This window comes from Curcuma longa, chromosome 6 (genome assembly GCF_044706935.1).
Source record: "Curcuma longa cultivar G26 ecotype Majalengka, Jawa Barat chromosome 6, ITB_CL_G26_1.1, whole genome shotgun sequence".
Classification (NCBI taxonomy): Eukaryota; Viridiplantae; Streptophyta; class Magnoliopsida; order Zingiberales; family Zingiberaceae; genus Curcuma; species Curcuma longa.
In genome coordinates this window covers 4,447,250-4,569,145 of record NC_133866.1, presented here as the reverse complement: position 1 = coordinate 4,569,145, position 121,896 = coordinate 4,447,250, and the positions used below count along the sequence as shown (strand labels likewise).

Genomic DNA, 121,896 nt, shown 5'->3' with positions numbered 1-121,896 from the left:
TTGTTAATTCGAAAATTACAATTGCGCGATTAAATAAAATGTCGTACTAATAATGGAAATGTTAAATCGGCAGTACTTTGTGCAACGGTGCATAGTCTGCTGCAGCAGAAGCGGTAGAATTCCTGTCTCATCTCTCCCTCTCTCTTACTGCTCACTAAAGAGCAATAATGTTGCTTATACGTGATTGACAATTTGACATCGTGCATTCCATTTATATCGATTAATTTCAAAGTGTTCGATTCAATTATATGAAATCGATAATCAAAATTAATAAAAAAAAATTCATTTAAGTAAAAGGTATAATTTATTATCCTTAACAGTTCCATATAATCGATATTATAGTTAATGAAAAAAAAAATCGATGAATGTTTCTTTAGTCCATTATTCATTGAAGAAAAATTATTATTATCAAAAATGCATTGTCTCAGTTTCATTGAAATTCGATCTTTGTCCACTTTAATAAATCTAATTTGCAGTAACCAATTCAATCATGTCTCGGAAGCGACTTACAATCTTTACTTCTGTAAAAGGTGGAATCCGTTATCCCAGCGGTTTCACACGATCAGTCTCACGATTATATATGTGAGGAGATAAATCGAGAAGCTGCAATTGACTACGACAGAGGAGAGCGTTGTCTCGACTTCATCGAAATTCAAAATATTATTCACTTTTACAACTCTATCTTGTTGTCATCAACTCAATTATGTTCCAGAGGTGACTCGCAGCCTTTACGACCATACAATGTGTGAAAGGCAAATTTAATTTTACTTCACATAGTTTAAATATTATCTTTTGCTCTTATAATTTGTAAAATAATTTTTTTATCATAATTAAAAAACCCCTTCATGTTAAAAATAGTATTCAAAAAAGGCCACGTTTCGACCTCACGAGCAATTCGTGACTTTTGTCGCTACTCGACGCGGCATCCAAATCGCATGACCCGGTTCACGCGGCTCGCGAGCCAGCACGAGGGAAGAGGGATCACGTGGAGGACCCGTGTTCAACGGTGGCATTTACGTAAATATACTGCTTTTCCGTGGGCATTAATGTTGCGTGTTTGACTACCCTACTGGTGCTGTTCCCGTTTTATTCGAGCTTCGTCCCCAACCTCTCTCGTGATTGCTTCGTCTTGTTCTTTCCGGGGCGATTTTCCTCGCCGGATCTGTGGGCTTCGCTCGGCGAGGGGCGGCTGCGGAGGGAGGAGTTCACCGTGCCGCCGGAGGAGATGACGTCGGGGGCGAGGATGGCGACGTGGAGGGAGCGGGAGAACAACATGCGGCGGGAGAGGAGGCGGAGGGCGATCGCGGCGAAGATCTACGCTGGCCTCCGTGCGTACGGCAACTACAGTCTACCCAAGCACTGCGACAACAATGCCGTGCTGAAGGCCCTCTGCGAGGAGGCCGGGTGGACCGTCGAGGAGGACGGCACCACCTACCGCAAGGTAAACAAACCACCATCACCGCCGTCGCTTCCCCCTCTTTCTCCTCCTCCACCACCTCCTCCTCCGTCGTTTGACTTCAAACCTCTCGATTAGAAAATAAAAATAAAAAGTAAAAATCGCATGCTTGGGCACAAGATCGCTGCTGTGCCCGTGGCGGAGCTACCTCAGCTCGCCGCCGCCGGTGCTTCCGCGGCGCACGTTGGCGACTGGCCCCGTTCAACGCCTACCGCGGGCGGTCCACGCGACGCAGCTTCGGTCCATCACTTTGACCGAAGACCGGGATCGTTCGATTCGTCTCCCCCAAGTGTTTCCCGCATTTGTTTTCACACAATTGACCTCGTTCTATGCTCTTCCATTGCAATGCCATTTTTGTCTTTCAAAGATCCCTTTTTTTTCTCTGGGGAGCTGCGTAACGCATCCCACGCCCGCCTTCCACGATGCCACCTATGGACACGGCGTTCGCCCTCCCTCATCCTCTTGTCCAAGTCAACGCGCGATCGCCATGGCAAGTAGTAGTCGATGAGAAAGGCAGGCTTACACATGATGAGAATTGAGACGTCCTACTTTGTTCCTTCCATGCATTCTTTCTGTGGTGTTCCATGAGTCTCTCCATGGGAATGTTTGGACTGCATTTGCTTGTTGTTTTTGTTTGGGCCAATTGGCATGAACCTAAGCAGTCAGAGTCATAAACTTTGAAAAGAAGGATAATTGTGTTGGTCTCTTCATGATGATTCCTAGCCGGCTGGGCTAGTAACAGAGGTTCTAGAACCCAATTTAGTCAAGATAGAAGGCTTGTTCAACTTGTCAACATTATGATCTTACCAGAGTTCAACTCTACTTTTTGTTTGTTAGCTGAAGATTAATATTTCAACACCTAATCTCATTGATTTATCTATGTCTAGTAGCTTCCATAGAGTTGAAGCTTTGAATCTATTGTATATTTACTGATCTGAATTCGAAAGCTCATCCTATTATGAGACAGACTAAGAATATTTCACAGCAGTTGCCAATTGACAATGATAGTCTGAATAATTCTTTCCAAATGTTGTACTGCAGAACATTACAAGTTTCCTTATTTTGATTAAAACTGAAACATGTTTGAATGTGCAGGGAAGCAAGCCAGTCAAATCTGTGGAGATTGTCGGGCCATCGGCTTCCCCAAGCCCTTGTTCATCTTACCAGCCAAGTCCTAGTGTATCCTATAATCCTAGCCCAGCTTCATCAACCTTAGCAAGTCCTGCATCTTCAACTTTGATCACAAATGGCAAGAATACTAGCGATGTTCGAGGCAACTCTTTGGCACCATGGCTTACAAACCTCCCTCATCTACACTTGCATGGGGGATCCATAAGTGCACCTGTATCCCCTCCACTGAGCTCTCCGTCTGTGCAATCCCCATGCATCGAAAAGGATTGGAATGAGTTAAACAGCCTGCCACCTTGGGCCGGCTTCAACCATACTTACTTACCATCCTCCATGCCGCAGAGCCCTGGTCCCTGGGCTACTCCTGATTTTTCCAGGCTTGCCGATTTACGGCTGCCTTCTGGCGGCCCCTCTTCGCCCACATTCACCCTTGTGTCATCTAATCCTTTTGGGTTTTGCAACGAAGCTAGTGGCTCCAGAATGTGGACTCCAGGACAGAGCGGGACATGCTCTCCGGTTCACGGTGGGAACAACCATGGTGATGCTCAGACATCCAATGGCGCTTCGGATGATTTTGCATTCGGTAGCTGCAGTAACACCACTCCTACAGCTGTTGCATTGGTGAAAGCATGGGAGGGGGAGAGGATCCATGAGGTCTGCGCATCTGATGAATTGGAGCTTACTCTCGGAAGTTCGAAAATCAAATCAGTTGCTTGAACGACAATGGTGAATCACACTTTCGCACTGCTTATGTCAATTTTGAAGGAAAGAAGATCTTTTATTCATCCAGTGTTCTTAGAGATTGTTAACATTCTTAGGGGATTCAAAAGGTAAGGTTTTAGTCTCTTACCTTCCTTCAGCTTCTTTGCTCCTCTTTCAAAGAAATTTAGAAGATTTAGACCCCCCAAAAAAGTGATCTTTAATCTAACTGGCATGTTGGTTATGTAATAGAGATTGTTCCAGAGCAAAATCTGATATATCTACTCACTGAGAACTGAATTTTTGTGTGTTTAAACAAAATGACTAGTTACTGAAAGTACACAAGTGTTTCAGATGCTCACTTATGTTACTGAAATCTTGTTTATGGTGTCTCTTTAATAATGACAATCACCTATACTTGATCATAAGTTTATATTTCTGGTGTTAAACGTCCTTCTTAGTGTCAAGTGTTGCGCTTGGCATGGGCCAAGGCGGTGGTTTGCATTAAGCCCGAAGTCCTTGGACCGAGGGGTAAACATGGCAAGGCAAAGATTTGGATTGTGTTTGGTGTTAAGTAGAGCAATAAAGACCTAATAGTTCATAAACTTTGTTTGTGAATTGATGGTGTCCTTTTTGGTCGCTTGGACTCTTCTCCAACAGCTATGATAGCCTCCTAAATGTCTGAAAGCCGACAACTTGTGAGGAAAAATCGATTAGGGTTGGCGGTTCTATTGGCGTGGTCACTTCGACACTCAAATTTAGTAAAGATGTGAAGAAGAAAGAAAGAGAGCTCGAAAGAAGAGTTGCCTCCACTTTCCAAAAACAATCATACCTATGACCAATCTTTTTTAGGGTTTATAAAGCATCTTCACGTCAACTACCATGCCTTCTCTAGCTATCATTGTGAGCCTCAATAAAAGGATCAGATTTGACATCTGTTAGAGATCTCTCCAATTGTAAAGCATCACTTGTTTATTTGTCAGTGATTGGAAGATCTGATCCAACAATTGTTATCGGCCTCTTCACTCATGATATGTCAATTGTTTACTAGCATGTGATTAGGGCACTAACTTCATCTTGCTCTAAAACAACACCTCCATGCAGAAGAGGTTATCAAACATGGGAGTCAAATACTTGATGCTCAAGCTTCAAGGATTGTGCTTGGGCGTCGAACTTGATGCTCGAACCTTTGGCCTAGTGCTTGGGCATTGAACTTGGTGTTTGTGATTCAAGTATAATGCTTAGGCGTCCAAGCTGTTGCTTAGGTTTCATGTATAGTGCTCGGACGTCAAAGTTAGTGCTCGAGTTTCAAGTATAGTGCTTGGGCGTCAAGTATAGTGCTCGAGTGTCATGATGCGATAGTTTATGTCCCTAATGCGATAGTGATAGATAAGTTGAAGTGCCTTATCATGGTAAGTATGTAGACATGTGTTGCTTGAGGTTTCGAGTTCAATATGTCTTTGTTGGCAACAAAGGTGCTGTTGAGGCAGTATGCTCTTATCAACATAATGGTACCGTGTCTTTAAAAATCCCTTAGGGAGTTTTCTGATATGGGGCCGTTTCGGCGGTGAGGTTGGTCACTATAAAAAGTTTACCTACTACAGTTTTAGTTGAAGTGTCTTATCTCAAATGGTAAGCATGGAGACATGTGTTGCTTGAGGTTTCAAGTTCGAATCCTCATGGTACTGTGCGATTCAAGTCTTAGCAACATGTATTTGTTGGCTGAGGTGCTGTTGAGGCAGTATGCTCTTATCAACCTAGTGGTACCATGCTTTCTTTCTTTCTGATATGGGGCCGTTTCGGCGGTGGGATCGATCACTATAAAAAGTTTACCCATTACAATTTTTTGTGTGGGGCCGCTAAGATTTCCATTTTTTTACATAAAATAGTGATAGATAAGGTTGATTCTCATGCCTAAGGATTTAAATCTCACGTTGAGTATTTTTAAATACTTTTTTAGGATCGAATGGTACACCTCCAGACTTAATCGTAATAGTTGAATATATGAATTAACAAAAAAATCAGTAATTCATAAGTTATATATATATTTTAAATTTATTTATTTCTTTTGTATATATTGAAGAAGATAAATCGATTATTATCAAATCAGAACACCCATCTTTCTCACAAACCTACTGTTTCTGTCTTTACAAGTTATCTTTATTATTAGATAATTTCATAGATTTTTCACATATGATTATTTAATAAATTAACTGTAAATCTCTCTATAAAAAAATATCTACCTTTTAATTAATACATCCAAAACAAAACTAAGAAACATATTATTTTCACGAGTACTTCTATTCTATCACCTTCAAGAAAAATTGGAATAAATTCTCCTTAATAAATTCAGTCTTTGCTGTCCCCCACAAGACCAGTCAGTGAGTACCACATTGATTGACCAAGGAAGGAAGCATTATTTGGGCCCCACCAGGACATGTTCCATCCTAAGATTTTCCTACTTACTAATTAAAGTAGAAAATCCAATAAAATTCCAACCCTAACAAAATTGGTAAGATTTGATTAAGATTTCAACCCAAATAATAAAATTTAAAATTGATTTATAAAATTAGCATATACTACTAATTCAGTTTCATATGCATAGCTATATACACAACACTGTAACCACATAAACTGAAATTTCTTGATTTGAGTTGATTTAGGCTTAGAGCTCAGACAGGGAGACAAAAGAAGATTGAAATCCTTCGAGGAGAGCTAAATTTTTGCACTGGAACACCAGACAGTTATCCAGCCCAAGATTAACCGATAACAATGAAATCTAAGCAATAACCAGAGTTGTTCTCCACCTGAAGAACTTCCCAGACCTTCCTCCATTGATGCTGCTGCTTCAGTTGGTCTTCCACCGTCCTGGCACAATTCAACTCCGACATCGACGCTCTGCATTCCCTGGTCGGAGGCGTTGAGGCAGAGTCCAGAATTGCCGCTCAAATCCAAGTTCCTCCCCAGCCGCCGGAGAAACCCGCCGCCGAAGGGCGCCATCCCACTCAGCAAATTCCAGCTCAGATTCAAGTGGTAGATCCTCCCGAGGCCCGAAAAGCCTGCGGGGATCTCGCCCGACAGCCGGTTCCTCTCCATCGACAGGCTTCTCAGGTTGGCGAGCCGCGCGAAGCTCTCCGGGATTTCCCCCGAGTAGCCGGAGTTCCCCAGCCGCAGCTCCTGGAGCTTGGCCAGCCGCCCGAGCACGGCCGGCAGCGGGACGAACATCGGGTTGTCGTCCATGATCAAGTACTGTAAGCTCAGCAGCCCAGCCATCCCGTTTGGCAACTCACCATTCAGTTTGTTGTCGCTGAGAGCCAGAAACTCTAGAGAGGTGAGGCTTCCGATGGTCTCCGGTACACGGCCGGTTAAGCCATTCGAGCTCAAGTCGAGCTTTTGGAGGAGCACCATTTGGCCAATCGACTGCGGAACGCCGCCGGTGAGGGAGTTGTAGCTGAGATCGAGGTTGATTAGTTTCTCCAGCTGGCCTATTTGGGGTGGAATGCTGGCGGTCAGAGCATTGTAGCTGAGGTCGAGATGGACGAGGGAGGCCAATTGGGAGATGCTATCAGGGATTCTCCCAGTGAGGTGGTTCTGAGACAGGGTGAGGACTTGCAGAGAAGTCAGCGAAGAGATTTGAGGTGGGATGGCGCCGACAAGAGATGGGTTCGACTTCAAGCTCAGCTGTTCCAGGGAAGCATAAGCCTTCTGGTCAGCGGCAATGGAGAGGGAGGTCTTGGTGGCGTTGAAGCAGTTGAGGAAGAAGAGGGACTGGAGGCGAGGGAGAGCAAAGACTTGGGCTGGGAAAACGGCAGTGGGTTTGCAGGTCGGATTGGGTGCGACTCCAAAAGCCAGCCTCGTGACATGGAGTTGGTCGGAGTCACCAGACGAGCTCGGCTTGCACTCGATGCCCGGCCAAGGAGAGCTGCATGGGTCAGGGTTGGAGGACCTCCAGTCTCTGTCGGAGGACATGGTCTCCATGACATGGAATAGAGTCTCTGTCTCTTGAGGATCCATGGAGGTGGACGTGCATGGAAGGGAGAACTGGAGGAGGAGAGTAAGGAGGAGGAGGAGGAGGAGGAGGATGTTCATGGATGGTGGTGCTTCAGGCGGGAGTGAGCAAGGTGGTTTCATGGCGGTGCAGAATGAAAGAAGGGGGGAAAATTGTCTTTAAAAGGTGAAGTCCGAGTGAAGACAAGAAAAGGAGCCTGCAGGGAATCCACTTTCTCATATGAACTGGACAGGTGAGGAGGGGAGAGGACGTACCAGCAGTGACAATGTTGATGAACAGTTTGAGTTGATTCGTGCGAGGCGGGATTGGTGGCTGGTTCATGGCCAGCAGGAGCAGGTCTGCAGCAGTTACTGAACAACACAAAAAATATAAACATGAAGATCATGCGTGATTCATGGAGGTGTGAGAAGAAAGAAAGAAAGAAAGAAAGAAAGAAAGAAAGAAAGAAAGCTGCTTATGGGATGAATTGAAAGGATGAAGCATGCAGTAAAGGGATTGATCAGGGAGTTGTTGACTGGAAAGCACACACAGGCTGATTACTGAATCTGACAAAGAACTGGGGAGGGATGTGACGAGTCCACCAACCTGGGGCCAGCCACGGTTGTCGCGCTTGCACCCACCCAATTATATGGTACAGCTCGATCCTCTCCCCTCCATTGATAGGTTCAAGGCTCGTGCATTCTTCTCAGCTGAGGCACCTGCTTGCTCAGAAGAGGAAGAGGCAGCATTATCTTAATCAAATGGTAGCATCTAGCATAACTACAAGTAAACAAAAGGATTGAAGGAATGTGGTGACACTACTGAGAGGGAAGAGAAGGAGCACAAAATTCAGTGGCAGGGTGAGGAGGAGGATGATGATGGTGGGGGTGTAGCCAAGGTGTCAGTGTTTTAGCGGGCCAGCAACACGAGTTCTCTATCGCTTAACACACTGTTTGCTGCAGAAGATACAGAAGATGGCTGGGTTCAATCTGTTCTTATTGGTCAATGGAGAAAGGAAAAGGCAATACAAGAATCCATTCTTTTGAGAAAAAGGATATTTGTCCAACCAAACAGCTAGTGAAAGAACTTACTGAAGTAGCCCGTGTAGGATGATTCTGAACTAAGGCTCCCTTTTCTGTAAAAAAAGAAGATAAACTTGGATTTAAGCTTCTGGCTGCATGTGTGAGTTGTTCATTGACATAATAATATAAAAAATTGAAAAAAAATTCAATCCTTTTCTTTTCTTCCTTCTTTTTTCAAAGAAAACAAAGCAAAAGTGCAGAAATTTTTTTGTCTGCTTGTTTTCTCTTTGATTTTCAACCCTCATGGCAGATCATAAGAGAATTGTGTCTTATTGACCCAATGGCTTTAGTATAAATGCAAGTTTAAAACACATACATAATACAATCTTAAAAGGATTAGATTGGTGTTGTGTAAAGGGTTCATGTCATTCTTACATGCCGACCCATTAATGCCTTAGAATTCGCAATGATTAATTGAACCATTAAAGAAGTATCGATCGACAGAATAACCAAATTCTTTTCAACTCCTATGCACTATTGTCACTTGTTCTAGGAGAAATTATGATACCTGTTTCTAAAATACAAACCTCTCCACTTTCTCAGTTTATATGCTTAGGGCAGACGATCCATTTCAGAATTTTGATATCATTGGAAAGATTGATGCTATCCTCAGCATGAGCAGTTGTACCAGCATTGCCAAAATGCTGCCAATAGAGATGTTGATAACATTAACAATATCGTTGCTCAGCTGCATGAGAAGGGAAAAAGCAATATAACTCAGCTTCAAACTGGCAGAAAATATTAAAGAACTTGCATAATAGTAAACATATTATGCAGTAGAATTTGAAACCAGTGAAAACCAAAAGAAGTTGCCAAATCTCCTCCATTCTTTACAAATTGATCGTAGAAAAATGCATTGGATGAGAATGAGTTGACAGAGATATAATTGTACAACTGCTTTTCAACACTAGAAATCCAAGTCAAATTGCATTGTAGTAATCAAAGGGCAGGTGCAGGATATTAGTTTATTTTGGAACTGCTTCTGTTGTTACTTAGCCAGTGATCATATTTGGTACTAAAGTTGACCCCAGAAAAATATATTGGAGGAAGACGAATAGAAAAGAGAGGTTGTTTTACCACAAAAGCAGTTTTTTAGCATTTAAAATCCTAGCAACAATGCATTTCAGAAATCAAAGGTGAATGAAAAGTAACATTGCAGAACTACTACTATTATTACTTGGTTCTTGCTTTATCTATCTGGCTTGGAATTTCCTATAGTCTAAAAACAACCAAAGCACAAGGGATTATTCATATCATGATTTTATCAAAAAAACCAGTAAAACACGAAAGTGAGTAGCATAAGATTATCTCAGTTGAAGGTGTAAACAAAAGGAAAGGTATCTGCAAAATCATAGATTGGACTTAGCCACATCCTTCCACATTCAATAAACTCTCACTAGGAGCGTGAAACTTGATTAGTTTACATTGTCACTGGGCTAGCAGTATCTGACTACATGAAAACATAGGTAGCCTATAATTTTAGTAACACCTTACCCATTGAAAACTGTCTTTGTCTTGTAGCGAAGCACCAATTAGGCTCTCACAAAAGTTTGCAATTTGAGATGCCAGAATGCATGTAGAAGCTTTTGGCAAATCTAGCTGCATTATCAAGGTGTATAGAAAAAAGGGATTTTCTTAAATCAAGAACCAAAATAACTCATTTTTTAATTCAAATAGTTAACAAGGTGAGCATTTAGGAATTTCTCTCCATAATGGTTCACACAGAAATCTGTCATAAGTGTAGTAATTTTGTAGCAGAACTATCTCACTAAAATCTTAGTTCCATCATCATTGTTTGTTCTAACTATTTAGGATTGGCTACATGAATTGTATGCTCCTATTGAGCTCTATATAAAGCAATATCAATAGTAATAACTAAATTAATGTCATTATGTGTGTATTGTTTTCTTTTGTCATCATCTACCCTTTACACCGTAGACTCTAATCGGTTCAACTCCTTTAGCTATAAAATCTATTGATTGTCTTAGAACATTTCCATACCATCTCGACTATTTTTTTCCCTTTCTTTATCATCTATTAGAGCTCCACCAAATTCCTCTCGAGCATTAGCTAGAATCAACATCAGTAATGTGCACACATTATTTAATTTTTACTTATGAATAAAGAAAGTGAACCCACAAGTTTTCAAAAATGTTTTAATTAATTTAATTGGATAGATATGATTTAGATCTTATCAAAACAATAGATAAATGTTATCTAATTATAATCTATCCTACCCATATGGATAAACTATCTTACCCTTATTTTCATGTGAAGACCCTCTGCTTAAAGGGATCAATTCACCATGTGGACGAGTGTACTATTTTACTATAATTTTATTTTCTACTTGAGATTCTTAGAACCTATAAGAGGGCTTCCAACATTTGCTGTTAACAGGAAGACTATCACCATCCTGTACAAAAGACCAAAAAAACTACCTTAAGACAGAGCCATCTCACCTTCAGATTCTATCTATTTTATCTTTCCTCCTTTGATTTTTTTTTTAGTATTTTAAATTGTTGAAATTGTTGCATACTAGTTCTCTATTGGTTCTAGAATGAAATTATTATTTGTTATATTTGTCACAGATCAGAAGATGATTAATGAACTTATTTTTAATTTGGATTCAGAGATGTATGAGGATCTACAGGCCATTCATATTCGTCCAATGAATCATAGTTATCACATATAATATGGATCTCCCTGAAGCGTCCAAAATGTGTTCCAAATTTCCAAATTTCCTTCTTGAATGCTTTTTCATTATAAGAGACCTTCATACATCTCAGAAATCGGCTTCTCTTTTTTTTTTTATCTTTTAGATGTAATTAATGGATGGCATCTAATTGTACATTTGAAACACAATAGAGTGACAAGGACTTAACTTACCATTCTCCCTCAACAAGTAGGGTGAGGTAGAAGATCACAATGAATAATCCTCTTTCTCATTCTACTTCTGTTACATGTGATGGTGAAGGGTGAGGGTGGGTCTAGGCAATAAAAAATAAATAACAAATGATTATTAGAGGCGAACCATAAAAAATATCACTGTATATTTACATTTTTGTAGGAAAAATAAGGGATAATAGCACAAAGCGAGGCAAAAAACCTTCGCATTTCCACATCTCACCTGTAGATTTTATTTTTACATTCAACCACCATGGCCTCACCACAATTTGGTGTGGGACACCATCATGATACGTCAATTGTCCTCCAGAAAAGTACAAGCAATGAGTTTTGAGAAAATTGAGATGTGACTGGCTTTGTCTTCACATTTTTCACAAATGTATACCTTTAAGCTAGGACCAAGATTGATAGAAATATGTTTTGACCTATGCAAGTAGTGCAAGCATAAACTTACTTGAGATAAACAAATTATCATAGATGAACTCATGCCCTTTACTCAATTAAGCTCCAGAAGAATGAATGAACAACTATGATAAATTTTAAGAAAATGAACACCAAACATTGTCAACTAGACCACATGCTTGTGCAGTTGCACCCATTCCAAAAGTATTCAATTCAAGAATATATGAACTATTCCATAATTTGAGAAGGTTTTAAACTTTTGACAAAGTTAAATTAGAGTAGTAGCATTTGACCCCTTACATTTTGTCTTTTTGAATGCTAGCTAATATTTTTGAATTCTTTCATATAACATGAATTCAAATCAAATGGAGCATTACAGGTCAAGCTAGAACAATCAGATGGCGACAAGCAGAGATTCTAGAGATCTCATAATTGTACCAAGGCGGTTGTAAATACTGAGATGAATATATCTAAAATGAAAATGCACCTGCCCTAAAGAACAAGCAATGCCAGCCAGAAGAATTGACGAAACAACTCCAGAACAGTTCCTTCAATACTTACAGCTCCTTCTGTGCCCCTTGGTACTACCTTAAATGTGGTGGCCAGGTACCTGTTCTGAAAGAACCAAGTTCAAAAACCTGTAAACAATTTGTGCATCAAGAGTCCTATATGTTGGTTTCTCCCTTTGAATATGCAGGTCTGCATTAATAAAAAGATATGATAGCATATAGAGCACATAGGCAAGTAGGGATGCCTAACTTTGCAAGATATACAGTGAAGGAAACTTAACAAAGTACCTACCTTTATATATGTTAAATCACCTTACATTAATGCAAAAGTCCAGAAATGAAATAGAGTCAGGAAGGGAATACCTATACAATAGATGGAAATTTTAGAAGACCAGTTTATAACAAAAGCTGCAGTTTAACCCAACATAATTGATGAAAAATAGTAAATTAGTTTACAGGATTTAGTTTCTGACATGTGCAAAGCTACAGACTCAATCCATCAGTACCCGGATTTTTCAGGATTCATAATAACTCAATTCTTTCTGTGGCACATTAACATGTTATACTTGCAAAATAATCCTAATTTTTAAAATTGTGTATTTTTTTAGAAAAAACTAGCAATATTGCAAATTCAAATACTAAATATAACATGCCTATGAATAAACTAAAACCAACTAAACCATAATTGGCCATCATTGCAACATACTAATATGATCATAATATATTTGTGTGTGCATGCACAGGTGTGCAAATTGAAAGATTAAAAGACAATAAGTTATGAATTGAGTAAAACCAATTTACAGAATCCTAATTGATCATCATTGAAAATTATTACTATGATCATATTATGCCAAATAGACTTACGCCATATGCTCTGCCTATCTCACTGGATACAGTATCGCCCAAAAGCTGGCAACAAAACCTAGTTGCCAAAGTGCTGCAAATACAGGCCCACCAATGGATATTGATAGGAGTGCACAAACACAAGCAGCAGCACTCGAACCAACAACACTGCCTGGTCCTCTTCTTCCACTCCTTTTCTTCTGCTATGCCAAGAGCTTCTTTTTGTGCAATTGTCAATTTTGTAGCTGCTGTCCCCTGTATACCAAATATCATAAAGAGAAGGCAGAAAAACATATAAGGAACAAGGCAGGTACGGCATTCCACTGTCAAATGAAGAATATATTTGTATCTGAAGTATAATAAGATACAGCAAAAGAAAATCACCAATCAATTTATATATTAAAAAAATCATTTTTTTTTTGAATCCTGCTTCACTGATTATAGCATTACAAGTGGGTGCTCGCCATCATAAAAAAATCTATACCGTTACCATACCGATACCGAATACATACCGAAAAAAATGTTGGTATACTGAAAATTTCGATATACCGAAACTATTCACATAATAACATAATATCCCTTTCATAATAACAAAGCAAAAATTAACAACAACTAAAATATTAATTACAAAAATTAACAACAACTAAAATATTAATTACAAAAATTAACAACAACTAAAATATTATTACAAAAGAAAGTTCATTTATAACAAGGTAACTAACATCAACTAAAATATTAATATACAAAAGAAGTACTTTTTCTTTCCAAAAAAAAATCCTTATCCAAAAATTAGTCATCCCATATTTCTTTTTCGTTCCTGCATTCTGAAGTAATTACCAACATTAGATTAATGAACTAATAAAAACATGAATAATAAATAATTTATAAGAGGATATATAATAGGTATTTCGGTATATACCGAAATACCGAAAAATAATAATTTCGTACCGATACCGATACCGATACCGAAAAATTTGGTACGGTATAATATCGTACCGAAATTTTCGGTATACCGAAATTTTCGATATGGACGGTAAATATCGGTATAGTATATGCGGTATATCGAAAATTCGGTATTTTTTCCCACCCCTAATTACAAGTGCTCGAACTACCTTCTTTAACCACTCACATGCTCAAAGTGGGAACCGTGAAGGAGAGGTGTTAGATCAGAAAGGACAAAGCGCATCACACAGTAAATGCGCTCCTATGACATGTGGAAATGCGATTAACTGACGGTTGATAATGATGGACAATGAATACTAATACGAAATGAAACTTGATCGGCAATCTTCGCAATCAAACATCAAAACTATGAAACAGGGAAAAGACCTCCAGGAAAAAAAACTTTACGATACAAAAAAGATACCTCAAAATTCGCCCGCCAAAACCTAGGATGAAAACCAGAAGGAAGCTAGTGATTCCAAAATAATCATTGTACACTAAAAACCGTAAGAGAATCCAGACTTACGATGACAAAGTAGGCCGCTACAATGAGGAACCCGGAAGACCCGAAGGCTCTCCAAGACAAAACCCCGAGTAGGAAGGCCGATACCATGCCGGAAATCATGAGGCCCGACAACAGGATGGGGGACCCGACGGCGAATATCAGGAGGTTGCTGGAAGCCGCCGACTTCCAGGTGGGTGGAGAAGTCCGGATGAGATGGAGGAGGGAGTCCTGGAGCGGCGCAGGGCCGGCCCTAGGGCCCCTTTTTAATTGGGGCCTAATTTTCAATATATCAATATATATATTAAAAAATAAAAATTATTAAAATAAATTTATTAATTGGTTTAATCGATTAGAGTCCCAAAAATCCTTTAAAATTCTCAAAAAATTCTAAAAACCGTTCACCTTCCTTCCGCTCTGAAATATGAATCCCCGATTTGAACTGAAATTTCCAAGTCGTCGTTCGCCTTCGCCCCGCCCTGTGGCCTGCGCGGCTGCGCCTTCGCCCAGCCCTGCCCTACGAGCCCTTCGCCCGGCCCTGCGCCATCGCCTTTGCCTTCACCCGGCCCTGCGCACCTTTCGCCCCGCCGGCCGGCCCTGCGCCTTCGCGACTTCGCAGCTTCGCCCGGCCCTGTGCACCCTTCGCCCGACGGCCCCGACCCTGTGCCAGTGCGCCTTCGCCTTCGGCCGGGCTTGCGCGCGCTTCGCCTATGGCCTACGCCTTCGCTTTCGCGCCCTAACCCTTCGGCCTTTTCGCCTTTGTCAGTGAGCAATGATTTTTTTTATTAAATGATCTTTATTATTTTATAAAATGACTTTTATTATTATGATTTATTTCATCATTAAATTGCTGGTATGTTTTGATGATTCAACAATCAGACTAATTACTTCATTTAATTTGATCAATGACGAGATAATTCTGATTGAAAAATGGAATGAAAATATAATTTTCATGTTCATGAACGAATTGAATTAAGAAATAAATATATATTGATAGAATATGTAAATAAAATATTATAAATTGATCTTTCTTTTACATATTAAATAATTTTTTAGGGTAAAAATTAATGTATCTGATTAATGATTAATGTACGTGTTTCTTCAGGGTGAAAAGTTTTTAGAAAGTTGAAAGTCTTGAGGGCTTATTTTTCAAAATTAAAATTAATAAAGTCTTATTTACGTTCAACTATGTCTTAAGAAAGATTAAATAATTTAGCAATGTTATCAATTGAAAAAAATTTATTATTAAAACTTAAATATGAAAATTTAATTAATAATTTTACTTCTAAAAAAATAAGAAAATTTAATTTTATATAAAAAATTTATTTTTAAAATTAATATTTTAATTTATTTTAAAAAAATTTTAAACCCACCATTGTCGATCTCAAATCCGAATAAAAAAGAGTGAGAGAAATTTTTTTAAATAATAACAAATATTTTAAAAAAATTGAGCCGCCCCTGGTTGTCGGTCCCAAATCTGAATGAAAAAAGATGAGAAAAAATTTTATATTTAAAAAATATATTAAAGGTCTAAAAATAATTTTAGCCTAGGGCCCCATAAAACCTTGAGGGGGCCCCATAAAACCTTGAGACGGCTCTGGAGCGGCGCCAGCTCCGGTAACGGGGCCGCCTTCGGAGACGTATGGGGCGTTCGGCCGGCCGTCGATCTCGGACCGTGGACTAGGAATTGGGGAACGGCGTAGTGGCGGAGGAGCGGCCGGAGAAAAAGGCGAGGGCGGCAGAGACGAACGAGCGCAAGCCATTTCGGAAGCGGAGAGCCGAACACGAGAGAGCTGCAGGAGACTTAACACAATAAATATTTTATCGAGCAAAAACGATTAATTAAAATAAAATCCAATTTTTTCCCTATTTTATTTACTTGATAAAACATTTTAAATTTAAGAAAAACAAAATCAACTAGAAGTAAGTAAGAAGACCAACTACCAAGGATAAATATTTTATAATCAATTTATATATATATATATATATATATATATATATATATATTATCCTTTAAATTTATTTATAGATGAATTGTAAGGGAAGATCGTTTATCTCATTTTTCATCTAAAAGAATTTTTATAATTTTATTTAAAACTATTATAGTAACTTTGTTTAATAATTTTATTTAAAATATAGAAGTTTTCTTTCAAATGGTAGAATAATTTAGCCAATAATAATAATTTTGATCAAGATTTGAATAAACTGACATAATAATATTGAAGTGAATTCAATAAAATTGAAATAATTTCAATCAGTTTTTTTTTTCAAATTAGGACTGTTTAAGTTTTTTTTATCACAATTGTTATAGTAGATTAGTAGTGTTGGAATAAAAAAATTTTAATTTGGGAAAAAAATAAAAGAATATTTTTTTTCTAAATCATTAAAGAAAGTCCCCTTTGATTTTTGTTCAAAAGGGCATCCCATCCCATCATTGTAGCAATAAAAGTAAAATTCATCATCCCAACAATCCTACACAGTCGATTTTATGACTATCTATGAAGAGATAAATCGAAAAGTTATAGTTGACCACTATGATAGAGGGCATTTTTTTCGATTTCGCAATCTCATCCCATCATTAATCCATATATAATTACTCAACTGCTTTTTAGTATTATTTTCATTATTATCTCTGATCTAATCTCTCTCTTAAATCATGAACAAGTCGAATGCATTATAACAACTACGAAATAATAGCTGCTATAATATAAATGTTAAGTAAAAAGGTCAAATTCACATTGTAAATGGTTGCAAAATCATTGTTATTATAACGTGAATAATAGGTGAATAAGATTGAATCCACATTGTAGCAACTACGAAACTGAAATTACTATACCGTGAATGATTTTTGAACAGGTAAATATGCATTGTAGTTGCTACAACATATATAGCAGTTAACAATTACGAAACCACAACTACTAGAACTAGGATTGTAAATGAATCAAACATTCATAAATAAGCTTGATGTCCAATTTAGTAAGAGCTTATTTATATTTGTTTAATATACACAATATCAATTAAATAAGTAAGCTTAAACAATTATATTCGTTAGTCTAAATAAATAAGTTTGAACACATATGTATTCAATTTGTTAATATTCGTGAATAATATTTGTGAAATATATTCATCAATCAAACTCTTATCAACATATTAAATAAAAAAATTAAAATAAATAAATAAATTTATATTATCAAACTTAATAACTAATTAAATAAGCTTAAAATATAAACAATCAAATAAGCTTAATTGAAACGTCGATAACATCTAAACGGACCAAACTCAAGCCAAGTTTGAACTAAGCTTAAGCTCATGAAAAGAAATAAAGTCAAGCTTGAGCAACCATTTCAAAAGTTTATTTGATTTTAGGTTTAGCTTAATTACCTTATCAAATAAGTTTGAATACAACAAAATTTAATTTGACTTACTTGTTTACAGCTTAAGCTGCAACGCGATCCAATTAATTCAAGATTTAAGTAAAAAATGTAAATGAATAATAATATATTATTATTATTGAAAGACAGCTATATATATTTTATTCAATTTTAAAACAACCTTGTGACCAATATTAATATATTACTATCTCTTCGACTCCACACTTTGTCTTCTTAAAAAGAGGGGGGAAAATAAAGCGAAGAAACAGAGTTCCTCTGTTCCGCTGATACTCATACTTGGGCAAGGCTACTGATGTCCATCGGGTAGGCGTCCGACGGCGACTCTGCTCTGTAAGATCTCCGTCCGATGATGACGTTCGCAGCTGACGTCGGGTGGAACGCGTCGAAGAACAAGTACTCGTCCCTGTTCGCGCATGGCGCCTGGTAGGGAAGGCACGTGATCTGCCCGTTGTTCCTCCCCACGCCGCAGCATCCCCTGTTCGTCACGCTCAGACCTGCAGAAACCGCCGCGCGCAGCTAGTTTGAGAATCGCAAGGCAATTGTCGAAGGTCAGATTGAGAATCGGTGGCGGAGGACGATGATGAGTACCGTAGGAGCCGGCGTTGTTGATGATGTCTTCAAAGATGCCGTAGCCGTCGATGTAGACGAAGTGGGCACCGTCGAGGGTGTTGATCTGGTCGACGAGGCGGATGAGCTTGGCATTGAATATTCGGATGGCGCTGTTGATCTCCTCGACGCAGGTGACGCCGTCGGGGCTGTGCTGCGCGAGCTCGTTGGGGGAGCAGCCCACCTGGCCGACGCCGATCAGCACGACCTTCCTGGCTCCGTAGTTGTACAGAGTCTGGAATCGGACACGAGAGAAAGCATGTGAGACATCGTCGACGATCTCGCATGGGGAGGGAACTTCTTACGTACTGACCCTTAGCTGCTCGGAGTACCGCTGGATGAGGTCGTCGGCGAATTGCTCGGGGGAGTACTGTTGGCCAGTGGAGTAGAACGCCGGCATGAAGTAGTTGTTGAGGTAGTCGTTGCTGCCCATGCCGACGGAGAAGATGCACTTGCTCAGGTAGTTGGCGGCGGAGTCCTGGTCGCCCAGAAGGCTCACCATCTCTTCCACCGCCGACTGGTAGTTCTGCAGCTGCCCGTTGAACGGAATTCTACCGCCCTGCGAATTATCAAGGTTGGTTTGGGTTGCTGATTAATGCAATGGTTTTGGCACAGGCATGTATATACCAGTTGCCGGCCGGTTTCTTCTCGGATTCCGGCGGCGGCGGAAGCGAAGTTGGCGCCGGAGAGCAGTGCTTGGCCGCGCGTGCTTATGTAGGGCGGGATGAAGTCGTCGAATCCAAGAAGCTGAGCTGCTCCAGACGAAGTTTTCCGTTATAAATTTTTTGAAGTAAGCCCTGGTATTTTACTCTATTTTCATTTTACCCTCTCTAATTTGAAATATTTTTTTATTACTATGATTTACAAATTAATGAAATATTGAGAACCTTAATGCATATGACCTATAGTCCAATCTAATGGGGGTCTCCAGGGCTATTCTGGTGACCTCGCTGCGCAACTTTTGTGATATCCAAGTTGTCATCCAAGCTACCCTACGGTCGTCGATTACCCCGACCGTCGGACGACGTATGCGCCACTCGCCGGCGCAATTTTCCAACCGGATTGTGATCGGAATCCGACAATTTGGCAAAAACACGTCGACAGTGGCATGCGGCGTTCTCGACCAAATCATAGTAGGATTCCCGCTAAATCACGGCAGGAGACCGGTCGGAAAGGATCGTCGTCGCACGCCGGTCCTGCGACGACGGTCACTCCGGTCGGAATTGAATTAATACGACTAAATTGCACCGGATTATACAATCCAGCCGGAATTATGAGTGGCGCGTCGATCGGGGCCGGTCCGACGGTAAAGGTGGCTGGACGGCGTGGCGGGACAGTGGCAGGGTCGGGCAACACAAGCACTGTGCATTCTCACTTTTGGACGGTCAAAATTACGTGTGATCGACGGTGGATCGGTTGGCAATCACGCACGCGAGAGACGTGCAGAATATCAATTCTAGGGGTTGAGATACAATATTGACCACATTGTACTTTTGATTTACCCCCCTAAATTTAAATATTTTAAACTAGGTAAAGTCCGGCGAATTTTTCTAAATTTCAAGTACTTTTGAGCAAAATAGTCGAGCAAGTGAAAGAATACCGATGACGTCGACGGTGGTCAAGCCGTTGGTGAAGCGTCCGTTGGGTCCGCCGTCGAAGTCGATGCCGTAAGGCGGGTAGTTGGCCACCGCCAGCGATGCCATGTTGTTGTTGTTCCCGTTGTCCACCAGCGAGTCGCCGAAGATGAAGTAGCACGGCACTTGCGGGTCCGCCGTCGTCCCCGGCGACCACCCCAAAAGCAGCAGCAGCGTCGCCACCGCCGCGAGCCCAGCGGCGCCGCCCATGACCGCGCGCGACAGCATTTAATCGAACGGTGGGTGTGCGAGAACTTGACAAGGTGGGAAGGAAGTGAAGTGGAGGTGGTTAAATAAGGGGAAGAAGCTAAGGACTGATGAGGAGATGAGCAGAAGAGTTGGCGAGCGAGGACTCCGGTGCATTAAATGGGCGAGCGAGGTTAACGTGGAGGGCCTCCCTCTCCCTCATGTGGAAGACAAGTAGTAATACTAGTGTTCTTCCAATTTACTCTCTCTCTCTCTTCTTTTTCCAACAATTCAATGGCGAGATTTCCCATAGATTCTCTTAATAATTGTATGCTCTTGATTAGATGTCCTAACTTCTACACTTATATATATCATTGTAGCATCATGATATTGATCTATTTTGGCTCAATAACATCCGAGATATGATTGAATTGGTTATTGTGAGATAAATTTATCATAGTGGACAAAGGTTACGTTGAATTTCGATAAAGCTGAAGCAATGTCCTCTTCTGTAATGATTAACTGTAGCTTTCCGATTTACCTTTTCACGGATAGTCATAGAATCGACACCGCTAGGATGACGAATTCTACCTTTGCTACAACATCAATGTTAGTTCTATAACACAATATTATTAGTGTCAATCAAAATGAAATATTTATATTATAATAATTATGAACTAAAATGGTTATAATATAATATATTTATGTTGATTAGAGTTTAAGTATTTCTATTTAAAAAATATAAATTATAACTCTTACAATAATATAAAAATAAAAGTAATTGTAAAAAGTAAAATATTATAATAAATGAAAAATAATACTCTTTCGATGATTTCAATAAAAAAAGAATATTTTTATTTGTATCTCAATAAAAATAAAAAATTAGTGTAATAAATAAGGGTGGGTTGGATTTCATCTAATTTTTCCTTTCAATTTATTAGAGGAACCAAGTGGATCCTCTTTTACAAAATATCATAGGTTGATTATTTATAGAGAAGTAAATTAGAAATCCCCTTGTCGGAGGGTATGACCACACAAATTTTTTTTATCAGAATTCAATTCTTATTTACTATAATAATTTTTTTATCAGAAATCCCCATGATAACCGCCTAAATTAGGCAAGTAGATTCTCTTTCGTCTACATAAAGTATAATCTGTCACCCTAGCGGTCCCACACAATCACTCTCATAATTATTTGTAAAGAGGTAAATCGAAAAACTACAGTATAGACAAGTAGATCCTCTTTCTTCTACAAAAAGATGAAATCCGTCCATCCTCTTTCTTCTGTAAAAAGATGAAATCCACCATCCCAGTGGCCCCACGACCATCTGTGAGAAGGTAAATCAAAAAATTACAGTTGATTACGACGGAGACAAGTAGATCCTCTTTCTTATGTAAAAAGGTGAAATTCGTCACCCAACGATCTTACACGGTCAGTCTCATAATCATCTGTGAAGAGGTAAATTGAAAAACTGCAGTTAGTCACAACGGATGAGGGTATTGCTCAGCTTCATCAAGATTCAAATCTTTATCCTCTTCTGCAAGTCTACTCTATCGCAATCAACTCATCTATGTTCCGGAGGCAAATAGATCTCTTTTGATCCATAGCTAACTAGTCGATTAGTATACTCAATTTGATAGCATCTCACAATTATGCATGCAAAACCCAGTCGAAAAACATATGATCTTGCGCAAAGATCTTTACTACCCTTACGGGTCGAGAGCCCTAGCCCTAACCCTAGCCCTAGCGACATTGTAGATTGGGCGTAAGTTGGGCGGAGACCCTACAAGAATTGAATGACGGCGCGTGTGAACAGCAACGCCACCCCAAATCCGCCATTGACGAGTACTCGAGCAGAGGGCAGGTGAGGGCGACTACTTGTGCCAGGTGCCACCCCATGCAGCTCGATCGCACCTAAATTTAGCAGCTCTTGATGAAGGCGAGCATGCCGGCCGACTACCCAACTAACCCTCATGAATGCAGGAAGAAGCAACTGATGAGCCACGTAAACGAAGCCACTCATTCCAACTCTGTCAGAGCGAGTGCGTGAGCATTCAATTCTCTCATCTCCCTGTCTGGCTGGAGAAAGAAGCACACACATGGATCTGTTGACGGAGCAGTAAACGCAGTACAGCAACTCACAGACTCACTGCTCTGCTCTCCTCTGTTCTCCTCTGCTCTGCTCTGGAGTTGGAGCTGGGCATGGAGGGGAAGGAGTTGTTTGCTTGCTGTATGCGTCGCTGGGCCATGCTTCAGTGAGCTAGATAGGAAATGGCGTGTGGTACAGCTGCATAATGTTTGGCAGTCAGAGGCCTTTAAGGCTGTTCGATTCTGAAGGAAAGGAAGGAAGTTTCTTCATTTGACGCAGAGAATGAACTAGACAGGAAGAAGGTAGAACGAGGATATCATTCATTTTATTTACCCTCGTACTTGCACTAGTCTTGTTTATTGGTAAAAATTAAAATAAAAAGCACACTTTTCTTTCAAGGAAAAAGTTAAAAGAATACTTTATTATATTTTTTTATTAAAAATATTTTTATTATGATATTATTTTTTTCACGAAGGATAAATATATATAATGATTGAAACGGTACAGCTACCATGTTAATCACAAAATAGGTATTTTGATATTCTGCGCGATTCTCTCGTACGTGCCCGTGAGCGCCACACGATCCATCATCTATTATATGATCGCTCGCTAGATCTGACCATCCAAATGTGAGAATGCCACCCTTGACCCCTGTCGCTACCGTCGCCCTCGCTGCGCCGTCTGGCCACCGTCGGCCGCCGGCTCAGGCGCGATCGACGCGCCGCTCGCCGGCCATGTTCCAGTCAAATTGCGTCATATTCCGATCACAATCCAACCGGAATCCGATGTCGGCCGAAGTGCCAACGAGCGACGTGTCGATCATGCCCGGGCCAGCGGTGGTCAGACGACACGGCGAGGGCGGCAGCAACGGCGATGGATCGACTATATCGCTCACGAGATCGCGTAACGTGGGTCGCGCAAAATATCAAATCTCTCATATCTATTCAATATTATATGTGAGCTTACACATATGTACTTGTATTTTTAGAAAAACCACTTCTACATCAAAATTCACTCACTCACTCAAATATAGAACGGTTATTCTTTTAATTTAAATATTTAATTTTACAATCGGATAAATCTTAAATGTAATCAATTTGACCATTGTAAATTTTCCATCAACCATTTGAATAAATCAGGAGCGCAGATAAATATTGATAAACAATTCAATATCATAAATTTTACAAACTCCCTAAGTGTACTATGCTCTGTGAGATTTAAAATATCGTTACTTAAAAAACCTTTCTCATTTTTTACTATCACACCATAGCTCCGGGGGTAACATAGAACAGTTCCTTGCAATTATGCATAGTAAATTATGGGCGATATGATGAGGTGTCGAGCCTTCAATAAGTTGTTGGTCCCATAATGATGAAATCCAAAGACTCTCAACATCCTTCTATATGTGGACATCTCCTGTCTCATTTGCAACCATCAATCGATCCCCCTCCATAATCGCCTAATCGAATCACATGTGAAGAACACATGCTCCTATGACTCCTCCTCCAAGACACAAAAGGTGTATCTTTTATCATCGAGGTGAAAGAATTTGTAAATTCTAAATCGCATAAGTTCTATAAATCGAATAAGAACTTGGATAATTAAAAATACAAAAACAAGAATATAAAATTTCAACAAAACATGATTTAACATATTAAAATATATAAATAACGACAAGGAACCTGATTGGAGAGTCATTGTTTTTGTTCCGCAGCGTCAACTGCCTGATCTCTATGGAAAAAGATGAAGCAGAAGTAAGAGGGTGGTCTTCCAAGGAAATAACGATGACAACGCCGTAAAATCTTCATCAATGGAAAATGAAGATAAGATGTCAGTTAATTCTAAATCCTCATGAACTAAATCCTATATATATGAAAATTCGATCCGTTATCAGTACATAGATAATAATAAAACTGACTAATGAGTTCTACATATTTAATTCATATCGGATAATCTGAAATCCGATAAACCTTAATTAGTTAGATCATTTAAATGAGTTTGATTTGTATCCGTATATATAAATTACAATTAAGTTCACCTTAAAAGATTAAATCCAATACAAGATAGTCCAATCTATCTCCGGTAGGTAATCTCCTATGTGCTAGCATTCATCAAGTGAAGATATGAATCGACTGAAGGTAGGTCATTCATACTATATTCATCATGATTTTTTCAAATTGACATATCTAATGTGATCATATGCCCTTGTCCTAACTAAACTATAATAGCAAGCACTCTATTGTAATCTCTGAAGTTTATACTATGGCTAGAGTAGCTGAAATATTTTTTTAATTTAACTTAATAAAAATATTATATATACATTTTATATCAAAACTCATTAATTAATTTGGTCAATATCATTTAAATTTGACCAACATCACTTAAAAAAGGATTAAAATTATCATAAATAAATTATTATAATAATTATTTAGTGGATGCTATAATTGTTATAATATTCTATTAATAGTTATAATGGTCATTTAATAGTTGCTATAATAATTTTAAAGATGGTTTTAAAATTTTAAAAAATATTAAGTTGGTAAAAATTTTGATCAAATTGAATTTGTTTATTTTTAACATGTTATAATAGTTCTAATAATTAGAATAAAGATGTTTTTCAAATAAAAAATATTTTGATATCCTGTTTTGGTTTTTTATTTTTCTCTTTTTTATTAAAATACTTTATATTTTATAAAAATAAAATTTTCTAGGATCGCATTCCTATTTCCCATTGCACGCGGGCGGCGCGTGCGCGCTAGCGCTATGCAGCACCGCCGCAGCGCCGTCTGTCTGCGCCTCCGAATTTTCCCTCCGCGCCACCGCCACCGCCACCGCCACCGCCACGTCTCGCCGGTAAGCCTCTGCTCCTCCGCATTCCTTGTATTGCACCTCCGTCTCGTTCCTATCCTTCCCTTCTTCACCGTTACTCCTTCCTGCGCATCGTGGCGCCGCCTCCTGTAGGTGGATAGTGAATGTGTGAGTGGCTATATATGAGCGATACCGATCATCTCGTGGAGCTATCACCATTGACTTTGTATCGAGGAACGAGGAAAAAACCCTACATTTTGCGCGTGTTCACTTTTTTGTTCAATCTTAACCCCAAATGTTAGGGTTTTCTATCCTACCCATTTGTTCCGGCTCTGACTGTTTACCAATATTATCTGAGGTTAATCTTGTTATTCAATTGTTATAGCTAGAATTTATGTTGTCATTTATCATTTATCGACGCAAGAACAATTATTCATAACTGATGCATAATTTTTGATAGTGAAACAGGACTACAGGATGTCTCTTGTTGAAATGTCAAGTTTTTCAATCTTTTTTTGATTTGTAGGTTTCTCTTGTTCTCAAGCTATGTATATCTGATTTGATTATGATCATTTATGCAACTGAAACATTCTAAATTATATCTACAGTTTAACTTCTGACGGCTCCATTGCTACAGATTGTTCAAGTATATGCTCTTTGGGCATGGCTGAGTTTGTTAGTGCAGGGTCGACTTGTATGCCCTCTTCCGTAGTGGCCAACTGTAGTTTTCGATTTACCTCTTCATAAATGGTTATAGGGTCGACCGTGTAGGAACCGCTAAAATGACGGATTTCACTTTTTATTAAAGTTTAAGTATCACTATATTATATACAAATATCGATCCACAGAAATTGAGGTTAGTAGCAACATCTTGTCATCACCAATTTTGTTTTTAATGATTTACTATTTAGATTTACTTGTTGTTTTTTCCTATCTATCTATCATCATCAAGGTATACTTGTAGCAACTATCTAGGGCCAGCTACATAAACCCTATTCTCCATTGAGCTACATGCAACACCATATCATGAATATTCTAGTTAAGCAATACGAAATCAAGACAATACACGCATTAATCAAGAAAGAGAGAAACTAAAGAAGACTTGCTTAGGAACGATAACACAGGATAAAATTCATTTAAATATAAATGTAGATATAATAGGGGATTGAGCAAAAGTGAGTCGATGACGTAGTAAAATCTATATAGTATACCTCACTTAGTGGAATAAATACTTAATTGTTATTATTGTTGTATATCCATTATTTGAGCGTGGAAGGTAGTGTTTGCATAGGGTCATACTATGCTCGATTTGTATGACTTACAGCACGATACAATTCACATGTAAAACAATATGATTTTTGGTTTTACATATGAACAGAAATCATTAATTTAATATATAAGATTTGATACAAATCTTATTTTATACGATTCTAAAATAAGAAAGAAAACGTATTAAAAGTTTATATGATGGCCAATGTGAACTAGTCATACATAGAATGACAATAAGGAAAGTCAGCTCATCTCTAATAATGTATCTTCAATTTGATAATATTTTTTGTGTAAAATATTTGACAAGGAAGCTACTATTACTCATTTCATCAGATTAAGAATTGAAATGAAATAAAGTATAAATATACATTGCCATCAATGGAAAATATGAACATAGACTTTTGTTATAATAAGCACCTACTTACTCCATCTAATATTTTATTATCAGATGAAATATTATAGTAGTGTATATATAGACTTTGAGATATCAAAACTATTCTAAACAAAAAACAATTATTTTTTTAATATATTTTTTAATTTTTTTATCTGAATCTTATGACCAAATTATTATGTAAATTTTATCTGAATCTTATGACCAAATTTTAACATAGAGGATGATAGCAATCTTAATGGCACACTTCATTGACTTAGTTTTCTGAAACTTGAAGTGTACAAATCAATTGTAATTTTTTGTTTTGTTTTGTTTTTATTGTTGACCAAACTCCAGCTGAGTCCAGAACTTGCTTGCTGTATACTCCAACACTTGTTAAAACAAGCAAACGAGTTCATATTCTTCTCTGAACAAAAAGACAAAAACATTAGGCGTTGACTTTGGATCAGCCAACGATGCCTGCATGCGTGCGTGCATGATTTTGTCAACGTACGTAACCGCGTCAGGTCCACGTGTCCTTCCTGACTTCGCCCACGTCGTGACGCATAGCATGCAGTGTCAGCGCAACGTAACGCAACGCAACGCGCGGCTTCAAGCCTTTACTTCTCCACGTAACGGCTCCAATATTTAAACTTTTATGATTCGAATTCAATTATAAGATATTTTTTTTAATAAAATAAAAAAGTTTTACAAGTTAATTATTAGACGTAGAGTTATGTATTTTCAAATTTATTCGGATGACTATCTACAAAATTTGAATATTTAGATTATAAAAAAATTGAAAAAAAATGGTGAAAATGACTCAACCCTAAAAGCAACATGGTGTTCTAGTTTTGGGCAGGGTGTTCTTTTGGATAAGAAGAAGATGTTCTTGTGGATAAGAAGAAGCTTATCCATCAATGGTCAAAGAAGGAAGCCCCATCAAAACTCTATATATTTCATGATTTCGGTTTTGTCATCTTTGACGTAAGTGAAAAAGAATAATTACAATAAGTTCTTCCTCTGTGTACCTAACTTCCATCCACAGATTTTACGTTTTTTCAATATTTAAAGGATTTTTCGTTAATATATTTCAAAATATAGTCACAAATTTTAATAAGACAAGTTTGCGAAAAGAAGACTCCTTCCGACTAGTTCTTCTCTTCGTCACCTTATTCCCTAAGGTATGATATGATGATAAAAAATAGAGTATTTTTTGAAATATTTAAGATTTAAATAATATCTTTTTTCTTCATCATGTAATAAATAAATAAATATATATATATATATTCTATTGAAAATCCAATCAGACGTTGCGAGTACGTGCAAGGAATGGATTAGCATTCGATATATTATTTTTTTATTATTATATTATATCTGTTTATTTGTTGTTTTTCTCTTAATTTAAAGCCACGTGGCCATGCAATTATTCTATTTAAGCACCAGAGAGCTCTGCTTCTTCTTCCCCAATCTAATTAATTCATGGAAGAGTTGGAGGAGGCGGAGGTCTTGTGGCCCGACAATTGCGGCGGCGACGGCGGCAGAAAAACGGCGGCAGTAGCTCCGGCGACGACGACCCTCGGAGTCAAGACTCCATCTCGGGCGCACGGTAGTGCTCATTCTTGGGCCGCCGGATTAGCCTCCGGCCTGCAGCATGCTGATGAATACGCCGACGTCGACGACGACGACGACAATGGCGGCGGCGGCGGTGTCATTCCGCCACATGTCATTGTGGCGCGAAGGGCGGCCGTCGGCGATAAGATGGCGTTCTCGGTGTGCGTGGGGAACGGGAGGACGCTTAAGGGGCGCGATCTCCGTCGAGTTAGGAACTCCATTCTCAAGATGACCGGATTTCTTGAAATAGGATCGAAAGAGCTAGCCATTTTGTAGTCATAGATAATTATTTGTTTTCATGGAAGGAGAAGAGTAATTAAGTAATTAATTAAATGTAAATAATTAATAAACTTTCCATTTATATTGTATTTATGACCCTTTTCACGTGGATCATTTGACTTTAATATATTATTTTATATTGCATTAAATGAGTAAAAATTGAGCCATAAAAAAATATTAGGAAGCATTCAATTAAGGAGCTAAGTGGGATGAATTAAAGCTAAATTAATTAATTAAGTTTAGGATTAAATGTACAAGTTAAGACTCCTTTTCGTTGAAATATTTGCGGTCGGATGACAATTGTCTTTTTTTTTTCTTCCTAATTTATGGTATCAGGGATGCTATATAAATATACATAAAATAAAACTAATTAACCCTAAAGATGGACAATTTTTCTCTTATTATATGACAGAAACCTACAATCTCACATCTTCTATGTGATCAAAAGTCATGCTGAACTGTCAATCAAAATCAAAATGGGTCAAATGTGATTCAAAAAGAATTGAACTCGGCCAAAAGGAACTTGGGTCAAGTCGAGCATGCTCGATACACTTATTCTAAGGAATCAAGTTCGTTCGGAATAAGTTAATCAGATCTTCTCCTCGACTCGGCCTCAAGCGCAAACCCCCTCCGTACTTGATATTATCGATTACTAACCTCATCTCTAACTCGATCTTGGTCACTGACTTCACCAACCTCACCTCATCATCCCCCCTCTAGCTCGAGCTCACACCCTACATGGTCTGCTGAATATATGGGGCAATGTAGAGATAAACAAACCTCTTTGTACTCAACCTTAATTGCTAACCTCATCTCTGACTCGATCTTGGTTGCCGACGACTTCATCTCCAATGTAACTCAGCATCAGTCGTCGACTTCATTCCAACTCAACTTGATTATTAACTTCATCTACCCTCAAGGTCATTTAGTATATATCAACCTCACCTCATCATCCCCTTCTGGCTCGAGCCCGAGCCCCTACATTCTGCTGAATATATAGGGGTGTAGAGATAAGGAAGCGACATAATTGCTTCATTCATTAGAACATTTCTCTCGAAAAACATGCTTCATTCATTGGACCATTTCTCCCTAAAGACGTGGAGAATGGTAACGCACATCCTAGAACACGTTGGCTAGGGCTGAGTATTCTGTTAAAACTAAATTGAATCAAATTTTTTTGAACTAATCGAACCGATCAAATTTTTAAATAAAAATCGAACAAATCGAATCCATAAAATATCAATTAATTCGATCAAAAATTGAATTAACCAAATTTTTTAAGTATTATAGAATATTTATTAATTAGTTAGAGGATTATAAATTCACTCACTTAAGAATTTATTAAGTATTTTTTTTATTTTAATTAATTTAATTTAATAAGAAATTTTAAAAGTAAAATTAAATTGAATTAATTAAATTTTTCAGAAAAAAATAAAATTCTCAAATAATTGAATTAAAATTTTAAATCGGTATTTCTCCGATTAACTTATCAAATAAATTTGAATATCACGTAGCAGGACTTGCTTAGCTCATTCATGACTATATTTATTACTTTGGATAATAAAATCTGCATTCGTGCATAATTATATATATAAATTTAATTAATCTCTAACAACGTCATTAAAGCTGCCTAATTACTACTGCACGGATATTAAAGCTACATGAGATCAGCCCAACACAACGCAAATTGACGAGCCTGATCAACGCCACATGAGCCGGCCTTCATTGGCCCGGTTGTAGAGTTGGGCCTGGGCCGAAATTGCCCGGTCCGAGACAACCGCAGCCCAGAACCAGTCCCTCACCCGCTGACCGCCTGACCCGTGAAGTAGAGGAAAAGTGTTGTAATCGATTCTAATTAAAAATAATTGTATGCATAATCGCCCTTTATAATTTAATTTAGTAGCAAATATTAAATCAAAATATGATACTATTTTATACCCCTATAAGGACCGCACCTCGGGTAAACTCGTCGTATCTACATCGTCGTACAGTAGGTCAGTTCCGTGCGTGCGCCGTTGGATATTGGATCGTATCAATATAATTTTATAAAAAATCGAGGTGTCATCAATGAAAATTGAAATTGATTTCAAAATCAAGATCTACATTTTACATAAATAGATCTAGATTATTAATTTATTCAAAATTGATTAAAGATGAATGAGAAATTAATTATCAAGAATAATATTAATTGTTAATTAATACTATAAAAGATGCGCTTAATGGGTGCTTTGTTGGTGCACTTTGCACTTCGCACGTATGATGTATCACATATGACGTGATCTGAAGCGTTAGATCGTAAAGAGTCGCAATCTGACCATTAGTGATGAGACTTGATTTGAAGCATCAGATCGAAAGGATCATTCAATCCAGATCTGACGGTTGATGATAAAAGGGGATCTAAAAGGTTACAATCCTCTAGATTTGACGAATGAGATTAAAGGGCGATCTGAAGGATTACAACCCTCTAAATTGAACGACCCAGATAAATTTTATCCAAAAATTGATTATAACCTTCCAGATTGAACGATCCAGATAAATTCTGTCTAAAAGTCACAACTACTAAATAAAGGGTATTCTATACATCTTATGCATTTCTAATTTAAAAAGTCTACGAAAAATTCGTTATATCTTAAGAAACGAATTGTTACTCCTGACATCCACCGATAAACATGCGCGCACACCACCTTTCAAAAAATGATAAATCCCAGTCAGTCTCATGGACTCAATCCCTAGGGGTGGCCAGTTCGGTCCCACAGAAGTTTCCCACCGACCACCAGGGTAAATTGGGAAGCGCATACGGTGGTCAATGCAGATGCCCAACATCCTTTGATTGTGTTTCCCATTGGAAGAGAATTCTTGCAAATACATCATAACTGGGGATCGAACGACCATCCCTGAGTCACAACCCAGATGGCCTACCATTACACCATTGCCCCGGAGAATTTGGCAAGGGAGCATCACCAATTGTGATAAGAAGGATGCTTAATTTTCGAGCTCTCCGAGCTCTCCACTATGAGCTTTCCACTTCGAGCTCCTTGAAGTTAGATTTGGCTACGCTTGATTAGTTAGATTTGTTTTTTCTTCTGTTAGATAAAAATTATATATAGATTTTTAAATTAATGTCTTTTAGTTTTTGCATTTTTTTCTGTTTAAGTTAGATAAAAATAATAAAAATAATATATAGATATTTGGTAAATTAATGTTGCTCTGGCACGGAATGAATGCAGCACCTGCACTGACCTGCATTTTCATAAACGATCACGTGTCATTCCCTGGCCAAAGCCACTTAATGACATCATCAATTACACTAATACACAATTCTACTATACCCAGTTCGTCAATTAACACTTCAAAAATACAATAAAACAACACCTAAACATCACGCACGATTCCACTAAAAGTAGCTGAAAAAAAACAGGACGCGGATTAATTAACCTCTAACGACGTCATTAAAACCACCTAATTACCACACTGCACGCATCCTAAAGCGCAAACATAACGCACACAAATAATCGACGGCCCTGATCAGCCTCGCTTGAGCCGGCCTTCGTTGGCCTGCTTGAAGAGCTGGGCCTGGGCCGAGGCCTCCCGGTCCGACCCGACCGCCGCCCGGAACGAGTCCCTCACCTGCTGGCCCGTGAAGTAGAAGTGGCGGTCCGCCAGCGAGTTGAGGAAGGCGGCGGTGGCCTCCCGGTAGAGCTCGCCAATCCCGTCGCGCCGCGTGTTCGCCAGCGCGTCCATCACGGTCGGGTTCGTGGTCGCGAAAGCCATCGGGTTGGGCAGGCCGAAGATCTGGGCCACCGGGCACCAGAACCCAAATAAGGCCCAAATAGCGTTCGGATGGCTCCTCCAATAGCTACAAAATTACAAAATATTCTCTCATTATTAATAAAATAAAATAAAATAAATAAATAATATATAATTTCATACTCGCAAGTGAACGGAGGGCAATTAGGGTCGACGGGAGTCAACGGAGTCCCCGGAGGCACCACCACGGGAGTCGTCGACGGCGACGACGGCGTATGCACCACCACGGGAGTCGACGACGGCGGCGACGGCACGGGAGTTGACGACGGCGGGCTGTAGTACCCTCCGCCGCCTCCGGACGGCGGCGAACCATGGGAGGCCGGTGCGTCGCCTCCGGACGGCGGCGAGCCATGGGAGGCCGGTGCGTCGCCTCCGGTGGACGGCGGGCTGTAGTACCCTCCTCCGCCGCCTCCGGACGGCGGCGAGCCATGGGAGGCCGGTGCGTCGCCGCCAGTGGACGGCGGGTTCGTGCTCGGACTACTGGAGCCGCCATGAGAATCTGCATGCATGCATGCGTACGTACGTCATTTTGCTTCCAAAAACAGAACGAAAACAGCAAAGAAAACACTTTTTCATCAGCAAATTAAAAAAGATTACGATGGGGGCTTGTTGTGGGAGGGGAGTAGTAAGCCTTGCTGTCAGCAGCAGCACCAGCTTCAAGGCCTCTAGCCATGGCCCGAGTGAGAGCCTGAGAGGCCAAGCAAATCACTAAGAAACAGATCATCGTCTTCTTCACAGTAGTCCCCATGCTGTGCGTTAAGTTCTTCCAAGCTCAATTAGGTCAAGCTGAAGCTGAAGCTCAATTAGGTCAAGGAAGATGAGTGAAGTGAGAGTGTGTGGTGGGTTGGTGCCCAATTTATAGACGATCGATGAATTGTTTAAGGAGGAGAGGTATAGCTAGCGTCTGCGTCTGTGACTGTGAGAGGTTGCAGGAGGGGCGTTGTGAGTAATAAATGGAGTGTGAAGAGGGAGAGTGAGTGGTTGGTGTGAGGCAGGAGGGTGCATTCAAGTGAGCTGAAGGGTTATTAATTTACTGTGAGAGGGTCTTGATTTTAGGGTACATTTCTGCCCTCCTTCAGATTCCTGCATTTATTAGCATTTTTGTTCTATTAATATTGACAAACCTTATTTCATTAAGCCTATTTTTCCCCTTGTCTATCCTCAATTAGCTCCCATTTCAAAAACAAAATATTATAAAAGCAAAATCAAGACTTAGACGTTTTAAAAAAAAACACGCTCTTTGACGTTGTTCAATAGTGTACAATTATTCAAATATTTTTCAATACTATTTTATACTATTTATTATTATATCTTGTCTTACATCTCATCTAAATCTTACTTTTTGAATCAGTCTGAATTTAAATTGAATTCACGTTATAACAATTACGAAATAGTAACTAATATTTTTAAATAGATTCATATTGTAACAATTATGATTTCATAATTATTATAACGTAAATTCAATCATGAAGTTATATTATAGTAATTAACTATGAAATCGTAACTACTATAATATAATTTTTTTTCCACACGTTGTAGCAACTACGACATCGTACTACTACAACTGTTACTGTTGGGATTATAATCAAAGTCCTACGTTAGAAATACATGGAGAAGATCATAAGATTATAACTTATAAGATGGAAGATATCTTTATGGTGTGATATCTTTTAGGTATAGTCTAAAAAATAAAATCATGAGTGTTTAGGTCTAAAGTCGATAATATTATACTATTGTGGAAATATATAGATTTCATTAATCAACAAGTGATAACAGAGTCATGATCCAGATGGAGCCATATGAGAAATCTCAGAAAAAATAAAGGAGGTAGAGGAGACCCGAACTAGGAGTGTCAAAAAAAGACCCAACTCGTCAATTTGATCCGACCCAGCCCCAGAAAATCAGGTTAGGGTTGAGGGTTTTTGAGGTCAGGTTCAAATGAAGGGTTTTGGATTGGATTAAATTCTGATCAGATTCAAATCGGATTCTGATTGACCTAAATTTAAAAATTTAGATGTTTTATCTAATATTAGTATGACAATGATAAAATTAATATTGAGATAATAATAAAAAATTATCAGGTAAAATAATAAAAAAGTTTTTTGATTATTCAAATATTTTGGGTTGATCGGGTTATACGGGTTTGGATTCAATTCGGGTTCGAGTTGATATTTTTTAATAATATTTTATTTCAATATGATTTGAACCCACCCAACTAACTCGAATTGACACCTCTAACCCGAAGCATGAGAATAATGATAGGAAGACTCATAGTAAAAATTCATGATTAACTATTGAGACAGGTGACCCGAACCATGGGAATAATAATAAAAGCTCTTGGAGAGGCCTGAACCATGCCAATAATGGTAAGAAAAAGGAGACGATTATTGAGATTACAATCAAATCTCACATTTAAAATATATCAAAAAATCATAGGGTTATATGATAAAAATATTTCCATTGGTATGAGATCTTTTGAATAAGTATAAAAAATAAAATCATGAGAACTTAAGTCCAAAGTGGATAATATTAGATATGTGAATTTCATCAATTAACAATAATATGTCCAATTTAAAATTTAAACAAGAGATAATAGTACAGTATTTAGACAAATATATAATAGAATATTGATGAAGTATTTTTTATTATTAAAAATAAATGAGGCGTCCGATTTAGAAAAAAAAAAGTGTCATCTTCATTTTTACCTTTATTTTAAACTCTACGTCGTAGTAATTTTAATTAATATTACTGTGGAAAAGGTGTGTAGTTAATCACTTCGTTTAGGGAGCATTTCTGCCATCCTTCAGATTCCGCATTTATTGCTATCTTTATTCTATTGATATTGATAACCCTTGTTTCATTAAGCCTCCCATTTCAAAATAAAAAATGTTTAATAGTGCTCTTGTATAAAAAAAATGATAAATCCTAATTAGTCTCATTGACTATTTTTGAGGTGACTGATCCAGTCCCACGAAAATTTTCCACCGGCCACAGTTCTCTAGTATCAAAACTCTATATCTAGTAAGTTTGATTAAAATTTCTGTTAGAATTGTTTTAATTATTAGGACTATAAATTAATCAAATATTTGAGTAAATTTTATATTCTATAAAAATTTATTTATATTTATTCAATATATATAATTAATTAAATAAATAAATTTAAATAATTTATTAAATAAAATGAATAAATTTGAATATATATGTTGAACTCGTTAATATTTTTGAACATGAATTATAACTATCACAAATAAAGTTTTTAAATCGCATTCATCAATATAAATAAAAAAATAAATAAATAAATTTATATTATCAAACTTAATAATTAATAAAAATAAATTTAAAATTATAAGAATTTTAAATAATAAAATAAGAATGAATTGAGAGTTGTATAATATTTAAATAAACTTAAGTCAAATTTGAAATAAGTTGATAAAAAAGATATTCAAGCTTGGACAATTATTTCAACACCATAAAACTCAACTTGACATGTTAGCTCAATTATACTTATCAAATAAATTTGAATAATAATTTTAATTAAATTAGATAAATTTAAATTAATATTTGAGTAGTTTGGATAAAACTACCTTAAAATAATAGAATAATACTAGTTTTTTTTCTTATGATAAGAGGTGGTCTTTTGTTATATTTTTTAAAATAAAAATGCTCTTTTATGTAGCTCGTAAAGTATTTTATAAATTATTTTTAAAAAATTAGAAATCCATACAATGCCCTTATGCCTTATAATATTGTGATTTTATATGCTCATATACTAGCTTAAATATAATTAATTATATATTAATTAATCAGTATAATTAGCTTAATTAATTATATTAATGGCTAAAAACCAGTTTAGGCGCCAGATTACAAAAGCCGGTGGCTCGCCGTCCGCACCCTTCTCGACCTCCACGTGTCCTCCATCCCGCCGCGGCCGCGGGAAACGAAACGCATCCTCTTTACGTTACAACAGTTCGCCGGCAATGGCGTCAACGGTAACTTTTGGCTCCCTTCCTTCTATTTAAGAGTGTTACTCCACTCTGCTGCTCAGCAATGGCGTCGTCTTCTTCTTCCTCCTCTAACGGCTTGGCTATGCTTCTTCTTCCGCTGCTGTTGTTTGCCGTTGTGTTGGTGGATTCGGTTGAGGGTTATGTTTTCTTCGCCGGAGGCAGAGATGGATGGGTGCTGAATCCCTCTGAGAGCTACGGCCATTGGGCGGAGAGGAATCGGTTTCAAGTCAACGATTCCATCGGTTTGTGATTTGTGATGTGTATATTTTTTTTAGTTTTTGTGGTTCGATTTTGCGTTTTGGAGATTGATTTTGTGGGCGGCGCCGCAGTGTTTAGGTACGAGAAAGGGGAGGACTCTGTTTTGGTGGTGGCGAAGCAGGACTTTGATTCGTGCAACCTGAGCCACCCGATCCGGCGGCTCGCCGACGGCGACTCCCGGTTCGAGTTCGAGAGGTCGGGGTGGTTCTTCTTCGTCAGCGGCGCGCCGGGGAGGTGCGAGGCCGGGCAGAAGCTGGTGGTGGTAGTCATGGCCGTGCGCCGGCCGCCCGTCTCTGCGCCGCCCTCCCTCGCTCCAGCGCCTGTCCTTCCCCCGGCTGCGACGCCGCCGTCTGAAACTCCCGCCCCTGTTACTCCACCGGCGTCAGCTCCGTCGCCTTCACCGACAGCCAGCGCTCGGCCTCCTGCCTTCCCTCCAATTCCAACCGGAGAGACCCCAGTTCCGGTGCTGTCGCCGGCGCCGGGTCCATCCCAGTCAGCAGCCACCGCCGGAGCCGGCGAACACTCGGGGAAGTGGATGATTAGAATTGCAACGCTGGTCGTAGGAATCGTGGCCTTTATTTAAAATATTCCTCTAATTAATTAGTATTATGATCAAATTGTTAATTCATAATAATTCGCATTTAATATTTCTGAAAAAAAATATTGCACTTGTGTTAACTCTTAAGAAGTTCCCGGCCATAATGTTTTTTAAGAATTTTTTAATTATATTATTCCAAAAGAGAATTTTTATTGTATTTTAGAAATTAATATGGGTTTTGGGGTTTTAGGGTTTGGGCCCTTAGTTAAATGGATCGGGCCCAGTTTTTTAAAAGGAGAAAAACAATTTAAAATGATATTATTAAAATAACCTACCAACTATTAAAATCTTCTCAAAATTTGACTACAAATTTTTATAATCCTATATATTTTCTATAAATTATATTTGATTCGAAGGAGCAAGTTTATATATAAAAAAATGTTTTTAAATCTTCAACAGTTATAATAATTTATTTATATTTATTCGTCACATGTAATTTTTTTTGATAATCTAAATATTCAATTTTTTGAATCAATTAATTTTGAAAATGATCGATTCAATCTTATAGAAATTTTCCACCGATAAGATACATTGTAAAACATACGCATTGCTCCACAGAATCTTATGTACACTGTAATCTCGAGCCCAAGGGCTTTCACATGTGCACGAATTATAGTAAAAAGATAGAATTCGTCATTCCAACGATCACACAACTATCTATGAAAAGGTAATTTAAAAAGTTATAATTTTATCAAGATTCAATTTTTATCTATTATAATAATATTTACTTCATAATAATTAATTCAATTGTGCCCCGGAAGCTCACATGTGCATATTAAACAATATATTTGTGTAGGAATACTTGGCCTTGTTTATTTTATTCGCCACGTGATCGAATCCTCCAATCGCAAGAAATCTCCGAGAGCAATCTAATGAATGTTTACGGCATTAGTACTTGCAACGATATCGATAAAAAAAATTAACCAAAAAAAACAAAATATTATAAAAATTAATTAAAATATATAAAACTTAAAGAACTGATTTGAACATAAATTAATTTATATCATTAATATCTCTTAGAAATGAACGTTTGCATTTACCAACGTACTTTCAAAAGTTTGAATGAATCGATTCTTATTCCACACGCTTTATAAATTTCAATCCAACTCCAAGTCAACGTTTACTTTCGTCAACCACACTCATAGCTCTTTCACAATCATCAGCATAACTACACAAGCTACAAGAAGACTTGAGGCGACTATGGCACCTCATTAGAATAACACATTATTCATAAAAAAAATTTAAAAGGGTGCTCAAAATTAAGTAAATAGTTAAAAGGATGTCCCTTAAAAAAAAGTCTAAAAGACGTCCATAAGATGTTTTTATCCAAAATAACCTTCTTTCAACGTTATTATAATAGTTAATCGTAATTGCTACAGTATAGAATAATACATTATTGTAGTACATACGACTAGTTATTATAATGTGTAACAATCACAACATTTAATAGCTAATATAATACTATCGTAGCATTTTAGTAGAAGCTACCTAAAAAGTATTTTGAAGTGATTTTGATAAATTTAAAATAATTTTGATGAAGTTTAAATAATTTTAATAAAATTAATAAAAAAATATTTTAATATAATAGTGTTCAATATTTAAGTAATTTTGATAAATATATTGTATAATTGATTTAAATAATTTTGAAAAATTTATACAATTTTAATTAAATTGTTATTTTAATATAATATTATGTTATATTAAAATTTTAATTTTGATTTTTTTTTAAAATTTATATAATTTTAATTAAATTGATAAGAGTAACATTTTATATATTTCTAATAATTTTAATTAAATTAAAATAGTTGATTTTTTAGATGCTACAACAACGAGGGAAGAATGGTTATTTTAGATGTGGAATGTCCACTTTTTTGCAAAAAGAAACGTACTTTTGATATTTGCATAATTGCCCTTCAAAACATATGTTATGTAGTTAATTAATTAGGATTTCCTATTAAAAACAAGGGCTTAATGTGCCAACCGTTTCACTAATATTATTAATTACTGGCTACTAAATTAAAGCGGAGATTAAATGCTTGGTTAACATCCTCATTTTCCCCAAGATTTTATTTTATTTTTTCGTTTTTAGCGTTTATAGAATTATAGGGCGTAAAATGTAATATTTTAAATTGTGAAGGGTGTGGGGCAAAATGAAAAATTTCTCTTTCAGGAAATTAATTCGTGTTTATCTTTGGAATTCTCACGCTTTCTCAATGGCTCAGTTTTTTTTTGGAGGGAGCTGCGTGATTGTTCTTGCAGTTGATGCTTCTATAAATTGCAGATTGCAGCATGGCGTTGAATTTCGAGAATTTTTTTTATTTTGTTTTAGTTTTGTTTGGTAATCACGCGTGCGGTGTGCTTCATTTGGTTTCCATGGATTGAGGTTGCAGGTGCACCGATCGATTCGCCATGGAGATCATGAAGTCTATGGCGGCGTTCGCGAGGCTCGCCATGGAGCGCCGCCGCCTGCGGCAGCTGCTCGTCGTCTCGGTCGCCCTCGTACTGCTCTCCGTAGCCGCTTCGACTATCGGCCTCCTCCCCTGCTTCCGCACTGTCTTGTACCTCCCCGCGCCCCCGCTTCCTCCTCCTCCGCCGCCGCCGCCGACTGCGAGGATTCCCCGGCTGGCGTACCTGGTCTCGGGGTCGAAGGGCGACCTGGACCGGCTGTGGCGGGCGCTGCGGGCGCTGTACCACCCGCGCAACTTCTACGTCGTCCACTTGGACCGGGAGGCGCCGGCGAGCGAGCGGCGGACCCTGGCGGCGCGCGTCGCCAACGACAGCCTCTTCGCCGCCGTCGGCAACGTGGCGGTGATCGAGAAAGCCAACATGGTCACCTACCGCGGGCCGACGATGGTCGCCAACACGCTCCACGCCGGCGCTCTGCTTCTGAAACAGAGCAACGACTGGGACTGGTTCATCAATCTCAGCGCCTCCGATTACCCTCTGGTCACACAAGACGGTATCAATCAGAATAAATTCCTCAAAAAAGAACCCTAATTTCTGGTCTCTGTTCTTGATTCTGGATTCCGATGGCAGACATCCTCCATGCCTTTTCGAGCTTGCCGAGGAACATAAGCTTCGTGGAGCACACGAGCCGATTGGCGTGGAAAGAGTTAGTAAATCTGGCCTTCTTCTTCTCGCGATTTGATGAATCGCTCCGCCGCCGCCGCTAATCGAGTTGTGGAGTTTGCAGAGAACAGAGAGCGAAGCCGGTGATCGTCGACCCCGGACTGTACCTGGACAAGAAGACCAACGTGTTCTGGGCGTCGCAGAAGAGAGACTTGCCGACTGCGTTCAAGTTGTTCACAGGTGAGATCATCGATCGATCGATCGATCGAACTGGACTGGTTCTTCGATTCCTCGGAGCGTTTTGTCGTTAGGTGTTCTTCTTCCTCGTCAGGGTCTGCGTGGGTGGCGCTGTCGCGCGAGTTCGTGGAGTTCTGCGTGTGGGGGTGGGACAACCTCCCCAGGATCCTGCTCATGTACTACACCAACTTCGTGTCGGCGCCGGAGGGCTACTTCCAGACGGTGATCTGCAACGCGCCGGAGTTCGCCGGCACGGTGGCGAACCATGACCTGCACTACATCAGGTGGGACGTGCCGCCGAAGCAGCACCCGCACGTGCTGACACTGAATGACTTCCGGGAGATGGTCAGCAGCGGCGCGCCATTCGCGCGCAAATTCCCGGTCGACGGCCCCCTGCTCGACCAGATCGACCAGCAGCTCCTCGGCCGGGCCAACGGGAGCTTTGTCCCCGGCGGGTGGTGCGCAGGGGATCCACCCTGCTCCAAGGTCGGGGACATGGCGGCGCTCCGGCCCAGCAAAGGCGCCGAGAGGGTGGCGCGGCTGATGAACGGGATCATCCAGTCCGACAAATTTGCACAGAGACAATGTAGATAGAGAGTCATCAAGAGCCCTGCAATCTGCAATGCTGATAGGTGAATTCACCCTGAGTTCTTGCCATTGAAATTCTCTCAAATAAAGTAAACATACACATTGTTAGAGAGCAATCGATACAAGAATTAGACTTTTTCTTTCAACAGAAATCTGCCAAACTTACCTGATACTGAAGGTAAAGCTTTCAGATGATCGAGATCTATAATCAGACTATGAATAATAGAAAGAAGTTCATGTTCTGCAAGAAAGTCTATCGATCATTAAACAACTGGACAAACTCTGTTACTTAAACTTCACAATTCATAAATGGTGCTTCTTAAATATACAGGAAAGCAAGTGGAACATTTTAGGTTTCCAAATGCAGAAGAAACCCTTAGGTCAACCAGCACCATCTTGCTCAAAACCAACCGAAATCGAAAGGGGGAAGAATATTTCCCCTCAGCCTCTAAAACACACAAAAAAAGACTTGGCCTCAAGAACAACACAATGAGAAAATACAAGTTAAGATTGTGCAATTCAACTCACTAAAACTATTGCGGAATAACTTTAGCTTAGCGTACAATAGTACAAAATTTTAGTAAAAGCTTGGATTACGAATCTATTGTGGCGTGGTGCTCGTTGAGCATAAGTATCTGAGTAAATATTCGTTGGATGAACACGTATCTGTTAGATCCTGATGCAGCATGGAAATGGATTTCTGCAAGGACCTCAATGCTGGCAGCAGGCTTCGAGAATTCTGCTGAATGGCATTACCATGAGCCTTGAAGAGCCCCTAAAACCAAAAATGGATGTTAGATACAATCTAATAGACACCTAGTTCTCGATTTATAATTACCTTGAGTTTGACATCGTACCTGGCACCAGAGAAGAAGAAATTCAAGATGAGGACAACTTTCCAAAAGATTAGCAAATGCTTCAACCAAACGCTGGATGTACTTGAATGGCATTGAGGAGGAAACAGAAGGAATATCTGCAGGCTTCACTGAGAAAATGCATTTTTTGATCAGTGAATCTTCATTCAATCGAAGGCTGAGCAACAATGCCCTTTGTGACTCATCCCTCTTCAGAGCTTCATCAACAGCCTATATAATAAGAGAATATCAGCTGCTAGAAGTAAATAATTAAATAAATGATGGCATTACGAAATAATGAAGCAACAATCCATAAATTCAAATATGGTGCGGCACCTCAGGAGTCACATCCACATCAAGGTCAGTTGGATCAAACACAAAGGAATCATCAACAGAGTATAGGAGGACTCCCTCCGTGGTAGCTGCAGCCCATGATCTTCCAGTTGGTGCAATTCTCAAACATTTTGTACGGGCAACAGGTCGTCCACGATTCAACACAGCTCCAGGTAAATCCTGTCCCAGACTTCTGCGAGTTTGTTGATCAACCCCTTCTTCAACGTCAGAGTTGTCATCATCAATTAAATCCAATGGGCCAGCATCTGTCATCTTCTTAGAGTTCAAAAAATCAAGGACTCCGTCCAAGGAGAGATTTCGAGTGAGTTGGAATCTACGAAGCAGTACCTGGTAAATTAAAGAAACAATGAGGACCCCATGCCCAATTCAGTTAATAAGAGCACCCTTTAGCAAATTTGTCACCAATAATTTGACGGAAATAAAAGTGTTATACTACTATTAGATATTCAAAGTGAAAAAGTGCAAATGATTATAACAACAATAATGGATTATATGCTTCATTCCTAAATTTGATACATCTAACAGAGATAGAAGATTAATGGAATAAAGAATGCTCCCAAAGCACATACTAACTAATATAGAAAATAAAACTGGTGATAGATTCAGGGAAGTGTTGATAGAAACTATATATTCTGATTGAATTCTTATTTGTAGCTAAGGTTTGGAAATGATTTTGCAAAGGCAATCAGCAGCACAAAAAGCATAACTATTTATCCTAGATTTATGACTAAGGCATTGAACATTTTGTACAAGTTGATTGGTCTAGCACTGATTTTAAAAACTCAAGCTATTAAGAAAGGGATCATTTTTTTTATTTATATTCTTAAGAGTCCCCTCGCCTTCATGTGTGGGTAAATATAATTCATGTTAAAGTTGATGGGCCAACCACTTAACCCCAAAGCCTAAAGCTCAATTTGTTAGAAAAGGGATCACTCTTTGTATTATATCCTTAATTTACCAGTTTTGCCAATCAGAATTCAAAAGTGAGATAATCGAAAAGAAAGCATTGGCAGCTTCTATTATAGTAAAGCCACAAATAAACAAAATGCTAAATCCACAAAAATTACTAACCTTATCTGCAACATCATACAAGCATATGTATTTGCTATTTCCACCAGCAAAAATGTAGCTTCCATCTGCAGAATAGCATATAGTTGTAAAATATTTTCCTGAAGTTGAATTAGCAGCTGATCGCCTATCTGTCATGAGACGTCCACCGGCAATGTCTCTGCGACCATCAATAGTGTGCATTAACACTCCCTCAAAAGGATCCCAAAAGTGAATCTGACCATCCAATGTGCTGCAAGCTAGTTGCTTTCCATCTGGACGATATACTACAGTAAGAACATCGTGTGTATGAGGAAAAGTTTCAACGGTGCCTTTCCCATCAAAAACATCCCATATGCGAACAGTTTTATCCCAGGAAGACGAAGCTAGAGAAGCCTGTAAAGTGAAATAACATAAGCCATCACTTCATAATCATAAGAACATGATTAATTTGCAATCTTTCTGTTTAAACTATTAGGTTTAACCTATAACAAGTAAATTACATTATGTGAAATATGAAGACAGGAATTAGACAGGTCCTAGTGCTGAAGAAAGCCATGAATAAAAAGATTCAGCATTATAAAATCAATGTTAAATGACCGTTGTATGCTAAATTCAATCCATTCTAATAGTATAAAGCTCACAGAAATAAATTGTGTCCCAGTGACAAATAAAAGATATCACTTACACTTGTCGGGGAAAACATTAGCCCATGCACTGGTCCCTCATGGCCACCTAAAACATCCAACAAGCGTCCAGTCTTCATGTACCAAACAAATATCTGGAGGAAGATATAAAAGAAGATTTTTGGCATCAAGTTGCTCAAGGTATCACAGCACTACAAAACCTAGCTACGAAGAAATATACCTCAAATGAATCAAGAGTTCCAGCACAAATCACTTCACCACTTGGATCTGATGATAAAGAGACAAATTGTCTAGGAGAAGGAGTAGTGAAAGTCCTAAAATTCCGGTAACGGAATAAATCCCAAGCACGAACTGTCCCATCTAGTGATGCACTTAGAAGAGTATGATTATTAGCCATAAAATGGAGTGCTGTGACAGCATTAGAGTGCTCTGCAAAAGTAATGAAACAAAACCCTGATGAAACTGTCCAAACCTGCAATAAAACAACAACAATGTTTATGGCAATTCCTCTGCCAAACTTATCGCATATGATGTTACTATTTAAAAAAAGAACTGAGAGCAATACTGAAAAATATAAAACTAAAGACAATGCTGGGATAAAATTTTAAGTTGTTAATGGGGTTATAAATTTTTTATAACATATGTACAGAAGAATCAGGTACAATTTTTTCCTTTTTTTGCTTTTCTATGTAGTTAAACACAATGCAAGAAACTCAGAATATGCCAACAATTGATATTGTAAACAATGAATTAAATGATGTCTAACATAAAATGCTTTGGTTAAATTATATTGTTTTACCTTGACTTTGTTATCGTCGGCTCCTGTTGCTATCATCTGTGAGTCAGGTGAATATGCAACGCAGTTAACATCAAAATAATGCCCTTGTTGCTTCAATATGTAACTCTCTGATCGCCACTCCCACACAAGCAATTGCCCAAGCTTTGCGCAACCAAATGTCAGCCAATTGCCAAGTTTGTTAAACACTGCAGTTGTGATCTTCTCCCTTGATATGGAAAGTAAGTGGATGCAAACAAAGTCCGGCATCTGATACAGACCAAAAACACCATTGGAATGTCCAACTACCACCATATCCAAATCTTGGTGGTAATCACAAGCGGCTACCTTTGCAGCGCCCTGCATAAAGTAATCCTTCTTAACAAGCTCCCATCTAGCTCTATGCAAAAGGATCTTAGACTTTTCAGCGTCATCATCACCACCCTTTTTTTTCCTCTTTCTCTTATTATCATCAATATCCATGGACTCTTCGGCTTGATCTCTTTCAGAAGACTTCTGTTCGGGTGTACCAGGTGAAGGAGGGTCTGAGCCAGGCTCCTTGCGAGCATCAAAATCATCATTTTCTACCAATTTCCATGTAAATAACCCACCGTCTCTCGATATAGTATAAACCCTAACAACGGTGCCGCTTATCTTGTCAGTTGAGAAAAAAGCACCCACTATGCGATCCTTATGCCCTAGAAAAAAATATGGCTTGCTCGTTCTTCTCGAATCCTTTAAATAGAAGAGTCTGACGGTAAGATCCTTTGATCCAGCGAGGAGGTACTTCGAGTCAGGGCTCCATTCCAATGTAGTAACCGTGCCGACGAAGTCCGAATAGGTCCGCTCGAGCTCGAAGGGGAAGAACTCTTTCCGGAAGCCAGGCGACCGCCATATCTGAATGAGCTTACCGAGGCCGACGGCGATATGTTCGCCGTCCGGGCTGAAGCGGAGGGCGGTAACGGGCCGCTTGAACTTGATGCGGTGGAGAACGGCATGGCGGCTGAGGTTGACGAAGAGGGCGCGGGAGTTGCTGTCGACGGTCAGGAGGAAGGAGCCGTCGGGCGTGACGGCGATGCGGGAGATGTTGGCGGAGGCCTCGAACGAGAGGGTCTGCGACTGAGACTTGAGGAGGTCGGTGGTGGACACGCGGTTGCCGACGGGGGAGAGGAGGACGCCGTCGGCCGTCACCACGGCGTTGCCGCCGCGGTAGGGAGCTCCCAACAAGTTATGGAAGCGGAAATTCATCGCAGTCAATTAGGGTTTTTCTTTCGTCCCTAAACCTAATAACTAATATAGTGCGCGGGACGTCGGAAAAGTTAAAAGAAATTCTTTTATTAAAGGATTATTTTTTAATATATAATTAAAATGTGTGAAAAATACTATTTATATATTTTTATTATAATTTCAGAAAACAATTTATTATAGTTATATTATGGGAAAATTAAGTGAGTTTAAAGTAATATTTTATATATATTTTTGATATAGAAAAAATTATAATTATATTCGGTACTATGGTACAGAATAAGATAAAAAAGAAGATAGTTTTGAAATTTTTTAAGTACAATGATTTTTCGATAATAATAAAAAATAAGAGATATTCTTTTATTTGTTAGCTTTAATTTAATTTAATTTTTTTTTTATACAGAAGAAGCCTAGACCAGGAATGGGCCTGCCATGGCCCAATTTCCTCTACAGGCCCAGAGGTAGGAGGTCTCATATGGGCTGCACGCCTGCTCTGATAGGATTTCCCCTACAGGCCCAATTTCCTCAATAATAATTCTTATTTGGCAAAAATCATGTTTTTTTTCTCCAAATCGCCAGCTATTTTGATTTTTTTTAATCAAAAGAGCACCCACCAAACCCACACAATTATCCTCTTTATTATTATTCCGCTTATATCTTTTTATTTAAATTCTGAATCGATCGAGTTTGTTGTAACAGCTATAAAATTGTAGTGGTATGTTATAACAACTACGATATTATAGTTGTTACAATACAACAGTTGTAGTTTATAATTGTAACAACTACGATTTCATAATTGCTATAACTACAACAGTTATAGCAGCTATAAAATCGTAGTTGCTCCAATATAAAAAATAATCTTAAATAAAGAGGGCTACAATTCATCCGAGCTTTTGAAAAATCTTTAAATAATATTTTTTGAGTTTAAGATGACTAGGTTGTTATGAATTACACTTAATTTCTGAATAAATTTCGATTTGATATATTGTACATCCTATGGTTCAATATGAGATAAAAGTTATCACATCTCAAAACTTATCTAACATATATAGTTGTATCAATTATGATTTCGTAGTTGTTATAATGCACCTCCGATTCAAAATTTAGATAAAAATATAAAAGAGAAATAAAAATAAAAATAATATAATATAAAATAATTAAGTAATTACACATGAAGGTGGAATGCCCTCTTAATAAAAAATCATAATGGAACGTCATTTTTAATCTTAATGATTTAAAAAATAAAGGACACATTTTGAATTTTGTCCATTCTATAGAGGGGTATAAGTAATTAAAAGAATTTATAAATTTTATAAAAATTATATTAAATTTTAAAATATATGATTTCTGAAAAACCATAAAATATTTTTTGTAACATTCTAAAAAGTGCAATAGGATGGTCAAGAAAGTTCAAACGAAACTAATGAATCTTTAACCACGTTTTGATATGATAGTCTTTACCTAATTCATCTATCGATCCAACTTTCAAACTTTTGAACAAGTCCTTAATCACACTTTCATTATGCTCGCCTTAAAGTCGAACCTTTAAGCGCGTCTTAATCACCTTTCAAAGTATCTCTACACCAAAGACAATGGCATAACGATACATATACATAACCAAGGTTATGGGGCATAAAACATAATCTAATGTTGTTTGGTTTACTTTATTTATTTGGAGGGAATAAAACATAACCAGTTTTATATTTACTATATTACCCATCATTCAATTATATTTTAATATAATTCATTAAATTAATAAGTATAATTTATTAATTTTATTTTAATAAAATAATTCATTAAAAATAATTATTTTAATAAAAAAAATCATTAAAATAATAAATATAATTTGTTAATTTTATTTTTTAAAATTTTAAATAAATATATATATATTACTAAAATAATTTATTAAAATAATTATTTTAATAAAATAATTCATTAAATTAATAAATATAATTCCTTAATTTTTTATTTTTAAATTTAAAATAAATTTATATTTCTTTTAATAATATAATTTATTAAATTAATAAAGATAGTATGATAATTTTATTTTAATAAAATAATTCATTAAAATTAATTATTTTAATAAATTAATTTATTAAATTAATAAATATAATTTGTTAATTTCATTTTTTAAAATTAAAAAAAAATATATTTTTAATAAAATAATTTATTAAATTAATTATTTTAATAAAATAATTCATTTTATTTTTTAAATTTAAAATAAATTTAATTTTTAATTTATAAATATTTAAATTAAAATTTATTGAATTAAATAATTTAATTTTAATTAGATTTCATAGTACCTTTTAATTGACTTAGTTTTAAAATCAAAGGGTAATCATGGAAAAAATTTCGTTAACCTCAGGAATCGTAGAAAACCTTAGGCTGCCAAGGTAATTACATTACCGGATTATAACCCATTTGCTGATGTGGCGGTGATGTTATATTACTTGGGAATCAATCATAACCTGAACCAAACAAGGTTATCAACGATAACCTTGGACAGATATGCATTCCCATACGATATCATTGAAGAACACTATACGAAGGGCCCTTCATCGTAAAGAAACTCAACCTCAACCGCCGACTGACTAATCGTAAAGATTAAAGTTCATTCGAATCTAACAGTAATAAAAGGATGCTTGAAACACAAGTCCCATCAAACTCCATGACCATTCAACTCAAAGCAAAGCCACATCCACCTTTTCTCTGCCAAAGCAATGCTTCTTTGCCATTAACCAATTAAGTAGCCTTTTGTTGTATTTCACTATCATTTTTCCCCAAGAATTCTACAATTTATTTGTTAATCTTCTCTCCTCTCGACTACATCTTAATATCAACAACAACGACAACAACAATAATTATAACTTTTCTAACGCATTATGTTTAGTCATGAAACCGCGAATGCTAATTAGTCCATGTTTAGCATGCTCTCCCCCTCAACTAAAGTAAAGAGAAGTCATTAGCACTTTTTGAGTGGGATTAGTAGTTATCTTATCTCCGAGTCTCCTACTTGCATTTCTCGAGTGATCCTACGAGAACTTCTCGTTTCTCTCATGGAGTCAATTAGCCAAGAACCCTAAATTGGTGGTTTGTAAAACACCTCATGATCCTCACTTTTTCCTTTCTCTTTGATTCTTAAAGATTACAGTGAATATTGAACAGAGATATGCCTTTTGCACTGTTTAACTTTAGTCATTTACTTCATGAGCATATCTGGTCCTCACAATTGATGCAAACCAAGTTGGGTTGGTGCTCGAGAAAAGGATTATGGCATCGAACATAATTTGCGCGGGCACAACATGTGCATATATAGACGCATAAACGTGACCCAAAACAAAAAAATTCCGGCATAAGGTACCAAAGAGAAACCAATATCGCACGTTTGGTTCACAAGAATAATTATGCTAGTTTGGGAATAACATTTCTTATCGACTAGACTAAACGGGTTGAGTTGGATGAAACGGATTGAGTCAAGCTAGCTAGCCGAATAGGCCAATCAATGCAATCTATTCTATTCCTTGTTATTCTATTCTCTATGGATAGTGATTCCATTTCTTGCTTGTGTGTTTTTGTTCCAATGTGGAATAAAGATTGAGAAATAACCCTAAAATAGGGTTTAGCTTATTGAGAAAAAAGATTCGAAATCTTTCAAACTTTACATAAAGTTGGTGGATTTATATACAGAAGAAAAAGCTTGGTCAGAGTTAGACACTAATGTTTGTGGACTTTATGATTCATAAAGCAAACTTATAAAAAGCATAATCGACAAGGTATGAGCTGTGAGCTACACAATAATTAGCGATCAATCGTGTATCGTACTTGTTTTCTTTGTTGGACGAAGAGGAAGATCAAAAAAGACTTGATTAATAATACATATAGAGGATAATATAATATGAAATTTAGTCCAATGACATATGAGGATTCATAACCCTACTTAATATATAAGGTCAATTATTAAATAAGTTTGAAGATCGAACTCATTAAACTAAATAAATAAGTTTAAACACATATATATTCAGTTCGTTAATATTCATAAATAAAGTTTTTATCAAATTTATAAATAGAGAAAGAAGTTGTCAAAGTGAACAATCAAACTTAAAACTCATATCAAACTTCACTAGCAAAGTTTAAACTTCACTGGTCTTGATTATCTTATCAGATAAACTTGAGTAATACAAAGTTTAGCTCGGTTTAGCTATCGTTAAATATGTTGTTGAAAGAAATATGGTGCAATTTTCATATTCTAAAAATGATTAACAAAAGTATGATCGATTTAGATCTTATAAAGCTACACAACTTCTTAAAGCAAAGTTGAACTAATGGTAAACAAATCAACCCTGAAAAGTAAATTAAAAGAATTAAAGAGAAAAGGAACCGACTTGGGACCATGTTCGATCGATCATTGCCCATCTTTATTAAAACTTTACTTAATTTTCCATGTGGAACCCCTTAAAGCAACATTAGGATGAACAAAAGAAAGGTCTTGTAAAGATCCATGATAATGTATTTCTATGAACGATCATGGAAGCAGCAGAAAAAGAATTCACAAATTATTGTCAGTATAATCGAGTCTAAAATTAAATGAATTAAATTATTAAAATAGTTGTTTAAGTTTAACTTGATTTATTTTTTTATGAGTTTAAAGTTAATTTATTTAGATGTTATTGAATTTTCAATTTGAATTTATTTTATTGTTTGATTTTTTTATATATTTTTAAATTTATTTAGTTAATTAATGAACTTGATTTTATAAATTTGTTTGTTTGTTTTGAGAGTTTATTTATCTATTTATAAAATCGATAAGAGATATGAGCATAAGTTATAAATTTTGTTTGTAAACATTGATTATGAATATTATCGATCTATGTATTCAAGCTTATTCATTTAGCATAATAATACTTCATAATAATTTATAATTAAGGAGCTAGGAAGTCCCTCACCATCAACCTAAGCTAGAGACTAGGATATATAGATCGGATTGTAGAAAATAGTTTTAGTCTTTTTATTAATTTTACGGAGTTAGAATTTAAGGGTGTTTTTATCTTTTAATTTATAAGGTTAGGATTTGACTCTATTTAAACACTTATTTAATTATTTTTAAAATAATTTTTTATATTAATTGAATATAAATAAATGCTCGAATATATTTATTCTCTGCAACTTGGGCATGAGGTAACATCCACTAAAAGCACCATCTCCCCTCCCGTGAGCGCATATCTATATATATACGGCCTCGCCCATAGAGAGAACCAGCTAGCTCCCTCTCTGAGTGTCACACGCACACACACACACACCGCCATCCTCCATTTCTGAAGCTCAACCCAAAGCAGTAAATGGACGGGGGGAACAAGGAAGAAGAAGGCGAGAGCCGACCAAAAACTGGGTTTTTCCTGTTCGCAGATTGGGCCGACGTCGCCCTGATGGCGGCGGGAACGCTCGGAGCCGTCGGCGACGGCTGCTCCATCAACTGCCTTCTTCTCTTCGCGAGCTCTGTCATGAACAGCTTGGGCTACGGCAACGCTCAAAACCATGCGGACTTCATGCACGACGTCGAAAAGGTTCTACTTCTCCACGCTCTTCTTTTAATTTTCAGAAAACATAAATTTATTTATTTATTTATTTTTCTGGTTTGTGGTTTCTGCAGTACTGCTCCTACTTCGTGTACCTGGGAATAGCAGTCCTGGTGGTGGCTTTCATGGGTAATTACCACGTAATTAATTATCATTTGAGACAGTTGAGAAAGGATATCCTGCGCGACTTCTCCTGCGTGATCCGTGCACGACACCGTCAATTTATCGTCGCTACCGCCGCTTTCGCCGCGTCGTCCGGCTACTGTGAACCGCTGTCTCGGACGCGATCGACACGCCGCTCATTGGCGCTCTGTTCGGCGTCGGATTCCGATCGGATAGTGGTCGGAATCCGACGTAATTCGGTCGGAAATAGTAAAATCACACGGTCCGCAATGGCGCGGCCACTACCGACCGCGATCGGCCCGGATTCCGACTGAATCACAATCGCCGGGCGGCGGAGGACGTGCCGGCATCGCACGCTGGTCCTTCCTCAGCCGTCTGACGACCACGATTCAGTCGGAATCCGAGCCGCGATCACGGTCGGCAGAGGCGCGTCCGACCAAATTCGTCGGAGTCCGACCACTATCCGATCGGAATCTGATGTCGGACGGAGCACCGGCGAGGGGCGCGTTGATCGCGCCCGAGGCGACGGCCGGCGGTAGCCGGACGGCACGGTGAGGGCGGCGGCAACGGCAACGGCGATGGATTGCGGGTGTCGCGCACTGGTGGCGCAGTATATCATTTTCGAATTATATTAATGCTTCTTTTGCTCTGCAGAAGGCTACTGTTGGAGTAGAACGAGCGAGAGGCAGGTGCTGAGGATCAGGCACAAGTATTTGGCGGCTATTCTCCGACAAGAGGTTGCGTTCTTCGATTCGCAGGAGGCGACGACAGCAGAGATCATCAACAGCATCTCCAAAGACACTGCTCTAATTCAAGAAGTGTTAAGCGAGAAGGTGAATGATTTAACAAATCGATCGAATTCAAAAATCCAAAGTTGAATCTTACTCATGCATGAACACATGCTTGTTCTTTCAGGTGCCGCTGTTCATCATGCACTCCTCCACCTTCATCTCCGGGCTGGTCTTCACGACGTACTTCTCGTGGAGGCTCTCCTTGGTCGCCCTCCCGCTCGTCGGCGTCCTCGTCATCCCGGGGCTAATCTACGGCAAGTACCTGGTCCACCTGTCGCGCGAGTCCCGCGAGGCGTACGGCAAGGCCAACGCCATCGTCGAGCAGGCATTGAGCTCGATCAAGACCATCTACTCGTTCACCGCGGAGAAGAGCATAGTGGAGAGGTACTCCGTCATCTTGGAGAAGACGGTGAGGCTGGGGATCAAGCAGGGGATCGCCAAGGGGCTCGCGGTGGGAAGCACTGGGCTGTCCTTCGCCATCTGGGCGTTCCTCGCGTGGTACGGCAGCCGGCTGGTGATGTACCATGGGGAGAGCGGCGGAAGGATTTACGCCGCCGGAATTTCCTTCGTTTTGGGTGGACTGTAAGCGAGTTTGAGCTTTTCTGGTTCTTCGTATGATCCGTCCAGCTTTGTGTTTGTTTCTGGTTGTGAAATCCATGGATCGGTGTACGTAGATCTCTTGGCATGGCGCTGCCGGAGGTGAAGCACTTCTCGGAGGCATCGGTGGCGGCGAAGAGGATACTCGAGAGGATCAACAGGCGGCCGCGAATCGATGCGGAGGATCCCAAGGGGTTGAAAATGGAGGAGATGCATGGCGAGGTGGCGTTCGAATCGGTCCAGTTCGCGTACCCTTCGCGGCCGGAGGTGCCCGTGCTGAAAGACTTCAGCCTCCGGGTCCCGGCGGGGCAGACGGTGGCGCTGGTGGGCACCAGCGGGAGCGGCAAGTCGACGGCCGTTGCGCTGCTGCAGCGGTTCTACGACGCGGACGCCGGCGCGGTGAGGATCGACGGCGTGGACATCAGGAAGCTGCAGCTGAAGTGGATCAGGGCCAAGATGGGGCTGGTGAGCCAGGACCATGCTCTGTTCGGGACGTCGATCAGGGAAAACATTTTGGTGGGGAAGCCCGGCGCCACCTCCGGCGAGGTGTACGCGGCGGCCATGACAGCGAATGCCCACAACTTCATCCGGCAATTGCCGGAGGGATATGAGACCAAGATCGGGGAGAGAGGTGCGCTTCTCTCCGGCGGCCAGAAGCAGCGAATCGCCATCGCCAGAGCAATCATCAAGAACCCTGCGATTCTTCTTCTCGACGAAGCCACGAGCGCGCTCGACTCTGAATCGGAAAAGCTGGTGCAGAATGCCCTCGATCAAGCTTCCATGGGAAGAACAACACTGGTAAAAGCAAAGAAAAACCTAAACTTTCCTCTTCGTCTGCAACACATGAAGCATGAATCCTTGTTGCTGTTGTGATGGATCAGGTGGTCGCTCACAAATTGTCGACGATTAAGAACGCCGACCAAATCGCGGTGGTAGATTGCGGAAGGATCGTGGAGATCGGCACCCACGACGAGCTCATCGCCGAGAAAAACAGCCACTACTCTCGCCTGGTGAAGCTACAGAGGATCCCGAGCAATCTCGATCCGGAGCCGGAATCCTTCCGCCCTTCCTCCGTCGCCAGGAGCAGCGCGAGCCGCCTCAGCCTCACCAAAGCCAGCCCCGGCTCCTTTTCCGCCTTCTCCGAGGACCAATCCACCGCTTCCGTCGCCGCCTCCCCTGCGCCCTCCTTCTCTCGGCTCCTCGCCATGAACGCGCCAGAGTGGAAGCAGGCTGTGGTCGGCAGTCTCTCCGCCGTCGTATTTGGATCCGTTCAACCGGTCTACGCCTTCTCGATCGGCGGCATGATCGCCGCCTTCTTCCTCCAAGACCACGACGAGATGAAAGCCGCCATCCGCCGCTTTGCCCTGATTTTCTCCGCCCTTTCTCTGGTTTCGATCCTCGTCAACCTGTTACAGCACTACAACTTCGCCTACATGGGCGAGCGCTTGACGAAGCGCATTCGGATACGGGCGCTGGAAAAGATCCTAACTTTCGAGGTAGCGTGGTTCGACGACGACGAGCACTCCAGCGGGGCGCTGTGCTCGCGGCTGAGCCACGAGGCGGCGTTGGTGAAGACGCTGGTCGCCGATCGCCTATCCCTGCTGCTCCAGACCGCCTCCGGCGTCGTCGTTGCCATGACCATGGGGTTGGTCATCGCCTGGAAGCTGGCTCTGGTCATGATCGCGATCCAGCCCTCGACGATGATCTGCCACTACGCCAAGAAGGTGGTGCTGTCGCGGGTGTCGGTGGCGCTGGCGAAGGCGCAGCACAGCAGCACGCAAATCGCCATCGAGGCCGTGTACAACCACCGGATGGTGACTTCCTTCGGATGCGCCGACAAGGTGCTGGAGCTCTTCAAGGAGGCGCAGGAGGAACCGGTGAGGGCGTCGAGGAAGAAGGCGTGGGTCGCCGGCCTGGCGACCGGGAGTGCGCCGTGCCTGTCGTTTCTGTCGTGGGCGTTGGACTTCTGGTACGGAGGGAGACTGTTGCGGTCCGGCGAGATCTCCGCCGGAGACGTGTTCAAGACCTTCTTCATCTTGGTGAGTACGGGAAAGGTAATTGCCGAAGCCGGCAGTATGACTTCGGACCTGGCCAAGGGCGCCACCGCCGTGGCGTCGGTGTTCGAGGTGTTGGACCGTCAGTCCTTCATATCTGCTTCTTCTTCCTCTCCTTCTCCTTCTTCCAATGGCGAGATCAAGCAGATACAGGGAAAGATCGAGATCCGGAAGGTGGACTTCACGTACCCGACGCGGCCGCAGTGCCCGGTGCTGCGTGACTTCAGCCTGGAGGTGAAGGCCGGGACGAGCGTGGGCTTCGTCGGCCGGAGCGGCTGCGGCAAGTCCACCGTCGTCAGCCTCATCCTGCGTTTCTACGACGTCGACCGCGGCGTCGTCCGCATCGACAGCACCGACGTCCGGGAGCTCGACCTCATCTGGTTCCGCGGCTTCACCGCGCTCGTCAGCCAAGACCCGGTCATCTTCTCCGGCACCGTCCGTGACAACATCGCCCTGGGCAAACCGAGCTCCACCGAGGATGAGATCGAAGCCGCACGAGCCGCCAACGCCCACAACTTCATCTCGTAATTAATAACCACAACAACATTCCGATCAAATTCAATCAAGAGATAGCTAGATTGATCATAACTAAACGAACGAAATGGATGCAGATCGCTGAAGGACGGGTACGACACCAACTGCGGGGAGAAGGGAGCGCAGCTGTCGGGAGGGCAGAAGCAGAGGATCGCCATCGCGAGGGCGATCGTGAGGAACCCGAGGATCCTGCTGCTGGACGAGGCGACGAGCGCGCTGGACGTGGAGTCGGAGAGGGCGGTGCAGGAGGCGCTGGACCGAATCATGGTGGGCAGGACGACGGTGGTGGTGGCGCACCGCCTCAACACCATCAAGAAGCTCGACTCCATCGCCTTCCTCGGCGAAGGGAAGGTGGTGGAGCGGGGAAGCTACGCGCAGCTGATGGCCAAGAAGGGAGCCTTCTTCGACCTCGCCGCTCAGTGACGCCGTCGAATCTCCTCCGGCGATACCGTACAAGTCATAAATCGAGTGCAAATGGCGGATAGCTGTAAACGAACTAGCTGTGAGTTTCTTCGATAACATAATGGAATCTAAAATAAATTAAATCATCTAATATAAAATGATTATTCTAATTTAATTTAATTTTTTTTATAAATTTGATTGAAAATTAACTTACACTTGTGGCACCCCTCTCTTTCAAAAGGATTCACGGCATATTAAGCTCGGGTAAGATTCTTCGCTTTGCATCGAATTAAACCACATGCTCCATTGCTTGTGCGGGCTCCTATCAATTCCTTTGAGTTTCATTCTTGACTCCTGAGACAGGATACTTAATACGTTAGCTACAGCACTGCACGGATCGATACACACAGCGCTTAGTACCTATCATTTATAACTAAGACTGTTGGGTATCTAAGCAGAGTACTTTTGTGTTCTTTTATCAAATTCTCAATTTAAATTTATTTAATTATTTAAAATTTTTTATATTTTAAATTTAGTAAATTTGATAATATAAACTTATTTATTATTTAAAAAATATTTATTCAACATACCAATAAAAAATTTATTGATAAATTTTATTCTCAAATAATTCACGAAATTCTATTAATAAATATTAACAAACTGAACACATATTTAAATTTATTTATTTATTAAATGAACATCAATAAATTCTTATCAAATAAAATATCAAACAAACTCACATAAATTTAATTCATTTATAACCCTAATAATATCAATTCAGTAGTTTGCACAGTTCATGGCCATGGCCACCGACCAACTCAAGCTCACCATCGAGCTCACAAAACGCAGCGGCGAGCTCGCGACAAGACCGCCATGAGCTCATGGATCCAAATGCAGCTCAGCAACAGAAATCCAAACAGGAGAGTCTTATTTCATAACCATGCACTCAGTCAGGCACAAGGAAACCATGGAGATGAACAAAGTTACAGAAAAAAACTGGAAAGTTTCTTGGAACAGCAACATTCTCCAGAGGCGCAGCTCATCGACATAAACTGAGGAAGGCGATCCTATCGTCTCCATTTATTTTGATCAGTGAAAAAAGGAAATATCGAAGAAAAAAGGAAAGAAAAACTAAACCGAGGACCGCGGCAATGGCGATTGCAGAATACACAAGTCTTTGCTCTTCTTGTGGTGGGCAGTTCCTCCTTGTTTCTACTGCTATCATATGCCTATCTCAAAGGTTAACTTAACCATTTCCTTCAGATAAAATAAAACAGGATGCAAGGTTCATTAGGCTATGTATTCGACGATGCTCGTTAGGACTCTTCGAGCTCTAGATACTGCGAGTGAGACGCTGCAAGGAGGGATGCTCCGATGCCTGACCCATCGTTCGCCAGCTTGATGATGATGGATGTCGAGGCTTCAGGCCCGAGCATCTCCTTGAGGGTGCTCTGCAAGCAATCACTGAATATGGTGTAGTGCTCATAGAGCCCACCATCCATCGCAATGACGGTCTTTGGCAGTTTACTGCCATCCTTTGGTGGAGCATCACGCCCGATCTTCTTCAGAATGCCGACTATGCCGGCTGCAGCCAAGCGAGCACCGCGCTTGGCAACTATGTCGCAGATTTGGATGACCACTTTTCGTGTTTTGAGAGATGTATTAGGGATCTGTGATCCAAGGAGCAGAAGACTTGATAAGAAACACATGTTGCATGAAAAAACAGTATGGATAGGATCATCTCGGGAACAAGTATGTACCCCCAAGATTTCCTTCAGCTTAGTCCCGACTACTTTTAGATCAGGTGAGTTGTCATGGTGGATTGCAGACATGGCAGGTGTTCTGTGAAACTCAATTTGGCAACTTGATCAGAAAAAAAATACTGTGAAGAAAGAAAGAGAGATCGCGACTTTGCAATAGAAAACACACCGCAATGAAAAGCATAAAGCTAAAGCCAATACAGGAAAAAGAGTGATAAACAACAGAATGTAAGGTTCAAATAAGAATATTGATGTTAACATATGCTCGAGCGGTTAACAACTAGATCAATACCTTCCTATCAGTTCTAAATTCTTTAACACTCCTTGTATGGACAAGCAGATTACACTAGAGCATACAAGCCTACGTACAATGATTTAAATAGGGCATATCTGTCTAATCGCTGAGGCAGACAAACTTAAACACAAGAAACACCTGCTTTTGCACAGAATAAGGGTGGTATTTTCTCACAAAGGTTAAAAAATAGGTAAGGACCTTATTAAATTTTATCAAGATAAATTGAAGTCAAGCGATTCATACTTTGCAACAAGTTTTAGATCATGAATCAAGTACAAGACGACATAATAAATTTATAGTGTAGCAACTGAAGTTTAAGAGTCATCATAAATTGGCTAGTGAATAGGAACAAAATCGTTGATCAACTAAAACCAGTTATGAAACTAAGATGATCTCTCCATTTGCAAATTAAATAAGTCAAGGTGATGGTAAGAAGAGCAGTTTGTTATTTTTGCATTGTCCTAACGAAGAGACGAAGATAGACAGAAAACTTGTTCAAGTTAAGCTTATTGTTTCAAAATTTGTGCTTGTAGAGGTATCATAAAGGTGCTAAAATCAATGGAATTTGTTCGTCAGAAAACTCAGCAAGTCTGAGATGCTGCATTGCCTGCCTTAGAATATTTGGTCATTCAGGCAACTACATGGACTTGCATTGCCATTGGGCGAGAATTGAGTATCTGAGCATACTCAGATAATCAGTTAAATTAGAAGCTGAGTCAAAAGATAATGCACGATTGAGTCAAAATATATCATAATTCATTTGGTATGATCCAATATTCATTTGGTGCAAGCAATAGAATTTTCACTGTTTTATTTTTCATAATTCAAGATTATAGTAATGCCTCATGAATTACAAGAGTTCAAATCATAATCATGGCATTATTCTTTCATTGGATTCTGGATTAGTTCAATCAATAAAGAGTCACTGGATCCAAATACATTTTAGGCATAACTAGCTGATTTCTATTTGAAACTAATCCAAGTGCGATACTAGAATTACCGATTTAATTGCAGATAATCATTATTTCTGTTCATCCAATTTGCAATACCAGCAAATCTTACTATTTAATTGCACTTAATACTAATTATAGTTAGTTCAATTAGTTAAATATTGGCTTTAGGAGAAACAAAAAGTTAATTGACAATACTTGGCTAAATGAGATGATGGATTAAGATTTAAGCCCTTTCCTGATATTAAATCTGGATTGTGTTCATTCGATCAAAAATATAGTAGTCAGCCAGAAATAAAATTGGATTTTATTACTGATGACTAATATCAAGAATCTCAAGAAAGAATGGCGTCATTACTAAGATTTTAGTCCTTGATTTCATGTAATCGACAATCTATGGTAATTCATTGGAAACACTCTGATTACTAATACTCTTTAACCCATCTCTTCGGTACGAGCCAATTCATGTTAATCTTAGCTATGTTCAAACTTGTTCCTTAGAAAAATAAATGTGCTCGAGGTGATCTAAATATTAACCAAGCTAAACATTTTGTTTTCAAGATTGTTTATAAAAAGTTCATAGTGTGAGCTCAACTGGAGCTCTGATTAAGCTCCACTATACACAAGGTTATCCATTAAGTTAGCTAAGATCATGATTTAAAATCTCGACCTGCGCCGAAGTTTTGGTATTATATTGTGTTATGCCGATATGATTTTGATATCTTTTAAATATAAAACTATATCAATTAAAAATAAAAAATTTAATTTAAATATTAAAAATATAAAAAGGAAATAATTTTTTAAAAAATAAAAAATACGCAGCATTTTTATATGGTAAATAAATAATTTATAATATATTTTTGAAATTAAAATATTTTTTATATATATATGTTAAATTAATGGAATAATTTTATTAGAGTTTGATTATGTCTATTTAGATTATCTATTATAGTTAGAAGTTGATCGAAATTATTAATATAAGCTTTATTAATTTAATTTTAATTTTCCTATGTTTCTGCTTGCACCCCACGCACAACCCGCCAAGGTCGTGGCGACATCCGCGTCCCCATTGCGACCCGCAGAGGTCATGGCGACCTCCGCATCCTCGTCACGACCTGCAGAGGTCACGGCGACCTCCGTGTCCCTGCTAAGATGTGATCTAAGGTGGTTGTGGCGCGTGTGTCCCCGTCGCGACCAACAGAAATCCCTTGCACGGTGTCGGTGGTGCCGGTGTCAGGCGGAATGGTAAATTTGACTAGGCATAGAATTGTATTTTAAACCATGGCTAAAACATAATACACCGACAAAATTCATGCTATTTCTTCAGTTTTTTAGAATAATACCATTGATATATCTTACATATATATATATATATATATATATATATATATATATATATATATATATATATATATACATGAGTTACATAACAAGTTACTAGGCAAGCTTGTGAACAAGTCTGCTCATGAACTACTCACAAGCTTCCATGCATACTAATTAAATCGTCGTCATAAATGTTCAAAGCTCATTTTGCTTATTGTATCGAGCTTATAAATATGCCCAAGTTTGTTCCTCTTGAATTTTTTGATACCAAAAGGAACAGGAACAGGAACAGGCACAGTTGAGACACAATTGATTCATTTACATTCCTAGTACCAGCTCTCAATCTAAATTGATGTTTCTCAATAATTCTTCACATGATATTTGGAAATATAAACATGTCTGAACAATTTTCTGCCACAGTATATATCTCGTGTCGATACCTTCTAGGGACCTAATTTGTCAGACATGACAATGGCATGTTTAACCACCTTTGCAAAATGAAATTGTATCAGATTGTGGTGAACTCGCCTTCAAAAAGTGAAGACACTTGAGATCTTTGTGTTTCATGTAAATTGAATCATGCTCTTGCGAGCGCTTATATCTTGATAAGGGCATTAATTCCCTATTTGATATATTGACTATTTGTTGAATATCCTATCTCATTTCTCTAGACTTGTATCAATATACACCACTATATTTATATGTTCAAATGCAATCAATTGATCCAATAGTTGGATGAAACAAATCAATCAGTGTGGAAGGTGTAAAGGGTAAAGAGAGACGAAATAAAACTCAAGACAATGCAATAAAAAAAAAAAATTTAATTGTACTGAACAGTACTAGTTATAATGACATAGCCTTGTATAGATTTCAATGGTATCACTAACGATAGATGGGGAACCATAATCAAGGATATCTCACCTCCATATTTGCTATGACAAGATAATTTATATATTTCAACAAAGCATACTTTAAATAATTTGTATTCAACTGGTCTTAGCTAAACTGCTAACAGAGACGATTGAGTTATAAGAGATAGATGATTAAAGATATGATATGTCTACTATGATGTCTTTCTTTTTGTTCTTTTTTTTTAGAATGTACCGTATGGAAGGCAACAAGTCCAAATCCTAGCTACCTATAGCTAAAATAAAAGTTTTATTGTCGATAATATGGACAACCGTCCCAAGCAACATAATTTAAAGAGCACTAATTTGTTAGTAAAGATCAAACATACCGGAGTATGAATGGAGTTTCAAGTTTTGGCGGGACAGTATCTCCAAACAAGGCAGTTTCAGTAGCCAATTTTAGGAGTACTCTTCGTAAAATTTCACCCAGGTACATTCCAGACATTAACTTTTCAAAAATCTGCAACAAGAAATCTAATTGCTTATATAAATTGATACGAGTCCTCATAACCAAAAAAGTTCGTAAACATATGCATCACCTGTTCGCCAGGATTCAGACTCGCTGCATCTAGTGCTTGGTCATAATCTGTTAGAGGAAGATGAGATGACCTGAAATTTCCCCACTCCATGTTGATAACCTAAATATTAACAATATAAACCATGAAAAATAGACCTGCAAACAGCTACACAATAGCCTTGCTTCCCTATCTGATTAGTTTGTCAAAACCATATTAGAGGGGCTGGTGCTTACCATCTCCCCTGATTTGGGTAGGAGACCATGCCATTTGGGTATTGCATGAGCACGCTCTACGTAAGCTGCATTGGTCCCTGTGCCTAATATCACAGCAGCAACTACATCACGATCATAATATCTCCCCCCGGCTAATGTCCCAATTGTATCATTCACCTGTGCCAAAGAATTACAGCCAGTTTACTAAATCTAATCTATCTATCTATCTATATATCTATATATATATATATGGATTATAACAAAAATTGATTACGACAGTCAATTGGCTGCAAATTGAAATCTGTGGACAAATCTTTCAGTAATAGGGAAAGGTATAAGAGAAACATACCAGTGCTGAGACTCGCATGTCCAGGCCTTGTCTTTCCATGGCCTTGGTCAACTCAGCTACCACATCTTCCCCAACCTGCTTTTAACAAGAGCATTAACAAACTGAGGTAAAAAATGATTATGATGTATGACTTGCACAAGCAATGCCCAAAAAAGTACTTCAGATATGTCTAAGAGCTCCAATTTCAATCATTTAATTAAATCAATTGCCAAACATAATGACCATAGACTGAGATTTTTAAGCTACCGATTGGTATAAATCTGCGAGAATGTGCATTCAATGAGCGAATTGAGAAATCAAAAAACGAAGTGTTCCATGGCCGCAAGTCTTTTGAGAAATTTGAAGAAAAACTATTGAATATTAGTAGAGAAAAACAAAAACCAAAATAAGGTTATAGAGTAAAGGGTTTTCCTAATTTGCTTTTGTAGTTTTAAAACCATCCTATTTAATCCCTGGTTGTAACTGTTTGCGATAAATTTATAAGCATAATGAATGGAAACAAATGGGAAAAGCAAGCATGTAGTTTCAAAATAATGTTTATCTCCTCATAGCATGGCTGTCAATAGGACAATCTTACAATCTTACAGGACAAATGACCAAGATGATCTAGATCCCATGTAAGATTGGAATTAGGTTGAGGTGTTACAATCTTACACCTTGATCCTATGTTCCCTCATCATGCTTAGATAAGATTGCGATCATGGAGACATCGACTTAACCAGATATGCAAAAAAACACACCAAAGATTATGGACAAATTTAGTGAAAATCTTTGAGTTTTAACAAATGATCATTAGAAAAGAAAAAACACGAAACAAAGATGGAAACTTTCATTTCGGCTGCAAATCATAATCTGATAACCTATAATTATATGAGAACCATCAGATTTCGAAAAACATATTTACACAAAACATAGCGAAGAGATACAATATATGTGTTTCTAGCTTCTATTGCAAATTATATTCTAAAATCTAAAGGTTCATAAAATAATTAAAATATGAGCATTGTTTTTTCTAGAAAATTACAAATTACTCTGTCTGACTTTCGGCAGGGAACAAAAACAGAAGCTTTTTTAAAGTGAGCTACAAAAATGATCAGGCAAGAAAACTAGTTTCATCAAGCAACGTGAGAAAGAATTTCACTGAATGAAGCTAAATAGGTGGTCAGGAATTACCGTGCTATCGATATTAAAACCTTTTGTCCATTTAATTAGGGTGCCTGATGCAATTGAAGATTGTCTCACAGGAAAAGAGAAGGTAAATCCAAGCTCCCTCTGCCTACCAATAGGAAGGTGAAAATCATCACCTTCAGCAGCAACAAATTTTGCTAAAGCTGAAGCGATAAAATCAAAAAGTTCCTGAAAATGTTCTCAAATGTAAGCAAGGGTAGGTACTCCAGATGTCAAAAATGAATAATTAACATAACAATCAGGGTTTTTGAATTACATCTGAGCCTCCAACCATTAGATGTGGTGGTATGGAGACCTCCTCAAATTCTTGCTTGACAACACGTTTCTCCTTCCCTCCTAGTTGTACACGAAGTACTCGGAAGTTGGTTCCTCCAAGGTCTAAAGCATAATACAATCCTGTCTCATCCCTTGAAAATAATATCCAAGGACACAGAGGTATTAATTTAGAATGTCAACGTAAACTTGAAGTTGTATATTGAATACAACACTAGAAAAAAATACAGCAGTTTAATTGTAACCTCAGTTCATTCTTGATGACTGTTCTTCATTCAGACACAAATCCAAGTCAAAATTTAAATGAAATTCCCTAAATGATATATGTTTCATATATATACTCTCTGCATAAAATTAAACATTTTTTCTTATTTTTTTTTCAGAACAATTTATTCACCATGGTACTTCAGCGTTCTTTAAGGCAGCCATGAGTTAACCAAAATTCTCAAGCCAATGCTAGCAGGTTAGATGCATGGTACAATTAAAAGTAAAATAAATCACTGGCTTGAACTTACAATTCTCTGATGCTATGTCATCGACAGTTAGCAGCATCTAAAGCAATCTCACAAGGAAAATTGATAAAACCCCAAAACATTAGAAAAGCCAGCGATGGAAAGCATTCAAGAAAATGGGAAAATTAGGTAGTTCTCAGTGGCAAATTCTCCTAAAATTATCTTTATTATAATCCAAGGAGATCCAGGTACACAGAAGTGCAACAACTTCAAAACTTTTAAAAGCTTGTAAATATTCAAAATTATTAAGTCCAAAGCCAGCTGATGATATGAAATTATGAAGTAAATAAAACTTTGCGAATATTCCACATGTCTACGGCGATCACTGATTCCTCAGATTGACCATGTTATCATCACTCCAGCTAAAAATGACTAGTGTTTAGGGTGGGCGGATTGCCCATTCACCAAAGTGTGCCTATGCCTCATTGATCCATTGATTGTCCCATTTATTACCAAAATAGGGATAAAAGAAGCATCCTGAAAATTCTATTGAAATCAGGGTGAAGAAGGCACAAACAGACAGAAGAAAGATAATAGGAGAATAAATTACAATTGAAACATAGTTTTTTTTTCCTTAATAACTTCAGTCTATTGCTAGCTCTGTTAAATTGATACGAGATCCAGCCATGGCACTGTGAAATTGCTAAACTCTGCGGAGTTTACAAAAAGAGAGCTCGCGACCAAAATAACAAATTTCTAATTCCACGCTATACATAAAATTGATCGTTTAACAAGGGAAGAAGGCATATACCCAGTGGGCAGGTTGTCGACGTAGCTGATCAGCATCTTCAGCTTGCTGCCGCCCTCGGAGGCGAGGCCTGCGTGCATCTCCACCGTCATCGCGTCCGCCACCTGTCGCAGCTTCCCGATGGGCGTGGCGGCCCGATCCTCGAACTCCTTAATAACCGCAGCGACCCGCGACCACCGACCCGAGCTCTTCATACGGTGCCGCACAACGAGCACCGCCACGGCGCACGCGGCCGCAGCGCACACCACCGTCGTCGTCACTGCCACCTTCCTCATGCCTCCCGAACCAGCGCTATTCCTAGCCGATCCGACGACCCGCTGCCCACCTCCCAACGGATCCGGCGACTACCCCTTGGAGCTCCGTCTTCCAAGATCCCTCCACGGGATTTCAAAAAAGAAAACTGAAATCGCAAGATCAAAGATGAAACTTTGTGAGAATCCGCACCTTCCTGTGCTCGATTTGGATCGAAGGGGAAGGGAAAGGAGAGATTTTGAAGGCGGCTTCCTCAGGAATTTGCCAACCTCTAGGGCCGGGGCAGAGAGGGCATCGACTTCTATTTTCGAGCACGAGAAAAAAGGATTTTGGTGTTATAAAATGAATTAATTTAATAATATTAACATTTTAAAAGCCTAAAATATATACTTCTTTTACATATATACCCTTCAATTTTTTTATATATTAACGGTAGTACATGCGTACGATCTATCTCTCGTGAAGGATAATTGATTCCACGCAAGCATGAATGCGATTCGAGAATAAATAAAGTAATGGATAAAATTATTAGGTGGCGAAATGAATAAACAAACAAAAATGATTTCCGTTAACTTGTAAGAAAATATAAATATGATGCATGCCAAGTTTATCAAAAATATATATTTTTTTATTAAATAAATTACTTGTGCATCCTTGTGTTTATTAATATTTTTATGTATCCTTATTCTTTCAAACAAAAAAACTCTTTAATTACATTTATTAAATGACTAGATGTTGTAAAATTTAGATGAGATACGATGTGGAGAAGAAAATGGACGTAATGTGACATGATCAGAGCTGGATCAATATAGATCCTGATTAGGCCAAGTTTAGTTTATGATGAACTTGGGGTAAGTCTAACTGTTGGTGCCCCAGTTGATTTTAATGTGATCAATCAAGTTAGGTTAGGTCTTATTATGGTTTGATTCCTCTGTTTAAGTGTGCAGGAGCTTAGGAGCAGAGAAAGTCGAATGGAAGACGCAATAGTCGAGAAGGATAACACGAAGGAGTGAACCGACGGGTTCGATGCATCCGAGGGACGCGGAAGCTGCGGAAGAGTACATCGATGGAGCGAGAATGACGTGCGCAGCGTCTGAGGGACGAGAAGCTGAGAGGAAGACGCTCGAGGGACAAAAGACCAGAATCGAGTTCAGGTGAGCCTAACTCTGATTGACCAGAAATCACCCAAACGATGTTTCTAAAAAAGTCAACTCTTTTAGCTTTGACCAAGTCAAAATTTGACTTGGTCTTGCGCAATTCGACTTTTAATCATTGGTCAAATTAAGGATAGAGATTGTCCTTAATCAAGGATGATTTAAACGTTGATAAACGTTTATTTTTTAAAAATAATATTTATCCTTAATCAAAGATCAACAATCAAGATCAAATCCTATTTACGATCAACGATCAAAATCAAATCCTATCTACGATCAACGGTCAAGATTAGTTTGCGTAGGTTATAAATAGGCTTAGAAGCTAAAGAGAAAAATAACAGTTCAATTATAATATTTTTCTTAGCTTCCGTCTTATGCTACAATGTCTGTAAGGGTTCTCCGCTTACAAGGAGTTTTTGATAATAAACTTCAACCGTCTTGGCTTACCACCACCTAGGTTGTAATCAAGTACATCTGTTTGTATTCGCCTCTTACTAGGTTTATTTCATTTAATTTATGTTGGATTTATTTAATTGTTGAAACTAACGTTTATCCTGGTAAAGTTGTGCAAGAGATCTAGTTTTATTTACAAGGGCAATTCACCCCCTCTTGTCGGTCCAAATTGACCTAAGAAGAAACGATCCAATAGGAGTTAACTCGTCCTTTGATCTCATACTAGATCAAGATACCTTTTGTTGTATGATGTGTGTGATTTATGTATATATTTTCGGTGTTATTTTGCATATATTTACATCATTCCATTGACATATTTTGCATGTGTTTATTATTTTTACATTACTTTTATCCTTTCCATTTCGGAGATATACTCTTTGGACTTTTTGTTGATAGGACATGAATTCGAAGTTCATTTAAAGCTAAAAAGCCTTTAAATGAGAATCCACAATAAGAAACACATTTTGTCGTGTCCCATGACACAAGTGTGTTCCTCTAAGCAAAATTAGATGTGAAATTGAGCAACCACGGAGTCCACAACTTCTGACACTCCCTGGGCATGGCCATATTCGATGACACAACCTCTGAAATGCCCCGGCTGTACCAATTGGCATGGTCATGTTACTTGCTACGCTGTGACGGGCTGAAACAGTAGAGCAAACTTGCAGAGGTCATACCTTTTGATTTAGGTTGAATCATAAGACGTATAATATATTAAATTGAAGATAATTTAGAGATCTACAAGCATTATTCATGGTGGAATCCATAAAAACCCAGTTTCAAAGCCCAAAAATGATGTTTTGTGCCATGGTGATGGCTTCTCAACAATTTAAAAAAGCTTCAACGAATTTAGAAAAATTTAGAGGCTACAAAAGAACTCATGGGGCTCTCGTTTGTATCATTTAGGAATTGGGGGTTCTCCCTTTCCCTAAGGGGGTGTTTTCCCACGACAAGGAACCCTAGCAGAGTGGTTCCAATGAGTCGTTGGAGTTTCCATCCATCATCGAGCTTGGAGTTCTTTCGAATACGACAATCAGTGCATGACTAAGCATTCTCTTTTTATTTTCACCTTAATTTTGAGTTGTAAAATGTCTTTCTTCTCGTCTTTTGATTGTAACTCCATCTTCATGGAGTAAATCTTTGAATTTCAAGATGAGAGAGTAGTCCAATTGATTTGTTGACGTTACTTTTATATCTATTCATCTTTTTTTATCACATGATTTGTTGATTAATAATCTAGCTTTATTGCGCATACATATTTATGACACTAACGTGTATCTTCATATCCCATGGGATGCAGAAAAAGGATCGAAAAGTGAACTCAACTCTCTGACCCATAAAAATCGACACATGAGAGGTCATTCACAAAAGTAATTCAAAACTTCACGAAGGCATCATTGGTTATGACAGAGCTTAATGAGTTTACCCCGATTTGGCGTCACGAAATAAGGGATAACATCTAGAGGACCATAAGGCATCGACACAGGAGCCTCCCTAAGAAAATGATCATTTTAGTAATGCTACCTTGAAAGTAAGCGCCCCGTTTAAGTAGACATATACCAGTATAATATCAAAAGTCTATATCGATTACCCTGAGATAGATCATGTATGTACGTGCGAAGTGCAAAGTGCGCCTACAAAGCGCCATTGCGCACGTGCGCACGTGCGTGCGTGGCGGGTGGTGGGCTCAAGTGTGAGCACCTCCTCGCCCCTGAGAATAAAGCACCTGGTCTTTTTGTATTAACTCCATTAACATAGTATCATTAATAAGGAAAGAAAATATATCAAAAATTTTCGATGTGAGATTATTCCTCATGCATTTCTTTATATATAACATTAATTATTAATTAATATTATTCGGGCTGACTTTAAACAATTAATTTATCATTCACCCTTAATCGATTTTAAGCAAATTAATAGTCTAATCTATCTACGCGAAAGATATATTTTGATTTTGAAGTTAATTACGACTTTCATCAATTGATGGCATTCCGATTTTTTCCACAAAATCGTATTGGTCCATTAAGACCCCAATATCCAACACATTACACCAACAATACTATGTGTCCACTGTCTATGCTACGTCTTGAGGACGACAATCATACACTTATTGATTTCACACATCATAGTGACAAAGTACTCAAGAATTTTGACGATAACTAGATAACTGACTATGATATTAATGATTGACCATATATGGATGGTTAGAAACACAACTTTTTTTTTCAAGGAAGGGAATAAATGTAAAGAGTAGTTATAAGAAAATTCAGATACAATATAACTTTGAGCATCTCTTTATATTAAACATGACATGATAGGATGTTCAAAGTGAACATTGTATATATTTATTTTTTGACTGATATAAAAATATTTTCTTATCAATAATAATAATAATTAGAATGTAAATGTGTTTGTTTGAGGAATTATTCATCGTGAATCAAAAGTGATTAGCAATGACAACTAAACACAACTTTCATGAACTCTCCAAAGTGAGAACCATGCACGACAAATTCAAATGACAAAGATTTTCACTCATCGAGTTGATTTCAAAGACATCAAAACAATGAAAATAGCGAAAAGCATGGGTAAAGAAAATTGTATCATTTGCAAATTGAAAAACTAATGAATGCCGTCATTCTTATGAACTAACTAAATTTTCTCAATTCAAAGATTAATAACAAATTTCTTGCAATTGAATTTAACAAGCAAAAGCAAAAGTAGGAGAAAGATATGTTCGAGCATCTCAACTTTCCTTAAGCAATGACTCGACGACATGTATCTTTCGACTTGTATAATTATATAATTGATGATAAATAAAGACACAGAAATAGTTTTTTTTTGATCTAATTATTGTGTTGAAGCCATGATTATGGATAAGCTAATTGATTGAACACAAAGGGAGGAAGTTATAAACTTTTTTGAGGGAGTCAAGTCGAACAAGAGAAAATGATTAGAAGTTTAATTGTTTTTTCTCCTAATCTCCTTTTCTAGCTTTTTGTTTTTTGTTTCTTTCTTTCTCTTTCTTTTGATTCATCTTTAAGCATATGCTAGACCCTAATGGCCCACGACCATATGTGAGGAGGTAAATCAAAAAACTACAATTAATCACGACGCAGGAGGGTATTGTGGCTTCGTTAGGATTCGAAGCATTGCCCTCTTCTGTAATTCTACTACGTTGTAACAAACTTAGCTATGCCCCGGGGGCTAGAATTATAGACTCAAATAAAGGTTTGTGGTCGGCAAATTGTACTTAATCGATCTTGAAAGGTGTCTAGAAAATAGCTTCAAAATCTAATCAAATTCATGTAGGCATGAGCACTTATGTCTAATAAAATTTAGATGCATGTGTTTTTTTGTTTAGGTGAGAGAACTCGAGTCAAGACCTAATTAGAGTGTTTCATCCTAACTCGTTCGAATCATGCTCGGGTCGGTCCCATTGAGAGTGTTTCGGCCTAACTCGATTGACACCTCTTTACCCAATTTGTTGGTTCCATTTCTCCTCTATTGAATAGTTAGATCTCCTTCTTCCATCTTCACGTTTTCGACATGGAAAAGAAGACAAAACAGAGAACAAGTCCAATTTCTCCACTAAAACAATGCGAGTCCCACACAAAAGGCCCCCTAACTCGTCTACTAGATAAATCTGAAACACAATTGATACCGAGAGATAGGTCATCCTACATGGCACAAATCCAACTCGGTTACTCGCGAGACCTATTGAGGCACAACCTACACACGACCTACAACATACACCTCTCGAGATCCGATAACCCATTAGGATTCGGAACCTCTACAAAAGGTTGACAATGTTCTACATTGTCTTAGTTTTTACTTCCTTCTTCTACATTCTTTCTTTTCTAGGGCATGATTTATCATAGGTCCGACAAAGCATAACTTATGCACACTCAGAAATCGATCGCGATCGGAGGAGATTAATGTCGCATGATATGACATGACATGACTAGGCCTCTTTCATCAATATTAAATTGCAGATACAGTGCATCTCCTCTGAGACATTCAAACAAACATCCTGCTAGAAAGCATCTGAAAGGTCCCCATTCACTGCCATCCATTCGGTCGCAGGCACCATGCACTGCTGCTGCTGCTGCTTCAGTTCAGTGAATCAGACACCCTCCCTTCTGTCTCCACGCCTCGTTGACTTGACCAATTACAAAACAGCTCACGCATGGCCATCGTCTAGCTGTAGTGCTTTCGATAGGACCAACAAGAGGGGTGGCGTCTTCGCCATTACTCGCAGTCCAGACAAACTGTCTCTCCTTGAGAATTAAAGCACATGTGTATCCGAACAAAAAAGTTACAGCCGATTCGAACAGTAATGCGGCTGCAGTCATTTGTTTAGAAGAAGTGGATAAGGATGACGAGAGTCGAACGATTGATCGGCATTCTGATCATGATCTGGAAGAGAAAAATGAAGAGGAACTAACAGTGGATCGGATGTGAATAGTTGCAGATGGAGAATAGCAGAGCTCGCACGATGGCTTGTCTGCGCCGCTGCGTGTTTGAGCACTTAGGTGAGGCCCGACGACGAGAGGTGGCGTCGCTCGGAGGAACCGAGGTTGAGGCTCAACTCACGGTCCTCACCTCGCCTAACATGACTGTGGCGGACCATTCGCTCGATCGACTTAGCTTATCGTCTCTACTCTCGCAATTAATGATAAATTTCAGTCAGTCTCATGTACTCAATCCCTAGGGGTGGTCGGTCCGGTCCCACAAAAGTTTCCCACCGACCACCAGGGTAAATCGGGAGCTCAAAAGTTTTCCACTGACCACCAGGGTAAATTGGGAAGCGCATATGGTGGCCAATCCAGATGCCCAGCATCGTTCTCTATTTGGAAGAAAATTCTTGCAAATACACCGTAGCTGGGGATCGAACCGCGGGTCCTTGGGTCACAACCCGGATGCCCTACCGTTGCACCATTGCCCCGGGGATAAATCTTAAGATGTTTCCAATGACCAAGGGGCCCCAGCAGGGGTGTGCTAATAGTCTGATGTTTTGTGGATTCTAGTGTCAAACGGATCAATCTACGACGAACAGATCAATTTATTAAAAATTCATTATACGGCGGAACGAGCTAATCCATCAATTTGACGTATTAGGAAGTCTCCAATTCAATCAAACTCAATGCGAATTACGGATTAGATGGATTAACCCGCGAGCTTATTAAAAAATAAAAATATTAAAAATATTGAAAAATTTAAGTTTGAATTACAGTTTAAATAGATTAAGCTGAAATTTTAAATTTGATTACGGTTTAGAAAGATTAAGATCATAAGTACATTGAGTTTTATACTTTAATTTTAAATTTAAAAAAATTTATTTTTCTCAACTTGCGGATTAATACAAGCTCGTTACAGGTCGATAATGTGGATCGTAGACCTAGACGGGTTAGCTCATCTGGACATATCTTAAAATTTGTTCCGATCAATTCACCGTGGATGATTCAAGGACTGACGACGTGCACGCTTCTCAAATATGATTGTAGAGAAAGAAAAAGAAACATGAAAAACACTCAAAAAGGAGAGTTAGAATAACATTGGGATCCTTTTCTTCGTTCGAGAATCTCCTTCCTTATTTCACCCCGTATCAAAGAGTAATTAAGACCAATTCAGTTATGTTTTCATATTCCAATTGAACACTTTCCATTTATGATCAAAGGAAAGGGGAAGATTATTCATTTTACCAAACGTATGTGGATTAAATCACAATCTTATAATTTTATAATAAAATAAGAACACAAAATTTTTCTTGATCAATCCCTTTTGCCCCTTATTTTTCAAGAATCAGAAAGATTTTTTTGAGTTTGAATTTATTCATTTAGAACCTGGCTCTTCTATCTTCTACTTATTTTTTTGAATACCCTTCCACGATTCTTTAAGTTCCCATGGGTTTATTGATCCTATAGAATTTAATCCATTTTTTCAAGCAAAGGGTACGAAATAAATTAGATTGATTTTTCAATCAAAAATAAAAAAGTACCATGTGAAATCTTCGATTTTTTCCTCTTCCTTTATTTGTTGGGTTGCAAGGTGCAAACTATAATCTTAGTGGGGTTAAAAGGATCATTCTAATTTTCATTCATGTCATTGTGGAGATATTTTGTTTTTCTAACAAGTAATATCTCTTCTAGCCACTGGATGAGCCATTTCTAACCATGCCTTAAATAAAGGAAGTGGGTGCTCCCTATTAGGAGACACTAAGTGCTCCCGTGTCATTCTAATTTTCATTTTTGAATGCTTTTTAGGTCTCTTCTTCTTTCTCTACAACTCTATCCGAGGTGCGTACACGTTGCAATCTTTGAATCAGTATTTGAACCATCGATGATGAATTGACCGGAACAAAATGAATTAATAAAATTTTAATTTAACTTATTTAAATTATTTGATAGAATAAATAAATTCGATGAATCTGACCTAAATTGAAAACTCTACTCAAGTGTAGTATGTCGATTGTGGTTTTAATGTGAGTATTTTTCAAATATATCTGATGGACGAATCTTAGAAAAGATTGCCCACCTCCAGGAATAATTGAGTTGTCCATAGTCAATACAAAAGTTTGAGATCTATCATATAATTCTATCTATATTATTGGATTTGATATTTATTATAATTTTTATTTATATTTAAATAAATTGTATTATTATTAATTTGTATTTAACTAATCAATTTTCATAAGCTAAATAAAAGGTTTTTTAATAATTCAGATATTTATATTTTTATAAATAATTATATTTAGATAAATTTTTTTACATTCAGACTAGATTGTTTTTTTCCTGTTAAGTGTTTTATTACTGTATCACAATAATATTTGATAATTCATATGATTAAATAACATTTTTTAAAATCATCAAAAAAATATTTCTATTTATTGTAATTATTCTAAATCAATTATATAATAGTGTCGGCTAAACTATTAAGGAGCAAATTATTATTTTTATAAAAATAAATTAAAATCAGATATTTCAATCAAAATCGACTATATAATTATTAGTTGGAATGCATTTATTATATAACACTTTAAAACAAAACGCCTTTATGTTTTAGAAAAAGCGAGATTGCTATGCTGCACGATAAATCCGTGCACGACTCCCTGATCCACCGGCATTGTCGCCGCTCTCGCCGTGCCGTCCGACGACCGCCAACTGCCGACCGCGCCCTCAGCCGCGATCGATGCGCCACTCGTCAGCGCTTCGACCAACGCTAGATTCCGACCCGATAGTGATCGGAATTTGACGAATTTGGTCGGAAACAATTGTTGAAACGGCAGAGCCACTGTCGACGACGATCGAGCCGGATTTCGACCGAATCGCGATCAGAGACCGATCGAGGACCGACAGCGATTCGATCGGAATTTAGTCTGATCGACATCGACAATAGTCGCGCCATTTCCGACCAAATCGCGATCAAATTTCGGTCAAATCGTGATCCGAGATCGATCGAGGAAAGACCGGTGTGCGACACTGGTCCTTCCTTGATGGGAATCTGACCGTGATTTAGTCGGAAATGGTGCTGCCACTGTCGATTCTGTTTCCGATCGAATTCGTTAGATTCCGACCACTATCCGGTCGGAATCCGACGTCGGATGGAGCACCGACGAGTAGTGTGTCGATCGCGCCAAGGCAGCAGCAACGACGATGAATCGTGAGTGTCATACACGGATCACGAATTCCTTGTTGTGCAGCATAATATTTCTCTTAGAAAAAGATTCTATCGATTTAAAAAAAAAATGTATTACGAATTTTAAATAACTTTTTTATTTAATAAAATTTACTTAATTTCAGGGTCTCAATCTGATTGATATTCCCCACGATTACAATCTAAACCCACGTTTCCTGAAGCTCGTCAATGGCAGAGAAGGCCACGGCGGTGGGCGGCCCACCACCGGCCTTCCCTGTCACCGCCCTCCCTCTCTCCGTTACGTCATGATCGCCACCGCGGCATCGGCAGTCCCATCTCTCTCTCTCCCTCCATTTCCAACCTTTTTATATGCCTCGGCCTCCCCCTCCACCCAACACTACTCCATTCCTCTGCTCCATCCATCGCGCCGATCGTTTCCGCCGATACCTTGAGATCAAAGCCGCCATCATGCTCTCTCTGTACTCTCCCACTGTAGCGTACTAAACTAGCCCACTGACCGCCACAAAACGAGCAAGATATGGCTGGCCAAAGGCAGGATCTCCCTTTTCAGTTTCCTGTTCCGCCTGGCTTTCCGCCGTCTGCTGAAAGATATGCATCATTGGGCGTGTAGAAAGATTCCAGCAGCGATAACAGAGAGAGTGGGAGCAGAAGAAGAGGAGAGGCGGTCGCACTGAGACTACGCCCTGCCACCTCCGACAGTTGCTGTAAGCATTGAGCTCAGATTCATCACTGCTTGTCGCTGCGTTGCCTGCGGAAAGATACGAGCTTTTTCGTTCTTTGAGGTGACCTTCGCACATCCATCGTTCGTGTAGCTGGACGTCGAGTCAAAGATGGAGGGTACCGCCGCGAGGAAGGAGCAGCCTGCAGGTGGCAGAGACAGAGGAGGGAATTGATTTTGCTTGTATTTTCCCCTCTCCCTGTCGTTTGTGGCGAAGGTTGGCAGGCACCAGACGACGATCACTGTAAGAGCATCGCCTCCACTTTTTGACTGTTCGAAGTGGAGCAATCGAATGCTCGCTTCTTTCTTCCATTATTTTTCTCGATTCTTATCGTCTCTTATTAATGGAGGCCTCTGCATCAAGCGCTGTGAATTGGTTTTGTAGATTTTGAGCGAGAGAGCTCGAGCTCGATCGCCATGGGCCGAGCGACGAGGTGGCTGAGGAGTGTTCTGTGGGGGAAGAAGGAGGCGAAGGCGGGTGGGAAAGACAATGCCAGCATCAGCGGCTACGAGGCCAAGGAGAGGAAGAGATGGAGCTTCACCATCGCCAACGCCAAGCTGCGGCGGGAGGAGAGCACGGGACGCCAGAGTCCCTTATCGGCGACGGACATGGCGTGGCTGAGCTCCTTCTACGACGAGAGCGAGGAGGAAGGGAAGCACGCGATCGCGGTGGCCGTCGCCACCGCGGCCGCCGCCAGAGCGGCGGTGTCGTCCGCCCAGGCGGCGGTGTGGCGGCTCCAGAGCCTGGGGAAGCAGCCGAGGACCTTGCCGCAGGGGAGCTACGCCTGGTGGGCCGCCGTCAAGATCCAAACCGCCTTCAGGGGTCACTTGGTGAGGCCAAACCGCATCCCTCGCCCTCCATTTCCAACTTCGCCTGCTTAAATTTAACGGCCACCGTCGTGGAACAGGCGAAGAAAGCTCGTCGGGCACTCAAAGCCCTGGTGAAGTTGCAGGCCCTCGTCCGAGGCTACCTCGTGAGGAAACAAGCCGCCGTGGCCCTCCGCAGACTACAAGCTCTCATGAGAGCTCAGTCCCATGCATGGCCTCAACAGAGGAGCCCAAGATTCACACCGGAGTTCTGCCACAGAAGATCCTACGTAAGACCACAATCGACCAAACCCTAAATTCTGGATCATCTCATCCTCATCGTGTTCTTAGCAGGAAAGAATCAGCACAAGGTGCAAGCAGACAGGAACAGAGCAGAGATCCGATCTCGATCGGAGCCCCAAGATCGTGGAGATGGACACTCACCAACTCAAGTCCAAGTCCTTCAGGAGAGCAACTTCCAACTGTAACGCGTTGGAACAGCAGCAGCGTCACCCTGACAGATCACCCTTCTCCCATTACAGCCATGGCCACTGGCCGGAAACTCCAAGCCGCCTGAGCCACATGGCGAAGACGACGCCCTTCGCCGCGAAAGTAAGAAGGCAGAGTGCACCGAAGCAGAGCAGTAAGGCGCTCAGGGGAGTGGCAAGGGACTGCTACTCGGACAGCATGTGGTGATGCAGTGGTAGGATGGTTCACGCCATAGAGAATCTCTAGTTTCTGAGACTGAAGGAACGTGTAGATTCTCCTTGTCTGGTTTCAATCTGTATGCAACTGTTTTTCTCCTAAGCATCTTTGTTTCAGGAACCCAATTGGCATCCTGTGATTCGAGTTTCCATGAATCCATCCGCCATTGAAGAAACCAGAAAAGAAATTTCATCCCTGAAAACCGACGAGCTTTTCACACAGTTTGCGGTGAAAGTTTCAGCACGAAAACCATGAATGTGCACAGGAAAGAACCAAACACAAAAATCCAAGAATGGATAATTATGAACCCTAAAAGGTCTACAGGAGTCGCCGAGCCATGTGATCTGCTGAGATTCAGAGCTAAGTCAAAGGATTAGAGAATCTAGATGAAAATATAAAAACAAAATATGCGGCAGAAGTGAGTATAGTTGTCACAGGAACAATCAATTAGCAGAAACTGAAGAATGCTGTATGCTTAAAAGGAAAGATCGCATGCTGCAGAAACTTATCCGCCATTGCTGATCATTTACTCATCACCAGCATGTTCATGCTGCGAAATGCCACCTCACGCGAGAGGGACAACACCCAATCACATTAATTGTGTGAACAAATGGTCGTGAAGATGTAGCAGAGATATGATCTCATCTGAAGAGTAAACTTAACCATGCAGAGCAGGACATCGCAGCCTTTGCTCGAGGACACCACACAAACGCACAATGACTGTATCAAGCAGTAATCTACCGTTCGTAAACTTCATTGGATCATTTCGACAAACAGTTTGCACTCAGCATCAATTCAATGCAATAGTTGCGGAATTGCTGTTGTTGTTGTTGACATCAAAAACACAAACAAACCCTTGCGATAACCGTGAAAGAAGGAATTGCCTTTGAATCAAGCAAGTTTACGACGGGAAAGGATGTGGATTCCTCTCAATTTGGTATTTTGTTCCTTGCTATTGCCAATTTGTTGGATATTATCTCTTACATGTTATTTTTAACACGTGCCAGATCGAAAGAGAGAGGGGGGTGAATCTCGATTGCTTTTCGTTCATTCGATTCATCGTTCGTTATATCAAAAGTGTTAGCAACGGAATATAATAAAAATAATACAGAGTAAACACATGAATTTACTTAGTTCTTAATTTTTAGGATTGGTATTCCAATGCTCATGCACGGGAGACGTCTGTTCACTAATATTCTCATTTTTTAAATTTTTTGAAAACAGAGAAACTCGTCTTACAATTTGAGTACAATCACAAGGAGTTTATAATAAAACACATGTGCTAAAAATACTAGCAAACCAATTAAGCCAAGCCGATCTAGAAGTCCTGAGTGCAGTGCACACTTTCTAAAATTTTTTGATCGTAGAACTTTGAGGGCAATTGCTTTCCTTCAAGCACGAAGAAAAAGAATAGTAGAGATGAATTGCTAATTTAAAGCACTGATCGCAGCTGCTTATAAAGGCTTTTTCAGACGCTTAGATTCTTTTTCGGACGGCCTGACTTGACTTGATTCGATCCAACGCCATCGGGCTCTATCCGTCGTTGGGTCTTATCCTGGTCCAAGCGTCTGAACGCCTGAAAATTGATTTAAGCGCTCGACGTTGTTCTGGTCCGATTCGACCCTAGTCGAACTCGATTCTCTCCGGGCTTGGTTTGGCTATGTATATTCGCTTCCTTAGTCCTACTTCTAGTTTCATATTCTTATAAGACAAGCATACAACAAACAAGCTAGTATAAGTCTACTCCTGTAAGTCTTCCTGACTTACTAGGCTTACCACCTAAAGTTCACTCTCCTAGGATTTTTTTTGCCAAGCCTCCGGTCATCCTTAACTCACATGGACTTCTTACTCAACCTTGATCTTAATCCTTGAGACTTTCCACTAAATCTTTGACCCTTGATCCCGTTTAGACTTTCGTCTGGTGTTTTCGACCATTAAGGCTTCCTGCTTAGTGTCCTCAAGCCTCAGGGCTTTTCGCCTGATGTCCTCGATTTGTCACAGATTTTTACCTAGTCCCACTGACCATAACTTTATTGTCCGATCTCTTCAATTAAGATTTCCTCGTCCAATCCTTCCCACTAGAACTTTTTTTTCTCAATCCCTCCGACTAAGACTTCCTTTGTTAGTCATTTGGTCCCGATTAGACTCTTTTTGAGTTTTCCTTGCTAGTCATAACTTGACTACACATAGCTCACATCATAATATCATATTTTGTTTGGATTAAACCTTGATCAAATTGATCAAACTTAAGTACATTGTCAAATATCAAAACCCTAAAGACTGATTGCACCAACATTTATGTCATTACTAAACAAACCAATTAAGTAATATAATTAAGATTAATTGTGAATTTATGTCATTGGACGTGAGTTTATGTTTTGTTATAATGAACTAATGTTACTATACATAAGATGTGTTCTTGTAGGATTTGATAATCGAAATCCCTATCTATTGATGAGGAGAGTACGGTGCCATCACTATCCTGCTTCTTCATAAGATCATTGGATTACGAGAACAACTCAAAGAGAAGGACAATTTCGTTCTATTCAGGTTATCATCTTTAACTTTTATATTTACTTCCTGTTACAACTTCACTGTTACTAGATCTTGTACATAATTTTTTGGTTGTTGAGTTCATACGATTGTAGAATTCATGATTTAGAAAACATCCATCACAATTACCCTAAGCATCTTAACCCTTTCATTATAACCATCAATATACGCCTCTCCTACTTCTTCATCCTTTAATATTACAAAGACTCCACTCCTAGCATCAAAGTCCTCCATACAATTTTCTTTGAAAAAACTTAGTCCTTTACAATTTTCACATTTGTTTATTTTTATAGAAACAAATCAGAAGCAATGGAAATTCTACTAGATGGATTTCGAGAGTTTAAAGATTTTTCCCTACACGACACACTAGATAACTTGAAGGTGGAGATGACCTCTATGAAGCTCCAAGGAAAATCACTCGATGGTACAAAATTATTCAAGATATGCCATGTGCCTTCACCCATTTTAGCTCCCCCTCCCCTCCTCCCTTCAACTCTTTAATCAAAGTCATTAATAGTCAAAGCGAAAGATATCAAAGGATACTGGACATCTGGATTGGCCGCCGTATCTTTCCCTTGTCGAAACTCAAAGTGTGGCTAATTATCATTTTTTTAATCAAAGTCATATAGTCAAAGCGAAAGATAGCGATCTATCATCAACTACCTTCCTACGTCCAAACTCCTAGACCCCATCAATGTGAGGGAGCTTTATACTCCATTAGGTTTGGATTACATATCTCTTCTAGAACAACTCGATATGCTTGCCTAGAAGAAGCTTTTTGATCCAGTCCTAAATCAAGGGATGGGATGACTCGGCTAAGTAACTACGATCGAGTAATTTCTACCAGACTAGATACAAGTTGAGTTGACTTTCAATACACCAACTTCCTTCAGGTCGAGCTTCAATAGACTGACTTCTTTTAGATTGACTTTTGGAACATCGAGTAGCAAGAAGGTTCTTTAACAAAGATCTGAAAAGACTCAAAAAAAGAGATTAGAATGGGGGGAACCTCGGAGAAAAAGTGGAGAGAACGAATGAAGAAAAATAAAAATAGAATAGAAAGTTATGAATTACTTACATTGGTACGATTGGTTATCCTTAAATAAAAAATAAAAAGATAATCTTTACTTCCAAAAGGACATATCTCTTTTTTTAATTGTCGAAAAGCATCTCTTTAAGTAATCAACACTTCAACAATTGCATCCCTTGGTGATGGATGCTTCAGCACCAGTCGAGTTGAATCAGAATTCCTATTTGGAGCAGGCCCAACTTGAATACACTCGGACATAATTGACTTGAGGTCTTCTATCAATAGTCGACTTGATCTAAAGTCAGTTTAATCAAACCCAAGCAAATCTTGACTTTGATTTCCAATTGAACGACTTTTGACTTGACTATACCATGCGGTGCTGACTTTCCTCGCCATATCACTTTTCGTTGTCATATACAATTGCTTTCTTGCTCTTGAAAAATACATTGCACATATAATCATAGCAGAGTAGATCTTCCTTGTTAGATATTCCAACAATTTTCCTTTTTTATCTTTAGCCTTAAATACGAGCAAGCAAGAACATTAAATCAACACGAGTAACTCACAAGAAGCTTTAGATGCTATTAATGGAAGAATGAGAATAAGAATGATTTGTACTATTTGGAGAGACACCCAAAGATGGATCACAACTTGACCCACTCGGAGCCATCGATGAAGGTCAAGGATATGAATGGCTTGGCCTCCTCGTCGGTGAGCTCCCTCGACCATGAAACCCTTCCCGCATAGCTCGCGCCCGGCCCCGTGCACTTGTATTGCCCGTAAAACACCGTCCTGAAAAAGATTATATATAGTAGATAACTCGATGACTAAGTTTAAACATAAAAGTGAAAACAAAACTTTGATCCACTCGACTAGACATATAAGTAGATCCTTTTGCACTCATGAGGTGAACCCATGCAAAAGTTTGATTCCAATGCGTGCGCATAAGAGATCACTTTTTAAAAAGGTTGGAATGGAAAAGAAGAAAAGCTACAAGAAGGTTGCACCATGAAAGGCGAAAGAGAATTAAGGGGACCAAAGACGAATCTAAGGAAGGAGACTAAAAACTCGAACTCAAAATGTCAAGGCATACGATATGATTACTCTATAACTAAATTCTCGTGATCCATTCTCAAAAGATAATCTAGGAGAGAACAAAAGTGTCTTAAATAGAGAAGATCTATCTCTTAAACCTTAAATTTGCAATAAGTTATAATTTGAGGAATAATTAGTACTTTTTTGTTATGAATCCTAAATTGATGGGGTAAAGTGAGAAATTTAGAAATGATAAAGGATTAATCGATAAAACAGAGTGAGGGTTGAGCGACGCCGAGAAGCGAGCGAGCGGCGGCGGCGGCGGAGGAGACGAAGCGAGGCTGAGGAAGGAGAAGGCTTACATTTCTCGGTTGGGATCGCCCCAATTGTACCATCCCCTGGGGAGAATGATGTCGTCCATGTAGGTGTAGGCGAAGACGACCCTGGAGAAGGTCCCCCACGCCCGCCCTAGGTACAGCGCCCCCGACCCCGTCACCTTGCAGTTCACGAACGAGAACCCCGTATCCTCCAGCAAGCTCATCCGGTTCTGAGCCGTCACCGCGCCGTAGTTCTGCGCGATCGCGTGCACATGGCAGCCCTGCAACCAGCACCATGCATTCACCGGTGAGTACTACGCCCGAGGCGCGCGCCCCACCTGTTCGACCTAATGCCTCGCTGACCGACCCCCCACTTGCCGCGGGGGTGGGCAGGGGCGAAGGCAGGCGTGACTGAGAAGAATCCGGGCTTGTGTTCGTTTTTAATGGATTTTGTTTTGTTTGATTGTTTGGAAGGAATAATCGATGATCAAGATGCAATTTTTGCTCAATGATTTGGTAGAAGCTGACCTCAAAGAGGGAGAGAGCATCGCCGAAGATGAAGTCCACGGATCCTTCGATGTAGCAGTCCTTGTAGTAATGCCTGCCGAGGTGATCGTAGAGCGTGTCCTGCGCCCCCAGAAACTTGCATCCCACGAAGGCGGCGTTGTCTCCCGATATCCTCAGCGCCACCGCTTGCTTCCCCCTCGCCCCTGGTCGTGGAACAGGGGTGGTGTTCTGTGAGAACACAAAAGGACAAGGGTTATTGGATTGGGCGCTGGAACAGGGGAGTTGTTGTTGTCGGCATTGCTTACCTTGAAGGTTATGTTCTTGGCTATGAAATAAGGAGCATTGACGGCAAAGGTGGCTGAATTGAAGGTGCCAATTGGCTGTCCTTTCGGCCCGAGTGTCTCCGCGGTGTCGCCCCACTGCACCACTGTGCTATCCGCTCCGGCTCCTTGTATGCTGATGAAGGCTCTCATCGGCGGAATGTTCACCTTCTCCCTGCTCCATGATTAACACCCCGGTAATCAAGCGCTCGACCGATGTACCAGTAGCCAAAGAGGCGACGAAGAATGCTCACTCACGTGTAGGTGCCGGCATTGACCTTGATCACCACGCGCACCAAGTTAATCAGCGGGAGCGAGTCGACGGCGGCCTGGATCGTCCTGAAGTCTCCGACCGACGGCTTCTTGTCGACGGTGAGCGTGTAGGAAGGGAACACCTTGTTGAGCGCCCTGCCGAAGACGCTGTGCCGGAGGCCACCGACGAACCAGACCCACCTCATGAACTGCTGCTCCGCCAACTCCGCCTGCGTGGAGTTCCTCTGCCGCCGCCGCAGCCGGAGCCCCTTGGTATGACACTGGACCTCCCCGGAGTCCACCAGCAGCAGGAGAACCACGACGAACGCAATTCCTCGTAATCTGAACATCATCTGGGTGACGCCCGCAACGTGTCTGTGGAAATGCAGAGCAGAAAAGATAGAAGATAAATCGAGAGAGAGATCACGGGTCCTTCCACCGAGAAATAAAAGGCAGAGAGGTGCTTTTATACATGCGTACATGGTATTTTTGATCTGCCTCCCTTCACATTCTTGCTCCATATTCTCCCATTTCGTGGTTCCTTTAGCTGCCTGGAATGTCGAGTGGTTTTCCAGATTGCATCTTTTCATGCTTTGTTACTGTTTACTTCCTGATTTATCCTTTCTTTTGTTTATTGTTGTGGTCGCTGCAGCAGCCCGTGATCTCCCTCCAAGGCATCCCATGAACACCAAGAAAAGGAACTGTCTGATACGCTTCACTAAAAACCACAGAGGCATCATTTGTATAATGGAATCGACAGTGGCTCAACACTGTGAGTGAAACCTTACACTTTTGGCATTTACAGCACTAAACTGCAAACTTCTCCATCTCCGACTCGGATTCATCACCATCATCTAGCTTGTTATGAGTTCGTACGACTGAAGTTTCTGTTCCCAGCAAAAGATTTACTGTACCTCGACTTGCATATCAATCTCATAATAATTTTTGTCCATGATCAATCCTTTTGCCGACTAAGCATCCATTGCTAATGGCAGTGGACCATGGCCTAAGGCGTGCATGAGGTGAGCTTGTGGTGGTGGGGTGGTTGTGTGTGGGTTGTTTAGGTCAAGTGACTGGGTGAGCAATTTGCCGTCATCTTTCTCATGCATTCATGCAGAATAGCATTAAGGGCACTGAGGAGAGTGACGCAGGGCGCATGATACTAGTTAATGATCCAGTCTTATCAATTGTGTGGTTTTAGTGGAGCAAAAACTGTTTCGAGATTTAACAAACGTCGATATACAAATCAAATCAAAGAATTGAAATGTGGAAGAAGAAAAAAATGAATCACAGTCAAGGAACCAAGGCTCGTTCCTTGTTTAAAGTCTTGCGTCGGGTTGCAGGATAAGTGTTTGATGAAATGTCGGAGTGGATTAAAGGCTGGAGTCTTGCTGGTCCTGGCACAGCTCTTTCCGCAGCTTCTGCGAGAAGAGGCGGCACGCGTCCATGCTGAGATCGACGGCGGCGGAGAGCGCGATGAAGAGGGCTACGTCGGCCATGCACGAGACGTGCTGCACGCCGACCTGGACTGTCGGCTTGCTCTGCTTTCGCTCGCCCTCGACGGTGGAACCCATCACGAAGCCGGCGGCGGAACCGGCCATGTCGGCGGTGACGTCGATGCGGAACTGGCCGCCCTTGCGGGAGCCGATCGAGGACTCGGCGATGGGCACGTCGGCGCCCGCGGCGTCCGGCACCAGCTGGAAGCGGTATCCGAGCGCGCCGCCGTCTGCGGGGCCGCGCTCGCGCCAGGCTTCGAGGCGGCCCCACGGCTTCCAGTTGGTGGCGGCGGAGTCGGCGGTGCCGGAGGCCCCGACGCCTCCGCCGACGGCGCCCCCCGGGTTGGCGCGCGAGACGCGGTCGGAGCCCGGGGAGGGCACGAAGGGCGTCACCATCGACGCTGCAGCCACCGGCGATCCGGAGAGGTCGTGGATCGTCACCGTCCACCCCTTGCGCTGCTCCCGCCGCCTCTGATGCTCCCTCTCGCCGCCGGCGAACCAGCTTCTGATGCTGTCGCTGCGCGAGACATCTGACGCCAGAGATCTGCGCACGTAATCAAACGCATAATTTTAAATTTTCAAAAAATCTAAAAACTTTTCCAACAAAAAATAATTTAAACTAAAATTCATATAAAAAATGATAAATCGATATACTTTTTTTTTAAAAAAAAAGAGAGGACCGTATTTAATGTTTTTTAACATAGAACAAACGCCCTTTTATTTAAAAAAATAATTAAAAAATAAAAAAAATTAATTAGACCTTTTCCAACTGCGCAAGCAAAGGTTGATTTAGGTGGCAGCACAGTTAAATTGAGTACAAATTTTGTACGCATCGTAATCATTTTTCTCGACGTTCCTTAATTTCGAATCTTTCTTTTTCACTTTTTTTTAAAAAGAATATTTTTTTATTCATTTTTCTATTTTTTAATTAGAGATTTGGAGTAGAGAGAAGTAATAATTAATTAACTATATACGTACAGAGACAGGGATCTGGTGCTCCGCCGGCGGTCGACCGAGAAGCGGCAGCTGAAGACCGGCTGCAAAATGCGGCCGCCGCCGCCGCCGCCGCCGTTCCTTGAACCTGGTACACCACCGGGCTGCACTCCGGTTCGCCGCCGAACTGGAACACGAACCGCGGGTCCGGCTCGGACCGCACCATGAGGTGGAGGCGCGCAGCGGTCCTCCCCGTCCCGACGCTGACCCAGCCGCTCTGCACCACCGTCGGCCGCGCCGGCGCCGCCTCCAGGTCGACCGCCACTCGGACGCGCCCCAGCAGCCGGCCCGACGCGAGCCCGCACGCGCGGCCGCCCGCCCGGCCCACGTAAACCGCGACCGTGAGGCTGGCGGCGGACCGCCGGCCCGCGAGCCGCTGCATCGATTCCGGGTCGAGGCTGATGACGACCGGCTCCGCGACCGCGGGCGCCGCCGGGGCCTCGATGAGGCTGGTGGAGGAGGTGGGGTCGGCGGAGACGGGAAGGGGAACGGTCCTGGCCGCGGCGGAGGGGCCGTGCTCGAGGCGGAGCGTGCAGAAGCAGGGGGTGGCGGAGGGGTGCACGCCCGGACCGGCCGGTTTGGCCACGGCCGGCAACTTGAGCAGCAGCGACTCGACGATGAGCCGGACGAACCGGCACGGCTCCATCGATCTCGTCGCTCGACTCGTCGCACACTAAAACGAAGAGACAAGACACGGCCGTTATATTTATTTCGTTCGAATATATATATATAAAAATAATAATAATTAATTTAGAGTCCTGATCTACCGCGCGACGCATCCCGCGCGACAGCTGCGCGACAGCTCCGACCCACCGCCGCTTCCACCGCCATCGTGCCGCCGTCCGATCACCGACGGCCGCCGGACTGGACGCATTGGAAAGCCAGCTCGCCGGCGCTCCGGCCGGGGCCGGATTCCGGCCAGATTGTGGCCGGAATCCGGCCAGAAACGCAACAGAACGACCCTTGTCCGATTTCAGCGGAAATCGGTCGGATTCCGGCCGAATCACGGCCGGAGACCGATCGCGGTCGACGCGCCGGCGCCGGGCGCGTCGACCGCGGCCGGTCTCCGACCGTGATTTGGTCGGAATTCGGCCGATTTCGACCGGAATCAGCCAACAGTAGCTGTTGGCCAATTTCGGCCAGATTCCGACCGAATTTGGCCGAAATACGGCCACCGGACCTGGCGCCGGCGAGTTGCGCATCCATCGCCGATGGTCCGGTGGCCGGAGATGGCCGGACGGCGGTGAACAGCGACGGAGAAGCGACAAATGTCCGAGGAGAAATACTGTGCATCGCGAAAATGGACGGTCGGAATTGATTCGCGCACGGGTGCGCAGGAATCAGTCGCGCGGCAGATCAATTTTCAATTAATTTATTCATTTACATTTATTTATTTATTTTAAAAAAATGATTAAAACGAAATAATGGGGAGAGGGGGTGGAAAGGGGCCCACTAGGGTACAGCTGGGTATTGGCTGTATCCAACCTCTTGCCATGTGAGCGTTTGCCACATCACGACACGCACTTATTTAAGTCCGTCACAATCGGATCGAATATGTCGTATCGGCTTCCTTCGCCTGCTCGGGGGCTGTTTGCGGCGGAGCAGGCAAACCGGTATATCTAATAAATATCACTTCTTTTTTTTAAGATTATTAAAATGTTTTCGTAATTAAAAAATAGATAATTGGAATTTAATATTTTGAGATTGACCGGCTCTGTGTCTTTTTCCTCTTGCTGTTCACGTGCATGATTTTTTCCGTTGAGATATCACATCTAGATAATTAAATGTATTTTTATCATCCTCTACTAATATCTCTATCAATTTCTCTATTTTTAATATACACATTATTTAATTTATAATATTTTTCTCTAATATTTGTAATCTACAATGGTCATAACTACCATATGCTATAGATTTTTGTTTATACGGCGGCACGTGCTTGCACATGTGCTTGGACCGATTTAATTTCGATAATTAATATTAAATTAAAAGTTCCTATTCACTTTACTCCCAACGCTCATTAGGCGTTTGATTCAAGTTATTATATATAAATAATTACAAAATTAAAGTTATAAAGTATAAAATATAATTTAATATTATTTAGTTTAATTTATTTATTTAAAGATAATAAACATAATTAATTTATTATTTATTATATTATTTTTATTTCAAATAAATTAAATTAAAATAATAATATTAATATTAATAATATTAATAATGATAATAAATTAAAATGTTAGACCATCATAGTTGTATACATGTGATATGTTTGGAACTCTACTAAAAGGATAAATAATTATATTATAATTTAATTTTAACTTAATTTTTAATTCAAACATCAAATTTATATATTGGCAAACAAAAAAAACATTTGAAAAATAAAAAAATAAAAAATGATTTAGTAATTATTTATAAAATAAATCATATATTTTCCTTTGTTTAAATTAGAAAATTAGAGTGATTGGAAGAGTGAAGAAAATACCATAATCCTTAGCCCTTAGCTCTCAATTTGTATGCTATTGTTCATCCGTCCAAGTAAACGTCCGTCCAAGTAAACGAGCAGCTACTCAAGAAAGATAGTTAAGCAGGCTTTTTAATGGGCTAGCGTTTAATGGGCCGCTTCGTACGGCCTGTTTACTCGCCGCCGATGGTCCCGGTGCCTATAAAATGCCGCTCCCATTTCCCGCTTAATTTCTTCATTTCCCCCCTCTTTTTCTGGTCGCTCAAAAACCCTAGGCACACTGCTCTTCCTAGGTTTTCTTCCTCCTCGCTCCCCAGCTGCTTAGGCTTCCGCTGCTTCTCCCAACTTGATCTGGGACTCCCGTCCGCCGAGGATTCCGACGAAGAAGGATGCCGCTGAAACAGAAAGGCGGCGACAATTCGGGTGAACCCAAGAAGCGCAAGCGCGTTGGTTTCGCAGAGATTGGTAATATTTTCTAAAAAAATATTAGTTTTTGTTTTCTGTTGTTGCTATTTCCACCTGCAAGTTTTTAATTCTGTCATTTCGTGCCCGTTTCTAAATGTGTCTATTAACAGCTTGAAGCTGTCACTCCGTACTTTTATTTTAAGAGCGTACATTTTCCATCTCATTTTTTTTTTGTGATACATGTGTTGGCTGGATGCAGCTATTTTTATTTATGGATGTTACTTGACCTTGACGACTCAAGAAAATGTTTTTTTTTTGCCTCTTTCTTTTCTTCTGGTACTCAGTTGAACTTGGTTTGTCTGCGTGATTTATACTGATTTGGCTATGAAAGAAGTAGCAGATAGCCGTCTGATTTGGTTTGCCTTCTTGCTGATTGTGCAATACTAATGCGTTACTGCAAGATACACAACAGGAGTGCCATGATTTTGCCATGTGAACTTGTACTAATTCCATACTGGAACTGAAGGTTCCTGGAGAGAGGATCAAACATAGTAGAATATGAAGGATTCTTATGTTCAATAACAGCCTGATATTCTAGTTGTTACAATATCCTTGACTGAAAGTGTGTGTGCTGTTCTGCTTTTTCTAACCATTTGCACTCTCATAATTACTATCTTCCTATGTGGCTATTCCATGATTTTTTTTTTGTTTCTAACACTGCAGATCCTGGAGTTGAGCCAGAAGAGTGTATTAAGATTTTCCTTGGTAAGATTCTGCTATGTTATTGCCTTTTTTATGCAGTTTTTGTGCATGGCATTTCCCTGGAATTATGAACAATTTAAAGTTTAGACTGGTGCTAACTGTGTTCTATTGTTGCATGTTGCTAATCTATTTCTTTTTATTTCATTTAAAATCCTTTACTGATTGATTATTTGATAGTTTTGTATTTTCATTGTGTTTTGCACAATTCATAAACAATGAGCACAACATTACAAATTTGTAAGGGATTTTTCTTCTTCCTTGTTTAGAAAAATTGATTTTTAAATCTGAAAAATAATTGATGATTCTCCACGAAGCAAATTAATGGTTCATGCAGTTTGATCCTTATCTTTTGGCGAGGCATGAGGGCTATCATAAAGTGAGTTTGCAATGTAGAGATAGAAGATTCATTAAATCATATGCAAAGTTAATCCAGCTTATAGGAATAATAAGAATTTCACAATAGGTAGTACAATTATGCCTATTGTACAATTATGCAAATAATCTCATGTGGGAACCTGTTAATTGTATATTTTGTTTGAATGACAGATGCCTCCTGCCTTAGGTAAGCTTGGGTAGTGATGATTATTATATAATTAGCAAGATTCAAGCTTCTCAATGGTAGATTTCTGTTTGGTTGTTTACTCTTTTTCTGTCCGGTGAGAATTTGAATTAATTGTTACCTGTATAAGATTCTTATTGTACATTTGGAAATTCAACTTCAGAGTTTGCCCTAATCTCCTCAGAATCTGAAGTAATAGTTTGACTGTTGAATGCTGTTTTTACCAGTTCATCTTGTGTTATCATTTGTATCATGTTTGAAAACTTTTCTTTGTTTGAGTCAAGGATCTTTTTCATTCTTGAATACATGTTGTAATGACCAAAGATTGAAAACAATTTTCATGGTGGCTTGAAATGGCTTGTAATAGGAAATACATCTAAATGTACTTAAATTTAGTTGTTGAATTTTTCGTGTACTTTTTAAGTCTGCAAATATTTTAATCACTAAATGCACTGTCTGAGAATAAAGAGGTCCACCCTCTCCCAAGAACAACCTCAATCTCGACAGCTGCCTGCTTATATTGTCTCAACTTGCATTTGATCCTTTAAAATCTTGAAAAAATATTCCAAGAGTCCATGATGAAAGCAGCTTGGTTGGGGAATTGCCTAATCAACAGGCTTATTGCTGTCTGTTAGTCAAGATGCCACCCATGAGGAGACAATATGGAGGTTATGTGGGTTACTATCTAACAACATTCAACACCCAAGGAAACTGACTAGAGACTGATTATCGACCATTAAACTTAGGAAGAGCTTACATAAAAGGTGTAGAGATGCTTAATTTCTTTTCATACCTTCCATATCATACACAAATCTAGCATGCACTGATCTGAGGTATATACTGTGCTATATTTCCTAGTAAGGTAACTCAATGATTTGTTGAAATATCTGCAGAAATCATAGAAAAGGTCATCAGTAGTTTTTGAGCCATATCAACACCCAAGATTGAGCCATAGCAACTTTAAAGGCACAGAAAGGGCAAATATGTTTTTTTAATCTTTTCATTTTTTACTTAAATCGTCATGTATGTCATAAAATCACATATTAGAAAAGATATCATTTCTCTCTATCTCAATTACAAAGCCAAATGATGGAAAGAATTCCAATGTATGTGATATTCAAGGATGATGTCATCTCTTAAGACAAGAAGTGACTTTTGGCTGGGTAAATATAGCAATTTTTGAGGCAAGTAAAATCATGCTTCTTGCATCATTTTCAAGAATACTTATATTCTTTAAACATTTTTCTATCATTTCTTGGAATTTTCATCACCATCATAGGTTATTGACATATGCTTTCATTGTCTGCAATGAAAACTCCTTATGTTCTTTTGAACACCTGTTTATCATTTTCTTTGGATTTTTCACCACCATCAAAGGGCATTTATATATGTTTCATTGACTGCAGTAAAAAATAAAGACGAAGTGGGTGCGACAGACAGCTTTTGCATCAAACCTATTGATCTGAATCAATTTTTCAATGCAGATGAGAAGATATATGGCTATAAGAATTTAAAGGTAGACTGTTAACCCCCCTTCCCCTCTCTCCCAAAAATAAAATAAAATTATACAGTTATTCCTCTTTCAAAACTGCATACTAGTATTTCCAAATTATTATAGTACTTTGTGCCATTACTTCTGAAGCTATCCTTTTAGCTTTTTTTTTTTTAAGCAAAAGGTATCTTTTTTAACTCCCATCTATGGTTTTTTCCCTTTTATCTTTATGGCAGATTTAGAGTGCTATGTTATGTCTAAATGTTATTTGTCACTCAACTGATACCACAATTTAATTTATTCCCTTTATTATAGACGTCTTGTGCTTAAGAATTAGCTAGATTGTTTTTATGTTGTTATGCTGATGGCACTATCAGTTTTCCATGATATGAAAAGGAACTGAAAAAGTTGATTGCAGTATAAGGTGGTCATAGGTCATGGAAGAGGAAATTCTGCATCTTTTTTTTTTTTTTGAAAAAAAACATCAACATGGAGTTGCATATCTTCTATCTTTTGTGTTGTGGAAAATATGAAAATATGATCAAGTTTTTTTTTTTTTTCTAGCTAACAATTGTAACAACCAGAGTTTCATGAATGCGTTTGTTCAAGCACTTTTCAAATACTAATTAACTTCTATTGTTTGAAATGTACCTTCAAATTTCTCTTTGTTATTTATTAATATTATCATCTTTTTTTTATTAATATGCAAGTTTTACAATAAAGGTTATCCCCTTTTGCAGGTTAATGTTTGGTTAAGTTTGGTGTCTTTTCATGCTTACTCTGAGGTTACTTTTGAGAATAAAAGTGATGTAAGTGTCATTATATAGTTGCAATGCCATGCAAGATATTGTTATTCATGGTGGCATGCTTCTCTCTTATTCTTACTAAATAAAAAATATTGTTGGTTGTTATGGTTACATATTCTGTATGATTACTGGATTACTAGTTGTTTTCGTAAAGGTTCCTTTTTTTATGCTGGAAAATGATAATTTGATAATAACTAGTGAAAGTAGAGAGCATTCCGCAGATTAGTTGATAATGGGCCAATCCTTGTAGTCAATTGTAAAATCACGGTGGTTTGTTCTTGTTTATCGCAATTAAGGATATTTTTGTGTGAGTACTTGTTGCTTTGTGGCAAATGACTAAGATTTGCACCAGTGGAACAAAAGTTTATGCTTATTGCTACTTCGTTAACAAATGAAGACACGTTCTTTTCCAATTTTTTAATGATGCATCCCTTTGGTCTGGGAATTTTAGAAGCTGTGAAGTTCATTTCCATTTTTTAACGCTCACCTATTTTTCTGTGTAATTAGCTTGTTTCTTGTATATCTTTCAGAGGCTTGACACTTTATGATGTATAGTTATCAATATGTATTTTCATCTTTCTAAACTAATCTCAAACTGGACATTATAATTTTTTTTTCAGCGTGGAAAAGGGATCACTGATCTTAATTCAGCTCTTCGGGTATTTCATCTTCACTTGCATGTAACTATAATTCCTTGTAGGATTCAATTTTTTTTAGCACATTGGATGTTTGTCTTTTCTGATAGGATATATTTGGTGAATCATTGATCACAAAAGAACAATTCCTTCAATCATTTTCAACAAACAAAGATTACATCAGGTAGACTTTGAACTTCTTGCATATTTCTATTCTTTCATCTAACTTCATTAAATTTGTAATATATTTTTTTACTCTGATATAATTTCTTCTGGATATCAGTAGTGTCATAGCTGATGGTGCTGGTGTTACTTGTAAATCCTCAGTGAACGATGCTGATGGTTCAGTGGTTGAGGTATGTTGGTGATTTGAATCTCAAGTGATTTAAGTCTATGTAGAAATTAATCAGCCTGCTAATATTTTGTCGTAAGCCGTCAGATGTTCCATCATGCAATTCAAGTATGCTAGAAAACAAAGCCTAATATTTGCTTAAAATGGATGCCTGAGAAATTTCCCACAAACATGATTTTGCTTAATGTTCTTATTGGAATTTATCATCATCTAGATGCATTCTCAGTCTCTTTCACTGGCTTCATCAATTAAAGTACCTTGTTCACTAGCAAATGTTAATCACTTGCTAGATGCTTTTTTTTTCTTTTTTTTTATGTCAGAGATTTCTAGTTTTGAGTGGTAATCTCCACTTTGTTTTGCTCTGTGCAGGTCGTTCAGATGAAGCTGCACAGCCCGGCTGCTGGTTTGCTTTACAGTCGATTGTTTCCTCTTGTGCTTCTGCTTGTTGATGGTACCTTTGATATTTTTGTGTTATATAAAAGGTCTTCATCAAAACTTATTTCCATTTCACATCTCTTGTGGTGGATTTTTTCTCTTTGTTTTAGGTGGCAGTGCTATCACAGTAACTGATCCAAAATGGGATATCTTTTTAGCTGTGAAGAAGGTTCAAGATCCTTCAGGGATATCTATTATTACCAATGTGCTTGGTTTTGCCACTGTTTATCGTTTCTTCCGTTACCCTGACAGTACCCGATTCCGAATTGGCCAGGTGCGGTTCTTTATGGTTCTTGCCAGTTTAGCCGAGGATCTTTTTGCTGATTCATCTCATTTTCTCTCTAGTCAGATCTTAGTATTGCCCCCATACCAGGGTCAAGGGTATGGACAGCTTATCTTCGAGTCTGTGTATTCTGTTGCATTATCTGAAAATGTATACGATGTGACTGTCGAAGATCCTTCGGAGTACTTTCAGTACCTTCGAACCTGCATAGACACCAACCGCTTGCTTGGCTTTGATCCAGTAAAGCCAGCCATCGACTCAGTCGTTTTGCGCCTAAAAGAAGACAATCTATCGAAGCTAGGTTCCAAGCCGAGCTTTAGCCCACCGGCAAGTCTAATAACGCTTGCTCGACAAAAGTTAAAGATCAACAAGAAAATGTTCCTTGCATGCTGGGAGGTCCTCATCTACTTGAACCTTGATTCAGGGAGCAAGTGTATGGAAAACTTCAGAGCCTGTTTTTCAGATCATGTGAAAGGCAACATGGTCGATAAAGAGTCTACAGGCGGTAGAAAAGAGCTTATCCAGGTGCCAAATCAGTATGACCCTGACTACTCCTTTGTGGTAACCTGGTCACCAAATGGCGGAGAACCCGATAATATGAATTGCGACTCTAATGATCAGTCAGCGCAAGAGGAGCAGCTAACCCAGTTGGTGGCTAAGCAGATGGAAGCTATTGTCAAGATTGCAAATAAGATCCTATCATCCCAAAAGCCCAGATAGTGCTGTTAAAACTTCATTGATCTAGTCCCAGTGCATCAAAAGTAGGCCTGGTGAGGAAACTCTAATTCGTTCAATTTGCAAAAGATGCATTTTATGTAGTGTTTGGATCAATTTGTTCATCAACATATTAGGAGATTTTATCAACTGTAACGTATGCCATCAAGATGCTAGAATTGGAGTCTACTTTCCCTTTGGCAAATCTTCTACATAGCCTTGCCAAGACACTTGTAATACTTGAGATGAATGGTTCAAAGGAGATTTCCTTGCTTGTTCCTCACTAGTAATTTAAATGCTACAGAAGTGGAAGGTTTCACTCACTTGTAAAATCCATATATCTTGGCACTAGCTTCATTTAGACTGCCTGATTCAACCATTATGACTTCTTAAGAAAATGCCAACTTGCTGATAGTTTTTACAACTAGCTGTATGTTTCCATTGCATCGAGTCAATATTTTCTGCTTTTGAAATATGATTGAATTGGTTGTTGCAAGACAAATTTATTGCAATAGGTAAGAATTAAATCTTGATCAAGTCGAAGCAATACTTTTTTACAAATGATTGTAAGATTGACTGTACAACGGATTTTATTTTTTTGCTGCAGAGTCAATGCTTCCTACTATATAAATTATGCTATAGAAGTGGAAGGTCATATTCACTAGTAATTTATAAAATCCGTATACTTGGCATTGACTTCCTTCCATGATTCCACCATTCTGACTTAAGAAAATTGCAACTTGCTGATAGTTCTTACAATGCATGACTGTACCTTCCTTGAAATCGGTCATCTCTCTCTGAACTATGAATCATAACTGGCAATGCCACATTGTATTGGTCATGCATCCTTTATCATGATTTTAATATGTTCAAGTCACAATGCAATCTCCGAAAAGGGGTATCACGGACTTCAACCTTGCAACAACTCCTCGAAATTTTATTGTTTTAATCCGAATAGACTGCAAGTTATACTCAAAAAAGGAGCTAATCAATGGCCTTGTTTGAATATGTTGTGAGAAGAATGAGGTTGGCAATAAAGAATGCTCAGTCACACAGCAAGCAAGAGACCTTGAAGATCATGAAAACGAATGAGAAGAGATTGGTAAAACAACTTTGCCCATGGTGAATAAACTCTATCATGGAATAACTTGGTAACTCATTAGCATGATCCTGATGCCTGCAGCAAGAACTTGACATTTCTAATTTCTGAAATTTACAAGTGATCAGAATTAGCAAACCAACATTAGATTGCAACACAGCCTACACATAAACGCTTACTGTAAAGGATACCAATTTCGGTAGCAAAGTTTCCTTTTGATTCACTTTGCCAAGGAAAAAAAAAATGAATTTGCTAGCCCTGTTAATTTTGGATTTTTAAATACGCAAGAAATTGACCCTAAATTTTGCTACGCCATACAATTATGTATTCATTTTGCTATGCCAAGTCCACAAATGTTTCTTTAATAATAGAGATTTTATAATGTTATCAAACTGGATACTTCATGAAACTTGATTATTTATGCTACATACAACAATAACAAGAGGCAAACCACCTTGCTCATGAAGGTATCGGTGCCCTGAACTAGCCGCTGCTTGTGAAGTACAGAAAGAGATCGAATTCAAATTTGAACCAGCAGATAAACTAGATAAAGAGAAAAGCTAAGTGTTCATGAATCAGCAATTCTTGTTTGTTCTCCTAATTGATTGCAATTAAAGTCAGCTCAATCTTTTCCTAAAGAAGTATTGGGTTAATAGATCTTATTCATATCAATCTCTACTGAAATAGAACACAGAAACTTCAATTGCTGAATGCATAGCAAATAGAACAACATGAATTATCTTCTTAGCTTCACTATCTTGAACAACTTGAACTATTTTCTTATTGCGTATTGCTAATGGCTAACAATCAGGATGCTTCATTATAATTCTACTCCACAGCGACAGCCATGTGCATTCCAAGCCTACTTGTGACCATTAAATTAGTCAATCTATGGCCGAAATAACAGGATACAAAGTCAAGCAAGGGCACTTCCTATGTCCGTACGCTTATTCTATTGGATTTTCCTGCTACAACTTGTGATCGATTCAAACATTTCGGCTACGGCACAAAAGAATTCATTTAGTTCAATCCCAGTCACCAAGCAGCCACAAAATCCTTTGTGAATGATCACAACTACTCAAATGATTGTCGTCTATGGTTGACAAAAATGCAGTTTTGCTCGGTCTACTAGCGTGTTAGCAAGTCAAGGTCAACGACTCCAAATTGTTACGTGCATGAAGAAACCTCAAAGTTTAACATTCACAGGATTTCTACTCAAGCAAACAAGTTGAGCATCATCACCTTGAACGAGAAGAAGAGGGCGACAATGTCCGCGGCGACGCGGCCGATCTTGGCGAAGATGACTGTCGCTTGGTGCTGTCTCCTCGTCGGCTTCGCTGCCATTGCCGTCGTTCGAGTTCAATGCCAGTTACCGGACACTCAAGGTGAGTATCCCAGCCGCATCCACTCTAAAAAAAATGCAAACTTTGAAGAAGAAAAAGAAAATCCCCCTTTTTTATTTTAGGGTTTATAAGCATCGACTGCGGGATCGAAGAGGGATCTACTTACAGCGACCCGATCAACAACCTCACCTACGTCTCCGACGGCTCCTACATCGACTCCGGCGTAAACGCGAACATCTCGACGGACTACGTCACCGAGCAGCAAGCGAGGAGTTTCCTCAACGTGCGAAGCTTCCCGAACAGCAGCCGCAACTGCTACGACATCACCGGGGTCACGATGGGGTCGAAGTACCTGCTGAGGGCGACGTTCATGTACGGGAACTACGACGGGCGGAACAGCCGGTCGATCTCGTTCGATCTCTACCTGGGGGTGAATCTGTGGAAGACGATCAACTTGACGGACCCAGCGGCGACCGTCTGGACGGAGGCGATGGCGGTGGCGCTGGACGATGCGTTCTCGGTGTGCCTGGCGAACACAGGGAAGGGGACGCCGTTCGTGTCGGCGATGGACGTGAGGCCGCTGAAGGACGAGATCTACCCGGAGGTGAACGCCACCCGCAGCATGGTCGTCTTCGATAGGCTCAACATGGGGCCCACCAGTGGCATCGTAAGGTAAATTAACCGAAAAGTGTAATTTAAAATATTCTTTTTTAAAAATATTTTTTGAAATTTATTAAAGTCAAAATTCTTCTGCCCCGATGGGTTTCGCCTCGTCGCCGTCGCCGTCGCCGTCGCCGTCGTCGTCGTCGTCGCCGTCGTCGTTGCCTTCAGGTATCCCGACGACAAATACGACCGCTTATGGGATCCCTACATCAACGCCCCCCTCTGGACCGAGATATCCACCGACAGCACCGTTAACAACCTCGCTATTGACTATTTCGAGGCGCCCTCTGCGGTGATGCAGACGGCGGTGACCCCCGCGAACTCCCGCAATCTCGATTACTCATGGAATCTGGATCCGGGCGATCTCAACGAGGTCATGGCCGTCTTGTATTTCTCCGAGTTCGTGACCCTCACGGGCAACAGGTCGAGGCAGTTCTACATTTACCTCAACAATTTTCTATGGTACAGCGAACCTTTCTCCACGCCTCTTCTCTTAAGTAACGCCGTCTACGGCCTCAATCCCATCATCGGATATCAGCGGTACAACATGTCTCTCCAGGCGCTGAGCAATTCCACCCTGCCGCCCTTCCTCAATGCAATGGAGATCTTGACCAGGATGGGCGATTCAAATGTGGCAACGAATAGTGAAGATGGTAAGCTTTTCCCTTTATTGTCTTTCCCCTTAGGGGATAAAGTTATGTTGTTCGATCATGACAGGCGTCGTCGCGCGCCCTCAGGATGTCTGATATAATGCTTATGAAACACTTGAGGTTGTTTAATTGCTAACATTGCTTCACATTCTGGATATTATGCTAGTTTAACTTACTCTTTAGCTTAAAGTAGTCGTGATGCTGCTACTATCATTTCAATCTAATGACATAGCTAATCGGTAGTCTTTGTCCCTTCTAAAGTAATATTGTGGTACATTTATGCCTAAGCTGTATTTTGTTTTGAAGGAAATATGAATTGTAAGATTAATTGAGTTAAGAAGCCAACTTAGTGTTGTGAGAATGAGATAAACCATACTCCGTTTATGTTTTGAGTTCATAATGCAGGGTATTTCGTAAGCTAAGTTGCGTACTCTGGTTTCACATTTGAGATGTTATATTTTTAGTCATTCTGTTCTTACTGTTTACAGTTACTTGTGCATGGACATTGCTGATACACCATTTGTGACTCACTGTTTATTGTTTATGTTGTATGCCAGCATAAGTTTCTTTTGTACCCTTTATTTGACAACACAGCTGATACAGCCCAAATATTTGGGATTCACTGTTTATTTTTTTGCTGCATCTACCTTAAGTTTCTTTTATTCCCTTTTTTTGCTGTTTCTAAGAGACTGCCAAAATTATTCTGCTTTATATTTGTTTTCTCCAGTTGATGCCATACTTACAATAAAAGAGTCGTATCAGATCAAAAGAAATTGGAGAGGAGATCCTTGTTCTCCAAGAGGGTTTGCTTGGGATGGAATAAATTGTACTTTTAGCTTATCTGATCCTCCAAGGATCACAAACATGTATATTTTCTTTAACTGAATTAAATTAAAATAACCTAACACATTAGTGTTTTCATCAATTTCAATAGACAAGGGTATAACATTCTAGCTTCATTACATATTCTGCAGAAATGTGTCCTCGAGTGGATTGACTGGTACAATAAGTATTGCATTTGCTAGCCTTGGAGCAATCCGGTACTTGTAAGTGCTTTTGATTCTGTTCTCTTCTCTCATTTTTTGTCAAACATCCAGTAAACTATGCCATCAATCTCTTTTTTCTTATCCAGATACCATTTTTATCACCAAAACATCAATGTTTGCTGCACTTTCAAGCAACAAACAAGTATGAAACCATTGCTACACATGAAAAAAGTGTGGTGAAATTTTGCTTCATGGTTTGCAGACTTATGTAGTGTTCATGGTTACAAAACAAAAGGCATGATATGATTATGCCATTAGAAGTATCAGGCACATCAGCGCAGCTAGAACAAAAACTCATATGCTACTTATTTCCTGCTCACAGATACTTTCTACCATAATATTAGTTGTTTGGATATTATTTCATTTGCATTTCATCCATACAGGCTAAGGGATATAAGCTATATCCCATTTAGGCAATCATTTTCCCATACATAGTGATGATGAATTTTTAGTAACATTTTTCAGGGACTTGTCAAACAACAACATAACAGGGACAATACCTGGTTTTCTAGGGCATTTATCTTCCCTCAGACTCCTGTAAGCATTCTCCTTATATTTTTGTTTTTATCATAAAATATGTGCATACCTAATCTTTGTTGTCATCTTATGGCTTTTTGGCAGAGATTTGACTAATAACAATTTAACTGGATCAATTCCTTCTGAACTTCTTACAGAAGCACAAAATGGATTGCTCACATTGAGGTTTGTTATATCTTTCATTTTTTATTATCAGAATAATAAAGGTGAGCGCTTTAAGTTTCCCTTCCTGCATCAAACAGAGGAAGGATGAACAATAAAAAAAAATGCAATTTAGGTCTTTAGAAATTTGAGCTACATCTATCTTAAGCATTTCTACTTTTTGACGAATAAGAGACAAATTCCTTGAATGTGAATGTGATTGCAATCATATGCTTATTCTATGAAATCTACAAAGCCATAATGGCATAAATCTTCTAGGAAAGTGAATTCAGCATTGATTTGATTGTTACCAACTCCTTTTGTCATATTTAGCTTAAATTTTACCATTATTTTACTTAAATGAATTGGCTTAGTTCACTGATTTGAATGTAAATCAATGTAGACTTGAAGGAAATCCTCATCTTTGTTCTGATGGAAGTTCATGTCAGCTAATAGCATCATCAACAAAGAGGAAGATATCAACACCTGTAATCGTGACTCTTTGTGTGCTTCCTCTCCTGCTGCTAGTCTTGGTGGTGTTCCTCGTCTGGAGATACAGAAAGAAAAAGGGTAAGCATTTCCGAAGTGAAGCTGTTGCAATTTTCCCACAATTAGGCTGAGATTGGGATTGTTTAACCAAAGAGCTTTAAGAGGCCAAAGCACTTTGGGAGTTAAAAGGTATTTGATAAACTAATGTCAAAATTGATATTACTCAAAGCACCACCTTCCCGGAGTCATTTTTACTAGTGGGGAAGTACTTTATAAAGCTATTTTTCTTGAGCAATTTTTATATACTTCCAAAATAAATATAAAAATTAGATAAATAATATAATATTTAACAAATATTAATATTGAGTATAAAAATAAAAAAATTATAATTTTACAATATGTTGTAACATAATATTTAATATTTAAAAATTCAATGTTTAAATTAACTGTTTGTTAACAAACTAAAAATTATTATTTTTACATACATGATAAAAATAAAAATATTTTAAAATATTATTAGTAAATTATATTGTTCATTGGTTAATAGTGTATAAAAAATAATTGATTATAAATATTATTTTAGCAAATTAAAAATATTCGTTATGGGTTATGAAGTATTAAAATATTACATTAATACATATTTGTTAGCAAGTAATTGTACTAAAAACATTATGATTTATAAGTCCAAGAAATAGTATTTTTAATGTTTATTATGAATATAAAATCATACTATAATATATTTATAATAAGTAATAATAATTTATTCACTAAGATATTTATATTTTAAGATAATAGCTATACATAAAATTTAATTTTATATTCCATATGAGTAAAAAGCTGAAGGGGAGCCTTGGCGCAACGGTAAGGTTGTTGCCATGTGACCTAGAAGTCACGGGTTCAAATCCTGGAAACAGCCTCTTGCCAAAGGCAAGGTAAGGCTGCGTACAATGGATCCTTTCCCCAGACCCCGCATGGCGGGAGCTTCGTGCACCGGGCTGCCTTTTTTTTTTTTTTATATGAGTAAAAAGCTAAGAAGTTGAGATGTAAAGATATTATTATTATTATTTTGAAAAAATAGTACATATTATTCTAATTATTTATTATATTATCATTATTTTACTTATAAGGAAAAAAAGAAGCTTTTTGAGTATAGTTTTACCAAATGTGGATTTAGATCATCAAACATTAAACTACTTTTTGACAATCCATTTTATCACAGTGCTTTTTCTAATTCATTTTTGAAATGCAAATGCTATGCTATTTCCAGCCTTAGTCTCTGATGCACTTATAAATCAAATAGCTTCCTAAATTCATCTTCTTTGATTTGATCATACTGTACTTTACTTGAAAGGTTATGGGATTGGTGACCGTGTAAACCAACAACCTATCTTCAACCAAATACAGAAGCACCAAGAGGTCCAAGACAGCCCACTGCAATTTGAGAATCGCCAATTCACGTACTTGGAGTTGAAGGATATAACAAATAATTTCAACAGAGTCCTTGGTGAAGGAGGATTTGGGACTGTCTACTATGGGCGCTTGAAAGATGGTATTGAAGTGGCAGTGAAGATGAGATCTCAATCAGCAGCTCAAGGACCTAGGGAATTTCTTGCTGAGGTAATAGAATTTAATGCTTCTTTCATATCAGCCAGATATTATATATGTTAAAACTCGACATCAGTAAATCTACCCAAACCTTGAAATGCTCTTGTATTCTCGACTTCTGAACTTTTGGATGGTAGAGACTAACATTTTATATTCTGTCCTTCCCTCTTTTGTGTTTGTTCTGTGGTAAACATTTTTATTTAAGGGATGTCGTGACCTGTTTTCTTCTTTTCCCTATTGTTTTAATAGGCCCAGTTTCTGTTGAGGGTTCATCACAGAAATTTAGTTTCTATGGTTGGCTACTGCAAGGATGGAAACTATATGGGACTTGTATATGAGTATATGGCCCAAGGAACTGTACGAGATCATTTGAAAGGTTTGAAACTTTAACTAATTTGTATTCTTTGAATATGTCCATGCTAGCACATCTTGATCAGACTCTAGGGCACTTACCAGTCATTAACTACTACTAAAATTCATGAATTTTCATGTGGAACTGCTGTGATAATGTGATTAATTATTCTGGATTAGTATTTAATGAATTTTACTTCCTGTAGATCACATTCAAAGTTCAGGTGCTTTTTTTACTTAAAAAAGGATTTTTCTCAGAAGTAGATACAGATTTTAGGTTGTATCCATATTATGAAGTTAATTTATAATAAATATAGCAAATGAGTTAGTTAGCTATTGATGAAGGTAAACTTTAATCATCGTCTAAATTTATTCTCTAGTATCTCAATCACCTCCCAAAACATTCATAATAATTTTGAAACATTGTAAACCCTGAGCACTTAATATTGTCTCTCTGAGTTTGCAATTCTCATGGCCATTGTCACAATAGTTCAATCAGATCACCATAAAGGGCAGTTCGGTACATGAAGCTCCTGCCAATACAGGATTCCGGGGAAGAGTCTATTGTACGTGGTCTTATCCTATTTTGTAAGAGGTTATTTCGAGACTCGAACTCGTGATTTCTAAATCACACGGCAGTAACTTTACCGTTGCTCTAAGACTCCCCTTCTTCAATCAGATTCTCATACCAGTGGCTATTGTTTTCAACTATTTTTGATCTATTTTTTTGGACATGGGCTATTAGCAAATAATCCTGATAGGTCTTTAGTTAACGTTTTTGATAAGTTTTATCTTTCAACGTGTAGTTTTTGGATAAGTTTTATCTTCCCTATTCTTATGGCTTACATGGCATTACTTGATTGGCTTAAGTGATGTCATACCTTATCAATTATGGTGTATAAATACATCAATTGTGCAGCATTTCAATTCACGGCAATAAAGAATTTTCCTCTTCTCGTTGGTTGTTTCTCCGTTGCCTTCTTTTTTTCGTTGTTTTTTTCTTCTTTGCTTTCTGCCGGTGTGGTTTTTGTAGATTCTGAGCCAACAATTGGTATCAGAGCCTTGAATCCACGATTCTATAAAAATGTCGGGCATCCCACAAGCTGCTGTGAAGGAGAACGGCGGAGTGCCATTTCTCTATCCGATGCTAAGCCCTCACAATTACACTGTGTGGGCAATCAAGACAGAGGCGATTCTTGATGCCCAGGGAGTCTGGGAGGCGGTGGAGCCAGCAGAAGGAGCCCAAGTAGATGCAAAGAAGGACAAAAAGGCACGTGCATATATTTTGCAGTGTGTCCCCGAAGACATCCTTCTTCAAATCGCAAATAAGAAGACGGCGAAGGAAGTCTGGGATAGCCTCAAGACGAGGTATCTTGGTAGTGATCGGGTGAAGAAGGCACGCGTACAAACATTGAAAAGCGAGTTTGACGCCCTCCGGATGAAGGAGACCGAGACGATTGATGAGTTTGCGAGAAAACTCAGCGCCTTGAGCAGCAAGTTTTCCACCCTTGGTGCCACGCTTGAAGATTCCTCTCTGGTAAAGAAGTTGCTCGATTCTGTCCCTGATAAATTCTTCCCTATTGTTGCCGGTATTGAGCAGTTCCACGACCTTGAGACTATGCCGTTTGAGGAGGCTATAGGGCGACTGAAGGCGTACGAGGAACGAACACTACGATTACATGGCAACACCAACAACACTGAAGGTGAGCTCCTACTTACTCATGCCGAATGGCAAATGCGACAGAAGGGAAGCAACGTGGACACTTCATCAAGGGGCAAGGGGCATGGATCCAGCAATCCCAATCGTGGCAACTGGCGTGGGCGTGGGCGAGGGCGCGGACGTGGCCGTGGTACGCAGCGCCAAGACAGTGCAGGAGGCACTAGCGGCAACAACAGTCACGCTCGTGACAAGAAACATATAAAATGTTTCAATTGTGAGAAAATGGGGCACTATGCGTCTGAATGCTACAGCAAGCGTCGTGATGAGGCTCACCTCACTTGTGCCACCGATGAAGAACCAGCACTGATGATGACCGTGTCCCACGAGGAGTCTCACACAAGGCGTGAGCAGCAGGATATCATTCTACTCAGCGAAGAAAGATTCCTACCAGATATGTATCGCAATGTTAAGAAAGGAGAAGATAAAGACATCTGGTACCTTGACAACGGTGCTAGCAACCACATGACCGGCCATCGCGAGAAGTTTCAAGAACTAGATGAAACCATCACCGGGAGGGTGAGATTTGGCGATGGATCAACCATTGAGATAATGGGCAAGGGAACGGTTGTGTTTGAATGCAAGAATGGCGATCAGAAGGCTCTCCACGAGGTATACTACATTCCAAAACTTTGTAGTAATATTATGAGTCTTGGTCAATTGACAGAAACTGGGAACGAGGTGCACATGGAAGGAGATACCATGAAGGTGATTGATAGGAGCGGGAAGCTCTTGATGCGGGTAAAGCGAACACAAAATCGCTTGTACAAGATAACCTTGAAGACATTCAAGCAAGTCTGTCTCATAGCAAGCCTAGAAGACCCAACCTGGTTATGGCATGCAAGGCTCGGACATGTCAATTTTCAGGACTTGAAGCTTTTGGGGGAGAAGAAATTGGCAGTTGGTGTACCACTATTGCCCCAGCCAAACAACTTTTGCGAGGTGTGTGTGATGGCCAAGCATGCAAGGTCACCATTCCCGTACCAAGCAAACTTTAGAGCAGAGAAGCCGTTAGAACTTCTCCATGCTGATATTTGCGGGCCAATCTCACCATGTACACTCGCCGGTAATAAGTATTTTCTTTTAATTGTTGATGATTTTACAAGGTGGATGTGGGTGTTTGTATTAGCAGCAAAGAATGACGCATTCGAAGCTTTCAAGAAGTTCAAAGTCTTGACGGAGAACAAGACTGGGTACAAGATCAGAACACTCCAAACAGACCGGGGCGGCGAGTTTCTATCCACGGAGTTCACTCGATTTTGTGAAAATGAAGGAATTGAGCGGCACCTCACGACTCCCTACACACCCCAACAGAATGGTGTTGTAGAGCGCCGTAATCACACCGTTATGGCCATGGCAAGATCTCTCCTCAAGGGTACACATATGCCGGCAAGGTTCTGGGGAGAGGCGGTTAGACATGCTGTCTATCTACTAAACCGTCTCCCAACTAAGGCGCTAGGAGAGCGTACCCCATTTGAAGCTTGGATGGGGAGAAAGCCACATCTCTCCCACTTGAGGGTGTTCGGTTGTGTTGCATATGTAAAAAACACAACCCCTCACCTTAAGAAACTTGACGACAGAAGTTCACCCATGGTATACTTGGGTGTCGAGGAAGGCTGCAAAGCACATCGGCTATTTGATCCAAGGCGTGGCAAACTACAAGTAAGTAGAGATGTCATATTTCAAGAAAATTATGAATGGACATGGAATGCAGGTGCTAACAATGAAGAAAATTTACCGGAATTTATTATGTTGGATGCATCCTATTCCGACGAGCCGATTGTTGCAGCAGATGCTGAGGCAGGAGTGGAAGATGTCACACCACCACCAGTAGGCGTGGTGCCCATGACAAGAGTGTCAAGTCCATCTACACCATCATCGAGCATTCATGCAACTACCTCATCTTCAGAATCAAATACACCCGAGTCTTATGAAGGGCCAGTCCGTTATAGGTCGCTTGCTGATATCTACGCCAACACTGAGGAAATGGTTGGTATTGATGAAGAGGTGATGATGGTGATGTCTGAAGAGCCGACATGTTACCAAGAGGCTGCAACCGAGACTTGCTGGTACAAAGCAATGGAGGAGGAACTGAAATCTATCAAGATAAACCAGAACAATGTGCATATGTCATCGGTCAAGGATTCCTTGCCTCTCAATGAAAAGGATGGAAACTGCAATCCACATAGCTCAGAGGACAACTCTTGCCTGAAGGATGGAAAGGATGCATTTGGAACCAGTGATAATAAGTCGGAAGTTGGTTGTGCGCATGGTAATCAAGATTCCGATTGTGGAGACAAGACAATTATGACTTCGGATCAACATGGAATTCTGAAAGTAATATCAACTCCAAAAGAATTCCTGACCAGAGAAACAAGTGATGGCATGATGGTAAATGTAGTTGAGGGACTCAAACTTTATGAGAATTTTCTGGATAGCTCAAAAGTCACTGAACTTGTTTCATTAGCTAATAAAATGAGAGCAGTTGGCCACAGAGGAGAACCTCCAGGGCAAACACTTGTAACACTGAAAAGACCAATGAAGGGGCATGGTAGAGAGATGATTCAACTAGGTGTTCTTGTTAACGAAGAAGCTATAGAAGATGAAAATACAATTCTGACCTCTGGAGAGAGGAAGATAAAGGTCATTCCTAGCCTGCTTGATAGTATCTTTGACTACTTGGTTCAGCTGCGATACGACAACTACTCGGTGTTCATGATTTACAACCATATCAGGATTAGGGGGAGTAATATTAGCAAATAATCCTGATAGGTCTTTAGTTAACGTTTTTGATAAGTTTTATCTTTCAACGTGTAGTTTTTGGATAAGTTTTATCTTCCCTATTCTTATGGCTTACATGGCATTACTTGATTGGCTTAAGTGATGTCATACCTTATCAATTATGGTGTATAAATACATCAATTGTGCAGCATTTCAATTCACGGCAATAAAGAATTTTCCTCTTCTCGTTGGTTGTTTCTCCGTTGCCTTCTTTTTTTCGTTGTTTTTTTCTTCTTTGCTTTCTGCCGGTGTGGTTTTTGTAGATTCTGAGCCAACATGGGCCAGATCATACTGGAATTATCTGTTATATGAAGAATGGCAATGATAGTCAATTATCTAAAAGGCTCTTTATGCACTGGTCTGATATTTGTCAAATATAGAACAAGCATCGATAAGTTGCTCTCATACTCAAACCGCAGGAAGAGCACAGAACGTGGCATCTTTAAGTTGGCAGCAGCGTCTCCATATTGCAATTGAATCTGCACAAGGTTTGATTCTAACACAGCGTGTCTGTGTGCTTTCCAAGTTCGTTGCTCCGGTCAATCTATGGCCATCATTTTTCGTAGGTTCTAACTTCTGGTGATGTTTAGGACTGGAGTATCTGCACACGGCGTGCACACCACCTATCATTCACAGAGACGTCAAGACAGCAAATATACTCCTGAGTGAAAGGTTTGAGGCAAAGATAGCAGATTTTGGAATATCAAAGACTTTAAGCGAGGCAGACACTCATGTATTGACCGTAGTGATGGGAACAGCCGGATACTTGGATCCAGAGTACTTGCTTGCCTTCTTGCTTCTCTTGTTCTCCTGAGAAACAGATGCTTTCCCTAACACAATTTTTTGTTCAGTACCTCTCTTATTTCTTTTCGCGTATGAAGTCGTAATTCTTATTAACTCACTCAGGTACCACGTTACCAGCCAGCTGAGTAGCAAAAGTGATGTCTATAGCTTTGGGGTGGTCATTTTGGAGCTGGTCACCGGGCAAGCTCCAATCGTAACTAGCACAGATAATGCACACGTCTCAGTCTGGGTCCGCGAAAGGCTCACCCGAGGAACCATAGAGGACGTTGTTGATCCAAGACTTCACGGGGAGTACGATGTGAATTCTGTCTGGAAGTGTATCGATACCGCATTGGGATGCCTGGCACGAGCACCCCAAGCTAGGCCAACCATGGGGAATGTGGCTGCACAGCTGAGGAGCAGCTTGGAACTAGAGAACCTCCGCATTAAGAATGGTAATTCCGTCGCTAGCACTCAGACGATGTTCACAGTGTCGAGCTGCTGATGTAAACCAGATTATTGCCCTCGGAAGTATAGAACTGTCGCCGGCTTTGTCAGTTACCTCAATCCTTGACTATACTCATAGATTTTATGATTCCCCAAGATTGTTAAACTTAAAATGTAGAGCTTTTCTTTTCTCTAAGAAAGATACGATTGAGGATTACTGCCTTCTAAATAAATAAATCAAGGAATTGTTTAGATTGTTCTTTACATTGCGGATCTGGGTATGGGTATCAACTGAATTGGCAGAGACAAAAATATTTCAGTTTGATGCCAAATTATGTTATTGAAATAATAGCACTTCTAGCATGTTGGATATATATAAGTCGGGTCAGCTCTTATCAAGTTGGTTTCGTATTAGATCGACTCTTATCAAATTGGCTTTTGATGGGTCAGGCGACGAGAGGGCTTTAGGGCACCTAGTAAGAACATGTTTGGCTTTGATGAAGGTCTCCGATGGCGACAAACACGCTAAGGAAGCTAAGAGCACTGAAAAAGAATTAGAAGGGAGGTCAAGATGAACCTTAGCGAAACTCATCTGATGCTTAAGTCAGTTTCTATCAAAGAGAAGAGGATCACAAAATGTGTCCACGCCACATCTCACACATCCACCCACGCCCTCAGAATGTGTTTGCACCATTTCCCCTGCTCAGCTAACCCCTTTGGCTAAGTATCCTATTGAGCTTGATCCTATTGAGCTTGATCAGGTCGGACTATGGCTGAATGGTTCCACCTATTGGTTTGCCGAGTTGATCTGAACTTGATCTTAAGTCGGATTGGCTTGATTCGAGTTCAGGCTTGAGTCAGATTAGCTGGACTTGAGCTCGATGACTAGTCAGAATGACTTGGCTTCAAGTTGACTAAGTCTTAGGCCCGTCACATGCCTTTGTCGTTTCCGCCACATCAATAAATTTTTGACATTTTACTGAACTGCATGAGCAAATTTCAGCATTACCAATCTGAGATCGATCTTATCCAACCCGCTAAAAAGTCAACTTGAAGCTTTAAATGATTGTCGATGAAGAAATTTTGGGCAGTTTGATAAATTCAAATGTTCCGGAGGTGACGACGATAAGGGCTCCACTTAGATAACTTAAACGGCGACGACTTTACTTAGCTGTTTGATAAGTCAACGGGTGGGAGTCATGAAGTACAAAGTCAACTCCGTGCAAATCTGCATGTACGCGTACGTACGTCCGCTGGGATCCAAAAGCAATCTCGCATGCTGACGCGACGCCCCGACCTGGTCCTCGAGGAGATTTGCAATCTGCTGCAGGACAGCGTGCACAGATGGAAAGTCAGCTGACTGCCCGAGCACGCGGCATGTGTGCGTCTGTGGGCAGTAAATGTTGTATCTTGTTCGGAGTAGGAAATGAGATCAAAGGGAAAATTTTCAATTCGCCCCCTGTAAAACTTTCATATCTTGAGCAAAGCGCACAACCGCGACCATGGTTGGGTGAGTGGAAATAAAGCATGTGGTCTTTGCCACTTTTATCCTTTTTATTTTTTAATTTTCAAATCCCTCTCAATACTTTCAATTATGTTAGTTATTCAAATTTAATTTGTTTTTTCTCTAAAATTTTACAGTTTAATTGAGTTGGTTATTGAACTTCTTTAATTATTTACAAGTTTAATAAAACCTTATTAGTAAATATAGTTAAGAAACTTTGTTCATGCACATAATCTTTATTTACAAATGTTAATGAGTCAAATATATATATATATATATATATATATATATATATATATTATTTCCTCATTTAATTAATCTTATATATATTAAATAAAAATAAACAAACTTGCAGAGAAAGAGAGTCATAAAAATTGAAACTTGAGAGGGCACTGTTCAATGAATTTAGAAGTTCGGGACTCATTTGTAATAAGAGAAACAATGGGGAGTGAAATGAAAGTTTACAAGACACAAGATTGGTGTATAAATCTACTCTGCCATGGCGATCGCATACCCCAAGGAGAAGAAGAAGATGGATTCCAGATTTTGGTGGTCGTTCCTCCTCGCCTTGGCCATGGCCTCCGCCGGAGCTCGCTCTCAATCCACGGACGCCCTCGGTTTCCTCTCCATCGATTGCGGCATCGAGCCCGGTTCGTCCTACGTCGACCCCCTCACCAACATCTCCTACGTCTCCGACGCCGACTTCATCGACACCGGCATCAACCACAACATCTCCGCCGCTTACATCGGTGACGGTTGGGCCCCACAGCTCCTCGATCTCCGCGCCTTCCCCAACGGCACCCGCAACTGCTACACCATCGGGTCGCCGGCGGTAACGCAGGGGTCCAAGTACCTCCTCCGGGCGTGGTTCCTCTACGGCGACTACGATGGGCTCGGCGGCCAAACGCAGTCCTTCGACCTTCACCTCGGCGTCAACTACTGGGACAGGGTGAACGTTACCACGGCGGATTCATTCTACTGGACGGAGACCATCACGGTGGCCACCGCCGGGTATAATTCAGTAGCTAGGCAAAACGAGTGAATTATTGAATGAGCAATCATCGATGATCTCTTAGCTTTATTTTAGGTTCTTTTCGGTATGCCTGGTGAACACCGGCACGGGGACACCGTTCATCTCCGGGATCGACTTGCGGCCGCTGAGGGACAGTCTTTACCCGGCGGCGAACGAGGGGCGGAGTTTGGTGCTGTTCAATCGGTGGAACTTGGGAGAGGAGTCTAATTACCTCAGGTTATTATACTAAACACTAAGCATTAAATCTTATTTTTTTTATTTTCACTTTCTTTAAATTAAAAAAATAATTACACACCAAATTGTGTAACTTAAATCTTAAAATCTAAATTCTAAATAAAATTTTTAATTTTTTTTATGCTTGATACTCACCTATAATGTATATATATATATAAAGAAGTGATATCTTGCTCGTCTTAAAATAGTCAACTGTATGTGACATTAGAATTGGGATGCTCGAAAAACTTTCAAACGTCTGAAATAGTAAATATATTTTTTATTTTTATTTTATTTTTTTTACTTAATACTATAATTCAACCCCTAAATCCTAATAGAAAAAATCTTAAATGATTTAACTAAAATAAATAACAAATAATTTTTAGTTTAAATTATTTTTTTATATTTAATACTATAACTCAACCCCTAAATTATAAAGAAAAAATCTTAAATGATTTAACTGTTAGTTAAAAAATAAAAAATATAAAAATATAAAATGATACTATTTACTATTCTGAGGGCTCTAAATTATTTTGGACACTATATAGTCGCGTCTTTTAAGATGTTCATCATATCTATTATATTTATATATATAATTTTTGAAAATAAAAATCTTGACAATCACATTGCATCATAAATTATCATAATATTTTATCCTCGAAAAACGATCATGTCATGACCAAAAGTCTCAATGGTTTAATCTTACTAAGAAATCTTTAATGATTAAAATTAATACGATTAGTTAATGTTCTGGTTCAAGTTCATATAATTTTAATCAAGTTAATTAATACATAGTATTTTTGTAATAGTAGTTTTAAATAAATTAAATTCTATTCGAGTTTTAATTTTCTGATTTTTTTGACAAAAATGATAATAAAAGGCGTTTTAAAATTTTTTTACCCATATAACAAAACGTGTAAGCATATAATTATAATTTATAATTATAAAATCTCATTTAAGTAATTTCTTTATTATTTTTGGACTAAACTGGTAAAATGTGCTTCGTGCTTCCTTGTTTATCAGAAATAATGGATTAATCTTATATATCATTAATTGTATTTTGAACGTTGGACACAATTATCAGAGACAACATTTAACTTTGTCAATATAGCCGTTAGATTAAAGAGAGTATATATTAGACTGTATTTAGGCCTTTATGATTAAGTTTTCTTCTGTCTTACCAAATAAACCACTTTCTTCTTCAAAGTTTGTTATGGTATCAGAGCAAAGACAGAAGGACATCTTATAAAGTCCTCGCAATGGCGGAGGAACTTCTTGAGAAGTTGGTCGCAGCTTTGACTGCTAAGACTGCTTCTACCTCCTCCACATCTTCTCCTTCCCCATATCAACTCCTCCCGACTGATACCTCGGAAGTTAATCTCGCTACAATCCCTCTTACTGGTCCTAACTATTTTACTTGGGCAACACAAGTTCGTCGAGGCCTCTCCATACGGCGGAAGTTAGGATTTATTACCGGAGACCTACCAATACCAGAAAAAATCGATCCCAGTTATGATGATTGGATGCGTTGCAATGATATGGTCGCGGCTTGGCTTATACGAGCAGTAGCTCCCTCCATTGTCCCCACAATCCACCTGAAGAAAACAGCTCTGGAAATTTGGACTATTCTTCATACTCGCTTCTCCAAGCCTGATAATACTCGGATTGCTCATATTCAACATGAACTGGGTGTTTTAACTCAAGGTAGTTGCTCAGTTGATGAACTATACACAAAATTTATTGGATTATGGGAAGAATTGGATATCTATCGCCCACTCCCTCATTGCAAATGTGGGAAGTGTACTGACGCCTGTTTTGAGGAATATGCCGAGCAGCGAAATAGAGATCGAGTTTTCCAATTCATTACTGCACTTAACTCAGAATTTATTACTGTTCAATCTCAACTACTCAGTCGAGATCCACCACCATCTGTGGAAGAAGCCTATAATACTGCTTTTCAAGATGAACAGCAACGCAAGCGTCCAATCCTATCAACACCAACTGCTGAAAGTTCTGCTCTGCTCGGCTACATCCCTGGAAAACGTGAGCGATTTAAGTCAGTTCGGTTCTCCAAAAATCCCTCCAAACCCAGTAATCAATATTGTACCAAGTGTGGCTTCACAAACCACACCATCGACAAATGCTGGCAAATTGTGGGATATCCACCTGGGCACAAACTCTATCAGGGAACTAACATAAAAGGATCCATTCCAAAGCAAGGATTTGCCCCAAAACCATCTGCTCCAAAAACTCATGCTACTAATAACGTCATTCTACAGGAAATAAAAGAAGGGGCTCAAGATCAAGCTCCTATTACTAATGAGCAGCTCCAGACTCTTATTGATGAACTTAAAGAAGCAAAGAAGATCCCAACTGATTCAACTACTTCCAAAGATGCTCCATCAGATGCCTTTGCTGGTAAGATTGTCTACTGCTCTACTCCTTGTGCATGGTCTGCAACAATGCCACTCGACCCACTGTCTCCCAATACATGGGTCATAGACTCTGGGGCAAGTGAGCACATGTGCTCAAATTTAACTCTTTTTTCTGAATATAAAGTTACTAATGCTTCTGTCAGTTTTCCAAATGGCATGAAAGCTAATGTAACTCATATTGGGAGCATTCGTCTTACTTCGAATCTGCAACTTACCGATGTTTTATTTATTCCTCAATTCAAAATTAATCTTTTATCAGTACACAAGCTTTCTGTTCACAATAAGTGTCGTGTGGTTTTTGATCCCCTCGCCTGTTATCTTCAGGACTTATATTCAAAGATGGTGATTGGCATGGGTAAACAGCAAGGCGGTTTATATCTGTTCCAGCAAAATGCCATGTTAGATGATCCATCTCCTGAAGGCACCTTTAATTTTTCTTATAATCACTCGTCTTTGTTTTCAGTTAACGCTAATAGTTGTAATAACAATAACATCGTAACAGATGGAAACAATCAGAAAAAGGTTGTGTTTGATTTATGGCACCATAGAATGGGTCACCCTTCTCATAAAGTTCTTAGCCACCTCTCTACACAAGAGCCAAACGTTTCCTATTTTCCGGAGCAAGTATGCCTTGTATGTCCTAAAGCAAAACTTAAGCGTCTTCCCTTTCCTTCACAAAATCAAGTACGTACAGATTCCTTTGCTGAAATTCACATAGACACATGGGGTCCTCACAAAGAATCTGCCATAGGTGGATATCACTACTTCCTTACAATTGTTGACGATGCTTCTCGCGTTACTTGGACGTTTCTCATGAAACTGAAAAGCGAAGCAAGACATCTTATCCAACAATTTGTAAAAATGGCACAAACTCAGTTTAAAGGTCAAGTACAGATTCTTAGGAGTGATAATGCGCCGGAACTATCCTTGCGTGATTTCTACTGTGAAAATGGCATTTTGCATCACACAACTTGTGTAGAAACGCCCCAACAAAATGCCATAGTAGAGCGCAAGCATCAGCATCTAATCAATGTTGCTAGAGCTTTACTCTTTCAAGCCAGTTTACCAGTTCATTTTTGGGGATATGCTGTTTTAACAGCTACTCATATCATTAATCGAACACCCATGAAACTTCTGGGTTACTTGACCCCGTACGAGAAGTTGTTGAATCAAAAGCCCAAGTACGATCACTTAAGAGTGTTTGGATGCTTATGCTTTGCAAGCACTCTCCATCGTGATCGCAAGAAATTTGACCCACGGGCAAGAACCTGCATCTTCATAGGATATCCAAATGGAACAAAAGGATATCAACTGTATGACTTACATACCAAAGAAGTTTTTACTTCGCGCGATGTCACTTTTCATGAGTCAACTTTTCCATACTCATCAGATTTCCAAGCACGTTTAAATGCAACTCCAGACCTTTCTACCTTGCCAGCCTTACCACAAGCCTTCCACGAATATGTTCAGACAGAACATGTTTACAATCCACTCACAGACCAGTTACACACAACAGAAAATTTCCACGAGGCCGTCAACGAGACAGAGTCTTCGGATTCCAATGAACATACTTCCAATGACAATGAAACAGAATTCTCTAACCTTAATGAGCGTTCTTCTAATCTTGATAAGAGCCCTCCTCAAGCAGTAAACACACCCTCTAACATTACACATCTTCCATCATCTATAGAACCAATTGTTTCAACTAGACCTCGCAGAAATAGGCGACCACCCTCATATCTGGATGTGTATGAACATCCTTTAACACATTCAAAAGCCTCTTGTTCCACTATGCATCCTATTTCAAATTATTTAGGGATTTCACGATTACAACCTTATCATACTGCATTCACCATAGCTCTGTCTCACATGGTGGAGCCACAAACTTATGCCGAAGCTTCCAGATCCAATGAATGGCTTAATGCAATGCAAAGTGAACTCCAAGCACTTGACGAAAATCAGACTTGGGAAGTTTTAGCTGTACCAAAATCTACTCACACTATTGGGTGTAAGTGGGTATACAAAATAAAACTCCTAGCTGATGGAACAATTGATCGATACAAAGCGCGACTTGTGGCGAAAGGCTACAATCAAATAAAAGGTTTCGATTATCAAGAGACTTTTAGTCCCGTAGTCAAGCACACCACAGTGAGAGTGTTTTTTTCACTTGCTGCTACTCAAAACTGGCATTTACGACAACTAGACATCAATAATGCCTTTTTGAATGGTGAACTTGATGAAACTATCCTCATGGACCTCCCACAGGGTTATACCACACACGAACCATTAGCATCCAATGAAAAACTAGTCTGCAAGCTTAATAAGGCTTTGTATGGATTGAAACAAGCATCGCGACAGTGGAACTCTAAGTTCACCCAGGTCCTTCAAGCCCATAATTTCCAAAGATCACCTGTTGATCATTCTCTATTCGTTAAGACCACAACTTCAGGCACTATCTTGGCCTTACTCGTATATGTCGACGATATACTCATCGGCAGCTCTTCTCTATCAGAACTTAAGCATACTGTTACAACCTTGTCCAAACAATTTAAACTCAAGGATTTGGGAGTTCCCAAGTATTTCCTAGGTCTTGAGGTTGCACGATCTGCACAAGGAATCAACCTATGTCAACGAAAATATACACTTGATCTTCTTGCAGAGTTCGGCCAACTTGGAAGTAAACCTGCTGCTACGCCACTTGAAGGAGGGCAGTCACTACACAAGAACTCGTCCACCTTAGTCACAGATGCAAGCTTCTATAGGAAACTAGTGGGTAAGCTTATCTATCTCACCTTCACTCGACCTGATATTTCCTATTCTGTGCAGGTTCTGTCCCAATTTATGCACCAGCCTGAACAAAACCATCTCAATGCTGCTTTTCGGGTTCTCAAATATTTAAAGAACGCACCAGGAACTGGGATTTTTTTGGCGCATAACTCAAATCTGACCTTAAGTGCTTACTGTGATAGCGATTGGGCAAAGTGTCAGGAAACTAGAAGATCGGTTTTTGGTTTCACTATTTTTTTGGGCAAGAACCTCATTAGCTGGAAATCAAAGAAACAAGAACTTATTGCACGGAGCTCCACCGAGGCTGAATATCGTGCTATGTCAAGTACAGCCTGTGAAATTCTTTGGTTATCTCATTTGCTGCAACAGTTTCAGATCAAACAAGATTCTGCAGTAACATTGCATTGTGATAATAAGTCAGCTATACAATTATCTCGAAATCCACTGATGCATGAACGCACGAAGCACTTCGCCATTGATTGGCATTTCATACGTGAAGTAGTTGGCTCAGGTCTAATTGATGTGCAGTTTGTAACCTCGAAGAATCAAATCGCTGATATACTAACCAAAGGCTTGTCTCAATCGCAGCATGAATTTCTGATGTCCAAGATGAATCTGCAGAATCTGCATCTTCCTCTTGAGGAGGGGTATCAGAAATAATGGATTAATCTTAAATATCATTAATTGTATTTTGAACGTTGGACACAATTATCAGAGACAGCATTTAACTTTGTCAATATAGCCGTTAGATTAAAGAGAGTATATATTAGACTGTATTTAGGCCTTTATGATTAAGTTTTATTCTGTCTTACTAAATAAACCACTTTCTTCTTCAAAGTTTGTTAAAATTCATAATTTATATAAATATATTTAGCAACTAATCAACATTAACATTTTGACTCTATATATTAATTTATTATTTTTCAAAAATAAAATTTTCTCAACGAATATCAAAGATCGAAGATCAAAAGATGTGGAGGACTAAAGAGGCTAGAGTTTCAAAGAGCCCTACCATGGGAGGATGACCTTGAAAGGCAGTAATAGCATCGATAATGAATGAAGAGAAGAGAAGAGGAGAAAAAGGATATTGGATGATTATTGATAGTGATGAGGAAGGAAAAAGGCGATGACTAAGAGTGAAGAGGAGCCAAAGTCTTTACCTTAACGCTAGAGTGGTAGATGTTCCGGGGATAAACCATGGGGTTAGCCATGATCAGACTCGAGTCTAAAATAGGTTTCATCGCGGGGGTCTTCACCCGCTACGTCAATTCCCTCGAGTAGTTCAAAGCTTATACTAGCGAAATATTGCCATTCGGCAGGAGTCCTCGCCGATTCCTCCCATTCGGCAGGTGCGTAGCCGAATCCTTTCACTCGGCAGGTGCCTCGCCGAATCCCCCATTCGGCTACACACATGCCGAAGCCTTCCATTCGGCTAACTGCATGCCGAAGCCTTCCATTCGGCTAACTGCATGCCGAAGCCTGCCATTCGGCTACACACATACTGAAGCCTTCCATTCGGCTAACTGCATGCCGAAGCCTTCCATTCGGCTAACTGCATGCCGAAGCTTACCATTCGGCTACACACATGCCGAAGCCTTCCATTCGGCTAACTACATGCCGAATCCTCCCATTCGACCAACTACACGCCGAATCCTTCCATTCGGCTAACTACATGCCGAATCCTCCCATTCGACCAACTACACGCCGAATCCTTCCATTCGACTAACGGCATGCCAAGTCCTTCCGTTTGGCTATGTATTAGTCGAATCCTTTCCTTCAGCCGTGCCCTGTTCAGTTCCCTTCATGCAGTTATACACCTACCGAATCGACGGATCGCTTCATATGGCTTTTGCTTACGTTTTGCTAGTCCTTTGGTACGACTACCCTCCTCACAGTGCCCTGGCCCACCTCATCATGATCTCTGACAAGCCCACGCCCCCAATTAATGCAAGACTATTTCTCTGCGGCTTGCCCCGCTGCACACTCAGATGGTGACAAGATACTGCTTTACCGGCGATGGGACAAGGAACTCAATTGTTCCTGCCACCTCATTTATCATGATGAGACATTCCTTAAATGATGACGTGACAGCTATGCACGCTCATCTCCCTTTAAAAAGACCACTCCGCTCCGCAGGTAAGCTCTCTGGCAACTCTCATACTCTCAACTACTTTCTTCCTATTATTCATCATCTTCTTCCTCCGTCCCTGACTTGATCGTCGGAGTGGTCGCGCCAGGGCACCCCCCTGGCCTTCCTACTGACGGTCCCTGTGAGTGCAGGCTGTCCCTGAAGCTGTTGCTGGTCATCGTCTGCTCCGTCGAAGTTTCCGGCAATCGTGAAGCTGTCACTGCCCCCATCATCAGCCACTGTTCATAGCCATCTACGAGGAGGTCCGGTGACACGTCCTGGAGCTGTTCTCAACCGGAACAGTAGAGAAGCAAACTTAGAGGGTAGCTTACATCGACAAGGATCATGGGTCTATGTGTGAGAGAGAGGTGTTGGAATATTGGTGCTTGATTGTAGATAAGAGACAAAGAGGATAAGAAGGGGAGGCTCGGTGTGGAATAGCTTAGCTCACAACCAATTTCAAAGATTTTAAAAAGCATTTGTGAGGATCATCAAGCCATTGCAAAGGATGTTACATATGCCAAATAAATCCCTCTAGAACCTTAAGTGTCTATGAAGACATACTTATACCATTATAGTTCCATTACATGAGACCTTAAACATTGATAGTGGTTATTATTGTTATTGTTTTTGCAAAGTCATCACATTTTATGGTAAAATCCACACGCTATTAGATCATCAATGTAGATTATGTATTGCCCGCCACGGGCATAACACAGTTGATACTCAGATGATAGATTTGTTAGATTAGACATATGGATTGATTCTTGAGGATTTCATCACCTTGGAATATGCCCTTCTACCTATGAGATCGTTGCGTCCCGTGATTCATCTTTTACTAGATCAATGTAGATTGTGAGCTAATTTTGGCCGTCATAGATATGCACTGATTTAAAATCCACAATTTTTTTGTTTTGTTTTTGTACTAAAAGTCTTGGGTTGAGCAATTGGCTTAAAATTAAATGGTATTATTGCCGGTGCCCAGTGCCGATCAAGTGGCTTTCAAGTTCCAATCTGTCAAATGCTTCAAGAACAAAAGTCTAGTTGGCTCTGCCTCATCTTGGGGCCCCACACATGCATGTGACTAATTTCACTTATTTTTAGGGTCCCACACATATATATTTTTTAATTCGAGTGTTTCATTTGATTAGTTTGATTTTTTAAATTTTTTAAATTTTTAAATTTTAATATTATAATTTTATTTATTTATTTTATTTTTTTATGAGTCATTTATAAATATTATTATTTATGATATAAATAAATAATTATCAAATCTGAAGATCCGGCTGAGCATCTTTTTGAAGATCTATCTCGCGTGATTAATGATTCATATATGGAACAACGTACAGGTTTCCTCTCTCTCTCTCTCTCTCTCTCTCTCACACACACACACACACACACACTTTTCCTGGAAACGACTGGTCGTTGGAAACCGCCAACCCTGTCTTCCTCCAACAGCGGATCCACGCATACCCATCAGCCCTTCGCCTTCCGGTCCGATGTGCGCACGTGTCAGCACACCGCCTCCATCAGTACGTTGACCAGTAGCTACAAACGGAATCTGTCTGTCACGATTGTCTTGCTTCGGCGGGTCCCACTTCTTACCGGATGACAAGCCATTGAGGAAGTGAGGCGAGGGTACGAATGTGGGTAGGCGTAATTCGCGTACGCGTTTCTGTTGTTTATTTATTTATGCGGTTTCTCTTCCTTTCCTTCCTTTCGTTTCCGGGACAGACAGGAGCGGCGCCAGGACTGGCGGAGGACGAAGGGCCTCCTCTTTGCATGCAGATTCCATAGAGCCGACGTACGCGATTGGTGCTTGTGCTGCGGGCCTGTACGGAAGAGGAGCGCGCGTAGAAATGGTGGCGATGAACTCTCTGGACGCGCTCTTGGCCGCGGCGAGCAGAGCTTGCTGTAGCCCCCTCGCCATGTTCATCCAGATCCAGGTGGGCACGTTTGGTCGGTCGTCAGTCGAGCCTTTTCGACTTCTTTGTTTCCCGATCCCGAGAAAATAATACGCTATGGTGTAACCCCCATGTTCTTCCGACAGTGATTCAGGGAGACGAGGCTTTGATGATATGAGATACTTTTTTTGGTCTACCACGAAAAAAAAGATGCTTTTTTGTTTATCTTGATAGTTTATTTTTGTTTCCTACATCTGGAATTGGTGTTTTCTCTTTGGTTCTCTTGTTTTTGGTAACATGGTGTCTTGTGGTTTTATTTGGTACCATTTAATCAACTCAATGCATTACTCAGTCCCAAGTGGTTGTTAATCGGCAACATGATTGTCGGGATTCTTTCTTGACAAAGACAATCTCCGAAAAATCTGGCTCTTTGATGTAAATATCAGGACAAAAGAACTTCAACGGATAGTTTGAACACATTGAAGACTATGTACAGAAGCAATTAGGATGACAATGAATAACAGCGGAACGAATTCCAGGGAAAATTAATATCGTTATTTGGCGCATCGATTGGTTGGAGGGTTGCGGATTTGGTGAATGTAGTCTGGAGAGATTCAACATCCTTATTTGTTTGAGGACATAAATTTTGTGAAAGACTGTTCTGAGATCATTGAAATGGTCAAAGATTTTCCAGTACAACAAAGTGTTACTAAAGATGTTACCAAGAAATGTGTGTGTTTAAATCTGTATAATATTGAATATCGAAAAAGCATAATTCATACCTTTGCATGATTAAAAATTGAACCTTAAACTGGTTAACAGTTTGGTTCTTCACAGTCTAGGTCCTCTACCTTAGAATTATCGGAAAGACTTCATCTGTACTCTTATGTCGTTAACACTTTGTGGGTTATCGGAAAGACTTCATCTGTACTCTTATGTCGTTAACACTTTGTGGGTAGGTGGACTAACTGGTCAGGTCCAAGCAGAATGCATGGATTAAATTAACTTAACTATGCCTATATTCCCTTTTTAATTAATCACATCGATTGGGTTCAAGCAAGACTGGCTACAATTTCTCCCAAAGCTTCAGCAGTGAAGGGAAAACATAATATATACTCTGCTAGTTTTACAAGTGTTACCAATCTTGGTTGCTGTTTGTAATGGTTATATGATCATGTTCCTGATTCAGAGGTCTATAATCAATTGTTCACATGGTAATGTTATATAAAATGAGAGCATTTTTTCCCCTTGTTTGTGTATAGGGTTGCATAATTTGCTTAACCTTGGCCCTTGGATGGTGTTTTGCTGCTCGTGTCAGGTACTTCCTACCAAAGTACCTTAAAATTATGGGCTATGTGCTTTTTTATTTCATTCAAGGAAGGCTCATTCATGATTTTTTCCCCTCAGGAATAGAGTTATACGGCAAATGACACGTAATATCACCAATGGCAATAGTTTTGCATTCCTATGTGAAGATATTAATGATCTTGAGCATTCTGCTCAGGTGAAGTTGCCAAGAGTCACAGTTATCATGCCTTTGAAAGGCTTTGGAGAACATAACTTGCAGAATTGGAGAAGTCAAGTGAGTTAGTATCATTTTTATGGTCTACATGTTATGCATACTAATCATAGCTTACAAAACTTGCGCATATATATTTGGTAGCTGATATCTGATGGTGTATTTATAGATCCTTTTCCTTTCATTTGAACTAAATTTCACTAGATTGAAATGTCATCAGCAGATTCTTCAATGCAGATAACTTCACTCTATGGAGGATCTCTTGAGTTTCTT

At 39.7% G+C, this 121,896-nt stretch overlaps 15 protein-coding genes and 3 pseudogenes across 19 annotated transcripts in view; 10 read left to right on the top strand and 8 right to left on the bottom strand.

Moving 5' to 3' along the window:
* The first annotated feature begins 1,134 nt into the window (after positions 1 to 1,134).
* Positions 1,135 to 3,686, top strand: LOC141830592 (protein BZR1 homolog 3-like). Its single transcript, XM_074717995.1, has 2 exons — positions 1,135 to 1,441; positions 2,552 to 3,686. The coding sequence occupies exons 1-2, from the start codon at positions 1,226 to 1,228 to the stop codon at positions 3,299 to 3,301; spliced, it is 966 nt and encodes a 321-aa protein (XP_074574096.1). The 5' UTR covers positions 1,135 to 1,225; the 3' UTR covers positions 3,302 to 3,686.
* Positions 3,687 to 5,998: 2,312 nt separating this feature from the next.
* Positions 5,999 to 7,613, bottom strand: LOC141831271 (uncharacterized). Its single transcript, XM_074718676.1, has 2 exons — positions 7,547 to 7,613; positions 5,999 to 7,383 (listed from the first exon to the last, which is right to left on the bottom strand). Exons 1-2 carry the CDS (start codon positions 7,611 to 7,613, stop codon positions 5,999 to 6,001), a joined length of 1,452 nt encoding a protein of 483 aa, XP_074574777.1.
* A 1,311-nt stretch (positions 7,614 to 8,924) lies between these two features.
* On the bottom strand, positions 8,925 to 16,218 carry LOC141830469 (protein VTE6, chloroplastic-like; annotated as a pseudogene).
* Positions 16,219 to 18,009: 1,791 nt separating this feature from the next.
* On the bottom strand, positions 18,010 to 20,331 carry LOC141830883 (GDSL esterase/lipase At5g45670-like). The gene is made up of 5 exons (XM_074718331.1): positions 20,054 to 20,331; positions 19,081 to 19,205; positions 18,767 to 19,012; positions 18,436 to 18,688; positions 18,010 to 18,341 (listed from the first exon to the last, which is right to left on the bottom strand). The coding sequence occupies exons 1-5, from the start codon at positions 20,313 to 20,315 to the stop codon at positions 18,118 to 18,120; spliced, it is 1,110 nt and encodes a 369-aa protein (XP_074574432.1). The 5' UTR covers positions 20,316 to 20,331; the 3' UTR covers positions 18,010 to 18,117.
* A 7,961-nt stretch (positions 20,332 to 28,292) lies between these two features.
* On the top strand, positions 28,293 to 28,700 carry LOC141830468 (uncharacterized). The gene has a single exon (XM_074717900.1). It carries the CDS (start codon positions 28,293 to 28,295, stop codon positions 28,698 to 28,700), a length of 408 nt encoding a protein of 135 aa, XP_074574001.1.
* A 3,528-nt stretch (positions 28,701 to 32,228) lies between these two features.
* LOC141830333 (uncharacterized) lies at positions 32,229 to 33,258 on the bottom strand. The gene is made up of 3 exons (XM_074717778.1): positions 33,108 to 33,258; positions 32,634 to 33,009; positions 32,229 to 32,559 (listed from the first exon to the last, which is right to left on the bottom strand). Exons 1-3 carry the CDS (start codon positions 33,256 to 33,258, stop codon positions 32,229 to 32,231), a joined length of 858 nt encoding a protein of 285 aa, XP_074573879.1.
* Positions 33,259 to 36,595: 3,337 nt separating this feature from the next.
* Positions 36,596 to 37,355, top strand: LOC141830467 (early nodulin-like protein 14). The gene is made up of 2 exons (XM_074717899.1): positions 36,596 to 36,756; positions 36,844 to 37,355. The coding sequence occupies exons 1-2, from the start codon at positions 36,597 to 36,599 to the stop codon at positions 37,353 to 37,355; spliced, it is 672 nt and encodes a 223-aa protein (XP_074574000.1). The 5' UTR covers position 36,596.
* Positions 37,356 to 39,743: 2,388 nt separating this feature from the next.
* LOC141830583 (beta-glucuronosyltransferase GlcAT14B-like) lies at positions 39,744 to 41,527 on the top strand (annotated as a pseudogene).
* Positions 41,528 to 41,549: 22 nt separating this feature from the next.
* On the bottom strand, positions 41,550 to 46,189 carry LOC141830582 (periodic tryptophan protein 2). Its single transcript, XM_074717985.1, has 7 exons — positions 44,966 to 46,189; positions 44,387 to 44,638; positions 44,208 to 44,300; positions 43,544 to 43,915; positions 42,455 to 42,799; positions 42,122 to 42,349; positions 41,550 to 42,039 (listed from the first exon to the last, which is right to left on the bottom strand). Exons 1-7 carry the CDS (start codon positions 46,187 to 46,189, stop codon positions 41,866 to 41,868), a joined length of 2,688 nt encoding a protein of 895 aa, XP_074574086.1. The 3' UTR covers positions 41,550 to 41,865.
* A 5,285-nt stretch (positions 46,190 to 51,474) lies between these two features.
* On the top strand, positions 51,475 to 56,382 carry LOC141831262 (putative ABC transporter B family member 8). Its single transcript, XM_074718670.1, has 7 exons — positions 51,475 to 51,747; positions 51,834 to 51,888; positions 52,537 to 52,715; positions 52,798 to 53,255; positions 53,348 to 54,068; positions 54,152 to 55,848; positions 55,936 to 56,382. Exons 1-7 carry the CDS (start codon positions 51,523 to 51,525, stop codon positions 56,279 to 56,281), a joined length of 3,681 nt encoding a protein of 1,226 aa, XP_074574771.1. The 5' UTR covers positions 51,475 to 51,522; the 3' UTR covers positions 56,282 to 56,382.
* Positions 56,383 to 57,167: 785 nt separating this feature from the next.
* On the bottom strand, positions 57,168 to 65,842 carry LOC141830606 (hexokinase-1-like). Its single transcript, XM_074718008.1, has 9 exons — positions 65,300 to 65,842; positions 64,020 to 64,170; positions 63,749 to 63,931; positions 62,576 to 62,650; positions 62,248 to 62,403; positions 62,036 to 62,134; positions 61,826 to 61,956; positions 58,021 to 58,102; positions 57,168 to 57,930 (listed from the first exon to the last, which is right to left on the bottom strand). The coding sequence occupies exons 1-9, from the start codon at positions 65,569 to 65,571 to the stop codon at positions 57,577 to 57,579; spliced, it is 1,503 nt and encodes a 500-aa protein (XP_074574109.1). The 5' UTR covers positions 65,572 to 65,842; the 3' UTR covers positions 57,168 to 57,576.
* Positions 65,843 to 75,426: 9,584 nt separating this feature from the next.
* LOC141831176 (protein IQ-domain 26-like) lies at positions 75,427 to 77,180 on the top strand. 3 transcript variants are annotated; one of them, XM_074718595.1, is made up of 5 exons: positions 75,427 to 75,515; positions 75,624 to 75,773; positions 75,915 to 76,360; positions 76,438 to 76,626; positions 76,691 to 77,180. In XM_074718595.1, exons 3-5 carry the CDS (start codon positions 75,947 to 75,949, stop codon positions 77,030 to 77,032), a joined length of 945 nt encoding a protein of 314 aa, XP_074574696.1. In that variant the 5' UTR covers positions 75,427 to 75,515; positions 75,624 to 75,773; positions 75,915 to 75,946; the 3' UTR covers positions 77,033 to 77,180. The 3 variants fall into 3 exon arrangements, with proteins under 3 accessions (XP_074574696.1, XP_074574695.1, XP_074574694.1); XM_074718594.1 differs by having other exon boundaries at positions 76,688 to 77,180; XM_074718593.1 differs by lacking the exon at positions 75,427 to 75,515 and having other exon boundaries at positions 75,700 to 75,773; positions 75,894 to 76,360; positions 76,688 to 77,180.
* A 4,088-nt stretch (positions 77,181 to 81,268) lies between these two features.
* LOC141831148 (putative pectinesterase 53) lies at positions 81,269 to 83,423 on the bottom strand. The gene is made up of 5 exons (XM_074718568.1): positions 83,062 to 83,423; positions 82,789 to 82,978; positions 82,505 to 82,711; positions 82,022 to 82,257; positions 81,269 to 81,416 (listed from the first exon to the last, which is right to left on the bottom strand). Exons 1-5 carry the CDS (start codon positions 83,406 to 83,408, stop codon positions 81,269 to 81,271), a joined length of 1,128 nt encoding a protein of 375 aa, XP_074574669.1. The 5' UTR covers positions 83,409 to 83,423.
* Positions 83,424 to 84,203: 780 nt separating this feature from the next.
* Positions 84,204 to 86,209, bottom strand: LOC141830936 (uncharacterized; annotated as a pseudogene).
* Positions 86,210 to 88,267: 2,058 nt separating this feature from the next.
* LOC141830928 (putative histone acetyltransferase type B catalytic subunit) lies at positions 88,268 to 94,726 on the top strand. 3 transcript variants are annotated; one of them, XM_074718378.1, is made up of 10 exons: positions 88,268 to 88,470; positions 89,134 to 89,175; positions 91,138 to 91,247; positions 91,964 to 92,032; positions 92,650 to 92,688; positions 92,775 to 92,848; positions 92,951 to 93,020; positions 93,386 to 93,467; positions 93,562 to 93,725; positions 93,801 to 94,726. In XM_074718378.1, the coding sequence occupies exons 1-10, from the start codon at positions 88,395 to 88,397 to the stop codon at positions 94,452 to 94,454; spliced, it is 1,380 nt and encodes a 459-aa protein (XP_074574479.1). In that variant the 5' UTR covers positions 88,268 to 88,394; the 3' UTR covers positions 94,455 to 94,726. The 3 variants fall into 3 exon arrangements, with proteins under 3 accessions (XP_074574479.1, XP_074574477.1, XP_074574480.1); XM_074718376.1 differs by having other exon boundaries at positions 92,948 to 93,020; XM_074718379.1 differs by having other exon boundaries at positions 92,948 to 93,020; positions 93,797 to 94,006.
* Positions 94,727 to 96,784: 2,058 nt separating this feature from the next.
* LOC141830386 (putative LRR receptor-like serine/threonine-protein kinase At1g05700) lies at positions 96,785 to 108,397 on the top strand. Its single transcript, XM_074717820.1, has 13 exons — positions 96,785 to 96,932; positions 97,013 to 97,562; positions 97,722 to 98,206; positions 98,931 to 99,069; positions 99,178 to 99,249; positions 99,715 to 99,786; positions 99,871 to 99,951; positions 100,331 to 100,497; positions 101,768 to 102,033; positions 102,271 to 102,397; positions 107,290 to 107,358; positions 107,461 to 107,647; positions 107,777 to 108,397. The coding sequence occupies exons 1-13, from the start codon at positions 96,815 to 96,817 to the stop codon at positions 108,156 to 108,158; spliced, it is 2,715 nt and encodes a 904-aa protein (XP_074573921.1). The 5' UTR covers positions 96,785 to 96,814; the 3' UTR covers positions 108,159 to 108,397.
* Positions 108,398 to 110,136: 1,739 nt separating this feature from the next.
* LOC141830466 (putative leucine-rich repeat receptor-like protein kinase At2g19210) lies at positions 110,137 to 110,866 on the top strand. Its single transcript, XM_074717898.1, has 2 exons — positions 110,137 to 110,615; positions 110,692 to 110,866. Exons 1-2 carry the CDS (start codon positions 110,137 to 110,139, stop codon positions 110,864 to 110,866), a joined length of 654 nt encoding a protein of 217 aa, XP_074573999.1.
* Positions 110,867 to 119,924: 9,058 nt separating this feature from the next.
* Positions 119,925 to 121,896, top strand: part of LOC141831246 (uncharacterized) — a gene marked incomplete at its 3' end in the record, with an annotated part of 5,172 nt that continues 3,200 nt past the window's right edge. Inside the window, 4 exon segments of the mRNA XM_074718657.1 lie at positions 119,925 to 120,146; positions 121,367 to 121,422; positions 121,512 to 121,686; positions 121,861 to 121,896. The exon segment at positions 121,861 to 121,896 is cut by the window's right edge and continues 66 nt beyond it. Coding sequence (XP_074574758.1) covers positions 120,060 to 120,146; positions 121,367 to 121,422; positions 121,512 to 121,686; positions 121,861 to 121,896 — 354 coding nt within the window.

Excerpts from the sequence above, each read along its gene's own strand:
- LOC141830592 (XM_074717995.1), top strand. The coding sequence starts at position 1,226 with ATGACGTCGGGGGCGAGGATGGCGACGTGGAGGGAGCGGGAGAACAAC. Across the intron at positions 1,442-2,551 it reads ACGGCACCACCTACCGCAAG|GGAAGCAAGCCAGTCAAATC; the intron begins GTAAACAAACCA and ends TTGAATGTGCAG.
- LOC141831271 (XM_074718676.1), bottom strand. The coding sequence starts at position 7,613 with ATGAACCAGCCACCAATCCCGCCTCGCACGAATCAACTCAAACTGTTC. Across the intron at positions 7,384-7,546 it reads CATCAACATTGTCACTGCTG|CACCACCATCCATGAACATC; the intron begins GTACGTCCTCTC and ends TCCCGCCTGAAG.
- LOC141830883 (XM_074718331.1), bottom strand. The coding sequence starts at position 20,315 with ATGCTGTCGCGCGCGGTCATGGGCGGCGCCGCTGGGCTCGCGGCGGTG. Across the intron at positions 18,689-18,766 it reads GGTACTCCGAGCAGCTAAGG|ACTCTGTACAACTACGGAGC; the intron begins GTCAGTACGTAA and ends GTCCGATTCCAG. Across the intron at positions 18,342-18,435 it reads CAACAACGCCGGCTCCTACG|GTCTGAGCGTGACGAACAGG; the intron begins GTACTCATCATC and ends CGGTTTCTGCAG.
- LOC141830468 (XM_074717900.1), top strand. The coding sequence starts at position 28,293 with ATGGAAGAGTTGGAGGAGGCGGAGGTCTTGTGGCCCGACAATTGCGGC.
- LOC141830333 (XM_074717778.1), bottom strand. The coding sequence starts at position 33,258 with ATGGGGACTACTGTGAAGAAGACGATGATCTGTTTCTTAGTGATTTGC. Across the intron at positions 33,010-33,107 it reads TCCCACAACAAGCCCCCATC|ATTCTCATGGCGGCTCCAGT; the intron begins GTAATCTTTTTT and ends GCATGCATGCAG. Across the intron at positions 32,560-32,633 it reads TGCCCTCCGTTCACTTGCGA|CTATTGGAGGAGCCATCCGA; the intron begins GTATGAAATTAT and ends GTAATTTTGTAG.
- LOC141830467 (XM_074717899.1), top strand. The coding sequence starts at position 36,597 with ATGCTTCTTCTTCCGCTGCTGTTGTTTGCCGTTGTGTTGGTGGATTCG. Across the intron at positions 36,757-36,843 it reads TCAAGTCAACGATTCCATCG|TGTTTAGGTACGAGAAAGGG; the intron begins GTTTGTGATTTG and ends GCGGCGCCGCAG.
- LOC141830582 (XM_074717985.1), bottom strand. The coding sequence starts at position 46,189 with ATGAATTTCCGCTTCCATAACTTGTTGGGAGCTCCCTACCGCGGCGGC. Across the intron at positions 42,800-43,543 it reads TGTATGATGTTGCAGATAAG|GTACTGCTTCGTAGATTCCA; the intron begins GTTAGTAATTTT and ends TTAATTTACCAG. Across the intron at positions 42,040-42,121 it reads TTCTTCTTCTCTGGTGCCAG|GGGCTCTTCAAGGCTCATGG; the intron begins GTACGATGTCAA and ends TTTTGGTTTTAG.
- LOC141831262 (XM_074718670.1), top strand. The coding sequence starts at position 51,523 with ATGGACGGGGGGAACAAGGAAGAAGAAGGCGAGAGCCGACCAAAAACT. Across the intron at positions 52,716-52,797 it reads AAGAAGTGTTAAGCGAGAAG|GTGCCGCTGTTCATCATGCA; the intron begins GTGAATGATTTA and ends TTGTTCTTTCAG. Across the intron at positions 54,069-54,151 it reads CCATGGGAAGAACAACACTG|GTGGTCGCTCACAAATTGTC; the intron begins GTAAAAGCAAAG and ends GTGATGGATCAG.
- LOC141830606 (XM_074718008.1), bottom strand. The coding sequence starts at position 65,571 with ATGAGGAAGGTGGCAGTGACGACGACGGTGGTGTGCGCTGCGGCCGCG. Across the intron at positions 63,932-64,019 it reads TAATGGTTGGAGGCTCAGAT|GAACTTTTTGATTTTATCGC; the intron begins GTAATTCAAAAA and ends GAACATTTTCAG. Across the intron at positions 62,135-62,247 it reads TACCCAAATCAGGGGAGATG|GTTATCAACATGGAGTGGGG; the intron begins GTAAGCACCAGC and ends GTTAATATTTAG.
- LOC141831176 (XM_074718594.1), top strand. The coding sequence starts at position 75,947 with ATGGGCCGAGCGACGAGGTGGCTGAGGAGTGTTCTGTGGGGGAAGAAG. Across the intron at positions 76,361-76,437 it reads CCGCCTTCAGGGGTCACTTG|GCGAAGAAAGCTCGTCGGGC; the intron begins GTGAGGCCAAAC and ends GTCGTGGAACAG. Across the intron at positions 76,627-76,687 it reads TCTGCCACAGAAGATCCTAC|CAGGAAAGAATCAGCACAAG; the intron begins GTAAGACCACAA and ends TCGTGTTCTTAG.
- LOC141831148 (XM_074718568.1), bottom strand. The coding sequence starts at position 83,408 with ATGATGTTCAGATTACGAGGAATTGCGTTCGTCGTGGTTCTCCTGCTG. Across the intron at positions 82,712-82,788 it reads CCAAGAACATAACCTTCAAG|AACACCACCCCTGTTCCACG; the intron begins GTAAGCAATGCC and ends GTGTTCTCACAG. Across the intron at positions 82,258-82,504 it reads ATGCTCTCTCCCTCTTTGAG|GGCTGCCATGTGCACGCGAT; the intron begins GTCAGCTTCTAC and ends TGCTGGTTGCAG.
- LOC141830928 (XM_074718376.1), top strand. The coding sequence starts at position 88,395 with ATGCCGCTGAAACAGAAAGGCGGCGACAATTCGGGTGAACCCAAGAAG. Across the intron at positions 91,248-91,963 it reads ATGGCTATAAGAATTTAAAG|GTTAATGTTTGGTTAAGTTT; the intron begins GTAGACTGTTAA and ends CCCCTTTTGCAG. Across the intron at positions 93,468-93,561 it reads TGTGCTTCTGCTTGTTGATG|GTGGCAGTGCTATCACAGTA; the intron begins GTACCTTTGATA and ends TCTTTGTTTTAG.
- LOC141830386 (XM_074717820.1), top strand. The coding sequence starts at position 96,815 with ATGTCCGCGGCGACGCGGCCGATCTTGGCGAAGATGACTGTCGCTTGG. Across the intron at positions 100,498-101,767 it reads GAGATACAGAAAGAAAAAGG|GTTATGGGATTGGTGACCGT; the intron begins GTAAGCATTTCC and ends TTTACTTGAAAG. Across the intron at positions 107,359-107,460 it reads TGCAATTGAATCTGCACAAG|GACTGGAGTATCTGCACACG; the intron begins GTTTGATTCTAA and ends GGTGATGTTTAG.
- LOC141830466 (XM_074717898.1), top strand. The coding sequence starts at position 110,137 with ATGGATTCCAGATTTTGGTGGTCGTTCCTCCTCGCCTTGGCCATGGCC. Across the intron at positions 110,616-110,691 it reads ATCACGGTGGCCACCGCCGG|GTTCTTTTCGGTATGCCTGG; the intron begins GTATAATTCAGT and ends GCTTTATTTTAG.